The sequence below is a fragment of the Aythya fuligula genome, chromosome 23, assembly GCF_009819795.1.
Source record: "Aythya fuligula isolate bAytFul2 chromosome 23, bAytFul2.pri, whole genome shotgun sequence".
NCBI classification, from domain to species: Eukaryota; Metazoa; Chordata; class Aves; order Anseriformes; family Anatidae; genus Aythya; species Aythya fuligula.
In genome coordinates, this window is record NC_045581.1 from 3,195,246 (window position 1) to 3,317,076 (window position 121,831).

Consider the following 121,831-nt stretch of genomic DNA (forward strand, 5'->3'; position numbering starts at 1 on the left):
GCCCAAACCCAAATCCCCGGCTGGAGGCTCATTAAGGAACCTGCTCCCAAACTGGTTAATGAGGAACAGACACCAGAGGCTCCAGGATGCGGTCACAGTGCCTTGATGCTCTGTCTGCAGTGTAAATGTGCTCCCACCAGTGAGCCCGAGCTCCCCGGTGGTGTTGGGGGCAGGATGGGGCTGGCCCCCACCCCACAGCCGTCCCCTGCTGCGATGGGGCGAGCGGGACCCCCAGGACCCTTCCCCTCCTCGCCCCGCTTCCCTGCGCCCTGCCGTCCCCAGCGCCTCCTCCTGCTGCCATCCTGCGGCCGCGTCCCCAAACTGCACCCGGGCACAGGCACCGGTGCAGGCAGCACCCAAGGGTGTCCCCGCACCCATGGAAAGCGCCCTGGCCACCCGCACCCAGCCCTGGCCACGCACAGACCCCAAACCTCAGCCCCTCGGCACCGAGCGCTGTGCCCGAGGAGGTGCTGCCCACCCCCACACCGAGGGGAAAGCCCGGGGTTTATCAAAACTCAGTTTATTCCAAACATTAAAAGATTACTTTTTTTTTTTTTTCCTCTCTTCCTCAATCAACCAAAATACTTTACATTTGCTTTAAAAAAATTCGACCTAAGCCATTGTACAACGCCCAGTCCCACCCCCCTGCCCCGCACACACACCCACCGCCTCCCCCTCTCGCTCTAACACCTAAAATCTCTCCTCGGAGCCCCCCCCTCAGTCCAGGTACCTGGAAGGCAGCACGGAAAGAAAAACCGGGGCAGGTCGGGCACAGGGAGCGAGACCAGCTGGAGCAAGAACCGGAGACAACGGGGAGAGTCCCGCAGTCTGCAGGGATTAGGTGCATAGCTGGGTTTGGTTTCTGTCTTCTCAGCGAGGCCTTAACAGCAAAGGAAGCTCCTTCCTCGCCAGGTGGAGGAGAAAATTAAAGAGAGAATTAGAAGAACTGAGTCCCCTCCGTGGCATCGGCTTTGCTGGGCTTCCCAAGGTGACGGGAGCAAAGAGCAAGAGTGGAAGAGATTGTAGAAAAGAGATGGAGGGAGGGAGGTTGGAAATGTTTGATCCTGCTCCTGGCCTCGCTTCTGGGGGGATTTTGGCTCAGACTCAGAAGTGGAGGTGGTTGGGAGCAGCCCACCTTCTCCAGCAGCAGGAGTCCCACTCGCAGCACCTGCTCCTCGTGTCCCAGGCAGCACCCAGCTGCCGTCCCCCTCCCCAGGCTGCAACACCCAGCGTGGGGCACAGGAATCCAACCCTCAGCACCTCTGCGCCACTGCAAGAAGTGTGTGTGAGAGGGAAACAAAAGGAGAGCTCCCTCCTGCACAGGAATGTTTCTGCTGGGCTGAGACATCACCCTAACAAGCCCAGGGGGCTTTGGTGGGTGGCAGCAGACAGATCTGTAACAGGAGAGACCTGGGCACAGAGGTAAAAGATGTTCAGGTGAAGGGGGTGGGGGGAAGCACCCAGGGACGTCGGAGCAAGGGAACCTCAGGAAGCCGGCTGCCCAAACCTTCTGTGCAGTGAAGCACAAGGCACTCAGCTTTGCTGGGCCAGGAAAAAATAAAAAAAAAAGGTGGAAAACCCATCTAGTCACTGCACTGAGAGCAGGTTAGGACCGAGCTGAACTGGATGAGCTGGCAGAGCACCTGGTACCATGGGAAGACAGACACTTGCAGACAGAAAACACGAGCATCCCTGCAGACCCCTGCTCCAGCCACGCGCACACCGCCAGGACACCTCGGGGCCCGGCTCCAGGAGCCCTCCTGCCTTCCCTGACGTGGTCTGCGAGAGAGCAGAGCTGGGAACCAGCCTCCCAAAAAGGGGCCAAGGGCAGAAGGTGGGTGTGTGCGCGGGCCCCGCGACCCCGCTGTGCTGCAGCCGCTTCATCAACTCTGCTCCTTGTCCTTGACCAGCAAGACAGTGTGTTGGCCTCCGCTGGACACGGCCAGGACCACGCGGTTCTCCAGCTGCTTGCCCGTCATCTGCACGGGGCTCCAGACGTCGTCCTCCTCCCCGGTGCCCAGCTGGTAGTTGGTGCCCATGCCCCAGGCAAACGCTCGTCCTGAAACAGAGGAGAGATGAGTTTGGGTTCTGGGCGAAGCTCTGAAATCCCCAAGCAAGGGGAAATCGAAAGTGCCAGAGAAGCAGGCAGGGGTTAGAAGCAGAGAAGGGAGGAATTTTGAGGTATTTTGGCCTCCCTCAAAGCAGTTTTTCATCACGCAGCCTGCTTCTAAGCCAGGTTTCCCCCCCCATCCATCAACACGCCGCCTGTTCGTGCAGGCAAATCCTTCCCACAGCTGTGGGCTGCACGTGCTCCAGCCAAGCCAGTGCAATGCCAGAGCACAAAGAGCTCTCGCAGCAGCCGAGTTCACAGCTTGGAGAAGGGACCAGCAGCTCAGCCACCCCCTCCCGGGTCAACACTCTTCCCCAAACCCTGCTGCCAAGTGCCCACAAAAATATTTGAGCAGCTGCTGCTCGGCTCCCGCGGGCTGGGTGCTTGGCAGGGGCTGCGAGCGCTGGGACCTGGCCCAAATCCTGCCCCAGCAGCCTGTGATGAAGCCCCGGGGGGGGGTTGAGGTGTTTGGGCAGCCCCCCAGGAGGGGCAGAGGAGGGGTGGGCAGCGCTCCGTGGGCGGGGGGTGCCTGCCACTCACCGTCACTGCTGACAGCGTAGCCGACCGACGCGCCGCACGCCACGGAGGAGATGCTGGGGAGGTCGGGGATGACGGTGGGTGTGCTCTTCTCTTCTGCCCCTTCCCCGAGGCCTAAGCGGCCGTACTCGGCCCGGCCCAGGCTGTAGGCTTTACCTGGAGCAGGAGAGATGTGCAGGAGGTGACTCCAAGCGGAGGGAAGCCTGCTGCAGGAGGGCTTTTCCTCCCCCAGAGCTGATCCCAGAGGAGCTGGGAGCACCGCTCCTCCCTGCCCGGTCCCGCAGCACACCCCAGATCCCAACTTGGGGCCCCCCAGCTGCACAGTGGGGTACAGGACCCTACATGGGTTTTTCTTATCACCCCTGTTCTTTGCCTCAAATCCATGCCACTTTTCCAACTGGATTGTGCTTCTGGAAGAGCCAAACAGCCCCTGCATGGCTCACACAGACACCACAGCCACGCTGCCCTGGGGACTCAGAGGGAATCAGAGGGAATCAGCATCTCCCCCGCACCCCAACACCTCCCCACAGGAGCCCTGCAGTGCTCGGCACAGCTCCCAGCCCCCCCCCGACCCCACTGGGGCTCACCCTCCGAGTCCACGCAGACAGTGTGGTGCTGCCCGCCAGAGAAACCGAGCCAGGACTTGGTGGAGTTCTTGAAGGACGTCAGGTTCTGCGGGGAGAAGCAGGGCTCGGTGCCCTGGGTGCCTGCGGGGCGGGACGCACAAACCCCGGCACGTCAGGAACAGGGGCACGGACAGCCCAGGCCAGGCACCGGCACTGAGCCGTCCCCCTGGGGCTCACCCCACTCACAGCCCAGTTCCCCCAGTCCCAGCACTGAAGGTTTGAGCATTTCTGCTCAAATCCATGGGCTGAGGGCTGGCAACTAAACCCAGAGTTACATGGGATGATCCCCCCACCCATTTCCAGCTCCAGTTTGTCCTAAACTGAGTGCTGGGAGCGCACGGTGGGTTCAAGGAGTTCTGGATTCCCACAAAAGCCACCATGAAGGCAGCAGATCTGGAGGGACCAAGCAAACTCACCCAGCTGGTGGTAGTTGGAGAGGCCGAACCCGTAGATGTGCCCTTCCTGCGTGACAGCAAAGGTGAAGTAAGCCCCACAGAAGGCGTCCTGGAAGCGCATCTTGCCTTTGTTGCCTCTGCCTCTGACAGGGACACGCTGTGGGACCAGCAGGCGCTCTGGGGACGAGAAATGAGGCGTGGGATGAGAACTAACGCTCTGCACCCTTTTCATCACCCCTTTGACCACCCAACTCAAGCAACTGATTTACAAACAAGCCCCTGAGCTGCTGGGGAAGGGCTGGGGTGGGTGTGTGGGTCTCTGCTCCTCAGCAAAGCTCAGTGTTGGAGCCCAAGCACGCAGCCCGCTCCCCGCAGCCACGAGTGTCCCCGAGCCCCAGAGCCACTCACGCAGCCCCTTCCGCCCTCCTCGGTTGGCGAAGAGCTCCGGCACTCTCCCCAGCTGGCCCTGCTCGCCGCAGCCACATGTGAACAGGTCGCCGTCCATCGTCAGCATCACCAAGTGGTCGTTCCCTGCGGGGAGACGCGGGAGGTGAGCGAGCAGCAACAACCGTCCAGATCCCCAGGGACCCCAGCAAGACCCAGGGGTCACAGCAAAACCCCGGCTGTCCAATCTTTCTAGAATTCAATGGGGTTTGCTGATCCCATTTCTCCATTTGAAACTGCACAGAACTTTCACTGGGATGGTTTAGAGGCACCCCCAACCTCACCTGGGCCCTGGATGAATTCCCTGGCTGCTCTGCCAGGGAAAAGCCAGAGGGTGAGTGCCCCAACCACACGGGGCGGCAGTCAGGGCACTAACCATAAAGCATTTCAGACCAACTGTAAGCTAACTGTACAGCTAAACTGTAAAACATGTTAATATTTGACCCAACCTGATTGAAAAACACCACTGGGGCTGGCAGAGACACGAGGTCTGCTCACTCAGGAGCCAGAGGGGAGCAAGCAGACCCTTGTACCCAGGAAAAAGGGCACGGACCCTCTGGACCCTCACCCGCCAGCCAAGGCTCAAACAGCCTCATCCAGCAGCTTGACGTGTGCATGCCCAAGACCTGGCTCACCTGAGACAATTTTAACGACAGGCGAGCTGAGCTGCAGGAGCACAGGGACGGAGCTCGTCTTCATAGGCTCCAGCAGGCCGATCACCCCGTTGTTATCCTGCGGGAGGAGACACACACACACCCAAGTGAGTCACTGAAGCAGCCCAGCAACCCCCTGCAGGGCTTCCAATGCTTTCCTAACAAATCGACGTACCCGGAACGAGCCCCAGACAAAAACCCTGCCGTCATCCGTCAGCGCTGCTGTGTGGCTGTCCCCCGCCGAGACCTGCACCACCTTCTCCTGCAGCTCCACCAGCCCCGGGGTGGTCTCAGAGCCTTCTGCCGAGGTGTCGCGCCCGAGGGCACCTTCGTCGTTGCAGCCAAAGGTGTAGATCTGCAGGGTGACCCGGTCAGGAAGGGATGCAGAATTTAACAGGACGTGCATGAAGCCAGGGGACGCAGCCCCACCAGGCCGACTCGTCCCTCTGCACCCCAAAATCTTTGAGGTCGGTGGCACAGACACCATCCAGGAGCTGCAGCAGGGGAGCCCTGCAAGGTGCCACCCCGCAGCATCACGGGGACGGAGCAGGGTCTGATCCCGACCTCACTCCAGGACACAAGGACATCCCCGAGCTGTTGTGGGGGCACAGCTCAGCCTCCCCCCTGCGTCCCCGCGCTGCCCCTTCCCCACCAGCCCTAACGCCGCTCTCACCTTGCCCGTCTCGCTGAGGCACACGGTGTGCATCCCTCCTGCCTCCGCCTGCACGATCAGCTCCGGCAGCTGCACCAGGGCCGGCTTCTTCCTCTCCATCACGCCCTCGCCCAGCCCCAGCTGCCCGACGTCCCCCTGCCCCAGCGACAGCACCAGGCCGGGCTGTGTGCGGTGGGACGGGTGGCTGACTGCGGGGGAGGGCAGAAAGGAGCCATGGGGCATGCTGGGGGGGGGGGACACCCCTCCAGCACAGCCCCGCAGGGAATTTAGGGGCCTCCCGGGGGAGTTTTTGGGGGAGTTTTCGTACCTTTAAGCTTTTTCTTGGCAGGAGACTCGTCCTGTGGCACGGGGCTTTTCTTTGCGCCGCGTTTTCCCGGCATGGTGGCTGAGACCTGAACAGACAAAGGCGCTGTTGGGGGGTCACCCAGCCGGGATTTTTCCCCCCGGGGCACCCCGCGATCGCTGCAGCCTCCATCCCCTGTGGGGTTGAGGGTGAGGATTTGGGCACCGACCCCCCCCGGTTTGTACCCTCTCCATTTTTTGTTTTCCTTGCACATTTCCTCCCCCACGTGCCCCGAGCCCGCTCTGCCCTCCCCACCAAACCCCCCCCGCGGCCACCCCAGGGAGAAACCAGGGACTGGGAGCACCCCCTGTGCCCCCCCGGGCCCCCCCCCAGCCCCTTCCCCACTAATCCCCGTTTGAATCTCCCGCCCGCCCCCTGTCCGTCCCTCCGTCCTTCCCCACCACCCCCCTCCGCTTCCTCCCCGGCCTTCCCCAGCCCAACACCGAGCCGGGGGGGGCCCCAAACTGCGCCCCACCGGGAAGAGCAGCGACCCCCGGCCCCCCCCCTCGGTGCCCATCCCCTTTCCCTTTCCCACCCCCCTCCCCGGTGCCCCCCCGGTGCCCCCAGCCCCGTGGCCGCGCTCCCACCTCCGCCGCCGCCGCCGCGCTCCCGGCCCCGAGCATGCGCGGGGAAGGCCCCGGGGGGGGACACCGGGGACATGGGGGGGCACCGGCGCCCTCTGGTGGTGGCTGCTGGGGGGGGCCGGGTATGGACGTGGGGGAGCCCTGGGGTGGCTGCACCCCCCCCAACGAGGGGCTGGGGCGGTGCGGGAGGGACCTGGAGCATCCCCCCCCATGGGGTGATTTTTTTTTTTGAGGGGGGGCCCCACAGCAAGGGGTTTGCCGCCCCCCCCGGCAATGAACGCCACTGGGGGGCTTCCCACAAGCCCCTCCAGCTCCGTTCTTTGCCCCATGAGCGATCAGGAACACGGCCAGGGGCCCGGCAGCCCCCCCCTCAAATAAAAAAAGCCGCTGGCCCCAGCCCCCAGAGCAATTTTCAGCCCCGTTTTAGCCAATTCTTTCCCCAAAGCGAGCACCGCAACTCGCTCAGCCTCCCCAGCTCAGCGTTCCCCCCCAAGTCTCACTTTCACTTTTCCTCCATGGAATTTGCTGCCCAGCCCCCGACACCCCCTCGCTTTCTCCTCCCCCCTTTTAATACGTTTCCGAGCGCCCCCCCCCAGCCCCTGCCCTGGGGCCAGCACTAGCAGCTACTTACAGGCAGGGTTAGAGCTCCCGAGGTGTTCACAGGTCCACCAGGAATTAAAGCAGCTCTAAGTCCTTCACTTAACAGAGGGGAGAAACACCTGAGTATGTTTAACTTTAACCAAGTCCTAATCTAACCCTAAAGCCAGAGGTACAGCCCCCAGACCCCCACCCCCACACTCCTGAGGGCTCTGAAGTTACCCAACTTTCATTATTGGGGTCTGCACCAGTACACCCAGTGCTGGTCACGTTGAGCCTCCCAGTCCCAGGAGCAGAGGGCAGGCTGCACCCACCCAAGGGGGTGGAACCCAACCCCACAGCAACACAGAATTGGGAATGTTTCCTTGGGGTTTTCTGAGCTCCATTCAGAGAGCAAACCAAGGGCTAGCAGTCATACCAGAGAGAACAGCCACACAACACCATTTCAAAGATCTTTATTTGTCAGGCACAGCAACACAGGTCCCAGAACACAGAAACCCCAAACTTCCCAGATGGACACTGCCCACCAGCTGTACACCACCTCCACACCATGCTCCAGCTCTCACCCCCTTCCCCAGCACCAGGCAGCCTCCCCCACAGCCACAACAGCTCCCAGTGCCTCACTTCTCTTCTTGGGCTCCTTTTCAGGTGGTACTTGGACAGGCACTCTCCCCAGCTGGTGTAGATGAGGCATGGCAACCCACCAGAGCCCCCAGCTCTTCACACATGTTCCTCAGGGTGCAGCTCACCCACAGGGGTTCAGCCCCTGCTCATGGCAGCCACACAACCCCCCACAGCCTCTGGGTGCTCTGGAGGTCACTGCAAGCCCCCAGCATGAAGCACATGGTCTGAGGAGGTCACCACATGTAGGCACCTTCTCCCATTTCCAGCTCACTCTGAACTCTGCAGAGGCTCGGACTGTACCCCCTGCAGGGACCAAACCCCTGCCCACCACCTCTGCTCAGCATTTGGGCTGGAGCTGTGCTTGGGGCACACTCACCTCACCCTCACTGGGTACGCAGGCTGCTGTTGGTGGCACTCACTCACAAGCCTTTATCACTGTCTGCAACAAGAAAAAAAAAATCAAGAAAGCTTATTACTTGTGTCCCACGTGGATTTTCCTACTTATAACCTGGCATGAAGCACAATCCATTTTGCTAGCCCATCACAGACACAACCAGGGACAGTACAGCCACATGCTCCCAGCCCTCGTTAAGCAAACCACGTGCCTTCCATTTCCCTTCTCCCCAGTGCTTCAGCACCCACATTACTGACACGTCCTTCCCAGGGGTAAAAAACGCAAGAAGTCTGCTTTGGGAGTGATTAACATGGGAGTCTGATGAGTGCACACGGATTGTTCTTGTTCAGATGAGGCTGAGATGACAAAATGGCTGAGCCAGGTCAGGTTTCACAAGGGCAAGGATCTAAGCCAGGGCCTCCGTGACTTTGCAGTTTACAGAGCAGTAAGGCATCAGAAGCCAATTAAGCCCCATCATTCACCTTTACTTCATCAGTTTTTCCCCCGTCTTTCTAATATTTAGGAGCAGGCCTCTTATCAGTCCAACAAAAGCTCAGGATCTAAGGAACTCACAAACTAAACTTTTGGTGTTAAACATCTATATTGTATATATAACTGTATGTATAAGCATCCATTAGCATCTGTTAAACACTATTGGCATTTCATTACTTCAAACCCCTGATCCATTTCAACTTACATAAGCCAGTTCAAAACAAGTACTTAAAGCTTTTTTAAAGGGTAAGCTATCAAGATGACAAGGTAACTACACATTTGTGCAGAATCACTCACCTTCCAAAGCAGTGCTCCAGAAACATCGAGCTTTTCAACTAAAACAACAAAGAAAAGGCGTTAAATAATTGCTGAAACTGTCCAAACTGCACCCCCCTGTCTCCCCATGCCCCCGACTAAAGCCCCCCTGTGTAATTTGTTTCCTGCATGGTTTATCTCCTCTGTAACGGCCCGAGGGCTCAGAGAAGCAGTAGGAATATGCAGGCTGCAGACTCGAGGCCCGGCTTGTTCTCCAACGTCGTGGAAGGGGACTGTACGTCACAGGCCCGAGGGCCTACGCTCCCGTGCGCCACACGGACAGAGCCATGAGAGAGCTACTTCTCCGGATGTCCACGTTGGGGTCTGCCCCCCCCCCCTTATACCCACCACCAGCCCCCCCACACCCCCTTAATTCCTCCCGGCCTCCCCACACCCCCTTATGACCCCCCAGACCCAGGGAGACACTCACTGGTGGAGCAAACTGGGCGACACCGGCCCGAGGATCAGGAACGAACCTGTGGGAAGGGAGAGAAGGCGGTGAGAGGCGGCGCTGCCCCCCCCCTCGGGGTATCCCCCTCCCCTCAGGCCGCTCGGCGCACGTAGGCCCGGGGCTGGCTGCGAGCAGCGCCGCCCTCCGCAGCCCTCATGAAGGTCCCCGGCTCCATGCGCCACAGTAAGGAGAAGGGGAAAAAGACAAGAAACGAGAAAAAAAATAGTATGGAAAAAAAAGAGAGATGAAGGTAAGGCCGTGCCGCGCTCCGCTCACCTTCTGCAAACGCCGCCCACCGCCGTGGAAAGAGAACGAGGGGCTGCGCGCGGCGGTATTTATAGAGCGGCCGGGGGCGGGGCCTGGGCGCGCATGTGCGGAGGGCAAGAGGGAGGGCCGAGCGGCTCGTGTGCAAAAGGAGTTTTGGCGGGAAAGGGGCCGGGCGCAGCGGGAGGGGGAGCATGCGCAGTGGGAAGGCGGGAAGGGGCTGAGGGGGTTTGGGGTCATGGAACCCCCCCCACCCCCTGCCCCTGTCCCCAAGCACCACGTCCAACCTCTCCCTGAACACCCCCAGGGACGGGGACTCCACCACCTCCCTGGGCAACCCGTCCCAACGCCTGAGCGCTCTTGCTGAGGAGAAATCACTTCATTTAGTGTGCACGCCCAAACTGGAATGAGATAAAAAAGAACCAGATGGCCCCAGCATGCACAAGGCCTGGGTTCATGCAGCAAACACTGTGAGGGAGACCACTGACAATCACCAGATTCCCCCCAAAAAAACACCAGTGGGAACGATTGTGCACGCGTCAGGGCCATTTACATATTTTAATGTTACGGGAAACTGTATGAATGTGTTGGTTATTGGAAACCTGCTGGATGTGCATGGTTTGATTGTATGTAACCGCTGTAGCCTAGATAACTGGGTGCACACACTGGGTGGGATGATCCCTTGTGTCTGGTGCCACAATTAAAGAACGCCTGCTTCCTAAAACCCAAAGTGAGCCTCAGAGAGTTTATTTGACTGACTTTTAAGGCAAAAGTTCAGCCCCAAGCAGAGCAGGCTGAGGGGAGGCCTCATGGCGGCCTGCAGCTCCCTCACAAGGAGCGGAGGGGCAGGCGCTGAGCTCTGCTCTCTGGGGACAGCGACAGGACCCAGGGGATGGCATGGAGCTGGGACAGGGCAGGGTCAGGCTGGGGGTGAGGGAAAGGGTCTGCACCCAGAGGTGGTCGGGCACTGGCACAGGCTGCCCAGGGATGTGGGCACAGCCCCAAGCCTGCCGGAGCTCAGGAAACATTTGGACAATGCTCTCAGACACAGGGTCTGGTTTCGGGGTGGTGCTGTGTGGAGCCAGGAGTTGGACCCAGTGATCCCTGTGGGTCCCCTCCACCTCACGATGTCCCCTGCTTCTGGGGAGCAGAGACCTGTGAACCCCCAACCCCCTCCAACAGGAGCCATTAAAACACAACCAGAGCAACAGTTTAAAAAAAAATCCTAAAATACTTTTATTCAATAATTAAAATCTGTTGATGAGGAGACAGATATACAACGCAATGATTTAGTCTACAGCTGTACTGTACACGGGGAAGCTGTGAGGGACGCGCACCCCCTGAGGGCGAAGGCAGCGCAGCGAGGCCCGGCCTGCCACAGGGCTCCCAAAACAGCCCGAGCACCACGCCGGCACGTCTGCGATGGAGGCGAGCCCCCCTCTTCATTCCCACACCCCATGGGCCCGTGATAGTCCCTTCGTGGCTAGTGGCACCTCACACGTGGGTTAGTTCTGTGCATGAGACTGCAGGGCGCCCACACCAGGTTTCGAACCCAAAGTTTCGGAAGAACCAACACGAGATTCTCAGAAGAGCAAGAGTAATCTATTTTAAGGTCACTTTTTTTAAGCCTCTTCTCCTCCCCGCACCTTCCACCCACACAGTGAAATTATCAAGTTTCCAGTAGGTTTTGCTGTAAAAATGAGAAAAGGCAAGTTTCACCCTGATTTGGGAAAGTAAAAAAAAAAAAAAACATCTGAGAGGAAGCGACGATAAAAAGAATTTACTACTACCACAGCTTCCCCAAATTAAAAAGTTTTAAAAAGGCAACAGTCGTTTCCTGGTTCTGTGATTTGTTAAACGAGCCCAGATATTCTCAAGACAAGATCCATTAACATCACCGCAGGTGTGAGAGAGCAGGGAGGGAATGCTTTATACATTTGTGTTTTGTTTTTTGCCTTTTTTTTTCCTGTTTTTAAGTTCTTTTGTTTTGATTTTTTTTTACAAAAAAAAAAGATGCAGCATATGTTAATATCTATACAATTCCCTTCCAGGACAACAAACCGTTGGTCAGTAGTGATTCAGGACATTAAAGATATGACAGACGCGAGCAAATCCAAAAAATTACGAGTCACGTGTCAGTTGTCTGCCAGCTCAGCATCTGCACAGGGTTCTCTGTACACAGCTAATATACACACGTGCTTCCTCGCACATCCACTCTCCATTCCTCAGCTCTCCGACACCAGAGCTGCCAAGTTTTTCCCTCCTCTAGGTAAAGAGAGAGGAAATGAGGGGTTTGCACCCAAAAGGAGTATGTACAGCTGAGAACCGGGCCCGTCACGACAGAAAGGGAGCTGGGGAAGGAACTGCTCGCTCACACGTGCGTGGACTCCTGGCAGGGATGCTGGCGCCGAGGAGAGGCGTATTGCTGAGCTGCACGAGGTATAGTGTTCAGTTCCAGCCCGATGGCACTCGAGACGTGTTTGTTCCAGTGAAATGCTACATTCAGACAGGATTCCCCCTTCCCTGGCCGAAAGCCCTTTTCTGGATATGTTTTGAAGGCAAATCTTGGAAGAGTCGAGGTTCTACCCTTGCTGTATTGCCCAGGAGAGGGACGCAGAGAACTTCCAGTCCTCTTGGGTCTCTTGCTCCTTCTTGGAAGATTATGGTCGATGGTACCTAAAAGCCAAGTGAAAAAAAAAACACCAAAGTGTCATCCTTGGAACTTGGGTTAAACGGTTACTGAAGCATTACAGATTGTGAGAAAGAATAAACTGAATCATTTCTGAATTCTCAGCCCTCACTGAAGCTGCTAACAGTTTCACCCCTGCCTTCGAAAGCATTTGTGCTCTGCAGACACTCAGCCACACAGCTTGGGGGCAGGAGGAAGAATCACTCGCGCCACGACGCACAGGTTCCTGCATGGGTCACCTCAGAGCTAACGAGCAGTGTGCTTTGTGGCTGTGGCTTCTGCCGCATGCCTCTAGCCCCAGGAAAGCTCAGTCCAGCTGCAGCCTCACACAGGTTTCAGAAGCACACCAAACCAGCCGCTGGCCACTTTGAGTTTCCAGGATCCCCCCAGTTTAGGGAAGAACACCTCTTCATGTCCTGCCACCCGAGAACACCAAGGTGGAAAGGGATGTTAAATGTGCAGCTGCCACACAGGTCATTTTTCCTGAGGATTTCATGCTCTGCCTCCCAGCAGCACCCCTGCAGCACAGCTCCCCCAACGGCACAGACGACGCGAGCGCTGTGGTCTCACCGCGTGAACTGTTTGCTCTCCTCGTGGACTTCCATTTCACAGCTCTTAAACTCGTTTAGCTCCTTCCGGATGGCAGCCTGCGGGAAAAGGGAGAGATCTTCATCTGCTGCTGGGGCACACAACCCTCTATCCCTCCTTTTAAGTGAGCTCAGACACGGCAAGAAGGTGCCGTGGCTCCAACGCTCCTGCTCAGGGCAGATCTCCATCACCTTTCAGTGGCGAAGCGAAGAATAAGAGCAGTTTTTAAACATAAGCCTGAGTCCCTCAGCTCCTTTTGGTAGAGGAAGGAGCTCAGATTGCAGCAGCCACCCAAACTTTCACAGATCCTTCGCACCAGGCAGAATTTAATCTGCCCCACCTCCTCCACACTGGGCAGTCCCCACAAGTGGCCAGGGAAGATGAGAACAGGCGTCTTCCCCGCCAGCTTGCCGAAACCTGCCTCAGCCTTTGAAAAACTGCACTCCCCCAAGCAGCACCCTGTGCCTCGAACCTTTGATACCACCCAGAAGCCCAGACAGGTCTCACTGCAGCACAGGCAGTGCCCCTGTGGGCTCCCTGTCACCGTGGAGGGGGCAGGAACAGGGCTGGGTACAGCACACGTGGGTGATGGTGCGCTGGTGGTGCTTGGTGGGGTGGCAGAGGGAAAGATGCAGAGGTTAAAAAGAGAAAAAAGAGCAAATCTTGGCTCTCAGCCTTTTGCTGGGGACACCCTGACCGAGCTCCCTGCCCTGCCTGGGAACAGGACGCTCCCTGGTACCTTGTCAGCCGGAGTGAGCTTCGTCCACGGCTTATCTGCTCGCCGGTCGTAGTCTTGAGCATCTGTCACTTCCACATACTCGTTAAACCTCAGGATCTTCCTGGCCTGCAGCTCTGCCACCGTAGGCCTTTGGCTAAGCTGAATGCAAGAACAGAAAGTTAGTGTGTGCCTTGTCCCCAGAGACCAAAACAGAGACCAGTTCCCTCACTGGGACACTGGGGTCCTGCTCACAATGCAGCCTGCAGGGGACCAGGCAAATCCTCTTAAAATTTACCTCTAACGGGTCTTGTTTGGCTCACGAGGCCACAAGGACAGACCCGAGGCCACACTCCCAGGAAGAGAGAACAAGGGGCTTGGGAACAGCCACTGCAGGGTGGCCCCACACAACACCCCTGAACCAAGCCCATTCTCTGCTTCAGCTACAGCAGAACTCACATTTCATATCTGCAGGCCCTTGGAAGATACTCCCCAGCCACGTGTAACAGCGAGTAACTGGGGCATCACAGCTACAAGCAGCTCTGCTCAGCTTCTCGCGAGCTGTTGTTTGTGAAATGCATTTTGGGGAGCCCAGTGCGAATGCCGTGGCCACTGAAGCACTGCTGGAACAGGCCAGCACGGGCAAAACTGTTGTGCCAGGTGCCAAGCAGAGCTCACCTCGCTTGTTACACCTCAGAGCCCTCAGCACCAAAACTGGCCACGGTGCCAGGGGCTGGCCGTGGCTGACAGACCGCATCCCGCAGTCCGAGGGCACCGGGGACGGTTACACAACAGCCCCGTGACTGCACCCGCAGCAAGGCGCCTGCGACGTGCTCAGAGCCACCACCGGCCCCGACAGCTCTGCCAGATGGCAGTGGCAGCACGACGGCCAGCAGTACCTTTCTGGTGAGCCTGCGTTTGATCTCTCGCTTCTCGGCTTGACGGTCAGCTTCATTTTTCGCTGCCAAGGGAAAAAAAAAAAAAAACAACGATTTTTTCCCAGTAAGCATCACAGGTTTTGAAAAGCACCTTCCGGACCCGAACAGAGAAGAATGTCGAGCTTTATCAGCCTGACTACGTTTCTGCACTTCCTACAGGCAGAGGGAGCAGCCCAGCTCCATACCCTTACTCACCGAGCACTCCTCCGAGTGCCGGTGGTACCGTGGGCCATAATGGCACGGCTGAGTCATTCTCTCCAGCTGCATGTATGTTAAAGATTAATGGCCATGCTGTCAAAACACAGCCAAGCCTCTTTGCAGATTGCTCTTCCCCAAAGCTATTATACTAATAGTTTAAAGAGAACAGCAGTGCAGATAAATATTTTAAATGGAAACTTCCTGAACTGACATCTCCCTTTCCCCAAAGATGTTTAAAAGTGCTGCAGAACAAGGTGTGGCAACGAGAAACACCGCTCACTGAACAGCAAGCTGCTGCCTTCTGGATGGTACAGGGCAACGCTGCAATGTCTGGGCCACAAATAAAGGTCCAGCCCAAACAGAAACCTGTAACAGTCCCTGCTGTGTAACTTCAGAGCAGAGTCTTAACCAGTTCACATATTTAGCCCTGAGGTTTCAGGCAGGGGACAGGTAGTGCTGCCACAACGTGATGCTTTGAACTCTATTGCTTGGTGCCACTGCTGAAGGCCTGATTTTATCCAGGTCCCGATGGTAACAAAGTACTGGGGAAAGTCAGATCTGCTTTCCTACAGTGATGTAACCACAGCATCTCCATCTGTACACTTCAGGCAGACTCCACGTATCCACGTACTAAAACGTGAGATGGGAAACACGGCAGCTTGTATTACTTAGGACCACCGGAGGAGCGTTACTCACGTTGAAGTATGTTCCTCTGCTCCAGTTCTTCTGCTGTCGGTCTCTGACTCAGTCGCCTAAAGGAAAGCAGAACACGAGGCGCCTGTCATCTGGTCATCCATCAGCAGGGGATGAAGAACACCACTGCTTTTGTGGTCTGAGTGCTCCCAAACCTCCTCAGCGCTGCTCAGTCACCACTGGAGATCACTGCTGCCCTGTCTGGGGCTCTCCTCCCCTCTGCTCAAGCAAGCTGCTCAGCCCCAGGCACAGGTTAGGGAAGCGCTGTGACCCCCAAAAGCTCAGGGGAAACTTCTCAGGGCAGATGAGCTGAGACTGGAACATCAGCAGCCCCAGCTTCACTCAGCACTGATGCATCAGCACTGCCTGCATCTGTCCTCATCTTCACAGGCCATCTGTATTTTATGCTTCTGTACCCCTTGAGATTTTCCCCTCCCAAGCCATTTAACACCTGGAACCAGAGGCCTGTTAGGAGATACCGCCCAATGCCAGGAGAAGATTCCAGCCTTCACAGCAGAGGCTGCTTCGACAAGACACCAGCTTTGTCCAGTACCCCCCCCGGCCGTACCAACAGTTCGCACGTAACCCTCCTCTGCTTGTGGTACCTGGTCAGCGTCGACCCGATCTGGTTCCGAATTTCGTTCCACTCCTCCTTGCTCTTCCGAGGGAAGACAAACTTCTCTTCCTGCACCGCGGCCGTGTTCCCCAGCTTCATGGCTAGCGTGTCTTTCCTCTTCACTTTGTTAGCCAGCGTGCCTGCGGGGAGAGCGATGGGATGTGACTGAGGGCTGCAGAACCTGAGCACAGCCCCGACAGTTGTGCTTTCCCCCGGGGTTTGCTTTCCCAGCTCAGCACCACAGCTCCCAGCTGTGCCAGAACTGGTCAGCACAGCAGCCGCCAGCATCCCTGCACCGTGCCAGCAGCTCGGCTGATGCCGCCCCACCTGAGGGGGTGAGACAGCACAGGCTATTGCATTAACCATCTGCGGCTGGAGGGAGAGCATCTCACCAGCTGAACGCACAGGTTTGGCTGCTGCAGGCTTTGAAAAGGCAGGGGAGAGGACGTGGTACGGCGTGAAACCAAGAGCCAGCTGCTTGCAAGCACTGCGTGAGCCAGCTCTTTGATACAGCTCACGGCACAGCCAGGACCGAGCTCAGCAGGGGCAAGGAGGGAGCTGCAATGTCACAGCCTTACTGTTATGGCTTTCATCTTCTTCCTCATCCTCGTCGTCTTTGTACAGGATGGGCCCCTCCGAGTCAGAGTCGCTCATCCCTTCGTCTCCCTCCTGCTCCTCGGGCAGCACCTGGGGCACCAGCTTGGGGATGATCGTTACGGACGGCACATCTCCGATATACACACGGGGGCCCGGAGCCTGCTCTTCCTCCTGGTCTTCCTCTTCCTCTTCCTCATCGTCTGGACTAACGAGAAGCTCACTATGACATCTCAACACATCCCACGGGGCCGGGGAATCCCCTGGACGTGAAGCCCTGTTGGCTGCGCTCAGCCCATGGAAGGCAGGTCTGGGGGAGCGCCGTAACCAGAGACAGAAGAGCCCCGTGACCCTGCTCCGTCCCCCAAAATCCTCTCCCCACAGCACAGGGAGCTCTCGGGGGCAATGCCAGGGACAGGCTCACTGCAGAAACAAGCGAGCCTCTCGCTACCCTGCTCTGGGACTTTCAGGTTCAGCTCTGGTACACACGAGACAGCCCCTTTCCTGCTTCCCTTTGCAAAAGGCAAGGTTAAGCAGGCCACGACTGGATGAAACCCAGAACCTCGTTCTGCCTTTGTGCAATTAAAGCCAGGCCGGATTGCTGGCACCAGCCTGCATTTGTACTCCGGAACACATTTCCCTGGGAGTGATAAATTTGCAGAACTGGGGTTAACTTCACAGGGAAGATGCAGCGGGGCCCCTAAGGGGCTGAAAGATTCAGCCAAGGGGCAAAATGGGTTTCTGGAGTGTTGCAAAGAAACCGGGGCTGCTTTCTTTGAGGGGCGAGAAGCAGGGGGCACAACTCCAGCGCGTCGGGGAAGCACTGGAGGTGCCGGGGAGGTACTCACACTTTCAGCATCTCGATGGTGACCGGCAGGGACCTCGTCCTGCCCAGAGTGCCGCCGTCCTCCCCGAAGGCGTCGTTCTCAAAGAGCAGCGAGTGGGCTCGGTGCGAGCCGTCGGCAGGCGGCGTGACGGGCAGGGGGCTGGCCAGCGCCTGCTGGATCCGAATGTGCAGCGGGACCTGGGGCAGGCGCGGCAGCGCGTGGGGCTCGCCGAAGCCTTGCTCCGCCGTCCTCTTCGCCGCCTCGGGGGGCCTGAAGTCCTCGGGAGGAGCTGGGGGCTCTTTGGGCAGGTCCAGGGAGCGGGGAGGGTCCAGGACGGGGGTGGAGGTGGGCAAGGGCACGCGGGGAGGCTCCGGTGGCACGTGCGTGGGCAGCGGCGGCGATGGCGAGGGCGGTGGGTACGCGGGGGCCATGTGCATGGGGATCAGCACGGGGCGGCTTGCCGTCAGCGTCCTGTCGCTCGGGGGCTTGGAAGCCGGAGCTGCCTCTGTCGTGGTGCTAGGCAGGAGGCCTCTCTTCGGTGGGAGAGGAGGGGAAGGCTTGGACAAGGCCGTTCCGCTGTTCATCGCTTGAGAAAGTTCCGCTGGAAAGCAAAGGAGCACAAAAGTTAACGGGGCGTCAGCCGGGTGCCCTTCGCCAGCGTGGAGTAAGAGCAAAGGACTCAGAACCTCGGCCCCAACCGTCTCCACTGCTCTTCTGCTACGAGGGGCCAGCAATCAGCAGCTTGCGAGCCTCCAGAGCGCCCTTCCCGCAGCAAAGGTGAGGGCTGGGAGAGCAGCCAGGCACACGCGGGCCCCTCGGATGGCAGCAGATGGAGCTCCCCCAGAGCCAGCACGCGGCCAAGGAGCGCAGGGATGGATGGAGGGCACCTCGTGGCTGTGTTTCCAGCATCCCTTTGCAAAGGAATCTGAGACACGCAGGGCACCCCAGACTCCGGTTGTGTTGATGGTTCCCTTGCATGTTGAAGAAATAGAAATTCTGTGATTCTGTGATTCTGTGATTTATTTGGAGGCAAAAGGCAGCAGAGCTGCAGGCAGCAGTGTGCCTTCCCCTTCCCCATCCCCTTCATCTGCCAGCCCAGCCCAAGGACACCTTGCTGCTGGCAGCTCCTGCCTGAGGACGAGCGTTTGCCCTGCTCCAAAAAAAACCACTAAAGCTTCCAAAACTACATAAGAGCCTTGAATCATCATCGGATTTGTCTGGGGGATGGAGGAGATGGGAAGAAACTGGAATCACATCATATCAAGGAAAACAGCTGCAGGAGGAAATCTCTTTAGGTTCCTAGAGCGCCCCTGAGGTCCTAGGGAAGAAGTTGCACCCGTGAAGACCGCTCTGCTCTTGCCGTAGGAGCCTGCAGCCTTCAGCATCGATATTCTGGTGACCCGTGGGGCTTGGAAAGGTTTCTGCCAGCTGCTGGAAGCGGAGCAGAGGAGGGTCACAGAGCCCGGCCCCACCAGGGAGCTGGAGGAGTCGCGCACCACAAGAGGGTGCTGCGGGCAGGGAGCGCCCCGCCGAGATAAGGCCGCATAACTGGAGAGAGGTGGGCACATTGCTGGGATGTTTAGCATTTTTAGACTTTCCCCTCGTAGATTAAGAGCCAGATTGTGGAAAACACCGAGTGCCCTCAGCTCCCATCAGCGCCAGCCCGGAGCGGTTGCAGTGTCCCCTCCGCCGTGCTCGGAGCCTGGCGGGACCAGGCTCGGGTCACCTCTGGGTAGAGACAGACGGATTTTGAGAGGGACCGAGAAGTTGGCAGGAGAAGGAGGAGACAGAAGAGGGCCAGGAACCACTTAAAGCATCCTCCTGAGCCAGCAAGATAAGGAGGGAAGCCAGCGAGTGCCACCACGGCCAGATCCACTGCTCCAGCAGCTGCTGCTCCTGAAGCCCCCAGCACCACGCACCGGGGCTGCGCAGAGCTCCCAGCCGTCCGGAGGGCACCCCGTGCCCTGCTTTCTTTTTCAAGCTGATTAAAATCCCAGTCCCCAAGGGCCAGCGTTGCCTTAGCCTTGTTTGCAGCTGCTGCCTCAGAGAGCAGACTGGCTTCAGGAGGGAACAAACGGGCGGTCTGCACGCCGACAGCTCTCCCTGCCCGGGTTACAGCAGCACAACTGAAACACATCTGGAGTCAGAGCATGCACCAGAGACCTCCCGAAGCCAGTTCCACTGCTGCTGCTTGTCCACAGCAGCAAAATGAGGCTCGTGCCTCAATGGCACCCACAGCTCTGTCGTGCCTCTGCTCTCTCCTCCAGGAGACGAGGGGCTGGCTGCTCTCCTCCCTTCCCCTCCGCACCCCTGCAGCTGCACCCAGCCCCGGATTTTGGGGAGGCTGGGTCCGGGCAGACGTTGGCCAGCCTGCTGTCTCCAGCCCCAGTTTTTGTTCCACAAGTACCTCCTGCAATTAGTGCTGGGGCGTTTCAAATACCCTCTGCGACGTGTGCAAGCAGCTTAAAGAAAACAAGAAAGCATTTCATCGGGTGCTCAGGCACGGTCGGACTAATCGAGCTGGTCTGGCATAAGGGAGTGTTTAATACCACATCGAGGTCACTTGCACAACCTGCTAGGGCAAGGAGAAGCCCCAAACCGAGCAGGGGGATGCAGTCTGCACGGAAAGCAGTGGCCCAGGCTGGTTCAGACGGTAACTTGCACACAACCTCAGCTCCTGCCGCTGCCTCCCAAACCACGCCTGCGGAACGGCTCCGCTTTGAGATCCCCACACCTCTGCTGGCCCACTGCAGAGCTCAGCAGGTGACCTGAGAAACACGACCAGGCTGGTGACTGGAGATGGCTCTTTTTCCCCAGCAGCGCCTCGAAAAGTCCTGACCAGGGCAGGACCTCAGCTTTAAGAAACTCCTCCCAGCTCCTCCGCTTAGAAACAGAGCTCAGACGCTTCTTTCTTTCCCTACGTGTGAAGATTCAGCTCCAAGCACGTAGGAAACGTGCCCGTCCGACACAGCGGGTGACTCGGGGCAGAGCACTCCAGGAATTGCTCTCAGCACACGGATGCCCTGGCTACACGCTGGCAGATCTTTTAACCCCAAACTGAGCTGTTTTCAGCAAAAACTACCAAACATTTGGGATGCAAGATCCTCTAAATCATACCAAAGCACAGTCTCTCCCCTCTGTGTGTGGAGCACCCACCACGGCAGCTCGCAGAGGCACTCACCTAGCACCGAGTTGCTGTTCCTGTTGACGGGCTTGGGCGGCGGGACGGGAGGCTGCTTGGCAGGAGCCGTGCTGGTTGTGGTGACAGGAGCAGTAGTGTTGGCACCGGCAAGAGCAGGGGGCAGAGTCCTGGGGGCTGGGGAGGGGGCAGCTGTGGAACTGACTGTCTTTGCTGCCACGGGGGCCGTGGTGGTGGGCGCGGTTTTGGCGGCGCTGCTGGCGGGTGCTGGATCCTTGGCTTGCACCTCGTTTGCCTCCTGGGACGTGGAGGGAGGTCTTTTCGGAGGAAGAAGAGGCTGCCTGGGAACGTGGGGCTCCTGCGCTGGCTCTGATTCGGGACCAGGTTGGCTGCTGGATGAGCCTGCAAGGTGACACAGCTCCGTCACAGAGGCTGCACGGCCCAGAGGAGGGAGGAAAAATCAGGTGAGAATTCAAAGCTAGCCCCATACGAACCTGAAGCAACCAACCCTGCACACTCTGCTTTCTTACCTTGTCTTTTCTTTGGTTCCTCAGCTGGAACAGGCTTCCTAAGGCTGGATGATTTCGGGGGCTCTTCCTCCTGGCTGTCCGGGTTACTGGCCCCGGGACCACCGATGGGGACCGTGTGGCCATTCTTCAGGGCCGGCGGGTTCAGCTTCTCTGCATCCTCACCATCTGCAAGGGGACGGGAGGAGAGAAACAAGAGAAAACGCTCAGAAAGCACGAGAGAGAAGAGACGTGGCTGAGCTGCCACCGATCTGCTCCGATTTCTCTCTGGCTTCCACAAGAGCCGACCTTCTGCCTCCCTCCTGCAGCGGAGAGCACAGCAAAGCCAACCCCAGCTCGGGCTGAGAGCTCTCGATTTCATTATCAACAAGCAAAATACTACAGCACTGGGTGCCATCGAGTGTTTTTCTTCTTCAGCAGCCTCTTCACCTGCCTCCTTATTTAGGAAGAATGCTGCCACGTTTACTGGTGTGCCCAGCAAGGCTGGGGTCACAGTGAGCCTCCAGCAGCTTCCACATCCCCTCACCCCAACACAGCAATCACATTTTCTGTAATCACACAAAATCCAACACTAACCAAGTCTTCTACTGGACACGAAATGGTAGATTTTGGTCATTCCTTAAAATGAGCTGGAGCACCTCTATTTCCTTACGTTTCTACTCTGAATTGGGCAGAAAGATGACTGCTGTGCCCGCAGTGCAGCTTTCCTCACTTTTCACCTTTGTTTTAATCAGATGTAACAATGCATCTTCATCAGCCTGACGCAGCTCAGCCTGACAGCCTCTGCTTTTGTAGATGCCAGCATGGAGTCTCCCAAATGTCAGAAGGAAGACCTTTTCTGGAGTAAATAAATAAATCAAATCTTTTCAGCCCTGCTTGATCCTGATGCTTCTGAGAGTGCTTAAAGCTCTACCAATGGCTGAAATCCTCAACCATGCTCTGCCTCCTTAACTGCCTTGACAGGACAACCTCATAATATTACTCCCAGATTCAGGCTTCACGTCCCTCTTAAGGGGCAGTGCCTGCTCTGACCGCTTTCTGTTTCAAGAAAACCTGAGCACGTACAGCACCCGTTTGACTCACAATCCCTAGCATTTTCAGCCTAGCATCTCTCAGGCAGTTCGTGGACAGCATCACAAGCCTGCCAGGTGTTGTAGCACGTTCTGCTGCTCCAATTTTTGCTGATTTATCCCCCTGCCCTCTTCTCCCCACCCCGAGATGCTCTCTCCCCTCCCCTAGGGGAGCACGGCGTTATGCAGAAGTGTCCCGGTGTTATGCAGAAGCTGAAAGCAAAGGTGCCAAGCTGAAAGCTCCCCAGGCTTTCTTTTTCTGCAAAGAAAAGAAAAGAAAAAAAAAAAAAAAGCCTTGGTTCCTGCAAGGAGATGGAAAACAGCTCTGCCCTTCCCTGAAATGCAGGAAGTGCAGACAGCAGCAAGAGGGAGTTTCCTCCCCGGCCAGGGCTGAAACTCAAGAGATGAGCTGGGAGCTTTTTATAGCAGCAATCGCCTCTGGCTAGCCGGAGTTTTCAGCCAGGGAGGCAGGAACAGTACGATCTTGCTTTTCCTTAGTCATTCACACCTGGTGTGCCCTTCTCCGGCAGGGAGCTGCAGCACAGCGCCGGCTCCTCGCTGCTCCCGCAGCCTCCCCCAAGGTCAGGGCCAGCAGCACGACCTCCCGGCCTCCGGGGTTCAAAAAGCCTCTGCTGTGCCTCTTCCCTACCTCCTTGCTCGCTCAGGGGGTTCCAGATTTATCTATTTTTTTTGCTATGGACTCGCCTAAGAGAATTAGCTGACCCTGTGAGAGCAGGTCGTGAAACTGCAAGGAAATACAGAAACCTACCCCCCCATCTCATGACCCTTCCAGTGTCTTAAAAACTATAGAATACAGGGATTTAGATATTGCACCTTCTAATCTAACCCCCCTGACAATCCTGATTGCTCCCTCATCCCTTGGGCTTGCACTTTGTCCTGGTTATAACCATCTCCTGCTCCCGAGGCCAGATCAGATGACTGCAAGCAGAAAACAATTCCACCTCTCAGCCACGCTTCTGGTCCAGCCTTACCGTCTGGAAGACCTCTCCTCTGTCATCTCCAGCGGGAAGTTTGCTACACGAGGCCTTTGATCTCCTCCACAGTTTCATCCTGTGACCTCCTACACTCGTGTACCACGGGGAATTCTTCCTCCAGCCCAGCACTCACCCCCTCAGGTGGCTGTAAGTGGCTTTTATTACAGGGCAGCTGCAAACAACCCTATTAGCTTTTACTTCGCAGCTTAGCTTTCAGTGGTTGGCTCTGAAAACCACCTTTTTTTTTGTAATTTTACCTCCACTTTTCCACTTGGTACCTTTCTTAGAAGAACCCTACAGAGAAGCAGCCACCCTTAGAAGAACCAGCGTGGGCTTAGCCAAAGCTAAGGTGGGCTGCTCTGCCACCGCTCCTGCCCTCTCCCTGTTACACCCAAGGGTGAACTGAGCTGGCTGAAGGGTTATTTTGGCAGGTTGACCCCAGTTCAGACAGCAGGGATGACAAAGTAGGAGAATCACAGAATATCCGAGTTGGAAGGGACCCACAAAGATCACCGAACCCAACTCCTGGGTCCCCAAAGGGCCACCCCGATAAAAACCTTCAATAAGCCACAACAGGGCCAAATATAATGCCATAGCACAAGGCAACCTGTCTGTAATTCCTCGAGGAAATCCCCCTACCCAAGGGCAGCTCCTGGCTCCTTTTTCCATGCCTAAAGCCTTCAATCCTGAACTCCGAGGTCAGAACCTCTCCCACGATGGTCAGTGTGATGGGAACAAGCCAGAGGTGCTGAGCCCAAATGTGCCTTAACGGGACGGGACGGGGTGGCTGGACGAGGACACGCACACGAGGGACAGGGTGAGGAGGGACACGCAGGACGCCTGCTGGCAGCAGGAAGATGTCCAAGCCAGGCACTGCTCTTTTTTAGGGACATCTTCCTAACCGGGCGGGCGGGCTGCCTTCCCTGCCAGGTGCACAGCGAGGAGGGCAAGACAGACAGACAAGAACCACGTCAGCAAGTAAGAGCCCTTAAATTTGCCTCCCCGAGAAGGAGGGCTGCAATCAAGGGGGGGTGCTGCCAGAGGAAGGCGAGCCACACAGAACACAGACAGGCGGAGGAGAAGCTCAGGTGCAGACTCACCCTGCTCAGGGTCTTCCAACAGAACCCCTCTTTTTACCAGCTCCTCTCTTGGCTTTCGCATAGAAATCTTTCGTTCTAAAACTGATAATTAAATCGGAAAAAAAAAAAAAAAAGAAAAGCACTCAGAAAACAGGGTAGGCTAGAAGTTCAAGACGATTTTTTTTTGTTTTTGTTTTTTGTTTTAAAGGCCTCTGGAAGAAGTAAAAGGGCTTCGAATTTCACTGCACTGCCCGGATTAATAGGAGGGTGGGAGGACTGCACGCCCAGGCCTGCGCCTCGCGCTAGGTTGGTGATCACGGAGCAAACCCTCCCTCCCCGCGGCTGCCTCAGGAGCTTCCTTCCAAGGAGGAATTTGCTCATCTGTGAGCACTGCTCCACGGCAAGGTGTTTCTGGGGAGCTCGCAGGTGCCAGCCCATCGCCCAAATCACGCTTTGGCTCTCACGTGTGCCGGCGCTTGGGCTCGTGGCCGTGAGCCGCCCTCAGCAGGCAGCGGGCTCAGCGCAGCTTCCCCAGCTGGAGGAGGGATTCCCACCCTGCCGCCCCCCTTACCTTCCGAAGTCTCCTTAAATTTATCGCTGCTTTTCTTTTTCCTCCACTTCCAAGGCTTGAAGATCTTGCCGAAGCTCGAGAACTTGCTTTTTCTCTTGGTGGGAGGCGTGGTGTCGCCCGATTCCAGAACATCGACCCCCATGCCGGCATCGCTCGGGGGGTGATCCACCTCTTCAGCTGCACGGGGAAGAACACAGAGGGATTTTTACCTTCGTGCCGCAGAGGACAGCTGCCATCTCCCACCAGCCAGCCCCTCGCACCCTGCGAAACGGCGACGTGTGCTCATGCAAAGGAGGCAGCAAGACTCCACGCCTCCACGTCACCCGCTGGCGTTTGGCTCGGGGAGACGAGGAGGGGGTGTCCAAAGTTAACAGTGCAAAGGGGAACCGCTGAGAGGCCTCCTGACGAACCGAGGGTTAGTTGGGGTTTGCCGTGCCACAGCTTCGCCCAAGGACCTCGCATCACCGCTGCGGTTTCTCATCCGCAGCTGGAAGCGACGGGTGCTAGACCCACGTCGGGACACGAACACGCAGCCCCCAGCCTGCAGAGCCCCTTTTCGTGGCCGTCTACGCACAGCACAACTGCCAGACCCGTGCTGGAGCTCCGTCTCGCTGATTTTTCCTCTCTAAATCAGGCCGGCATCGCCAGCCAAGAGCAACAACCACACAGGAAAGCAACACAATACGGGCCCGCGCTCCACCTACTGCACTCCGGGTCTCTGGGGAACAACGCAAGAAGGACACGGAGGTGGGAAGGGACGTGCAGAAAAACCCTGCCTTAGTGCAGCAAATTTCATAAAGGAACTTTATGAAATGACTTGGGAAGCGCAACCAGAGCACAAAACCCTGCTGGTGACTTCCAGTCCTGGCCCGCCTGGCGTTGCCGGTTCCTGGGTATGGGACGAAACACAAGGAACATAAGGGAACGCTTACAAGGGAACACTTACAAGGGAACGCTTACAAGGGAACGCTTACAGTCAGCAGAATCCAGCAGAGCCTGCAGGAAAAAAAATCTGAGCATGCACAACCTAAGTGAAGGCAGCTGGCGGGCTGCTCGTGGTCTTCGCCTGCAGGCTGCGGATCCTTGGCTTTGGCACGGGGTAAGACGGGAGCACCCCAGCCCCGTGGGAGCACAAACCGTGGGGAACGGCCTCGAGTCTTCCTCCGGTCCTACAAAGGTCCTGTCCAACACCCTGTGCCAGGCTGGGGTGCTGCCTTGCACATCGCCCTTGTGCAGCTCATGTTTGAGCCTTTGGGTCAAGTGTGGAGTCTGCAAACCTCCTGGGATCCCAAGGGCCCTTCAGTCAGCCTCAGGCAAGCCCCTGTGATGCGCCTGCAGAAAAGCCAACACCCCCTGGGCCAGGCGGTGAGTTCAGCCAGCAATCCCAGCTCCTGGGGCAAAGAGATTGGGAAAGGAATTTTAGGGGAAAGCCTCTTCGCACAGAGGGCAAGGAGCTGACACCGTACCTGTCACATCAAACACCCACCGAGGACAACAGACTCCAGTGCATAAAAGCAGACTCCTGCCAATGTGGGCAAGAGCAGAGGATGGGAAAAAAAAAAACAGAAAACCCCAGCTGCTGACTTTTGGTGGAGCTCTACCTGCAGCGCTGCCCGGTGTAGGATTTTGGAGGCTTGGGGCACCTAGGTGGGCACAGGGGGTCACGGCACAGCAGGATCCCAGCTTCTTGCCCTGAGCACAGGCAAAACAAAGACCAGTGGTCAGCAGGGAAGAGAAGAGCTCACAGCACAAGGGAAAATGGAGAATATTTCAGAAAGAGGATCCAGATCCCATGTGAGAAGTGTGGTCTTTAAGCTGTGATGGAGGAAGAGGAAAACCAGCCCAGGACAAATGTTTATCGAGGGGCTGGAGTGGCAGGGAAGTGACCTGCTGCTGTGCTAGCCAGCAGGGAAAAAAACTATTTGCAGAGCTGATTGTGGCCATTTCAGACTTCCCCCAAAACTCACAATCCTTCCAGTGCTGCACAGGTTTTTCTCCTCCTGCTTACTGGACTCCAGATTTCATGCAGTGATGGTTGAGGGGTTGGGAGTGGATTTATTTATTTATTTTTAACATAAAGTCATCCCCCTAACAGAAAGCTCACTCACAGCCAGTGAGAAACTGATGCCAGTCCACGTTTATTTGAAAAAAGGATGATAATGCAGTGTCTGAGCTTCTTCTTAAAAAAGCTGGCTTGGTAACAGGAGAGCATCTGGGTGGAACGTAGCAGCCGAGATGTCAGCACCGAGCCGCGATTTTGTGTGGTTCTATTCTGTGATTTTCTGCTGGGAGGGAGGGAGGAAGCAGGGACACACAAAATGGCATTTCGAGCGCCCAGAAACCCAGAGCGGAATTGTCTGGATGCTCAGAGGCACTTCTTCAGAGACCAGCACATTACCCCGAGTGGTACGTGCGATTTGAAGAAGCAGTATTCACGGCACTGCTCGCCAGGCACAAGCCGAGTGCTGAATTTGGATCCCAAGAGCCACCCAAGGCACTTCCGAGCCCACGTTCGGTGCCCCACACCTCTCCCAGGGGCAGCATCAGCACCAAAGACGGCCGTACCGAGCTCATTTCACGTGTGTGTGTGTGTGTGTGTGTGTGCGTGTGTCCCTTCTCTGAATCGCCCTCAGGAATGTAACCTATGTGCCCTGCCACCCGAGCCGTCGGAGTGCTGCGCTAAGCAGAACGAGTTATTAAAAGAAAACTCAACGGTCAGGTCCGCGGATTAATGAAGGGAGACCTCAGCGAGCTGCGGTGTCTCCGTTTCCAATTAGAGGGAGGACGAGGAGCAATCCCCCCCCGGTCACCTCCGAGCAGCTGGGGACAAGGAACGGGCACAAAAGGATGAGTGGGAACCATCGGGGACACGCCACGACCCCAAACCAGGCACAGCTGGAGGCAGCAGGGTGGGAAAAAGCCCACGTGTGAGCTTTATCCCATGGGGAAGGATCTGTTTCACCAGCTCCTGCAGCCCAGGCCTGGCTGTCGAACCCGAATACCAGCTCGGGGTGGAGTTTTGCACCAGGTGCCTGGCTGCCACTGGCTGCGAGCAGGCAGGTTAACACAACAGCTCGGTTTCGTCATGACATTCGCCATCGATATCTAATAACTGCGGGCTGGTTCCTCTGCCGTGCCGCGGCTTGTGCCGTGAATCAGGGCTTGACCAACACGAAAACACTGGGTTTTGGTGTTTTAAACACCCAGTTGTGGTGTTTTAGCACCAGTTCTGCCCAGAAACAGCCATGGAAGATGGGGGGCCGGGCACACCACGCACCCTCCCCTAGCGCACAGCCCCAACCCAAGTCGTTTTCACCGCCCCGTGCTCCCAGCAGAGCAAAACCCTCGCGTTGATGCCGTGAGAGCAGCTTCCTCCCCGCACACCCGGGGGCTCCAGCTCCACAGGGAGGCTGCTCAGGAGGGCCCGGGGTGCCCGATCCCTGCCGTGACACTTCCCCTTCCCACCCCATAATTACCGTGTGGACACAGACATTTAAAATAGCCTGCTCTGATGCAATTACGAATTGCCTTTGCTGCTAATTAGCAGGCAGCTCGGCAGCTGTAGGTGTGCTCTTGGAGCTGTACCTTCAACACCCTCCCTGTTGGTGACTGCTCACGTTGGATGGTGCTCACGCACCCCTGGAAAAGGAACTTTCCTCCGACCACAGCCCGTTTCCACCTCAAATTCCCACGAGAGGGTGCTCAGAGAGGGCACCTCGCAGTGAAAGGAGCCTTGGCAAGGCGGATTTCAAGGTGGATTTCTCCGTGCCTCTCCTCGCTGTCCTCCATGAGGGGCAGGAGGGTCCGAGGCTGCGGCTCATACCCAGGGCAGCTGCAGGGGAAGCACCGGGGATGCTTGGCAGTGGGGCTGAGAGAGGAACCAGACCCAGAGGGAAGGAGGAGAAGCATCAGGAGCTGATGCCTTCACACCCGGGCTGCTGACCTGTGTGGCAAGTCTGCGCCCAGGGAGCCAGCCTCACCTATGCCGCGGTCCCGGGCTGGAAAATGCATTTTAAATTCATGGGGAAAGGTTAAGCGAGGTTGTGCGGGCCTGGGTAAAGCCAGGGGAGTCATGAGAAGGTCAAGAGCTTTCCAGTAAGCAGGTCTCAGTGTGTCCCCGTGCCAGAGAACGAGCTGCTCAGCCCTTCCACCAAAGCCACGCGAAGTGCCTGTCGCAGCCAAGTGGCCCTGGAGTGGCCGGGAGCTGTCAGAGCACACCCCGACACCTGCAGTCCTCACCCAACCCTGCTGCACAGCCCTGGTTGAGGAAAAGTCCGTGATAAAACACCTGCTGAGACTTCAGTGCATTGCTGCCATGCCTCGGACAGACCCTGTGGGTCTGGGGATGGAGCCGTGCCCCGGCTGCTGCCTCCCTTCCCTACCCAAAGCCACTGCAGATCCCTCCGTAATGCTCAACGCGTGCCCCGATCCTGCTCCACCAAAACAAGCGGGTGAATTTGAGCCGTTTAAGCATCAGATCTGCGTTAACCCAAAACGTTTGGGCTGCAGCAGTCTCGGGAAGCGTCACACGATTGGCACGGGCTGGAGACACGAGGAGGCAGAAAGCTGCGATGGTGCCAGCAGCGAGGGACGCGGCGAGTCCAAGAGCCGCCTGGCCAGCTGGTCTTCCAAACCTCCTTCTGCAGACTGCGACGCGTTTAACGCTCCCATCTCACCACTAAAACCTAGGCAGAAATAAAGCTCTTCTCACACTGCACCCTGTGGGCAAGGGCACGGGGGGTAGGTGGTGGCTGCCGCGATGTTCTCCCAGAGAAGCCACCTCGGTGGCAGAGGCTGGAGACGTGCAGTTGGTCCCCAAGCTCGGCGCCCTCAGCACGTGGCTGCGGCACGGCACGTGTCATCTGTTCCCAAAGCTGCTGCCAGGCCTGGGGCAGCCGCTCCTGTTAAAGGTGGCAAAGCTTTCACTGCTCCCCTCGGCTCTCTGGGGTCAGACCGGCAGAGCCAGGATCTGCAGGGGCAGAGGAACACCACGCTTGTTCTCATGGGATGCAACAGCAAGCGGCTATCTAGCTGGCCTGCAGGAAAGACTGGCACATAAATACATCGGTCTAACAGCCCCATGAAGGTCCTAGGCAGGAGAAGCTGTCACAAGAGCAAATACAGTCGATCAACTCCCAGAAAACCCTTCTGTGCAGTGTGTTACCAGCCCAGAAAAAGGCACCGCAGAGGTTTCAGGCACCAACATGAACAAAAATCCTTTACTTCGTTAAGGGTCATCTCTCCTAGGGAGGATACCTGTGACACTACGAGACAGCTGGGCCTCTGGGGCAGAGAATTCAAGAATTAAAATCAGAGCCAAGCTGCATCGAGCGCAGGTCACTGCAGAACAGGGTCCTGGTGAATTCTGAAACCATTTCGACTCAGGCCACACACCATCAAAAGCCAGCAGGGCTACGGAGAAGTTTATTTTGTTTTGGGCTGACACACCATTACATAAACTGAAAATCACTTCAAGGCCCAAGTTGGGGACCCTAACAAAGCAAGGAGGATGTGAAGAAATCAAAGCAGCGGCTCCCAGATGCTGACAATTCATATTCTATTCCTAAATGCCTGGGAGGGAAACGGCTGATTTCCAGTGCTCATGAACAAAGTGGCACAACCCTCCTCTAGGGAGGGTCAGTGAGCCCCAGGACAGGACAAAAGCTGTTAGGAAAAGATGAGAACTTGCTGCTTTTCTCCCCAAAATGTCTCTGCAGACACCCGAGGGCTGGCAGAGCCGCCCTGAGTCCCAGCAGACGCATCTCACCCGCGGTACAGCAGGATCTCTGCCCCTGTCCGGGGATGGGAGAGCTCTTTAATTCCATCCTTCTGGACAGAGCCCCACGAAGAACACGCTGATGCTTTCTCATTTCCTTCTGGAGAGGACTCACAGCATGTAAATCGTGAGCTCCGGAGCCAGATTGCTACCGTGGACAAACCACATTTCGCACAGAGCCCATCCCTTACTGCAGCAGAGACTGGTGGCACTGGAGTGGTAACTGGTAATTAGCTCAAGCTCCAGGATTTCTGTTCACGAGGAGCTCACTGGGCGCTTCTGCCCCAGCCGTGGCCTCGAGGCTCGCTGCTGTGGGTCTGTCAATTCACGAGGCCGTGCTACAGTGTGAGTGCTTCACCGAAAGCCAGACGTCACCGGGACAAATTAGGCACTCGATGCCGCGGCAGCAGCTCCCAGCACCTCAATCACCTCCGTTCCCCGAGCTGTTGTGCTGTCCCCAGGCCTGCAGGTGCATCGGGAGCTTTTTGCTGCTCATTACAACCCCGACGTTACCGCACCTCGGGAGCACGTTTTGCAGCAGAGCCTGGACCTCAGGCTACAGCCAGAGCGCCTTGCGAAGCCCAGCCCGCGCTGCAACAAACGCTCCCGGTGCCAAAACGGCGCCGGTGCACGGGCCGCAGGGTTACTCAGCCTCCTCGTGCCAGGCCGAGCAGCTCAGAATGCAAAACGCTTTCAAGCGAACAGCTCCGACCCAACAAGCAAACAAAGACTCCTTTGATGGAAGCGCTGTTAAGGTTAGGGCATCAGAAAAGCGCTTTGAGTGAACGTTTCTAGCTTCCGATAGCAGCTTCGGAAACTTCACGCGCGCTTCCTGAAGGGTCTGGGGAAGACACAAATCCTGACCTTAAAGCAAGAGAAGACTGCGATCACAAAGCAGCCTCAAATAGTCCCAGCCCTCGGGTTTTGCACATTGCTGATCACCATAATCTTCCCCAGACCTTCCTTTTCACCAGCATCGTGCCAAAATTAACACCCCAGCCGTCTCTCCAAAGTCCCAATTTGTTCCGGAGGAGCTCCGCAAGCAGCACCACGAGCAAAGACCCGAGACCAGCTGCAGGAACCCCCGGGCTGCCGGCCTCCAGCCTCGGGCACAGCGCAGCATCATCGTGCCGGTGACCCCACTCCTCTCAAAGTCACCCCCAGCTCTGGTGCCTGGTGAGAGATGAGGCCGAGACGGGGCGTATCCATCCTCTACCAGCCCCTAAACCCAAGGAGATGCTGCCCATCGCCACGGAGAAGGATGAAGTTTTCTTCTCTCAATACCACTTATTTTTAGCAGCTCTTGAACAAGACCAGCCAGAGCGAACCGGGGGTGGGGAGCAAAGTCACCGCTTTAATCTGAGCCCTAAAAACGCTCGGGAGGTTCAAAGTCATAAAAGCGAAAAAGAATGAGAGAAATCATCTGTCCCTCGGGGAGCTTGCTGTGCACAGTGTCAAGTGTTTCTGTAAAAATCAGCTAATTTGGTGCACGGAGCAGGCAGCTCGGGCCGGGCAGCTGCCAGCCCTGGGGATGTGACAGCAGAAACAGATTCCAGCGCATCCCAGTCCCAGGCACGGCACCGGGCGGTGTTTGGGAAGCAGCACCGCTCCCAGAGCCTCAAACAGGGGAGGATCGGCTCTCCCCATGCACCAAACCCCATCAGCTAAAACTCAAGCCGAGAGCTACCTGGCAGAGGAGAGAGAAAACAAGCAGAGAGGCGACTGCCAAGCCCCAAAAGCGGGGTGCTGTGCACACAAGGAGGCAGTTTTATTCGCAAAGCTCGTGCCCCCGCAGCCACCCCTAAAAACCTGGGCTCGGAGCCTGCCCGCGGACCAGCAGAACGCAGCACCGCGCGGGACGGAGGAGAAAGGAAGGAAATGGAGTGATTCCTCCCGTTTCTCCTCCCGGCTCCCAGCCGGGCGCAGGTTACACAAGCCCCGCGTTGCATTCCTCCCCTCCCGACTCCTCCGTTTCACCTGCGGTCCTGCCCCACCGTCCCTCTCTCCCTTGCCCTCCATTACTCACCGAAAGCAGCCGGACTGACCGGTCTGGAGAAGTGCGGCTGCCCCATCCGATCCCTACCCCAGCGGCTCTCCGGGAGGCAGTGGGAAGGGAGAGAAAAACCAGCCGGGACCCCGGGAGAGCTCCGGAGCCCTTGGAAATGGTAAATCCACGGCCACAAATGGGCAAGGCTCCAGTGCTGGGCGAGCGCGGCGGCTACGGGCGGCGAGGCGGTGTCAGGGTGTGCGGTGAGGGTCCCGTCCCCGTCCCCCGGAGCCCAGGCACTTGATTCTCATAAATAGGCGCCCATGCCAGCTCCCCTGGCGCAGGAATGCCTGTCATTCCAGAGCCGCGCTGGCTGGGGCTGAAGCTCAGGAAGGGGAGGAGACAGCCAAGGCTCCAGCCACTGAGCTGCACAACCCAAATCATCAACACCCCTCGGTCCTTCCCAGCACCCAGCCCTGAAAGAGCTGGGAGCCAGGAGGGAGAGCGGAGGGGTGCCGAGAGCCTACCTGAGCCACGCACAGCCAGGGGGGGAAAGCCCCGTGCTGTAACACAGCCCTGGGGTTAAAGGGAATCACAAAGTGCCCCAGCTGCTGTGCACAGAGCCAGGTGCATGATAAAAGTAGGATTTAACAACAATTCCCCTCTCCGCTAAAGTTACCGGGAAGGTAGGAGGGGTGGGGAGAGGCTCTTCTCCTCTAAATTAAACAAAGGGGCTTCGGTAAGGGAAATAAAAGTTTATTTTTGATACACGCATCTCACCTCGATGGCTACGGTTACAAACGTCCCTCTCAGCATTTGCATCACAACAGAATTTAAATACTCCCACTGGATTCTGCTCTTTTTCACCCAAAGTTTGTGTTTGGGCTTTGGTGTCCTACAGACGCAGCGGGACGGGGCGACGTTGAAGCATTCAGCAGCTTTGTCTTAGCCCAGAGGAAACAGAACATTTTCAAAAACACGCAGGAATTCGCAGAAGTGACTAATCTGAAACCCGAACCCATCTGACACATCCAGGTTTCTCCTGGAAACGGTTTCAAACACCAGGGTTTGCTGCAGCCCTCGAGGTCCCTGCTCCTGCCAGGCCGGCAGCCGCGCTGCTTCAGCCTCTGAATATCAGCCAGGGCGAGCTCGAGACGAGCTCGCTGCTGCAGCAGTCCCAGTAGCGAAACACACACACACAAAAAGCTGCTATTTTGGGAAACAACAAAATCCAAGATTATCAACTGGGGCTGGTCCAGCTGGGAGCAGCGCACATTGGTGGAGCAACCAAAACGAGACCGCCACACGCAGGGGCAGCTCTGCAGCCACACCGGAGAGGGCAGGGGTCGTGGTGAAGCCTAATGAAACTCCACCAAAGTCACAAGGACACCTGGAAGATGTCGATGCCCTCGGTCCCTCCACTGACGCACCAGGCATCCAGCTCGCAAAATCCGCTCCTTGCCTCTGAAGCACAGCTGCAAAAACACAGGGGGAAGCGGGTGTGCCTCTGTGTGGCACGGCCAGCAGGACGGATGGACAGATGGACGGACGGACAGCAGGAGCAGGTGGAGGAGCACGGATCAGCAGACACGAGGGGGTGGACGAGCAAATGCCACTCTCCTCCCTCACACAGGACACATGCACAGTGCTGGAAGCGCTGCTCTTCTCACCCTCCCACCACCGGTCCCTGCTCAGCCGCAGTGCTCAGGCTTGGAGGCACTTTCCATTTTCCTTGTGGGCAATTAAACACACTGGTTATGGGCATGCTCCACCTCATTTCAGGCTCTTTGCTTCGAAACAAAAGGAAAAGCCATTTTAAAGCCATTTAAATATGCAGCCATCTGGCAGGGACCCACAAAGTTTGGAGAGATGGCTTCCAGCCTCTATCCAAGTCCCTGCATCAGCTGTCCTGCTTGGAAGGAGGTCTGCAAAACCCACCCGAGGGCTGCAGAGAGCCACACACTTGCTCTGTACCTGCCTGACTTCCCAGGAGATTGAAGCCGTTGCATTTTACACCGCATTTGCTGTGAATTAAGAGCACACAAAGCTGAGCCACAGGACTGAAGACACGTGGAAGGTGGTTAAAGCACAATCCTGTGCCTGACCCTTTGTTTCTACGTTAGTGGAACAGGAACCATTAGTCTGAGTTTCAGTGAGAGGGGTTTAAACCAATGCTGCACTCCCCAAGGATGCACAGCGACAGCTTCTCAGGCTCCGGTGCCGCACAGCAACTCGCCGGGCTGCGAAATCACAAGCTGCAATAAAGCACTTCCACATTGCTGTACCACTGATTAGGGCTAACGAACCTTCCTGAAGGGAATCTACAAGGCTACCTGGCAAAGGTGCTCACGTTAAGATGTGTAGAAGCGTACGAAAGGCAGGGCTGAGCTGCTCGAGGAGCGAAGAACTGCAGATCTGCACGTCACATCGCAGCCGGGTCTGGATTTCAGGTGCTCTTTAGGAATAGCAGCAGCAGCTCTTCTTGCTGGGGGGGAACAGCAGGAGAAAAATACGGGACAAAGCCGTGGGCCCAAGCCCTCTGCCAGTGGTGCACGAGGAGCGCAGCGCCCTGATGCTCGGGGCTCAGCCCCAGCTCTGCCAACAGCAGCCAGGGGGCAAAACCTCAGCCCCCAGCCAGCTGCACATCTAGGCTAAAGGAAAATCCACGCTTTGAGCAAGGACAAGTAGCAAATGCCCAAAATCCCCATCTGACATTGCCGTGCGGGAGAAACCGGCGTACTGCCGCTCCTCCTCGGGGACAGGCGAAGGCCTCCACGAGAAGGAAGAGCTCGAAATAGCAAATAGCTTTCTCCAGGAAAGCAAAAGGGGTCACCGGCTGACAGTCCCTTTGACGTTTCCTTCTGAAAATTTAGTAACCATGAAAGTCGCAGGAAAACGCTCTGGGGTTTCAGGAGAGCCAGCGGGTGACACGAGGTGAGAGGAGCGGTTACGGGCAGCGGACGCCCGCAGCAAGCAGCGGGGCACATCGCACACCAAAGCTCGCCTCTGAAGTTTCATTTCCTCTCCATCCAGGCCGGCATCCCATTAAAAACCTGGCGTTCAAGTGGCACTGCCTGCTTCCACACGCTGCAAAAGCAGCCCTCCTGGACTGGTTCACTTCAGAACCTAATGAACCCCATAATGAGTATTAGCTGCGCTAATAAAGCCGCTGCTGTTGGCATCTCGGCTCACACCGACGTGAAACGCCGCATTCATCCGCGGTGACTCAGACGTTTGTGCTCCGTGATTCAGCCGTGGGGACATGAGAAAGGACTCCTGAGCCATCCCCTCCCCGCAGAGCGGGCTGCGCCCAGCCGGCGATACTGGGCGTCCTCCTCCTGCCCAGGAAGGCCGGGGCTCCGTCCTCGACAAAAATGCACCCGCCTGACGCACGCGTACAAGCCCACGGCAACATTTTACCAGGGTTGAAATGAGAAAAAAAAGTAGTAACAGCACTAATCAGGACAGACTCTGCCGCAATTCCTTTGCTAGCAATCCTCAGTGCCTTCAACAGAATAGGGAGAGCATAAAAAAAACCCTACAGCAGCTCTGGCTGCCTACAAAACTGCCCATTTTGGGCTCGAAAGGAGCACGTGGAAGTTATTCATGACAGCAGCAGCCCAGCACGAGGAAGCCGGGCAGTCCATCTGGGAGGTGGTGAGCCGACACGCCGTGACGCTCTTCCTTCCCCCGGCGCGGCACCACGAGCCAGCCCCAGACCCGGCGTGGAAACGGAAAGCAGTTTATTTATAAGGCAGCTGGCACCGCATTGTTCGGGCTGGTTCGGATGAGAGCGCGGTGAGGTAAGCGCTCCCGAACCGCGTGATTTCCTCGGTGCTTCCCGTGACATTTCCAAGCGGGAAACTCCCATTTCCCAGAGCATTCCAGTCCCCACCAGTCCGCCCAGTCCGGGACATGGCGGTGCCGCGGTGGGGAGCCCAGATGTCGAGCGGGGCCGAGCACGGCTGGAGGCTCGGCCTCACCAAGAGGAAGGAAAAGCAAAGCAGAGTGCACACCACTGGGAAGTCTCACGGTCAAAGAGGGTGGCCAGGAGGAAAGGAGCTGCTTAACTAGAGGCCCAAGCAAAAGGAAGCCGTGCAGAGGGTTTCGGGGCCGGGTTTGAGGCCACGATACCCCGTAAATTGGTTTCCCAGCAGAGGAAACGCAGCTTTCACCGAGAGCCATTTCAGCCGGCGCTGAAACCACATCACCTGCAGCGCCTCCTCGCCCCTCGCTGCCACCGCTCACCGCGCAGGAGGGAGATTTTCCTGTTTGCAGGTGAGGGCAGGCGAAGGAATGCAGTCCTGGAAATTAAAGATTCGGTCACATCGTGGCTGGGTCGGTGGCTGCGGTGACTCACGGCTGTGCCAGCTTCAGGCCAGGGAACCTCCAGTGCCGCCAGGCTGCTCGCTGCAGCACCTCGGAGCGGCGTCACGGCCGCACTGGGCAGGAGCCAAAGGAAGCACAGAGCCAGGCTGCATTCCAGCAGAGCATCAGGCAGCAGCAAAGCAACAGCATATTCCCAACAGCGAGGCACTGGGCGGCAGGATGCCCATCTGTCACTCCCAGCTACATTATTAGGAAAACATTAAGCAAAAGCGCGGGGAAAATTACATTAATTATTCCATTGTTGGGGGAAGAGACAAACACGACGTTCGGCTTGGCTCCTCTTACACCTATTTAGAACTGCCCCCACACAACAGAACTGGGGTATTCAGAGGAGAACCTAGAACCTAAGGCTGCAAAATGCTGGAGGTAAGGAATGAGGAGATGAGCAGAGCTCCAGCACAAGCCAACCAAATGTCCCCCTCCTCTCCAGCCCCGAGCAGGCACTGGTTTGGGACTGGCACAGCACAAGCACTCGGTGCCCTTCCTTTGGGTGCCCCGCTCCCAAATACCTGGCAGCTTTACACAGACATGATTGAAATAACCGAGCCCTTCAGCAGCGAGGTCTGTCCTTCCGTGCCACCTGTAAAAGGGTGGGAGAAGCTCCTAAAGCACCACAGGGAGGCTGCAAATTCACAGCAAGAACGACCCCTGCTCTGATTCATCCAGCTCACGGTCCCACCTCTCTCTTCCTATCTCTAATCCTCCAGGACTGCAGAGTCCCCAGAGCTGAAAGCCTCCCTGCCCACACGCTCGCCGGGACGAAGGGCAGGATGAGCTCTATAAAAGCAGTTTCCTCCTTTTTAACGTTTCACAAAAATCTCAGCGAGCGCACGTGCTCCTCATTCCAAAACCCAAAAGTGCAGCAGCACATCTCAGGGTTTCCTCCGCCACCTCCAAGGGCCCATTGCAGAGAAGCCCCCTTACCCTTTGACACCTAGAGCGCCTCAGTCCCTGGTGACATTTTTTTTTCTTTTTCCAAATTCCTGCACAAAGCCGGCCAGTGCCAGGGCATCCTACCATCCTTCCCTCGCTTGGCTCCGGCCAGGGGGACGCACAAAAGCGCCTTGGTTTAGCTTTTTGGGGAACACCCAACTTCCACCGCACCTGCTCTGCTTTAATTATTGACTAGGCTAGAAGCTGCTCATTAAGATGCAAGGCGAGCTTGGCACACAATCTCAGCTTCTGATCATCTCCAGCAGATACGCTTGGAAAAGAAACCCAAGCTCCCTGCCACGGCGCAGCGTTTAAAAGGAGCGGCAGCAGCTCTGGCTCCAGCCCCTTAAATTTCACCACAAAATGCTTTTTTTTGCACCCGTGCGCCTCAGACCCGGTGGAAAGTTTGCAGTTTTTAACCACAGCTTCAGCATCACACACCAACACCGGGCTTTCAAAGCTTCCTCCAAGCGCGGTGCGTTTCCAGCACCACTTGGAGCAGCGCGGACCCAGCAGGTAATTACAGGTTTGACCTCCGTCTTGCACAAATATGCCTCCTGAAACAATGAGAATAAATATTTGCTCAATACGAGCAGACAGCTCCGAGAGGAACCATTCCAGTTTATCAACTTTGTGATTCATGTTGATACAAGCTTTATTCTCTATTTAAGGAACCAGATAAGGCTTAGGAAGTTCATCCAGCCAAATACGTTTCGTGGGGCCACCGGGGACCACCCCGGGCAGTGGCACGGCCAGCCCACGGGTCCCACCCAGCAGCGAGCCTCAGCCTCTGCTCTCCTGATATTTGCTGTTGCTCAACCTCTGAGGTGTCCCCGGGCAGCAGCAGGGTGAGAGATTGACACGGGCAGAGCGAGAGATGGCTGCTGGCGTGGCCAAAGCAAAGCTTGGGGTTGGGATGGGATGGGGACCGTCCCCTTCCTTACCCTTTTTGAGCCCCCGATTTTGCTTGGGAGAGGATTGTGAAAGGCTCGGGGGAGCAGGAGCCGAATGTGAGCTCTGTACTCCCCAAACCCCATCCCTTGCCTTCACACAGCGCCCTCCTAACAACCCAAAAAAGGTCCCCTGAAAGCAAAACGGGGCAGGTGCCTGTGCCAGGGGCAGAGGCGACCACGGCCGGCAGGGAGCTTACGGCACCCGCTGCCCCCAGCCCCGTCCCCACACCGAACGGCGCCTGAGCCGTGCCTGACTCACGGGCTGCAGAGACAATGCCACGGCCATTGTTTACCGCGTCAAGGACGTTCCGTATAATTAAAGGAAATGTCACAAGATGAGATAACGCCGACGGGTCGGGAGGCGCAGCTCGTGGTAGCCTCGCAAGAAGCTGTCTGTCCCAGAGGCCGTTTCCCCCATTGCACACACGACCCCTTGCCCATTGCCAGGAGCCTCAAATTTCACCCAAATTCACCCAAATCCCTCGCCCCGCTGGCTGCCCACTTGCTGAGTTTGCAGAGCGCCACGGTGACCCTGCCTGGTGTCCCCAAAAGGAGCTGCCACCCTAAATCCCTTCCAAACCTATTAGGCAGCACTCCTGCCTGCTCACGCTTGCACGTGGGGCTGCAGACAGCCTCCGAGCACTGCTGCAGGCAGGGCCCCAAGGACACAGGGCTAAATGGAAAGGGGAGAGCCGTGACCACAGCCTGGCACAGCCCCCACAGCCCTTCAGGACCGGCTTTGGGACCACCAGCAGCCGTGAGCTCCGCGAGGGCCAGCTGCTCCAGTATTTGCTCACCCCCTGTGGTGTAAATGCCTGAAGTAACTAGGAAAATAAAACTAACATTCACATTTTTAAGGAAAAGGTACAGCATTGAAGAGGCTTTCAGGGTAGGGCATAACTGCTTTATCAGAGCGTTCCCTAGGCTCCCAGCCTTAGATGCTATCGCGCTGGGGAAACTTGGTGTGCTAGCTCTAAGGAACAGCACGGAGCATAGAGTGGAGTGGAGACACCACGGCTAGGCTCTGTAATCAGATGGGACCTCAATTGTTCTTGTGCACACAGCTGCACTTTTTGCCACCCTAAGCCAAAGACCTGTCATGTTTTGACAAATGCTGTACCCTAGTGTACTTTTTGCTCATTATAATATCATTATAATACCAAAACACACCTCCATCCCAAAAGCTACCCGCCTCCAAGGTGCGACCACCCCTCACTGAGCATGCGCTCTGAATTCCTCGGAGCCTATTACTTTAAACGGAGACGGGAAAACTTTACACCAATCATAACTAAGATATGCTTGACTAGAGCCACTCAAGCTCCACCTAAAAGATAGAAAATAATATAAATTGGCCCAAGAGAAAGGGGATGTTAGGGAAGATACCACCGTCAGGGGAGATACCATCCCGAGGACAACATCCTTAGGACCTCCTGACTCCTGGGATCAGTCGACGGGCTGAGCCTCTCTTCCCCCCCCATTGGGACGCCTTTGGGTGAGATCTAAATACTTGCTTATAAATCTCTATAGAGTCTTTGATCCTTTTAACGCGTTTATTTCTAGGCTGCGCACCTGTAACATCCATAACACCTGTAACACCTGTAACATCTATAACATCTGTAACACCTGTAACATCTGTAACACCTATAAACACCTGTAACATCTATAACATCTATAACACCTATAACACCTGTGTATTTTATGCATACTAGCTTGCTTTTGCAGACAGTCACTATCGCCGGCAATCCAAAAGAACCTGATTATCTGTTGCTGTAATAAACCATACTTGATTGCATTGTGATAACTCTCATTGAGTGCAACGAGGGTGAGGGTGGTTATCCGTGATAGTTCAGTGTTCTGAATCTAACCAGACCCCCAGGCGGTTAATGCATTTTTGGTGAATGTCCAAGCGGACCCCCAGATGGTTAATGCGTTTTTGGTGAATGTCTGAACGGACCCCCAGGCCGTTAATGCGTTTTTGGTGAATGTCTGACTGGACCCCCAGGCGGTTAATGTGTTTTTGGTGAATGTCCGACTGGTTCAGTAACCTGAATCTGACCGGGCCCGTAACGGTTAATCAGCTACACCCCTTAACGCGACAGTAAAATTGGCGTAGTCGGCAGGATTGCTATGGATAAACTTCTGCAAAAATACAAGCGTGCCCCTTCCCAGGCGGGGAAGGAGTGGGCCCAAAGGTTTTGGAAAGATGAGGAAAAGGTGGTGGAGCGCATTGAGCAGTGTCAGGCTTCACGAAAGATTGGTCAAAGAAAGGGTAAAGGTGCGATTTGTGCTGTGTTAGGAGCCTGTTTGTCTTGTGCTCAGCAAGAAGCTAAGGAAACTCCTGCTCCCAAACTGATCTCTGATGCGGAACATACAGCTTTGAAATCAGAGATTGATGTGTTGAAGTCATCATTGGCCTTTGAAAGGGAGACGGGAAAAACATTAGGAATCAGAGTGGATAAACTTTTGGATGAAAATAATAAACTTTCCATTGAGAATGACAAACTTGTGATTGAAAATGATAAACTTGTGAGTGAAAATAATCATCTTAAACAATTGCTGGAGAGGGTTAGTCATCTGTTAAATAAAGTACAGCCTTGCGCTCCGGTGAAGCAGATTCGTGGAGTGCTGCATAGTGCAGAACCTGAAAGCTGGGACAGTGATTTCTGGTCTGACAGTGATGATGGTGTTGAAGAGATTTCTGATTCTGAACCTCAATCGATTTCCTTGAGACCTTTGGTTAAGACTGAGACTACTGTTGATGATAATGATGAAATCCGTACTACTGTGCAAACGATTCCGTTGTCACCAGCAGAGTTGGTTAAAATACAGGAGAAGTTCTCAAGGCGGTCAGGGGAATCAGAAGTTGAGTATGTGTGTCAAGTTTCTCTTGAAGGAGGAGATCGAATTATGTTGAGTGAGGAAGAAGCAGGTGGCTTTTGGGGACCTGGAGTGTTTTTAACCACCACACCAGGAGACCATAGCTACTCTATCACTGCACGAGCGGCATATTGGGCAGGTGGTATAGATCCCCAAGAGAGAGGGGAACCCCTGGAAATTAGAGCTACAGGCTATTCTGACCTGGCTGTAGCAGTACAAAAAGCAGCCTGTATTCAGGCGATATATGAAAGAGATGAATTTAGGAAATCCCCAATGTTGGCTCCCATTGATCCAGTTCGGTTAACTCCTCTCATTCGTGGACTCCCTGATTGTCTTAAGATGTTTGTAGAAAACACCCAAGATCACATACTAGCTGCTTGTAGGGATGATGATAGTGGTTGTAGGCGAAATCCTAACTCCCCTATTCCCACCTGGAGTGAATTGGTACAAGACATAGATAAATACGGATGCCAAATAGGCTGGATTAATTCATCCAGCATTAAATCCCAATACCACTCTCGGCGAGTCTGCCAAATCCACACTAAAAATCCCAGATACCCCAAATTCAAAGAGAGGTTCAAACCTAATAGGGAACAGAGTGAGTTGTGGTGTCGGCAAAAAAAAAAAACTCTTGTCCCCGGGGAGGGCAGTGAGCCACCCTGCTCAGCGGGCATTAGCAATTCAATGGCTCTCTAATGAACACTCTGACCCTATAATTGCCATTCCTGTTGAACCCCCAAAAATATTGGTAAATTTTCTTATTGATACCAGGACCCAAATGTCAGTAATTACACATGAGACAGCACAAACCCTGAGCATAACACCTGGTCAACGCAGGGTTAAATTCACGGGAATCAATGGTGTGGAAAAACAATGCCCCACTGCAAAAATTTCACTCTGGTTGCCAGAGGAACAAAAATTAACCAGAATAGAAGTATTAGTTGGTGCTGCATATACTAATATTTTAGGATTTGACATACTGCATGGTCGCATGTGGAAACTCCCTGATGGAACTGTGTGGAGTTTCGCGACACATCAAAGGGATTCAGGCACCATGAGACTGAGCCTGTTACAAACATCCATACCCTTATCCCCTGCTAAAATCATTAATGATCGGCAATATCTGTTGTCAGCAGCAGTATTTACGGGGATTGACGGGGTGGTAACAGAATTGGAAAAAAGAGGCATTATTAAAAGGACCCATTCACCTTATAATTCACCAGTGTGGCCAGTAAAGGAACCAACCAGGCAATGGCATTTTACAATGGATTACAGACAGTTGAATGCTAACACTATACCTTTGACTGCCGCAGTTCCAAACATGGCAGAGATAGTGAAAGCCCTCTGTGTATCTAACAGTAGTAATAGTGCTAACTACTCCCAAATATTTCTATGCATGGGAAATCAAAGATTGCTATTTCACCCTCTTTCTAACCCTGCCGGTTGAATACAACCGAGCATATTTTATTTTCTTTTGTGTTCACAGGAACCCTGAGCAAACTGTATATGGACAGCTGGAAGATGACGAATCAACAGTTTGGATTAATAATGCCATGCTTTACCCTGACCTTGATGCAATTACAGACCTTAAAGGAAACTTAACTACTGTGGCTGTGCATGGAGCTGAGGTGTTTCACCATGGCATCTAACCATGTATTGTCACAGTATAGCACAGTCACTGGAACATCTCAAAACAGAAAGGACCTAAATCACTCTACTTTAGTTCTACATGGAAACAAAATATTTTCAAAAGATGAATGGAGTTGGAATGATTCTCTAAGAATGGCTGAACTTCAAGCCATGTCTGGACAGACAATACAAATTGGTTTCCGAATAACTAACCGATCCACTTATAATCGGCTGACTGAAATTAAGACAGTATACATTGATTCACCAAACCTATAATTGTGTACTGTCTTTGGGGTTACAGAGGCACAGAATAAGAAGCCTCTGCCTCCGCAGATATTTGAAAACGAACCGACTCATCCTCCCATTGGTCTAACTCCTTCCATCTTCAATACAGGCCCTTACATAATTCAACAACAAATTCTCTTTGACCCTAGTTGGTCCCTAAAAGAGGGCCACGGGATGCAACTGGGTTATTAGGGACAGGATTAGGTATATTAAATAGCATTGATGCTGAGGTTTTAATAAGTAGAATAACTGCTACTACAGATGACCTAAGGAAACTGGAACAACCAATAAAATCATCCTTATTGGCTTTAGGAGCAAATCAATGGCTTCTATCGGATATTTTACCCCATTGGGAACAAATTGAGGAAAATGATCATCAATTAATTGTAAATGCCCTTGGAAAAGCCCAAGGTAATACCTCCCTTGCCTTGAGCTGTATCCAAGCACAGTTATGGATACAATCTGTAGCAGCAGCTATAATTAGAGAGGGAGAAGGAGGAACTTTGCCCACTGAAATTCGAAAATTGATTTGGGATAACGCTTCAGAATTTGAAAAAGAATTTCAAGCATGGTGGCAATTAGTCAACTTTACCCATTATGCAGAAAATGATAAAATTGTTGCCTTTGTACTTACTATAAGCAATGCCACCGTATACAATGTATATCCAATCATTGCATTAGGACTCAATCATAATGGAACTATACTTTATCCTAAAGAGCATAAAGTATGGGCCCATCAAAAGGGAGGAAAGTGGCAAACAATTGATGTAAAAGCATGCATTGTGCGTGAACAAAAAGGTTTCATCTGTGAAAGTAACACGCTGGAATCCCAAGACATTTGTCTTGACATTGAGCAAAATATTTGCCACTTTGAGATACATCCTAATGAAACCCTTGAAACTGTACTTGTATATATTGGGAAAGGTTGTGTTTGCATGAGAACTCATTGTGATTCTATAGTCGTAGATAATGCAGTGGTAGATATCAATAATCACTCTAATGTTTGTGTTTGACCAAAATTCTAGGATGTGATTTTAAATACTCAGTTCCTGTCACTTCTTATCAACTTATTGCATCTAATTATATTCTGCTTCATGAACTGCTGCCTACTCCTATTGGAATGAACCTTACCTTGGTGAAGAAATTGCTGGTACATGAGGACCTGAAGCAGCTGATGACACAGGTCCGAGAAAATGGACAAAAGACTCTGATTACTGTCAGAGAGATGAGAGACACCGTTGGTGGGACACTTTGTTTGGATGGTCGCCAGCTGCCAAGGGAATCTTCAACAAGATGCTTCACCCTGTTATTGTTCTGCTAATACTCACTGTATTATGTTTTATACTGACAATTAGTTTGTATGTTAAACTCTGGTTTATGATGAAACACTTAGCATCTCTACACAATGTACATACACTCGATAAACCTCAATCCGAGAATGTATGTGATATCCCCGACATATTCCAACTGTCGTGAAGCTTGAGTGACTATAGTCACGGGGTGGATTATGTGGTGTAAATGCCTGAAGTAACTAGGAAAATAAAACTAACATTCACATTTTTAAGGAAAAGGTACAGCATTGAAGAGGCTTTCAGGGTAGGGCATAACTGCTTTATCAGAGCGTTCCCTAGGCTCCCAGCCTTAGATGCTATCGCGCTGGGGAAACTTGGTGTGCTAGCTCTAAGGAACAGCACGGAGCATAGAGTGGAGTGGAGACACCACGGCTAGGCTCTGTAATCAGATGGGACCTCAATTGTTCTTGTGCACACAGCTGCACTTTTTGCCACCCTAAGCCAAAGACCTGTCATGTTTTGACAAATGCTGTACCCTAGTGTACTTTTTGCTCATTATAATATCATTATAATACCAAAACACACCTCCATCCCAAAAGCTACCCGCCTCCAAGGTGCGACCACCCCTCACTGAGCATGCGCTCTGAATTCCTCGGAGCCTATTACTTTAAACGGAGACGGGAAAACTTTACACCAATCATAACTAAGATATGCTTGACTAGAGCCACTCAAGCTCCACCTAAAAGATAGAAAATAATATAAATTGGCCCAAGAGAAAGGGGATGTTAGGGAAGATACCACCGTCAGGGGAGATACCATCCCGAGGACAACATCCTTAGGACCTCCTGACTCCTGGGATCAGTCGACGGGCTGAGCCTCTCTTCCCCCCCCATTGGGACGCCTTTGGGTGAGATCTAAATACTTGCTTATAAATCTCTATAGAGTCTTTGATCCTTTTAACGCGTTTATTTCTAGGCTGCGCACCTGTAACATCCATAACACCTGTAACACCTGTAACATCTATAACATCTGTAACACCTGTAACATCTGTAACACCTATAAACACCTGTAACATCTATAACATCTATAACACCTATAACACCTGTGTATTTTATGCATACTAGCTTGCTTTTGCAGACAGTCACTATCGCCGGCAATCCAAAAGAACCTGATTATCTGTTGCTGTAATAAACCATACTTGATTGCATTGTGATAACTCTCATTGAGTGCAACGAGGGTGAGGGTGGTTATCCGTGATAGTTCAGTGTTCTGAATCTAACCAGACCCCCAGGCGGTTAATGCATTTTTGGTGAATGTCCAAGCGGACCCCCAGATGGTTAATGCGTTTTTGGTGAATGTCTGAACGGACCCCCAGGCCGTTAATGCGTTTTTGGTGAATGTCTGACTGGACCCCCAGGCGGTTAATGTGTTTTTGGTGAATGTCCGACTGGTTCAGTAACCTGAATCTGACCGGGCCCGTAACGGTTAATCAGCTACACCCCTTAACGCGACACCCCCTCAGACAAATTTTGCAGCACAAGAGCTACCGCACGCTACTATTTCAGGTATGTAAGCCAACAAGCCTACAGCCAACCCTGGCAGGCTCACACGAGCTGTACTCACACCTCCAGCCCCCAAAAGTCAGCGGGCTACGCAGCGCAGCCGACCCACCTGGCTCCTGCCCACGGCAGCCCTGGCAAACCTCACGGCTGTGTCAGACACCTTGAGATGAGCTGGGATTGAAGAATGCAGCCCTACAGGCACTGCTGAGCGGGGGGAAGACCCCACGGGTGAGCATCGGTGTGAAATCCCCAGCACGGCATCCGAAGAGCTCCCTCCTGGAAACGCCCAGCACGAGAGCAGCAGCGCCAAGACGTGAGTTCAGGGCTTCAGCTCGCGGGGAGAGTCGCTGAGAATTAATTACCTTTAGGGGTTCCAAAAGCCACTGAGGAAAACAGGCACTTTTCAATTCACTAACCCTGAGAATCCGTACTTCCCATCGAAAGCTCCTCAAAGGTGCACAAACGAGGCTGGAAACCACGGCTCCAGTAAGCACACTGCTCAAACTGTACTTACAGCCAGGACACAGAGAAGACATTCGAATGGGTGCACAACATTTTGGGTGTGCAAATGTGAACACCAAACCCTTTTTCCGTGCCCTTTCATCCCTCCTTCCAAAGCAGTCCTCAGAACAAACCCTCACCTTTTTCAAGGGAGGAGAAAAAAGCCTCCAAAAAAAATCTGTGGTTCTGACAGATTCGGATCGGCTTTAGCAAAAAAAGAACAATAAATCAACCTGGGAAACTAAAAGGTGAGTGACCCTTATTAATGGAACTTGCCCACATTTATGGAAATTCCTGGTTTGGCATGAAGTCACCTGCTCACTTAGTGGATATTGTAGGAAAAACACTTCTTGACCCTACTGATGGTCACCACGTTTTGCTCTGCTGCAGCCACGGACTTGACCTGGCAGCGACCACCCCATTGCTCCAGCTGGTGACAAACCCTGCCTAAAACTCAGGCCACCAAACCTTGGAGGTCCGTGGGGCCAGCAGGAAAGCATCACGTCTGTAACAAACCTCAGCAAACCAGAGGATGTGCAGCAGGGCTTTTCTCCTCTCCTCCCTGCTGGATCATCTCTGTTCTCGTCTCGCTCCCGACATCGGCCGAGCAGCGATGCCTCAGACTGATGGCTGGAAGAACACCCTCGAGACAATGATTTGAAAACGCCACCGGCTGCTTTTGCCTAGAACAACTGCCACAGGCTATCGGGGATGCAGGATGATGCTCTCAAACCAGAGCTGATGGCGCTCGGAGCATACGATGGCTCGGGAGCAGTCTGCAACATGGGAGCTCACCGACAGCGTGACGAAGGAGGGCTCAGTTCACACTCGTCCTTGCTCTTCAGCTCTTTTCCTAGGCTTTTCGTTAGGGTTGAACTCAAGGGATCTTTGCTGCGGAGGAAGGAATCGCTTCACAAGGCAATGGGGGTGCTCTTTATCAAAATAATTCTATAAAAAAATCCATCAGTATCAGGAAACAGTGCCCCAGACACCATCCCCCAAAACTACCCGCAGGGAGACTGATGGATACTGTACCCCGAGCAGGAAAGTAAGAAAAAACCCTGAACAGACAGGGAATGTCAAGGGTGCCAGACTCACTAGAATAATCCCATTACAGAGTTATCCAGAGCAAGCAGTTTCCTCAATGTTTGCAAGATAACAGGATTAACTTCATGTTCAACATCATTTCAGCCTAATAATTGCAGAATCACTCCTAAGGCCCTAATGTCACTGGTTCAACAGGGGATTCCCATCAACCCTCCCCACCAGCCCCAGCTTTGAAAGGCCGTTCATTAGCGTCAGCATCTTAAGTTAATTACTTTGAGAGATTTTCCTTTCCTCCCCAAAGCCAACCGTAACTTAACCCCTGCAGCACGCAGTGCCCAGGCAGAACAAAATCCTGCGTTCCTATAGGAAGGAGCAGCATTTACCTTGCTGGGCACCACTAAAGTCTCTGAGATTTAATGCTAAAATCAAAGGGGTTGGGGGCAGCTGAACCCCAGTGTGAGTCCTGGGGGGCTGGCTGCAGGGCCCCAGCTCCCAGGCAGGCACCGAGGCTGACCCCAAAGGACGTCTTCCCCAAAGGCAATCGGGGGATCGTGATTAGGGGATGACCACCAGGTCTGCAGGGCTTGGCTTCCTCGCCAAGGCGTGCTGTGCCCTAGGAGCCCAGGGAGACACAACACAAACAGCACGCAGAGCGGCTCCTAGCCCACAGCGGAGAGGCCTTGGTTTTCTACGGGATTTGGAGCACAAACCCTGAAATCCCACCTTTCCCCAGCACGGGGGTGGCTCGTTTCGACACGCTGCACCCATTAAGCCTCCCTTTATCCTTCCATCCCTCTCCCGAAGCGCTCAGCGTGCCACCGAGCCACCCAGGGCTCCCAGCAGCTTGCCCCAGGGCAACCCCCAGGACCCCTCCCCAAGCACGGAGCTCCACAGGGCCCAGGAGTGCCCCCTCCAAGCCCCCCCCAAGCACAGAGCTCCGCTGAACCCTGAGGTGCCCCCCAGGACCCCTACAGAGCTCTGCAGCACCCTGGTGCTGCCCCAAACCCCCCAGCACGAATCTCTGAAGCCTCGGGGTGCCCTCCAGGACCCCCAAAACCCAACACCGAGCCCCCAAGACCCCCCCCCACGCCCCCTGCCCAGAACTCCACAGGGCCCTGGGGCTCCCCAAATCCCCCCAGTGCAGGGCTCCACAGTCTCAGGGTGCCCCCCAAGATCCCCTCCCCAGCTCGGAGCCCCACGGGTGCCCGGAGTGCCCCCCAAATCCCCCATGGGAGGGCCCTGGGGTGCCCCCCAAGCCCCCCCCAGCCCGGAGCTCCGCGGCCCCGGTCACGATCGCCCCCTGGTGGCCGCGCCCGGCTCGGCACCGGCAGCAGCCGGGGGGCTTCGGGGGGCGCCGGGGGGGCTTCGGGCACCGTCCCGGCCTCCTTCCAGGTCCTCAGGGCACTTTTTGTGCCAGTTCCAGCCCAGTTTGAACGGCTCGAGGGGAATTAGGGCCTTTTCTATTGTTTTTAAAGCGCAGAGGAGTACAAAGGCAGCGTGACCCTGCTGGTTCAGTCCTTCAAAAACCCTAAAACCAGCACTTCTTAAAGCAGGGCAGAACCAGGCTAATCCCCTAATTTATCCCCTAATTTAATCCCCTAATAATTTCCCTAAGCACCCCTCAAGCTGACCACGCCGTGCTCATCACTGGTCGCACCACAGCCATCTCGGTCCCACGCCTGCAGGAAAAACACAGCAGGCAGTGAGCGGGGTTTTTGATGCATTCAAGCGTTTTTGGAAAAAAAAAAGGCACCTTTAGAAATGAGAGCTGGGGTAAAAGCAGCAGTAAGGCAGTGCTGGTGACGTGCGAGTGTTCAACCCAAGCCGCTGGCTCAGCCAAAACCCTTTACAGCTCACAGGGGCAGCAGCACCACTGAGAGCTGGTGTTTGGGGTTTTTGCCAAGCCAGCTTTGCCATTCAGCCCAGACACACTGCTGCTGTGCGACCCAAGAGAAACAGCAATAATAAAAATCACTTCATTTAAACTAAACCCACTTACCTCTGGTTCCAGGCAGGCTTCTCCTATCCCCAGCCCCAATAAAATCCGCCACTGAAGTCTCCCGAGGACTCGGGGAAAACAATGTTCCAGAGGGCAAGGTGAATTTAAGGTCCAGGCTGAAAATGACAGCTAGAAACTCTCGCAATCTAGCACTTCTGCTCGGTGCCCTACTTACCGAACCACAATGCCTCCACATTCACTACTTCACAGCGAGTCGGCCTGAATCACCCGGAGGATCGATTACATGCCCTACAAGGCCTTATCTCTTAATACCAGGAGTAAAACTGCTCAGCTCCATCGCAGAGCGCTCCAGCGGGTCCAGCATCTCTCCCCCAGCACCAGCCTTCGCCCCTACCTCGCTCCAGCCAGCCCTTAAACCAAAGCATCTCCCTCCCAGCACATCCGCAGCTTGGACCCCAAACCACAAAACCACCAAAATGAAAGCTGCTTTCCTCCAGGCAGAGCTATCTGCAGAAGCCACGTGCCCATTTACTACAACAGCTTTAGAAGCCGCTTGAAATGGGGTGCCAGAGTTATCAGGTCTCTGGACAGTCAGCAAAAAATCTGTGAAACTCTTGGCTTGGAGTCACAGAGAGATGAGGCAAGAGCTTGGACTCCTCTGATTGCTCAGAGGGGGAATTTCTGGGCATTTTTAAAAATTTATTATTATTATTATTAATAATTTTTAAGTGCCAAGCCAACCAGGAGAGGGCTAGCTGATCTGAATCACTTGCACACGCAGGAGGCAGAACAGCAGCAGCACGGCACGCATTGCCCCGGGCACCCTGACAGCACTCAGCACCTGATTTGCACCGAGAGCAGGAATGTCCATTGCAAATTCAAGAACAAAAGGCTGTCAGGATCGCATCCCAAAGGATTTTCCTAACGTGTCAAGTGCTCTCCTTACTTAGGATAATGCTCTCGGGTAGGTTAGAGAGCATGCTGGACTGCACCTTGCTTACAAGTCCAGTGGTCTCCAGTAAGACCAGTGCAGCTCTCCAGTACCTCTGGCTGAGGACCAGCAGGACTCTGCCTTCCTCGCAGTGCTGCAGCACAGCCTCCTTCCGCTGCAGTTAGCATTTAATCTTGTTTCATCTCAGCTGCTCTGGCTCTTCTGTGGTACTGCACAAGACAGTTACGCCGCTGTATATGTAATTTGTAGGATCTCATGAGGGAATCGCAGCTCACGCATCCTCCTGGAAGAAAACCTGCTCTTTTGCTGTGAAACAGACATTGCAAAGACGTTTCCACTGGCTAGTTGGCATTAACTGGTTTTCTCTGGCAGTCCTCAGAGCTCTGGCAGGGAAGCACTCACACTGCCACGCTCTGTGCTCGACTCTGCAGATCGAAACCAGGAAAAAAAACAAACGCTGCCTCCAGCAGCCTGGTTTAAGCGAAGAACCACGTACCAAATCACTTCAGTTCAAGACAAAAGCGCACATTTGACAATTTTTTCCCTAAATGCTACCAAGCAGCTAATTAAATGCCTGTCCTGGTGGCAGCCTCGAAGCAGCTCAGCTCCAGCTGAGGCTTTGTCACCACGAGGGGATTTGCACCCAGCCGGTCCCCAGCACTGCCCCGAATCCTGCAGAGGCTGCAAAGGGCTCGGAGTGCCCTGCCTGCCCCCACACGGACTGTTCCCTTCTGGAAAGGCACCCAAGGGACCTGAGTGAGAGCCCTGGAGCTCTGAAGCCTTGAAACAGAAATGGGGCTGTGGGTTTAGGGTCTGTCCCACGCAGGCAGCTCCACCTGCAGCTGGCAAAGTCCTCGCCTCCGCTGCCAGCCGCTGATCTGCACCGGAGTCACCAGGTGGGGACTCACGCTCACGCTCTCTCTCCCTGGCTTCAAACTGAGCCCACAAGGAAAACATTTTCCATCCCAGCAGCCACTCCCTCGGCTGTGCTGCTAAAAACAAAAGGCTTCATCAACAAAGGAACAGCGAGGAGCACGCCGCTTGGTGGACACCTTTGGTGCAGAAGCAGAAAACTGGTTTCCCCGAGCAGGTTTTTTCCTGAGCAGGTTTTGTTTTCCCCTAGCACACTTTGCCAGGCTGAAGCCTTCTGCTCACTCCCACCGGGAGGAGATGCCCAGCTCCTGGGGTCAGGGAAAAGCAGCAGCAGGGAACCCACACATCCCAGGTATGAAAGCAAAGGGTTATTTCGGATCCCAGTGCAGCAGGCTGCTGGAAGCTGGTGCTTAAAGCGTCTTGGGACAGGCTCCCAGCAGCACACCTTGACCAAAGCATCCATCACTTCTGAGCATCACAGGCAGCAGAGCCAGAACCTGCTCGGGCGATGCAGCCCCGGGATGGCTTGATGCTTGGTTTTGATCTCAGCTTCCTCTGACACAGCTGTGTTGCCAGAATTTGGCAGCAGTGGATGCACCCTGCTACAAAGCATCGCTTCCGCAGGGATGCTTTGGATCAGAAGCGATCTAAAAGCCTGCTCCCCACGCACGTGCCACGATCACGCACTCGTTTCCATCAGGGCTTTGAACCTCAGCATCCGATGGCGCTGCTCTCGTTTTTAGGGATAAAAATGGGAATTGGGAAGCCAGCCACGCTTTCTGCCAGGACCAAGCAGCAAAGCTAGTGCAATAGAAATATTCACATTTTGAGCCCCTTCCTTTCCTCGGGCTATATTTGGAGTCTGAGTGTCCAAAAGTAGCAGATTCGTGTCACACTGGTTTCCTTATGAGGCACGTAGCCCAGAAGCCAGCTTAGACGCTAAAACAAATTACTTCTTTGTTTGCACAGAGGTTAAGGACTTGAAGAGCATTCCCTATTTTTAGTAGGAAAAGAATTGGGAGAAAGTAGCACAGCATGAGATAGGGTGATGAAAGTCAACCTCGAATAAAGAAATAACTGCAGAAGATTCTTCAGGCATCCATAAATTCACTGTCTCAAGTGTTGTTCTGTAATAGAAGCAGCTTTGGGCAGGAGCCCATGGGTGCAGAAGGCTGCTCCACTGCTTCCCAGGACTCCTCACAGCTGTCCCACACAGATTCAGACCCTTTAGGGAACCTACCACGAGGTTTATCGCAATACCCACAATGTCTGCAGCCACGAGCAGAGATTTTCAAGGGAGCACTGAACTACAGGAGCCAAAAAGACCCAAGAGCAGAAGCTTCCTATGGCAAAAGGCAGCGCTGTGCTCCCCGATGGCAACTGGGGAATGCTCAGCTCAGACACCACGAGTGAGCTGCAGGCCCCTCTCCTCGTCAGGTCGCTCCAACACCTCTGCTTTCGAGGAACCACGGGCATAAGGTGAGGCTCATCCCACCAGGCACAAAGTTTCCACTTCAAAATCTGCTTTTCAAGGTCTCCCGACTTACAGGCAGATGGGATGCTGGCTCTGATGATCCCTGCACTAAGAAAAAGGCTGAAGCTTAGTTCACGGCAGCCTAAGAGGAGAGCGGTCTCCAGGAGGGGTCTGGGCAGCGTGGGCAGTGAATGCAACACGCTCCGAAAATAGAGCGTGATCCTTCACCCTCAGCACTCCGACAGGAAGGATCTGATCGGGGTGCAATGTTCCAGGGCTATTTCCCTTCAGCAGATCACTCGCGTAGGTGGGACCTCAGCAAGAGGAGAAACGGCCGACACACAGCATCTGTTCAGGACTCATTTATTCCTCTCGCCAGCCTCTGTCCTCCCACCGCCCGCAGGGCTGGGGGCAGCACGCTGCCCCGCTGTGCCCCCACTCCCCGCTGCCACCACCTCCCCGCTCCCACCACCCCAACATTTCCTCTGCCTCCAGCGGGCTCACGGCACTGCTCGGTAGCTGGAGGGCTCAGGCTGATAACCTGCTGCAACTCCAGTCCTTTATGCATTCTCTAAGCTGGTGCCAGCCATACAGACACAGCCGACAGCAAAGTCATTTCATTTTGCTTAGCCCAGCACGAGAGACAAATTCGGCCACCTGATGCTGCCCTGGCTGCACAACGCATGCACATCCACATCACTGACCTGGTAGCTTAAACTACAGGCAGCTGCTCAGGGCCACAGCCCAAGGCTTGCAAGAAGTTCCTGTACGTTCTTCTCTCTGCTTGGAAAAGCAGCCCGTGGCTGGGTTGAGAGCGAATTTTTAAGTTGCATACCTGCTCTAAAATAACCGTGTATAAACAAGCTCTGAAACTTCACTGCAGCTGCCTGGAGACCATGCTCCTACGAGTCTTCGGGGATGAGCATGAATTAAAATCTGAAGACAACAGCAAATTTCGTTTTTAATTAGCCAGGGCAGCCAGCCAAGGAGGAGCTCCCCCACCCACCCATGGCTAGTGAAGCCTGACAGCTAAAAAGGATTTATGCTCGACTGTGCAGTCCCAGTGGCCATTTGAAGCGCACCAGCTCTGAACACGCGCCAATGCAGTTAAAACAAAAGCCAGCCATGCAGCATTGTGAGTGCAGTTAATATACAACCAGGGAAGGACAGCCATACATCAAAAAGCACCAGGCTTTGAAGGAACAAAGGGCACGGACTTGAGCACAGCTCCTGCACGCAGCTCCGCCTTACCTCATCTCCAGCCTCAGTGCCCGGAACAAGCCAGGAGTCCTGAGCTTAGCAGCACCTGGAGAATGAGCATCCTTAAAAGCAAAGTAATTTTTAAAAAAATAGTAATAAGAGACCCATCTGTTTATATTGCCTTTAACGCGGGGCTCGGAGCTCCCAGCGCTACCACCACCAAGCTCCACAGCCAGCTGTGCGAGGTGTCTGTGCATGCAAAGACCAGCACAGATGCTCCATCCTCAACCCTCACAGCTGAATTCAGAGGGAGAGGGGAGGCAGCTCTTCTTCAGCTGGCACAATGTGAACAGGACACGAAGCCTTTCCCATCCCAGGCCACCAGCGCTGCTCAAATCAGGAGCCAGAGCTCCCAGGAACCTCGAGAGGCTCCAAGCCCACGTCCTGGGGTTGAGCAGGGAGCTGTCATCTCCGCAGCCACTGCTTCGGCTGCCAGCACCGCGTTCCCTTCACCCACCTCCCCCAGAAAGGCAGCAGCTGGGCTTAGTTTGCCACAAGCAAACCGTACGGGAAAGCAATCACCACAAATTGAATGTGCACCTTCCAGGCTAACAATTAGAGGCCGCAGCAGCAATTCCTGCCACCAGGATTATAAGCCTGACGTGTTTTTATGCACATGCACTTGGCTCGGAGCTGTTGTGTGAGTCAAAACCGAGCCTCCAGCGGACAGGCTGGTAGATCTGCCAGGCCGAGCACACCACGCTGCTGACGAGTACATCGATTCTCACGTTTCAAGGATGGCATCACCTGACTGCAGAGGAGTCATCTAGAAATAGCAGCTGTGGGCACGCAGCTGCCCTTCCTCACAAGTCGGGGAGGTTTCACCCACTGCCCCAACGTGGTCCACAAGATGCCAGGTTAACATGCTTCATGGAGACCGGCATCCCGCGGGGCAGGCAAGAGCTTTCATGCAAATCCCACGTCAATGGCAGAGGAAAAAAAGGCTGGATAGCCAGTGCCTTCCACCACCATGTTAGCCAAACAGTTGGAAAAGTCACTGAAGCATCCTTTAAGCCAGAACTCCACCAGTTTTAGTTGCAACCAAATGCTTGCATCGGTTAAACCTCACAGCAAGGAGTCTGCTTGCCTCAGGTCGAATAGTAGGCAGTGCCTAAAGCGAGAGCTTTAAAGCCAAATTTTAATTAAAAAAATCTCACATCTTCTGCAAGACAGAGCAGCCTAGGGAAATAAAATCAGAAAGAAATCAGGAACTACCATGAGCTGATCCTTCCTTCTGGCTTGCCACGTGCCTCGCTCAAATCACAGACCAGCTCAGAACTCCTAGCCTCCTGCCTATTCAGAAAGGGGATGCTGTTTGTTTTCAAGAGCTTGGGATATTCAAGAAACTTGTATTCCAGCTTTCACAGACGGGAGATTTCAAAAAATATCTTCCAGATGTACAGTACGCAGCTTTGGTCGGTTCTGATCCGCACCATCACTGCAGTAGAGCTGCAACTGATGCATCTGCCAAACGATCTCATTTTCTACTCATCTACATTTGAATTAAAGGCATGAAGTTTAAAATAACAAGGTTCATTACAGTACTGAGCAGACGAAGAAAGAACAGGTCAACAACCGATGGTAAAGCACCAAAGTACTCACCGGTGTTCTCTTCCATTCCTCTTGCTCACTAGCTGTCTGAGCAATTCCTGCAAAAACAGGAAACAAAATTGAGACAAATTAAATTTCCAAGCGTGACCAAAGCCTGGGTTTCATTTCACTTCCCTACCAGCTCTGCTCAGCCCGCACTAACTGATATGTAGAGAACCCAGAGCAGGAATCCTGCCCCAGCAACCTAGGAACAAGAGCGTGGTGCCTTCACCCCTCTGTGAAGACGTCAGCAGCCTCTGAGCACTTCTGTGGTCAATGAGAAAGAAAAGCGAAACAAAGTCAAGGTGTGACAACTGCAAAGCATCAAACCTTCCCTCCCAGGGAAAAAAAAAAAAAAAAAAAAAAAATCACATGTGCCTCCTCGAAAGGACATGTGCTTCCCGTAAAAGGGAACAGCTAATGCTTATCTAGCAAAGACAGCACGGCACGTGCACGGAAGTATTGCAGAGCTCACGTAATGTCAAGACAGATCTGATTGTACTGGGGAGAGAGGACAAGAAGGAGGAAGCAGGGCTAGCAGCAAGCCCAGCTTTTCTTTGGAGAAACTTCTGAAATGAGGTGCAAGAGGAACTCGTTTTGGGGAAATCAGGAGACATCTCGATTCTGACGTACACGTGCGGCACCATAAAAACACGCTGGGCACTCCAGAAAGGGGGAGCTCCCATCCTGAGGAGCCCACAACCAGCTGAGCTCCCAGCACGTGCTGGCTCCCACGGCGGCGGTGGCCCCGCTGGAGGTGCCTCTGAGCAAGCCATCGCCAGCAGGGCTTTGGGGCTTCGCTCTGCTCAGCTGCGTGGGCGAGAGGCTTCCTTTGATCAGGCAGCCGCGCTCCGGGCTACCTCTCTGCTGCAGCCGGAGCAGCACCACGGCAGCATTCTGCGACGGGGAGAGCTCCTCGATATTAATTAATTAATGCTCAAAATCTTGCTGGCAAGCACAGCTTCTGAACAGCTTTGCATGGAGAAGTGCTGTCCGTGCGGAGAGGGGCAGCGAGTCGGGCACCCGAGCACATCAGATGCTCTTCACCTCGGAGGCGGGTTGTGCTGAATGAAGTTCCTTGGGAAACACGCTGAGAATCCCCCCAGCTTAACCCATTACCACCACTAAAATAGAGCTAACTCACACCTTATGGACAACGCCTATCCTAAAGCCTGCGTCAATAAGGACACCACGTGCAAAAACCAGGCTGAAGGCTCCCCACCGAAGGCAGAAGAGCACAAAGGTTTTCACAGGAATCAAGCCAGCCCCTGCACACAGACCAAACCCCCCCTTAGAGCAGCTCCACTGCACGGGGAGTGTGCAGGCCAGGTCTCCCTGCCTGCCCCGTCGGGAAGGGAAAGCAGGAGAGAAACACAAGCAGACACCTCAAAGCCTACGCTAACCTCAGCCCAGATGACAGCAGCCCTCCTACTCCCCCGAAGCCACCAGGGAGTTGGCTTTAATTTGCCTTTCAAGGGCATTCCTGCACAGGCTGCGCTGAGCTTTGCATATTACAGGGGGCACGTTTGTGCCTGGAATACTAACGCTGGCAGCCCGCTCGCCGCTGGACACCGGCTGCAGGCACCAAGGACATCTGTCATCGCCTGCCAGCGCGGCTGCGAGCACCTCTGCCCATACCAGGAGGGATGCTCGCAGCACAGCGCGTGCAGCCAGCCAGCTGCTTATTAATAGAACCGGCTTAAAAGGCACAGCAGAGTCAGAGCGAGCAGCAGCAGGGCTCCCAGGTTTCCACCAGGCTGCCAAAGCCTGGATTTGTCTCTGCCTCGCTAGGGAACGGGCACTTGCTCACCCAAGCCACGGAGCAAGCAGCGTGTGCCCTGCTGCCAGCGCTGAGCAGCAGCGGGTTATTTGGGAACTGCTGCCTGCAGGAGACAATCACTGTCAGCCCCTACCGTCAGGCGTTCCCCTCCTCCCTGAAGGCAGCAGGTCCATAAGTCTGAGAAAACCTGGATTTTGCGTTTCTTTGAGCACCGCCCGTGCTACAAACCCACTGATGCTTCGTGTCCTCGAGTGCTCGGCTGTTCCCTCGGTGGCTGTGTGAGGTTCCCCTGCCCAGCGAGCCGCGTGCTCCCCGCACAGCTCCTGCCACTGCTCTCGATGCCCCTCGGCACCCCGGCCAGCAGGAGCACAGCCTTTGTCTGGCTCGCTAGTTCAAACACATTGTCCTTTTTTTTATTATTTTTAGCTCTTTGTACCAATCTAAGAATATATTCTTGTTCCATTGACCCATCTCTGAACTCGCAACAGCAAGGTGACGGCTTTTTTCCAGCTCACACAGGAGAGGACGGCCTCGCAGCCGTGCTGTGGAGCTTCCTGAGACGTTTTCTGCCCCGATTCTGCCGGGAAAAGCAGGGAACGGGGCCGGCCCCAGCTCTGCCCCTGGGCTCAGCTCCACTGTGTGCAGTCCCACAGCAGTGCAGCGTCCGGATCTCCGTGCACGTCTCTGCTCCTTGCTCCAGCTGCCCTGCACCCAGGCAGAGCCGACCCAGATGCAAACCAAGCCGCTGCAGGAGCGCACCATGGGCCGGGGCAGGACCCCAAAAACCCCAGCTCCGGATCCCAAGTCACTGCCAAGCTGCACGCTGCAGCACCGTGCTTTTTGAGCCAGGCAGGGCAGCTCTGCTGATCACAGCTCCCCCACTTTGTGTTCTCATTTGCAGCGAGCCTTGCCCAGAGCCCTCGGCCGCTGCGCGCTTTCGGATGCGTTGGCAGCGAGGCTCATTAGCTGCACCGCTCTCCTCACACAGGTTTCTGATCCAGTGCTGCCCGGCTCCTCCTCTGACACCAGATCACTTCTTTCAGACGACGACGGGATGTTTCAAAAAGTCCAACTAAAACCAAACCAGCGTGGGCTGCTTTTTTTTTTTTTTTCCCCCCGGCTAAAGCAGAGAACTGACAGCTCCTCCAACGCGAGGTGGCACGCTGCCTCTCCGCGGCGGCTCCCAGCGGGCTCGCCCTGGGCGTGCAGAAGCCGTTTTCCGTGCTGGCTCAGCTCTAAATCACCAGCCCTCAGCCCAGACAGCGGCTGGGCAGCTACCACAGGGCTCTGACTGTAATGAGACAAAACCAGAGGCTGCTTGGAAAAAAAAAAAAAAGAAAAGGGTGTGGGGGAGGGACAGGATGCTCTCCTGCCGGTCCCGAGCTGTCCCCATTAGCAGGGGAGAGGGAGAGGGAGGTGTTAATAAGCAGCAGCTAGCCCGAGGACCAGGTCTGGCATTAGCACAGCCCATTAGCTAGCGCCCACAAAACGAACCCAGGCTCGCTCACTGACCTCCCAGAAGACGCTTTCCCGTGACCCGGTGTGCTGCTGGAAAAAGTCAGGCAATCAGTGAAACATGAGCTGGGCTCAGGCCGCCAGCTCCATCCCTGCTTCACGGCCGTGTCTGTGAAATGCGTGCTGCCGAGCGGCTCCCCCTGGGCCTGAGGACAGCCGAGACCCGCAGGGCACTCGCAGGAGCCGACAGACAGACAGACAGACACGGGGACACCACGCACAGGGCTGGCCGGCAGACCGAGGCTGGCACCGAGCAGCCTGCTCATCGGTCCGGGCAGGTTCTGAGCCTCGAGCTCGCCAAATTTTACCCAAACCAAGCCACCAGGACTTCTCTCAGCACACCAAGCCCGGCCTTGCAGAAATGCTCGTGGCTGGGCTCACATCAAAACCTTACCAACTGCACCACCAGGGCTGGCTGTCCATCCCTTTTCATAAATGCACTGAAAAAAACATTTTATTCTCTCATCCCTCAATTACTCATTCCGGGAAGACAGAAGAGAGGATTTTTGCAAAGCTGAGATAACTCCACCTAATACTAGGGGTATGCTGCCCATGAAGCCCCGTGAAGTCCTCAGGGGAAGGGCTAAAGTAACTCAATTTATCCGCCAGCCCTAAGATTAAGAGCATGGTAAACAATATTAAAATTCTTTTCCACAAAGCGAAATAACTCAACGGCACAGCGCGGTTCTCCCAAGGGGCAGCTTATAGCACGGGTGCAGAAGAGTTTAAATATCACAAGGGAAATTCTCCTGGCACACAGTTTCTGCATGCCAGCAAAAAAAAAAAAAGAGGAAGCACACCAAGTGCACTACTAAAAATTAAAGCCAAGGTGTGAGGGGAGCTCCAGCCTCTCGTTGGACCAAGCAGGACAGGCAGGAGGAGACGCACGAGCCCTTCTGCAGGTCAGAAGCCAAAACGCTCCTCTATTGTTCTGACTTCATCTAGTAACAAATGATCTCCACCTCCAAAACCTCCTGCTTTGCTCATGTCCTTCAATTATCATCGTTCCAACATCGTTTGCTACAAAACGCTGCTTCCCAAATCCTCCGAGCAGCCTCCGCTGACCCAGTTTGTTCCACGCAAATCGCAGACAGGGCGCAGGGGAGGTCAACTCCTCTGCATCCCGGAGGTAAATCAGAATATTCCCACTCAGTAAAGTGACACAGATTAAACCAAGTCGTTCTCGCAGCCCGAGCTGGCAACGCATCAACGAGCACGGATCGTGGCACCGATAATTAGCGGTCCTGCAGCTTCCCCGGCTTCACGAGGGTCCCAGCTCTGCCACCTGCAGCACGGCTCCACTTGAGAAAAGCCAAACACAGCGGCTGCTGGGCAGAAGGAAAAGATTTTGTAGAAGAAACGACACGCGTAACGGGAAGAGAGGGAAAATTTGGAAGTATAACAATTTAAATTGAATACTCGAACGACTGGTTTTGAGGAATCTGAATAGAGCAGGCGACACCGCAGATGAAACCAGCAGCTTTCCGTCGCAGATCCAGCATTTAATAACAGGTTCCCCAAGTAAACAGCGAATATTTTTCAGCAGCGTGGCAGCTGCCTGTGGGTGGCACAGTAATATAACATTACCAGCGTGGATTTTGGATGGGAAGGGAGCTGCGTCCTCTGTGGCTGCGAGGTGTGCTCGGCCAGGGGCTTTTTTCACCTCTTTCATCACTTTTACAGCTCTTTGTGAACCCTCGCGCTCACCAGCACGCTGTGCAGACCTCTGAGCACTTGCAGCTCCGCTGCAGAGCAGTGCTCAGCCTCGGACAAGGCGTTGGGCTGCCCGTGCCTCAGTTTCCCCCTCTTCAAGACGGGATAATTTCCATCATAAACCACGTCAAAAAGAAACGAAATCTCCCAAACAGCACTCCCACCTGGCCAGCCTACTCAGCTAACGTGCCAAACAGCCAAGTTTTTCCATTGTCCTGCTCGAAACAGCTCACAGACTCTCAAAAAATCCCCCTCCAGCCTCTCCCAGGCGTCTCAGCTCACCGAGCGAGCCGTGTTTACCAAACTTGAAACAAAAAAGCCAGGAGCCTGTAAGAACGCATGGCACCGAGTCGAACGCGGCGTTACTTCAGAGCCAGCTCCCGGTGACAAATGCTATTTCTATGCAGCTGGCAGGACAGCAAACACCAATTTGCCTCCAGACCTCCTGGCAGCCGCTCAGCGGCTCTGGAGGTGTGGAAGTGCTCGGGGACAAAGCCTGCAGCAGGAACAGAGCGGAGCAGCCTCCCTGCCTGCTGCCCTTGAAGCAGCTGAAGGGCTTGCCTCGACCAAAACGATATCTCCCTGACAGAGGCAGTGCAAAATTCAAGCAGAAGGGCTGATGAGCACAGAGGGCAGGCGCTCTCCTTCCTGCACAGGCGCCCATACGTACTGGGGAAGCTGACAGAGGAACGAGAGCATCCCAAGGGAGGCAGCGAGGCACGGCGATTCCTTGATCAACCCCCAAGCCACCAAGAGCAAGAGTCTGTCCCCTCCGGATTCCTAGATGACAGCAAATTGTAAAACTTGAGCTTTACCTCTGCTGTTGAGTAGATGTGGAAGTCTCCCTAGAAGGCTTGACAGATGCGCTCAACACCTGCAGGTCACCACAGGTCTGTGCAGCTGGTATGTAGTGCCCTGTCCTCTCTGACTGCCCAAAGTTTAGCAATTCAGCTTGGAGAGGTTTCCTAGAAGACAAGGATTGGGCTGGCGGGCACACCTAGCACGTAACCATGTCGCTCAGAAACTGCCCCACAGCCCCAGAACAGCTCTACTGCAAAAACCTCTCCAGTACATTAGAGGAAGACGTACACAAAGTCATGGCAGCCTGAGCAAGATGACCCATTTGCACAGACCTGAGATGGGAACTAAAGGCAACCCGGAGCAGAAATTTGTAAGAAAAAAGCCGGGGGACCAAGCTTGATGTAATTAAAAGCAGGTATCGAAGATGTTCTGGTCATCCACAAAACCATGAGCCAGGACTTAAATCTATCAATGCTCACAAATTACCAAAATGTGTTAATAAATTTGGATGGTGAAGAGGCAATTCTCACGTTCTGCTCGTACCCAGGCACCCCAGAAGGAGAGGAGGAGGAGAGCCGAGGTGTTCAGAGCAGTTCCCACGGAGGACCCCATTTCTCCAGCTGCCCAACTCACTTCTGCAGTGGGGCTGAAGGAAAGGACCCCACTCACCAGCACCTGCCTCAGCATGCTGCAGGCAAAGGCCAATAAATATTTCAAATACAGCTGATTTGCCCCAAACCTAGGCCGTACATACTATTTCTTTCAGCTTTTCAAAACGTGCGAGATGACAAACTGAATTCTCCAGTACAGCAGTCCCATATCAGGAGCAATATCATCGCTGCCTGAGCTCCCACAGCATGCCTCAGTAGCTCCAGAAGTACCAGCCTCGGTTCCTGCAGCAGAGCAAGGCCTGTACAGATTTAATTAGTGCAGTAATGGGAAGCACACTGGAGACCGGGAAATGCCTGGCATCCCATTCATCTTTCAGAGGGCTACACCAGCGTAAAGGGAAGGCATTCAGCAGCGTGGTCCCTATTCCTCGGGCCTGTGGATATTCAGAAGAACCAAGTCTTGAATTTCCCCCACCCAAGATCTGTAAACCAACACACAGCATACTAAACATTTGGTTTCACACCCAGAAGGCAGGCTTCAGCCTGACCGCCCTAAACCACCCTAAACACCAGCCACCAACACAAGCCTTCCTTCTCTCCCCGATCTTTCCCATCCTGTTGCATTCCCCAAACCACTACCCTGGCTTTTTGGGGGAGCAGATGTGGCTGGAGGAGGGCTCCAGCCCCTGCTCATCCCGCAGCTGGGTTCAGCTCCACAGCTGGCACCTTCCCACCACGTCCTAACGCACAACCCATCCCAACAAATTAAAATTCCTTGTGATCAGTGCATACCTGCTCGCCCAGCAGCTCCATCTCGTACCTCACCTCGCAGGGAACATTGATTTACTTTAAGAAGAACAGATCTACGTTATCCTTCGAGAAGTGCAGATGCAACTGGAAGCGACAGGAGTCCTGCCTGCGAGGTGAGGAACCTGCACAGCCCACAAGCCCAGGACAGCCCACGTGGAGCCAGACCCAATGCCACAAAGCAGACTTGTGACAGCGACTTTGTGACAGAAATAAACATACCTACCAGTCAAACGTATTATAGAAATTGGAAGGGACCCACAAGGATCATCAAGACCAACTCCTACTGAATGAACCGTATGTGAAGTCCCATTTTCCCCCATTTTTAACATCTCCCACTCTTTTTGAACCTGTGCAGGGACCAGTGAAGAACCTCACCCCCTGCTGAAGACAAAGCAGCGATTCCCACCACATCCACTTGGGCTCAGCTGCGTGCAGCACGGATTCAGCAAAAAGGTTTCCCTGTCCCCAGGGAAGCCTGCAGCTCTCCGAGCAGCAAGAGCTGCTCTTACAGCCCAGCAGGGCCTCCCCACAGAACCCAGTCAACAAAACCCATTTTAAAAGGACAAAAAAGGTCGAGCCCAGCTCCCTGCTTGCAGCTGTTGGCCCCAAAGCACAGGATTGAGCCTGTTGGGATGTCAGAGCGAGGCGAGCCTCCCGTCACGGCGTGCACACCACCAGGACACGCACCCAAAGGGCATGTAATGAAGGGTTACCTACCTCTGGCTTCTGGGGTAAAATACAAACCACCTTTGCCTTAGTTCTGTGGTTTCCATTTTCGTCAAACTCTCAGTGAAAACAAAGTAGCTGAGCACACGCTAATGCTGCGGTAATGCCCCCGTAATTATGACTGGGTAGGAGATTTCATTTGCAACCACCATTTCCTCCCCGAAATGAGGCCGTTCTTCAGCTCAGCCGTCGCAAGGCCAGCTTGCAAAGTGTTTCCTTTGGCTTGAGAAGCAACGGGAATTAGTTTAGCCCCTGTCAAGCTCTCACAAATGTCAGCAAGCAGAGATGCGGCCCCAAAGCTGAAGCCTGATGCTCCCTGCCGGAGTCCTGCATCGTATCGGGGGGGAGCAGCGCTGAGACTCTGAAAAGGAAGACTGAACACTGAGGAGCATCTCCCCTTTCCCAAGCAGCTCACCTGGGCTTCAAAAAGAAGCCAGCATTCGAGTCAGGAGCTGCTGCTGGGCATTTGTGGATGCCAAATCCTCCCTGAGGCACCGCAGGCACCCTCACCACCACCGCACACCCGACTGCATTCCAGGAAAAGCAACCCACTGGCAAAACTCCACGCTCCCACCGGTGCACAATGAAGAACACAAAAGAGGCACCTCTAAAATTCTGCACTGAAAGACAACAACGTTTGCACTCCTTGGAAAAAAAAATATGCACTGGAAACCTGAGCTGTGTAGGGGACTTCGCTGATTTGAACATCGAGTCAGCGCTCCCGAGCTGGACACAGCCCAGCTGCTTGGGACCGAACCTCTGCCTTCCACACGGGCACCCTGCAGTCACACCACCACCTCTCCAGCAACCTGAAATCGCATTTTTTTTTTTTTTTTGGTTCAGTGTTTTAAACAGTTTGGGTGGAGTTTGTAGTTCAGCTGCAGCCTTCTTTCTCCTTCCCAATCTCAATGTAACAATTCAATTATGCCTGATTTAATTATTTAATTGCCTGATTGTAGAATTTAATTATTTCTGATTAAGAGACATTTCCTTACAGAAGCCCTCCCCGCATAATTTATTCTGCTTGTGTTCCACAGCTCCAGCTTCAATAAGAAAGGGATCAACTCCACTGCTAATTCACACTCGGCCATTCTCCTGCCAGACCTGCTGCAGGTTTTATCCTTCACCAGGGCTCAGGACAGCTGCAGAACTGATGCACAGAAGCAGCAACACTCCTGAGCACCCACCCCGTGAACAGGAACGCTTCCTCCCGCTGCCATTTCACCCACCCAAGCTCAGAAAGGACAATTTCCAGGCATTTAGCTGCGGGAAGAGCTCAAGCAAACGAACCACTGCTGCTTCTCAGCCACAAAAGGACCTTCCACTGTAACAAGGGTGACAAAACCACACTGATCCCAGGCGGTGCCTGCAGGCAGGAGCCTGGCGAAGGCACAGGACTGCCCCGCACACCCAGGTGGCTTACCTCACCTCGGCGAGATCCAAGAGCTGAGCAAGAATTATGCACGCCTCTCACGGTGGGCACGAGTCAACATCGGTGACCGCACGTCAGGAGCTTCACGCAAGAGTTAAAATCCAAATCTATACAGGGAAAAACCCTTAAAAATGAGCTGGAAGCTGTGCCTTTCTGGTGATCTCTCTCATATGCCAGGTTCAGCCTTTTTGTTCTGTTCAAGTGCTGTGTCCTTGGACATCGGAGCAGGCTCGTTAACACGCTCACCCCCCCACACGGCTATCAACCAGCCCAGAAACTGCTGGTTTGCTCAACAAACAAGGCCTCTTGATAGGTGCCGGCACGAGGAATGGTTGCACAAGTACCCCAACCCCACCGCCTCCAGCAGCGCTCCCGACGAGTATCAAGAAGGGAAGGGACTCGCCTATATCAGCACAACCCAACATGTAAAAAAGGAGTGAAACTGTAAAAAAGGCGTGAGATTGAAGGATGTGGTCACTCAATGTGCCTCTTCCATATTGCATTTTGTAAGAGATGTTAACCCTAGCGGGACCTAAATCCCTGCTGACCCATACAAACTACAGAAACTAAACCCACTTGACGCTGCTTTCAAGACTTCAAAGGCAACTCAGAGAGCTGCAGGAGGTAGAAAGCTGCATGCAGATCTGGAAGCTACACGTATAAACCGAGAGCTTTTCTGGAAACGTAAAGAGATGCTGAAATCACATTAGGATTGTGTCCTTACCTACAGCTGGGGAATGGCTTCATTTTAAATGAAAGCTGACATTTGTCCTGCAAAACCTCTTGGGATCAGCTCCAGCAGAAGGTGGCAGCAGGTGGTGAAATTTCCCATTTGAAAGAGAAGAAAGATGTTTTGGCACAGCCCATGCTTCCAAGGCGACGCCCTTAGCTCCAGGGAGGAAGCACAGCGTGTCCTGCTCACGTGCAGTGCCGCTGGATGTACGTGGGGCTCAGCACCTCTCCATCCCTGCCCCGGCCCCGTGCCCTTCTGAGGAACAGATCCCAGTGCCTGGCTGCGAGCAGCCCTCTCCCACACGTATTTGGGCCCTGGCACACGTGCAGGGCACACATTCAGCAGCCTTGCCGCATCGCTCTGCTATGTGAGATAAGAGGCTCGGTCCCAGCCCTCCCAGCTCACCAGCCTCGCTGCCTTCAACACCCAGCATGTCTCTCCACGCTTCCAAACACAGAGCCACGCCGTGCTGAAAGGACACGGACAAAAAATGCTTGCATTTGCACAGATTACACCAACCTACAGTGACAGGTTTGTTAAAGGGAAGCTCAGCCTGCAGTAAGAACAGGTCATCGAGGACTGGCTATTGTGCTATAAGAAGGAACTGCAGCTTGAGCCATCCTGAGCCTCCTCTGACAACTACTGACGCTCACGGCAGCCTTCAGGACTGGTTGGCATCCTTCCTCTGACATCAGCTGGACAGGTGATGCAATTCACTTGAGGCCAGAGGGTGCTTCTCAGCCAGCTCTGGGGTTTGCCTATACATAGGCATTTCCTAAATGACTCCATGTGAGGAACGCTCCGGTTCTTAAAGAGGTGCCTACAAACAGCAGTGTTTGGACACACAGCTTACAGCCAGCAGCTGGGTAACAGCACCGAGCAGCCACACCGGAATCAGGTGAGCTGTAAAACACCCACACCCAAAGGAACACAAACCTACCGTGACTTTCGCTGGGACACCAGCTAACACACGTGTGCTTGCACAACCCAGCAGCCAGCACGCAGGTCTGCAGGGATGTAGGGCCACTTGCTGGGGTCTGGAACTGCTCCTGTGCGGCCTCTCCTGTCCCTGGGATGGGTGATGGAGCCACTGGGATGAGCTCAGGCCGCTCAACCATGACACCTCCCCAGCTCCATCCTCATTTTAACAGCCAAATGGAATGAAGCGGCCAGTTTCTTCATTTGGCTCCCCTTTGGTCTCAGGCTACCTCTTGGATATTAACCATCTTGCTGTGGAGTCAAGCTGCAGGCAGCTTTTGCCACAGCACAAACTAAGGAGGTCTTTGTGTCCCATTCCTGTTTCTGCAGCAAAGAGCTCACCACAGCAAGAGCCAAAGCACCCCAACTTCTCCAATGACTTGATAACATGAGACTGAATTTCGGACAAAATAAGCTTTTTGACAGGAGGAAGCATTCACCTGCATGACCCAAAGCAAAGAACGGGTTTCCCACAAGATCTACCAGCCCCGAGGAGCCCCCACAGCCAACCACCTGAACTCTACAGAGCTCAGCTCAGCTCCTCCGTGCCTGCAGCGTCACGGACTGCGGGTCAGCTTGAGCTGAAAACAAAGCTGAAGAAACAATTGAACAGAAAAGCTTCCTTGAGGGAGCAGCACAAGTCAATGTGCAAGCACCAGGAGAGGACAACCAGGCACAGACCAGAGAAACCACACCTGAACCCCAAATGCCTCACATGGAAAGAGTCGTGGTGTCAGACTCGGCTGCAGGGAGCAGCTCTGCCCGGCCCTCCTCTGTGCTGGCATCAGGAAGCTCACAGAGCAGCTGACCCCAGCCGAAACCAGTCTGCTGAAAAAACAGCTGGTTTTAATCCAATTCAGTTCCTCAATTTGTTTGTCACATGGCCCACAAACACTTGTTCCAGTATAAGGGAAAGGAGTGAATACACAGGGCCTCTTCTTCTCTGCATGGAACGGTTTTAGGTGTTTACACAGCTGCAGCCCAAAACAGAGGTCTGGCACTGAAGCACGCCACTTGCGGTCCTGGAGAAGGGATAAGACCAAGGCAGGAGGGCAGCAAGGCTCCCAGCACCACAAACAGGCTTGAAAAAACCCACTGGTATCCATCAGATCCTGCCTGCTCCTCCGTTCACCCTCTCCACATCAAGGTGCCAGCCTTACCTCTCCGTGCCATTTGCACCACTCAGACCAAGCTGTGCCTGTCGAAGCTCAATACCCCCGAGCATCCACGATTTTGACAAAACAGGATTTGTTTGCTCCCGTTTCTGAGATGATTTGAGGTCTCTGCTACAAAGCTGCACCATTAAACCCTCCCAATGTGCTATGGAGCAAAACCCTGCAGTGCCGACCGCTGCCAGCCCCGGGTTTTGAAACGCTTCCCTGAGCAAGCTCCCAGCCCAAGGCCGGCAGCACTGGGATTCCAGTTCAACCAGTTCCTTCTGCCCCTCACTGCTCCCATTTCCTCGGAGCAGCCAGCAACAAAACCCCACTCTACGCTGGAATAAACAGGGGTGGAAAAGCCACCTGCTCCCCTCACAATTAAAGGCATTTCCAGATTCCTGCTGGCCGTGCCATGCAGGAGCCCCACTCCGCTTCCAGCACAGCCTTTGTCCCACAGAGACCAAGGACACAAAGCCTCACGGCAGAGCCTGCCTAACAAAACCGTGCTGTTATGGGACCACGACACACATCGGCAGTGCTCCAGCCCAAATCAGCTTGATTTGCAGGCTGATTAAACTTCCATCCCCTAACACCCCTCTGGCTGTGGGGCCTGTGGCTGAGAGCGGGTCCTGGTTGGGCTGAGGTGCGACCTGCCCTGGACACCCCCCTCCAGGCCATCACTTTCTTGTGTGCCCTCCTCCCATTCAACACCACGGTACAGGAAGGAAATAAGCCCTTCGAAAAGGAAGCGATAGCCCTGAGAATGGGCAATAAAATGCTGAAGTGGGGGCCGGCCTCACTCCTCCCTCATGGCCACCAGCAAAGGCCCCGCGGCCTGCAGGGAGTCATGGCAGGGCCGGCTGGCTTTGCTGAGGGGAGAAGTCATTGCAGGAAGAGATTCCTGGCGTGCTTTGCCACAAACACAGAGTACAACAAGCACCAGAGGCTGTGAAATCTTCCTCATTCTCCTTGTGGCCCCCTACAAGCTCTTTAGGGAATCTGGCAGAGACTCGCTCTTACTAATTGCACGCATCGTTATACTTCATCCCATCCAACAGCAGTGTCCCACCTGACAGAACCACCCCTCTGGTTGCCCAGGCTCACAAAATCAACCCAATCTGCTTAAAAGCCAGGAGGATGTTGAATGAAACTGTTTGCTGAGCTCCCTAAAGGACAGCAAACGTTGCACCCCGTGCCGGCTACTTTAAAGGCAGGCAAATGGCCACTGCTACACACCCAGCCCCATTAGAGGCTTCCTGAAGTACAGCTTTCTAGCAAGTCATTATTCTTGAAGACAGAGCTTGTGGGGATGCTGAAATTAAGACTCAAGCCATGAGAAAATCTCATGCCCCAACTACGACAAGCAGAACTCGAAGTGAGTTTCTCCCTCCAACACAATCTGAACAGGCAAATAAATTGAGACCTTCATGTTACCTGCAATGCCTCCGAGCAGCAGGAAAAGCCTCTCTGCACCTGAAACCCCAAGGAACAGGCACAGAAGGTTGTCCCCAGCCACACCACAAAGGGAAGCACTGAGCAGCCTGCTGGCACACACCTCCCTGTGTGTCACAGACCCCGACTGCTTTGCCGGCACTTACAAACAGCCGTTTAACCCAATACACCCATGGGACACGGGCAAAAATCAGCCTGCCGCCAGTGAACCTTGCATGCAGTTGAGCACCAGGACTTTTAACCAGTGTCTCTGGCAGACTCTTGACAATTCACCAGTTCTGATTCACGCAGATACAAATCCTCTCCCAGCACATTGCTGTTTCAGCTGCCCTCGCTGTCAGAGGCAAGTCCTGTGCCACTTCAGAACCTGAGGTTGGGGCCAGAAGGCTCCCTTTGTTTGCTTCTACAGCACTGATGCTCCAAAGGGAAGCGAGGATGCACAGAGTGGACAGTGGTGCAGGCAAACAACAGCACAAGCTGTCACACTTCTTCCAAAGCAACTGCTAATGCCAGACTCAAGACGAGGTTTTCATAGAATTCATAGAAGTTTCAAATTAGCAATTTTTTGTTGAAGCCCGACTCGCTGCTAGCATGGCCAGCCAGCTCCTGAGGACACATTCGGCTAAAGCACTTCTCCCGGACCAACACTGCAATATAAGCTCCACAACGCACCATATTTTGCCAGGACACAAGAGCAAGATGCTGCACAGCTTTAAATACACAAAGAAACCCTATCCTGCACGTTATCTTGATTATGCAAATGAAAATCCTTGCTCCTGGCACTAAGAATGAAGGCTCGAATTGCCTCCGCAGCAAAGTCACCTTGGGAACACCTAGGAGTTTGAGGTTTTCAGGAAGGTGGGGTTAAACAGCAGTTGTAAAGAGTGCCCCGACAGCGCGTGAGCCAACAGAAGGGACTGCATAATGCCAGAGCCTGAAGGAACGATTTGTGGAGAGTGCTGGAAGGACATGGCACCATCCACCTACGTGTGATCCAGCGGTTCTGCTACCTTGACTGATAATCAGAAGGTGGAAAGCCAAACTTATCACACCAACAGAAGGAATCCTCCTCCTGCATGTCCTTAGCAAGGCAGCACAGTACAAAAACTGAAGAAATGCTTGTGCTTAACGCACCACGAACACAGAACATCCTACACCATTAGTCCTATAAAAATCACTCATCAGCAGAAAACTTCCACGAATCAGCCACAATGTTCACCCCAAACCCGCAGTGAACTGCGAGCGAACTCCACCCTCTCGTTAAAGATTTCACTGCTATAGAAACTGTGATTAAACACGCAGGGCCATGAATCAGCTACCTGAAACAAAGGTACGCCTCCACCGACACGGGAGTGCCCAGCAGCAGGGCACAGACCGGCGTTGTGGGCAGCCCATGGGACCCCCAGCATCCGCAGACCTGTGGCTTTACTGAGATCCCACAAACCTTTAACATTCCTCACCTTCTGGGCTGCTTGGTTTAAGGGCCATAGGAAGGCTGGGGGAAGATGGCCTGGCTTAGCAGCAGGTCCCAGTCTAAGGGCTGAACAAAGTGGATTTAAAAGGAGGTTTCATTTTCCCCGGAGACTGCTGCTCTCAAATCAGAATAAATCTCCTAAAAGAAGAGATTACCCAGAAATTTACTAGTTAGAGATGTTAATATATCCAGTGTTTATTCAAGGCCTGCTGCTCTCTCCATGCAAGAGCATCACCTACACCATTTATATGAAAGGGAAACAGATGCCTTGTAGTTTCTCCCGCCACCTCCCTTTCCACGCTGAAACACAGCACAACAGCTTTATAAATACCACTTCCCGCGAGTAGCAGTAATTTACAGAAGAATCAAGGCAAGCTTGCTCTTATTACACTCGCAAAGCTCTGAAAAATCCTCCCCCGTAAAGCAACACCACCGAAAACAATACCCACGGGCAGATAACTCCAGTGTGAAGCCTGGCAAAGCCTTCACATAAAGAAAAAGCGCAGAGCTCAAACTTTAAAAGCACGTTCCCAGTGGCCAACACGCATTCGGACATGGTGCAGACGAAGAAGCAACTGCTTGAACGCCACTGATTCAGCCAAACCACAGCAGCAGTTACCCTCCACGCTGCTGGCCTTACCCAACGCAGGCGTGCGAGGCTCAGATAAAGGCTTCCTCCTGTTACTCACGTTCTCCTTCCTAAAGGCCGCATCGACACACCGCGCAACACGTAAGAGATGGGACCCAGACCAGTATAACCTGGCTGCTAATTACGGCCCTTAAGGCTGAGAGGCAATTAATATTTCCCTCTAGCTACGAACAAGAGCATGACTACACCCTCGCTAAGCACTTTTAATCTTGCGGAGGATGAAACAGGTACAGGAAAGTGTGGCTTGCCTGACATCAAACAGCACGGCAGCGGCACAGCTGGGAGCTAAATTAGGCCTCCTGTCCACCCAAACATCCTTATTTTCCCCGTGCTCAGAGACTAGTTGACGGGTACAGAACCCAGCCATTAGGGTTCAGATTGAAGGCTTCGTTCTGAAGCTAGAAGCAGATGGGAACTACTGATTAAGGTAATCACCGGTGTCAGCCTGATTCCGGAGATGCAGCAGTCTCGCAGCACTCCCTCGCTCTGCTTTCCAAACCTGCTGTGTTCACACAGCGACCTCCCTGCCTTGTGACAGCTTCCCAACGCACTGCAGCATGACCAAGACAGCCCCAAAAGCTTGCTTGGTGAATTCACCTGGAATACTTCCCACCTTCTCTCCACCAACGCCTCCAGAAGACACGGCGGGGCTGTCACTTGGGTGCGTTACGAGACGAGGTGCAAAGGAGCCAGCCTGAATCCCGGCGTCAGGCAGAGCAGCTGAGCAGCCCACGCATGAGCAGAGTTTTCCAGCCTGGGCACTTCCCTTCCTGTAAACCCCATTTATCTTCAAATCCAGAAAAAAAAACACACCGGTATTTATGAGACAAGTGAAACAGAACAATAACAGCAGCAAAACCCACTCCTTGTAACATCAGGTGCCAGGCTGAGTTAGCAGGTATGAATTTTGCTCCAGTTTCCCTGCTCCATCAGCATCCACTCTCTTAACTATCCTCACATTGCACTGAGCAGGTAACAGAAAAGCCAGATGGCCTAAAGCCACAGCTAATTTCAAAACTGCTGTAAAACAGCACAAGCCAAGACAGCCCGACAGCACTCATCTGACAATTCCACCCCAAAGGTTGATATTGCTCTAAAAAGGCGCAGCTGAGCCAAGAGAAATCATGTTTAAACATGCCTGCAATCTCACTGTTGGCTTTTTTTAGTCAATCATTACGGGACTGTACATTAGAAGCTGATTTGGAGGTACAAGATGAAAAATTCTGTGCCCTTGCTCACCTGTGGGCCTGATCCACAGCCAGGAGGAACAGGATCCAGGTCAAGTTAAAGCAGGATACGAGCCCTAATTTACCTCTCAGCACAAGGTAAATGAAGTCTCAGTGACCCTACAGGGACCATGCCCCTTTCTCTCCTGCTACTAATCAGAGATCTAAGGGAATAAGAGTTTGCTTCTAATTATTTGCTCTCTTTTGGCACCAAACACCCTTTACAAGGGAACAAACCCCAGTGGACTTTTCCTACTTCTGCCATTTCCTACCCAACAGCAAATTAGACCTGGTTTGCACCAGACAGGCTACACTTAATACCCCCAACAAGACGAATGCTGGCAGCACAAATCAGCTGGCATACCCCTTAGTGTCCTCTGCTAGGTCCCAGCTGATGAAGACTCCCCAGGGTGCCCTGTGCATGGATCAGCAACCAAAATTCTGCAGGTCCCACAATTGCTGCTGCCCACACTGCGATGGAGCAGCTTGGAAATGGGTTCCCAGAGAACCCGAGGCAGCCAGAGCCCAATCCAAATTCTCTGTCCCTGCAGAAACCTGCTGAAATTTCCCACACCAGGATCAGCAGGCTCACTGACGATGGCCATACCTGCAAACCCGCTTCCCGCAGATCCTGACAACACACCAAAACCTTTTGAGCAGCTTTGGAGATCCGAGTAATCAATAACACCCCCCCAGCAGCCCCTCTGTGTATCTGCAGGGTGGTCTTGCCAAGACAGAAGTAATATTGACAGGAATTACGCTTCCATCAGGCACTGCTCGAACAGACGACTACCCCCAGCCTGTACCAGTGACTTTTACTTGGCAGCACAAAAATTCCTGATTTGACTTTGCGAGTAGGAGAGGGAGAATTAGACAGGAGAACAACCGTCACAAAGGCATGTGAGCACAGCAGATGCCAAAGTCCCCTTAAAATTGGCTCAGGCACAGCTGCACGCTTTGTTCAAAGCTCACTCCCCGAAGGCGACGACCTTTGGCTTCTCCCCCATCCATAAGCACCTCTGGAAGCCTCACGTCCACGAGCAGCCTCTGTGAAGCCACAGGCACCAGAGCAAGTGGCAGGGAGTGCTGGCTGGCAGTCCTTACCTCCTGGGTCAGAACCTTTTTGGTTTTTTTTTTTCACTGGGACCCCCCCACAACACGGGGTTTGTGGCAGCAGAGCCCTGAGCAAGCCCTGGTGCTAAACGCTGCGCCGGTACGGAACAAGACGATGCCTCTCAAACCGTGAGCCAAGTTTACAAATCAAGGCTTCTCAGCAGGCCAATTTCTTCTTGCTTACGCCCTTGCAAGCTTACTGTCTGCAGGGCAGACAAGCAGACACCTTCACAAGGATGCACCCCTCCTGCAGACAGGCAGTCAATGAAGGAAGCCCTCCCGGACCTCTTAGGAGGCTGCTTCCAGCTTAAAATCGATGGCGGGGATTAATCTCCATCGATTTTAGACAAGTCCGTGGCAGCACATCTCGAAGGGGGCCACTTGTGTGGATTAGTTAGCTAAAGGGAAACCGGGCTGTCAGTGCCCAACCTGTCTGCCAGGGGGGCCGTGCTGTCAGCAGCAGCCTCCTGGAGCCCGCAAGGTGAGAAGGTTCAGACCCCTCAGTTAAATCCCACTCAACTTCACCAAAGTCCAACGATCTTCCCCAAATCTGCTTCCGAAGGCAGGCAGCTGGAACAGTCAGGCTCGGAGCTCAGCACAGGGGGTCGGGAAGTGCCGGGCTTGCACAACCCAACCTCATCACAGGCACCTTCTGTGCCCCACCATCCAGCAGACACGGTTAATTACTTGCTGATAACGCATCGCCTGGCTCCGCTTGGGAGCTCAGCCCCGCAGCTGGCAGGTAAGCCATCCCGAACTGTTTTGTAATCAGCGTGCCCAAAGCACAAACACAAAAGAAAAAAAGTTAACAATCTGTTTACCCACTCCCTCCTCCCACGGCTGCTGCTAGCCAACGGACTGGGGGGAAAAAAATAAATCTATTCCCAGGGCTGAGCAGAGAACACTCCTTTGGAGCGCTCTCAGTTTTCCTATCTTTGCCACTGGTGCTTGGTGTTACTTCACACAATCCACTCATTCAGCTCTGAGACGAAGCCCGTTCCTTTGGCTAATAGCATTAAAAGCCTCTCTCTGGAGATAATTAGTCCTCCCTCCCCCACCCCGTCCCCAGTGTGCCGTGGAAAGAGCACACAGTCCTGGGTAAACAAAGAAATTCAGCCGGCGTGCCAGGCGGGCTGGAGCTGGGCAGGAAGGCTGCCTCTCACCTCCCTATCTCGGCACAGCTGATAGCCAGAACCCAGCCGACACCACGGGCACCAGGACGAGCAGCACCTTCAGATTGGTGACCTCCTCCATCACTACAGCATCACCAAGACAATTCCCCAGTTGCGAGGAGCAGAAATGCCAGTAATTAGTCACCCTGCGAGGTTTTGCGTGGTCACCCCCTGACCACAACAGATCAGGACAGGAGGAAACGCGCAGCCTTTTACACCCATCCCAAACCCATCGGTGAATCACGCCCTTACAGACACAAAACTCCTCCGGGGCAGAGAGAAGTTAAGGATGTGAAAGCCCAGAAAAAGCCCTCTGAGACCCTGCAGGAGCCGTGTATCCCGGCTGTCCTATCCCCACGGCGCTGCCTCACCTGAGAGGCACGCCAGGAATGCGCCCTTTGCTTTGGGGGCAGGCTTCGGGGGGCGCCCGGGGCCCCCAGCCGCAGGTGGGACTGCCAGGGGGCCGACACGACCCCGCGCACAGAGGAGAACTGGAAACACTTCTCACCACGGCACCGACAAGTCAGCAAGAGCCACTAATTAAACGCCAAAAATAGACCTCTGAAAGGACTTCTTTCTTCCCCTCTCGACACAAAGCCTAACGCTGCCATGGCAGCGCATCCATCGGCTTTGCACGGGCTCCCATCCCGCTGGAAAAAATCCACACACAAACCCACACAGCACACGTACGTGGGACATCCCAAACAAATAAAAACTGAATCGGAGTGAGCGTGATGTGGGGCTCCCCTTCCCTGAGCTCGCTGTGCTCCCACCACCACCCACGGCAGCAGCGAGGTGCCGACATCACCCCCCGTCCTTGCGCTCCCTGCAGCCCCAAAAAAAACCACCAAAAACTGAACACGTCGAGGTGACCACGGGGATATCTGCCAACTTGTTTCATGCCCAGCCACAAAAAAATATATTATCAGTGCAATTTCCACAGTAGCACGGCCTGAAGCCCCGCTGCCCTGCACATCCCCTGCCAGACCCCGGTTTTGCACAGCTCCTAACTGAATGTTCAGCAGCGGCTGACAGACCTACAGGAGCTGCGGTGTCAGCGGTTTTTAACACACGTGATACCCCACCACACGCCAAACACAATGAAATTTGATCAAAATAGAAGCCATTTGTTTAAATACAAGTGATTTGGCTCCCCAAACTGTCATCAAATTAAACTGGAAATCAAATTAGCCAGGGACTGAATGAAGGAGAAGGCTGCCTAAGCACAGATCACCGACCCAGCGGCATGGAAACAAGGAAGCAATCACAGCCCCCTTGTTGGTGGCAGCCTCTCTGCCCTGCCCCGTGCCCTGGCAGGACTGACCCTCCCCATCTTTTAGGGCTTTTTAGGGCCATCCACCTGTTTCCTGGTGTTCCAGAAGGGAAAATTCCCTTACGAAAGCACCCTCCGAGGCACCACCTGAGAGCAGAGCGAGCCCTGCGAAAGCACAACAGACACGCTCAAAACCACGTTAATTTAGGACAGATCAGCTGCTTGTGGTGCTGTTGGAAAGGACAAGTTTAAACCAACTCCGAACAAGAAAAGGGATTTGTTACTGTCACCATCCAAGGTATTAATTTAAATTGGCACAGCTGCGTGCCAACAAGATTCCATCATAACTGGCCTTCTTTTGGCTGTATTCCCCCCACTCTCATTTAAGAAGGAATCTAAGCTATGTAAGATTACAGTTTTAGGTCTTGTCTGCTCTGAAGGGTAATTTGGATTAATTTAAATAGTGCGTTTGAAGAGCAACAGGCGTTTACACTGAAATCAGAGCAGGCAGAGGACTTTAATTACACTTCTGTGCAACTTCCACAGCACTAGCATGTCAGGCGAACTCAGCCGAGCCGATCCTGTTACCTGCCAGGGCAGCACCACACAAAACCTCAGCGTTCCCCTCGCAACGAGACCCTGTCTGGGACCCGATGATGTTTTCCAAAGGCAACTTTCAAGTTTACGACTCACTCATTCCTACCCAAGTCAAGGTTTCGTTACACTCTGGAGCAGAGGAGCAATCGCAGGCATTCACGTTTCTCTTCCTAGTTTGTGGGAACAACACTTAGGACGGAGAAGGGCTTTAAATTTGTCCCGGGACACGCAGCTCCTGCAGCCCTAACACCTCCTGGTGCCAGCCCGGAGGGGCACCGAGACCTCACCTGCCTCCACCTGGACAAACACAGCCGGGCGTGGGACGAAGAGGGGAATAAATCAGGAGGAAAGCATTAAACGAGCACAGTGGGAGCGTTTTAAGTTCCACACAGCATTGGGACGGGATGGAGCAAACAAAGAATTGGCACCGGGGCTGCCGCAGAGGGCAGAAGTCGAGGCGCAGGCTGTGACCACCACGGGACGGCACAGCCGGGTGTTGGCACTGAACGGCCCCGGCTGGGGGAGACCCAGGGGTGAAACAGCCCCCGGGCACACAACGGGGCACGGACCCCAGGATTGGGCCCAGCACCGGGGCAGGAGGAGTGGGACCCCCCCCAACCACCAAATAACCCCCCCAAGCCAGACTCAACTCCCCAAAACCCCTCATAACCCAGCTTCATCTCCTCCTAGCCCCCCCAGCTCCTCCTAACCCCCCTCACAACCCCTTCATATATCCCTTCATAACCCCCCAGCCCCTCCTAAACCCCCTCACCCCCCTCATAACCCCCCTATCCCTACCTGACCCCCCTTACAACCCCCCAGACCCTCCTAAACCCATCTCATAACCCCCCTATCCCTACCTGAACCCCTCACAACCCCCTCACGCCCTCTCACCCCCTTCTACCCCCTCCTAATCCCCCCATAACCCTCTCCTAACACCCCCAGCCCCTCCTAACCCTCTTCAAGCCCCTCACAACCCCCCAGCTCCTCATAACCCCCCCAGCCCTCCCTAAACCCTCTCATAACGCCCCCAGCCCCTCCTCACCCCCCCACAACTCCCCCCAGCCCCTTCTAACTCCCCCCCCACCCCCATAACCCCCCCCAATGCCCACATAACCCCACTCCTAATCCCCCCCAGCCCCTCCTAAACTCCCTCACACCCCCCCCCAGCCCCTCATAACTCCCCCCAGCCCTACATAGCCCCCTCACAACCCCCTCCCAGCCCCCCCCGAAGGCCCCGCTCGCAGCCGCCCCCCCCTCCCCGGCCGCCCTCCCGCCCTCACCTGCCGCCCGCCGCCGCTCCCCCGGGCCGGCCCCGCCGGAAGCCGGGAGGGGAGGGGAAGGGGGGGCGCGGGGCATGCCGGGAGTTGTAGTCCCGGGGGCACGGCCCGAGGGGAGGGGCACTGGGAGGGGACTGGGGGTAAAGGGGGGGAATGGGGGGGGTATGGGGGTAATGGGGGTAATAGGGGTTTTTGGGGTGATGGGGGTTTGGGGTGGGTGATGGGGGCAATGGGGTCTTGGGGGGGTAATGGGGGTTTTTTGGGGTGGGTGATGGGGGGATAAAGGGGTTTTTGGGGTTCTGGGGGGGTTTGGGGTGTTGAGGGTTTGGGGTGGGTGCCGGGGGCAATGGGGTTTTGGGGGTGCTGGGGATTTTGGGGTGCTGGAGGTTTGGGGTGGATAATGGGGGCAATGGGGTTTGGGGGGTGTTGGGGATTTTTGGGGTGCTGGGGGTTTTTGGGTCGCTGAGGGTTTGGGGTGGGTGATGGGGGGGCAATGGGCTTTGGGGGCTGCTGGGGGCTTGTAGTGAGTGATGAAGGGGGGCAATTGGGGTTTGCCCACGGGAGGGACGGGACACGGGGCGCTGGAGAGGCTTTATCCGTCAAAAAATGCAATTTGGGGAGGCGCAAACCCTTTGGCATCCCCCGGCTCCTCGGTGTGACCCCATTAATCGCTGGCCTCAAGCTGCCCCACAGATAAATCCTGGGGGCTCCGGGGGGGCTCTGCACTCCCTGTGGCACTGCGGAGCCCTGTGGGGTGCTCCTGGCACCTTGGGGTGCCTGTAGGGGGTCCCCTGAGGCTGCAGCTCTTCCCCACCCCATTTTGGGCTGTTTCTGCCCCCGATAAATCCCTTTAATTCTCTTCTGCCGGCCCCGGGAAGCACAAAGCCTCCTTCCATTGCTCCGACCCCAAACTTTACCCACCACAATCTCCCCATCCCCGTGCACCTCGTAGCCAAGCCCCCAACACCACACAGGAGCTGGGCGAGGCGACGAGCCCACCCCGGGGGACACAAACCCCATGACATCCCCCAAAATGCGGGCACAGATCCAGAACCAAAATTTTGGGTCGTGGCTTCGGCGGGGCGCAGCCTGCCCCCCACAACGAGCCCCAGGTCATGCAGCCACTCCACCCCGACCCGGACACAGCCCCCTGACCCCACAACCACACTTCTGACCCCAGTCTGGACGCAGCCCCCTGACCCCACAGCCCCCACACTGCGGTGTCAGGAAAAAGGACGAGAGGGAAAGGGGCTGCAGAGAGCGTGGGGGCTGCAGCAGGGGGCACCCCCCTTAGTCTTGGGGTCCCCCGTGTCCCCTTGCAGCACCCCAGCCCTGTGCCCAGCAGAATGGGGCATTTTGCTTGTGCCCCCACACCCGGGGCAGCCGTGGGTGTCCCCCCCAGGTTTGCTCCGCTGCTGGCTTCTGCAGCAGAGGTGGTGCTGGGGATGGGACGGAGACCCCAAAAAGCTGCCCCCACACCGCAGGGGAGGCTCCAAACCCCACGGGGATGGGGCAGGGCTCCGGGGGGGGCTTGGAACCTGCAGCAGGGAGCCAGGGCTTGCAGGAAAGCTGTGAAATGGGGACATGGGGACGGGCTGCAGCAGGGCTGGGGGCAGGTTTGCGGTGGGGAAGGTTTGCAGCAGGGGCGCGGGGGGGTGGGAGGGGAGGATGCGGGGAGAGCTCGCTGCGGGGCTGGTGGGCAGCAGGAGCACGGGGCAGGGCTGAGGGGGGGACACGGGACAGCAGGGACATGGGGCAGGAGGGACACGGGGCAGCTTTACAGCAGGGACACAGGACAGCTCTGCAACAGGGACACAAAGCAGAGCTGCAGCAGGACCACAGGACAGCAGGGACACGGGACAGCCTTGCTGCAGGGACATGGGGCAGCTTTGCAGCAGGACAGCCTTGCAGCAGGGACACAGGGCACCTTTGCAGCAGGGACACAAAGCAGAGCTGCAGCAGGACCACAGGACAGCCTTGCTGCAGGGACACGGGGCAGCAGGGACACGGGATAGCCCTGCAGCAGGACTACAGGACAGCCTTGCAGCAGGGACACAAAGCAGAGCTGCAGCAGGGACACAGGGCAGCAGGGACACAGGACAGCAGGGACACAGGACAGCTTTGCAGCAGGACAGCTCTGCAGCAGGGACACGGGGCAGCTTTGCAGCAGAGCAGCTTTGCAGCAGGACCACAGGACAGCCTTGCTGCAGGGACAAGGGGCAGCTCTGCAGCAGGGACACGGGACAGCAGGGACACGGGACAGCAGGGACACGGGACAGCAGGGACACGGGACAGCCTTGCAGCAGGACCCCAGGACAGCTCCGCAGCACGGCAGCTTTGCAGCTCTCCCTCAGCCCTGCCGCAGGCTCCCAGCGAGTGGCGCTGCCGACCCAGCGAAGCCCCGGAGCCGCCGGGGAGCTGCAGGCGGGCAGCGCAGCCCCAGCCCCCGGGGGGGGGGGGGGTGCTCAGCAACACCCCCAACCCCTCCCCAGCACCGGCTGATGCAACAGCAGCGGTGCCAGGCAGTGCTTCGAGCCTCAAACACGAGGGCAGGCAAAGAAATGCGGGCTGCAGCGGCCCCTCTGAAGCTGAAATCCCAGCTCTGTGCCGTTTGTTTGCTTTGGACGTGCTGGGATCGTCTGGCACCCCTCGCCGTGCCTCGCCCCCGGCTGGCCTGGAGCTGGGGACGTGGGGGGGGGGCACCCCAAATGGGGTGTCACGGCAGCCCGGTGACACCGCATCAATCACAGCCCCCCCACTCCCCTCCCCGGATGGCTCGCAGGCTGCCATGGCATCGATCCTGCCTGGCTGCTTGTCAGCAGCTGAAATGCTCCAGCAGCTCTCTGGGATTTACAGCTCCCGCTGCCCGGAGCACGCCGTTCCCCCGGGATTAGCCCAGTTTGTCCCCAGCGAGGACAGCGCCTCGGCTTCCCGGTGACAGCCAGCTTGTCACCCCCAAACCCGCGGCCAGCAGCTCGTTACCTGCTGCGAAGAGCACTGACCGACCCTACAAAGCTTCCCCTCTGTGCCTGCAAGGGTCGAGCTGGTTTCGGAGGCTCTGCTCCCCCTTGCAGAGGGGCCCTGACTCCCCCCCACCATCGGGACGGCTCCTGCTGCTCAGGGGACCCAAAGGAGCCCACCCCAGGCTGCCCCTGGTGCACAGGCTGGGTGCGAAGCTGCTTTCTTGGGTAAAACCCACCTGGAAAAGCAGTGCTCAGTGCTGAGAAAATGATGCCAAGTGTGTGCCCTGATTCCTGCACCCTGCCCCGCAGCAGTGCCCCAGGATGCGCACAGCCTGGGCATGGTGTGGGGCATGCAGGGCGGCGGGGCTGGCACCAGGCTCAGGAGGTGCCACGGGGATATTTGGGGCCACAGGGGCAGGACACGGTCCATTCCCATGAGCTAAAGCAGCAGCAGGGCCAGTCCCTCTCCCCCTGCCTGTCGCCGTGCCCCCAGCACCCCACAAAATCCAGCCGCGTGCTGCAACCACAGCTCTGCCTCCCCCTCTCCACCACGCAGCCGCTTTGCTTCTGCCCCAAACTCAGCACCTCGACCCATGGAGAGCCTTCAGGTGGCTGCTCCCCAGGATGATACAAGGGCTGCAGACATCCCCACTCCCCTCCACGGCCCCACACAGGACGATCCCTGCCCGGGGAATCCCTCGGGATGCTCAGGATCCCCCCCGGGTGCTGTGCTGAGCAATCAGGACCGTGCCGAGGGCAGCTCAGCGCACGGCTCTCCTCGGGTAACGCACATTTTGCGCAGCACTTCGGGCTCCATCAGCCTGAAAGCCCTCGTTCGGCACAGCCCACGATTATTATTATTATCTCCCCGCCGCATTGCTGCGTCTCCAACACCATTACCACGCCGGGCTTTGCAATTGAGGGCAATCGCACGCAATTTCGGCGCCGCGTTCGGGTCCCAGCCACAAGCCACAGGTAGGGAGGTTGTTAACACGCCTCCTGCCCTGCAAGGCAGAAAACGGGAGCTGCCGATAAACGGCACGCACACACCCAAATTGCAGGCCCCCGTTAGGTGCCAGGTGAGGAATTTATTAGTTTATAATCGTGAACGCCTGAAAAAAAATAAAGGAAGGGGTTAAAGCATTACAATGAGCCCGGAGATGAGTTAAAGGAGGCCCACGGCACCTGCTCGCCCCCCGCTTGGTGGGTGCTGAAGGTGGAAAGTGGAAAAGAATCAAGGAAGGGCCGGATCCTTCCCACGTGCCCTGGGGAGAAGCAGGGGAAATGCTGGGCGCCAGCAGAGCCCGCGGTAAATCCTCGCTGGGTTTAAAATAAGCAGGGGGAGGATTCAGAGCCCAAATGAGGGCTTGATGCTGAGGCCGAGTTATGCAGGATTTGGGGGAACAAAAGGGATTCATTACACCCAGCCACGCAGCGGGGCCTGGCAGTGAATGGGGGTGCCCGAGGGGTGCAGCGCCACCACCCAGCCCTGCTGGGTGCCCCTGCCAGAGCTGGCAGCTTGCAGGCACCACCAGGGACCGGCAGAAATTACAGAATGCATCACAAAAAGGGTTTTCCCTTCCTTGCTGTGGGATGGACATGGGAATTTGCCGTGGGGATCAGACTGCAAGCATCTCCCGGGGAGAAATCCTTGGGGTGCTGCTGGCTGGTGCGGAGGGGTGCTGGTGCTCAGGCAGCTGCCAGCCACCCCAAATACACCTGTGCGTACAGATACTTCACATATCACACAGATTTTTTGTATATAACGCATATTATTAAGCTCAGGATGTGTTTTTAAGCACTGGAGGAGCCGACCCAAGCTCACCACCTCTGCCCACCCAGCCTCGAGGGGCACCGGCCGCACACTGGCCGTGTGTTTACGGCCGCCGCGGGTTTGCCATAGCTGAGATATCCCCGGGGCTCCAAAATTCACCCAGCTCAGCTCGCAGGGCTCCAGCTCGGCTGTCCGGCGCCGGGCACGTCGCTGCCGGGGCCCCCCGGGGCTCGCTCCCATCCCGGACACCCGATAGCGCTGGCAGCAGCACCCGGCTGGCTCTGCCAGAAGCTGGAGCAAAGGAGATTTAATTTAATTTTATTTTTTTATTTTTTTTTTCTTTTTCTAAAGGCTCGGCCCCTCCCGGCTTCGTGATCAGAAGCGGCACTTTTAGAGGATTTTCTCCCGTTTGAACCAAGCGCTTCGGCTCCCTCAAAGGGCGGAGGCGCGCTCTGAATCCCCCCCGTGACCTTTTTCTGATGGTTGCCATTGATTTCCCGAGCTGCTCCAGCTCCCGAAAAGAGGAGATTTTTTCTCATTTCTTTTCAAAACCTGACGAGCAAATGCAATTATTTGCAGCTGAAATGCTGCCCCCAACCCCCCCCCCAGCTGAGGCTGGGCTGGCCACAACCAGAGCAATTGGGGGACCCCGGGGATGTGGCCGTGGTCCCCGTCTGGTGCCAAGCCCCGCGGGTCCCAGCACCCCAGGGTGCTCTGTGCTGTCCCCGGGGGGGGCCCTGATGGAAAAACAGCACCTGGGGGGGGGGGATTTGCATTCCTGTCCCCAGCCCAGAGGCAGCTGTCAGCAGCTCGGAGGCCGAGCACAGCCCCGGCCAGGGCTGGAAAAACTCCGGGAGGAATTTGGAGGCGGTGAGTCAGCGCCGCAGGGCTCAGCCCCAGCTGGCTCCGTGCACAAACACGGCTCCGTGTCCCCCCCCGACCCCCCCCCAGTACTCCCCCTGCACCCCTTTTCCCCTCCCCAAGCTCCGAGCCACCCCCGTGCCCATTAGGGCAGCACTGGGGCAGGATGCGGCCCCTCTGCAGGATGTCCCCAGACCTGCAGGCAGGGGGTAGGTGCAGGATCAGCCCCCCCCCAGGCTGTTATCAGTGGCTGCCAGAGGTTGCTGCCCCCACCCTGATAAGCTCTATGCTGGGGTGCTCCCGGTGCTGCTCCCCCCGGGGACACCCACACGTGGGTGAACAGCAGCACCCCAGGGCCTGGATTTTGGGTGCAAGGAGGGTGCCTTTGGGACCTTGGAGCATGGGGGGTGTGCTTTTCCCCCACATTTCTCCCCCCCCAGCCAAGCAGACACATTTTTCAGCCAGGGCTGCACCCCAGGAACCCCCCCACCCCATGCTCCACCAACATGGGGAGCTGAACAAGGGGAAAGGGAAAATGCACCTCCACCTTTTGGTTCTCTGCACGGCCCTAAACCCCCCCCCCATAGGGGGAAAGTGTCCCTCTGAGGCAGTCAGAAAGCACAAAATAACAATAATAATAAAAAAAGAACAATTTTATTTTTCAAACGAGATCTGTAGCAAAGTCACAGTGGCACTTCCATGCCCGGTCAGGAGTAAATACACCCAAAAAAAAAACAACAAAAAACATAAAACAAAAATAGAAATAACTTAACTGGAGCTACGGTGGAGCAGGGGCAAGCCAAGAGGAGATGCTGAGAGCAGAGGGGGGAGCGGGGGGGCTCTCCCCCCCCCAAGGCACCCCCAGGGCGACCCGCACCCTGGGGAAGTGCCCTGGCACATCGGGGTGAAGGCACGGCCCCCCCACAGCTGCACAAGCCCCTTCCCCAAGGACCCCCCCCCCAAAAAAAAAAAGGAAGGGGCTGTGCAGTAAAGTGCAGGAGGGGAGGGGGGGGGCACTGGGGGTCCTGCTGGAGGAGGGGAGAAGGAGAGGGGTGGGGGGGAGCTGCAGGACAGGGGTGGGATGGGAGGGGTGCTCCAGCCCTGACCCTTTACAAAACCTTCCCTCCCCCCCAAAAAAAAAAATCAGCCCCACTTGCCCTTCCCTCTTCCCAAAAGCCCCCCCAGATTCTCCCCAAAGCCCCCCCAGATTCATGCCCTGTGCAGGAGTGAGAGGCAGGCACTGCCCCTTGCCTTGGGGGGGGGACACAGGACGCTCTGAGCCAGGCTGCCCAAAAGGGACCTGGGGGGGGGGTGGGTGGCAGCAGCTCCCCCCTCACACACCAAAAAGGGAATTATTGCCTTAAAACAACGGTGGAGATGCAGGTGGTGAGCCCCACACACCAGGAGCAGCCCCCCCAAAAAGCACACAGGGGGTGGGGGCACCCAAATGCATGAGCCAGGTGTGTGTGGGGGTGCAGGATCTGCCCCCCCCCGTGCAGCAGCAGGGTGGATTTGGCACCCATTGAGCACCCCAGGGTGACACCCAACAACCCAGCCCTGAGCAGGACAAGGGCAGGGTGGGGGGGGGATGCAGCTCGCCTCCTGCCTAAAAGCTCAGCGTGGGGGGGTCACACGGGGACAGGACCCCCGGGATGGGGGGCTGGGGGCACGGAGAGGCAGGGCGGGGGGGGGACGAGGCTCCGGCTCTGCCCTGGCAGCAAGCAGAGAGAGGGAGCGGAGGGGAATTAGGGGCATTTTGGGGATTTTTTCACAGTTTCCCAGTGCTGCTGCAGTGGGGGGGGGGGGGGGTGCAGCCCCAGCAGCAGCCCCCACCCCACCCCAAAGGGCACGAGGAGGGGGGTAAAGGCACCAGGAGCTCTGCCACCCCTCACCTGGCTCCGATCCTGGGACCCCATTTCAGAGGCACCCCCAGCCCCAAATGTTGGGGGGCACGGGCAGGGCCCTGGAAGGAGCCCCCCAGGCACTAAGGGGATGTCCTTGGGGCACCAAAGGTGGGGGAAACACCGGGGTGAGGGGGGGGCTTGGAGCTCTGGGTGCTCCCCGGTGACTTTTGGCAGCAGCACGGCCCCACACCCCGTGGGGCTGGGGGTGGGGGCAGCCCCCCAGGAGCACGGTTCAGCTTCATCGGGGTTTGGCTTCATCAGGGCTCACCCCAAACAAGGCACGGAGTGGTCGAACACCCCCACAGCCCCTGGGGAGGGTGGGGGGGGGCACACTGGCACGGCCCCGGCAGCTTCACGGGGGTCCCCCCCTTCTTGGATACGGGGCAGGGGGCGTCCCCCCTTTTTTCCTTCCCCAGCTCCACGCCCCGTAAGGCAGGAGGCGATGCGGCAGCAAAGTCTTTAAGGCCCCGGCTCCCCCCCGTGTCCCCCCCCCCCCCGGCGGTGGGGGCAGGAGGAGGATGAGGAGGGAGCGGGGGCCGTCAGGTCATGTAGCGGGTGACGGCGCGCAGGGCGTAGAGAAGAGCCGCCTGCATGCGAGCCTCCAGCAGCAGCAGGTTGATGTGAACCTGGGGGGGGAAATAAAAAAAAAAAAAAAAAAAACACACAACGGGATCAGGGCAGGGGGCTCAGCACCCCCCCCCAGCCCCAGGGGAGGGGTAAAGGGGACGGGGCAGCACCTTCTCCGAGTGTTTGAAGTGCCTCCAGAACTGCGCGTACATGCGCTTGGTCGTCTTCTCCGGGTAGCAGGCCACCGTCTTGATGTAGATCTTGAGGCTGCGCTCCAGGAGCTGGTTCACCTCCCCGTAGTCATAATCATCATAGCTGGGGGGGGGGAAAAAGACACAGCACGTCACCCCAGCCCCCACATCTGCACACCCAGGACCTCCTCCAGCCCCCTGTCCCCTGTTGGCACAGGGTTTCGTCAGCCTCATCCACGCTGGGAGAGGTTTTGGGGTCTCCTCGGGCACCCACCGGATGCCGAAGACGCAGTGGACGTAGTTCCAGATGGCCCGGCGCAGCATGGAGGTGTCGACGCCGCAGTGCATGGCGATGGTGTTGTAGGTGAGGTTGTACACCACCTGGAACTTCTCGTCCAGCAGCTGCCCCACGTCGGGGTACAGGCGGTTGATGAGCGAGTAGCCGTGGTCCTCCCAGGTGTAATCCTGAAGGGGGAAGGATGCTGGGCTGGGTGCTCCGTGGGGGGACAAAATCAGGTCACAATCCCCCCTCCCATTCTGTTGGGGTCCCCCCAAATCTTAGCAGCTGGTTTCAGAGCCGAGGTGGCTCCAGCCCGGTCCCAACCCCGTGCACTGGGGGTGCCAGGACCCCGCTGTACCCCCGTGGGACGAGCAGGAGCCCCCACCCCGCACCCACCTGCGCACGGAAAGTGGGGGGCGCCTGCTCGCCCCGCCGCGTGAAGTCCTTGTAGCCGAACTCGGGGTCCTCCACGAAGCACAGGACGCTGGACTGCAGTGAGTGGTCGGCGAGGTCTGCAAGGCACGGCCGTGAGCCCCCAGCACCCTGCACCTTGCGCCACATCCTGCGCCCACCGCGGGGACCTCATCTCCTTCTCCCCCCCCCCCCCCCCCCCCCCCCGAGCTCCCCAGCCCGCAGGGACCCCGCTTCCCTCGCGCCTCTCTCTCCTCACCCGAGGGAGCCACCAGCAGGCTCTCCGTCTTCTCCAGCTCGAAGCGCGTGGCCATCTCCTCCTGCGTGACGCCCTCCTCCTCCTGCTGGCTCTCCTGCAGCAGCTTCATCCGCTCCATCAGCGCCTCCACCTCCTGCAGGGCGTCCTTGCCCTGGGGGGGGGGAGCAAGAGCAGAATTAATGCTGCTTGGAGCCCTGAGAGGTTGCAAGCACAGTGTGTGTGTCCCCCCAACGCCTTGCAAAGGGATGGAGCTGCTCCGGGCACGGTGATGGCACCAGGGGACATCCACCGCCCTACAGGGACACGCTCCAGCCCCCCCCCAAATGCTGTCCCCTTCCCTCTCCACACAGGGACCCCCTTCCTTACCCCCGAGCACCCCATGCTGTCCTCAGAGGCAGGGCTGCTGTCGCCGTGGGGCGAGGGGGGCCTGGCGCCGTGCCCCCCGTCCTGCTCCGCCTCGGGGTTGATGCCGCAGCCGAAGACGAAGGAGGCGAGCGAGTGGTAGTGGGTGAGCAGCACCAGGGCTTGCACCAGCTCCGCCAGCGACCAGCTGTGCTCCCCCGTCTTCAGCAGAGCCTGCGGGGAGGGGATGCGAACGGGGTCGGGCTCGGTCCCCCTACACCCCACAGCCAGGATAAGCAGGGGGGCGGGAGGGCGTTTGGGATGTGCCCCCCAAAAAAAACAAGGGACCTCAACAGGAGGACACCCCCAGCCCCCAAGCCACCCCTTCCCCATCCACCCAGCGCAGCACAGACCCTGCCCTCCAGCTTATGGACCCCCCCCAGCCCCAAAAGGGTCGTACCCTGGGACGTGGCCCCAAATCCCACATATTTTGGGGGTGTTGTGCCCTGGGGCACCCGCTCTCACCTCGATGTGCTCCTTGGTGATGAGCCAGGGCCGGTGCGCCAGCAGCTTGTTGATCTCGTTGAGGTTCCGCAGCTTCTGGGGGGCGCAGTGCAGCCCCTGCAGCCAGGCCGGGTTGCCCCCCACCTGCAGGAACTCCCCCATGTGCAGACCCACCAGGTAGGAGCACTGGTGCCGGGCTGCTGCCTGCGGGGAGACCCAAGCAGTCAGCCCCCCCCCAGCACTGCCCAGGGACCCCCCAACCCCAATACAAGCCCTTGGAGAAGCCACAACCACAACCACCCCTCCATCACCCACAGGGGGTTTCCTTGGGGATGAGGGTCCGGACAGGGGGGTCCTGCCCCCCAAAATCAGCCCCTAGCTGCCCAGGGGATGCGCACCCCAGGACCAACCCCAGAAGGGCTTCTCAAGCTTTTCGGGACCACCACCCCGAGGGGTGCCCACCCATGGGATCCAACACCCCCACACCTCCAAGCAGGAGCCCAGCAGACCTGCTGGGACCACACAAACCCCTTGGGGACCCCCCCCAAAGAGGCCGTGCCCCCCCCGGCGCTCACCATGATGGCGATGTAGTGGCGCTTGTGGTAGGGCAGGGGCCCGTCCATGCGCAGCAGGAGGTACTGGGTCTTCCAGAAGCTGCTGAGGTACTGGGGGTGCAGCCCCATGACCATGGTGATGTTGTCCACCCGCCCCGCCGAGACGAAGGCTTCGATCAGCAGCTGCCGCCGGCTGCTCTCCACGCCTTCCTGCAGGATCTGCGGGGCACGGGGGGTGAGCTCAGGACCCCCCTCCACCCCCCACCCCAAAACATCCGACACCTCCACGGGGCAGCACCCGGCGGTGGCACCCACACGCCGAGGAGCACCCAGCCCCTTGCGGGGGGGGACACACTCACCCCTCCGGCTGTGCCCAGCCAGCTTCCCCTCCCCCGGTACGGGCACCCTTGGGTGCCCCCAGCCCCTATTCCCGTCCCCGCAGCCCCATGGGGCAGGTGGCGAGGGGGGGTCCCCATGGCGGCCCCGCTCAGCGCAGCGGTGGTGTCGTTTGGGGTTGTTTGTTTGGTGGGGAGGAGATGGGGCTTGGGCCCCCCCCCCCCCCCAGCCCCGCGGTGACGAAACCCCGGCGTTATCTCTGCCCGAGGAGGAACCATCTGGGACGGCGGCCCCGCGATAGGGCTGCGGGGAGAGCGGGGGGTTTGGGGCACGGCCCCCCAGAGGGTGGGGGGCGGGAGGAGGGGGGAGCACCCTTGGGTGCTGAGGGGGGGTGGGGGGTGGAACATGGCTGCGTTAGGACAAGTGGGGAAACTGAGGCACGGGGAGAGGCAACACAGCCGCTCCCCCCACCCTAAAAACCTCACCCCCAATTAGGTGACCCTTCCCCATCCCACCCCCCACCACACACCCCCTCCCCACCCTTGGGTGCCAGCCCCCCCGGGGGTGCCCCTCACCAGTTAACCCCCCCATAACCCACTGTGCTGCCACCTCACCCCCTCCAGCTGCTCCCCCCCCCAGCGCAGGGACCCCACATCCCAAAAGCCACCAACGTGTCCCCCCCTTTCTCTCACCTCCTCCACGGGGATGAAGGCGCTGGGCCCCCTCCCCAGCTGCCGGGGGACTTTGATCCCTCTGTCCTAAGGGGGAGGGGGAGAAGAAGCAGTGGCATCAGTGCCGTGCCCGAGTGGCCCCGTGGGACGCGGGGGTGGCCCCGGAAGGGTGACTCAGGCCCGTGGGACACGGCGAGCCGGCCGGGCACCCCATAACCATCACCCCGGGGCTGTTGCATCAGTCCCGGCCGTGCCTGATGAAATCCTGCCGGGGTGTTGCTCTGCCACCATCCCCCCCCCCCGGCACGGTGGCCGAGCCCGAGGTGTGACACGGGGTGACGGTGACGGCAGCGGGACACGGACACGGGTGGTGCCGCAGCCCCGCGTGCCCCCCCGGGGTTAATTAATAATAATAATAATAAAAATCAAATCGGAGCCCCCGGGGGCAGCGGCGGGTCCCAGGCACAGCACGGCGTACCCAGCATTGGGGTTTGCAATTAGCACAAATTCAGCGCCCCGGGGGGGTTCCCGCTCACACCCCCGGCACAAAATGCCGATAAATGTCTGCACAGCCTCCTCCACTCCCCCGTTAAACCAGGAGCAAGCCACCAGCTCGGCTGCTTTCCCGAGCTCAGCTCCTTTTTAAAGCCCCCCAGGTTAAGACTGCACCCCCAGCACACTTTGCCCAAAGCCCCAATTCGCCCCCAAAGCCCCAATTCGCCCCCAAAGCCCCAATTCGCCCCCAAAGCCCCAATTCGCCCCCAAAGCCCCAATTCGCCCCCAAAGCCCCAATTCGCCCCCAAAGCCCCAATTCGCCCCCAAAGCCCCAATTCGCCCCCAAAGCCCCAATTCGCCCCCAAAGCCCCAATTCGCCCCCAAAGCCCCAATTCGCCCCCAAAGCCCCAATTCGCCCCCACTCTGCCCATCCCTAAATAGTGGGAGGGGGGGGGAGATGCACTCATCCAGCCGCACCCCACCTGCACAACGGGACCAGGTCCCCCCCAGCCCTCCTGCAGGAACCCCCAAAGCTGGAAGATGGGGACAGAGCCGAGCCTGACCCCCCCATCCCAGCCCCACGCCACCGCGCTGTGTCCCCCATACCCCTTTTGGGATCACAGCAACCCCCACGGGTGCCAACCACAACCCGGGGGGGGGGGGGGGGGGGGGGGGCACAGCGCCTGACCCCATCCTGCTGCAGGATCTGCATTTGGGAACGGGATGGGAAATTATGGGATGCGCCCGTGGACCTGCGGGAAGGAAGCTGCAGAGGAAAACCACAAAGCTCAACCAACCCATTCCCCACTTAGGATTTCAACTCCCTCCGAACAGAAACCTTGAAGAACACTGAAATAACCCCAAAATGCTACAGGAAGCCCACGGGCAGGGCTGGCACACCGGGCTGGCACCGAGGTCCCAGGGTGGCACCAAGGTGCTGGGACCTGCTCCTGGCCACCTCCCCTGGGATTTTGGAGCTCTGCTGCCCAAACCCAGGGGCAGCACCGTGGCCTCCAGCCCTTCCCCATCGCATCCCGGCCACCCCGGGCTAATGACCCGCGGTGTTTGGCCACCGAAGCCCAGCTCCTGCCAGCCCCACGCATCCCCTGCCTGCGAGCTCCGGAGTCCATCCCCGTGCGGCACCATGCTCAAAATAGCCCCGTCCTGTTTTGGTGACAGCAAGACGGGGGGGTCACGGCATAGGGCTGGGTGCCCCCACCCCAGGGGCACCTCTGGGCACCGCTGCTGCGGGCAAACGCAGCCCCAGCCCGAGCAAAACCTCCAGGCACGCCTGGCCACCCGCCAGCCTCCACAGCCCGAAATAAACGGCTCGTGGAGGGGGGAGAGCTGGGCGCTGTCAGCACCCTCCCCGGGAGGAAAGCAGGCGCCCCGGGGCTGCGGGGAGCTGCCTCTGCTCACAGGTCGGCCCCGGGCTGTGGGGTGGAAGCCCTGAGCTGGGGGCTGCAGCAGGGACCTGCAGCAAGGCTGCTGCTCCTGGGCACGGGGTGAAGGCACGGCCCTTGTTTTGTTGCATTCCTCCCTCCTGGAATCACACAAAGTCCTCTCCCCATCCCAACTGCCCCATTCTCCCTTCCCAACACCACATCCCTCCATCCCCGGATAACCCAAAGGCTCTGCAGGGCACGGCCAACACCGTGCCGCGGCCGGGCGAGAGGCAGGGAGCATGCAGCACCGAGGCAAGGAAAGCGAGCGCATCACCCAGCACCATCCTCCGCAGCAAGGCAGGCAGGCTCCTCGCAGCCCACCCGGGCGAGGGGAACTCGAAGCACGGCTCTGCCCCCAGCACCACGCCTGGCACAAAGCGCACGGCTGCGGATTCACCTGCAGGACACGGGACATGGCACGGCACGGCGAGGGGGATGGCACAGGAGGGGATGCTGGCGGCAGGGCAGCGCGTCCCACCCTCGGTGGACGGCCAGGAGCTTCCCCGAGCTCTTCTCGGAGGTGGCCAGCAAAGGGGAGAGCCCCGTGGCTGCCTCCAGGCTCCCCCAGGGGAGAGGCTCGGGCACGAGCACCGCTCCCGCCGGCTGCCCCCGCAGCACTACGGAGGTGGTGGGCGGCTGCGGGGCACCCCGAGCGGAGCGGGGATGGGGCGTGGGGTGGCACGAGGTGGGCAGGCAGCAGCTGTCAGCGCGGCCACGCGCTCCCCACGTGATGGGCAGCGAGGATCCGAGGGCTCCGACGGCTGCACCTGGCCGGGGCCGCGACCAGCACGGCCCCACGGGCACCCCAGTGGCACCCGTGTCCCCACATCCCCGAGTGCATGGGATGGCCCTGCCCTGAGTCACCGCGGGGTGACAGCAGGACCAGGCTCGTGCCATCGCTGCCGCGGGTGCCGAGGTGGCCGCGCTGACTCACGGCTGCCAGACCTGTGGGGAAAGAGCTGCTTGGGTGCTCCCAGAGGCTGCTTGAGACGGGAAGCAAAGGAAAAACCCCACAAATGAATCCGCGGGACCCCAAAGGCTTCAAAAGCCGAAAGCAGCAGGGAGCCGGAGAGCGCAAAGCGTCCCGCTGTGTTTTGGTGACAGCCCAGGGTGACCTTTGAAGGTGCATTTTAATCATTGCTGCGCGGAGGCTTGTAATGTTTTGCTGCATTAAGCAATCCTTTAGGGGCACTGCGCTTAACCCTCACCGCACTGCCGCCAAACAGCGGCTCACCACCCGCTTCTGCCCATGGGGAAACTGAGGCACGGCGCCGATGCTCGATCCCGTGGCAGCCCCAGAGCCTGCTGCTGGGCCGTGGTGGGCATGGGGTGGCCGGGGGGGTCTCCGGCCCCAAGCAATCAGCCAGGGAAGGAGTTAATGCCCCGGGAGCGGGAGACCGTGGTGCCAAGCAGAGCCCTGGCGCTTGTGCCAGTGCTTAGTCAGGTGTTGGAAAATCGTTCCCGATAAGGAGAGGTTAAACAAACACCAGCGCAGACGCCCCACCGAGCGGGTTCGCTCCTCCAAAAACCGTCGCTCAGCCCCGAGGCCATCCCAGGCTGTGCTGGGGGGCAAGAGCAGCGCCGGGTCCCAGCCCCGCTGACGCACGGAGCCAACACACGAATGCAACCCCCGGGCACCAAGGGCAGCGGCTGCCCCACCACCACTGGCCCCCGCCGCGCCCCCAAAACCAGCCCTACTAATAGGGGTAATTCCAAACTCGTTGGCAGACGCAGCAGGGGGGTCCTGCAGAGCCCCACGGACATCCCAGGGCTCCCGTTTTGGCCTCCTGGTGCCATGTGAGACCTTCCCCAGGCCTCCGGGTGGACGGGGAGCTCAGAGGGGTCCCAAACTCGGCCATGCAGGACCCAGCACGTTGGTGCCCTGCCCTACAGGCTGCTGGTGGCCGCCCCTGTCTGCGTGGTGGCCCAGACCCCATGGGTGCTACAGCAGGGCTGGGGCAGGGACTGAGCAGGGACCCACACCAGAGCCACGCCGCCGTGGAGCACAGGGCAGGCTGGTCCCAAACTCGTTCCCAGCCCTGCTCCAAGACCCACTCCTGCCCCAAACTCCAGCAGGAGCAGCCCCAGGGGCTGCCTGGCTGAGCGCAGGCACCGGGGTTGTTTATTGCCTCCCTCCTCCTGACAGGCTGCTGGGGGGGGCACAGCAACAAAAGGGGGCCACGAACTCCAAATTCAGCTCCAAAACGCTACGAGACCGACCCACAGAGCCACGGGGGAACAGCAGCATGGGCACAACAACGGGACAGACCCCACGGGACAGACCCACAGCACCCACAGCTGCCCTCCCAGGAGGCGCAGGCACATCCCCCCCACCCCCTGCCTCAGTTTCCCTTTGGTTACCCCCAGACCTGGGGGCAGGGCGCCCACCCCACTGCGCACCCGCTCCCGGAGGGTGCTGGAGACCCCGAGACCGCCCCGTGCAGCCACCCCAAAACCCCTTATCAGGGCAGAGCCCCCCACCCACAGGCGCTCCCCACACCCTACTCTCCACCTCCTTGGCCAAGAAACCCCATAAACACCCCCAAGAGCCACACAAGCACCTGGGGGGTACCCAGACCCCCACCCCTACAGGACCCCACAAGCAGCAGCACGGCCCCACAGCCCAGCGGTGCTCTCGCCCTGCCTGTCCCACCCCCGGGGGGCAGCGAGCCCGGCTCTTACCTCCTCGCCCCGCAGCGCCCCGCACCCCAAACGCTCCTCCAGCCCCGAGGGGCAGCGCTGAGAGCCGGCCACCAGCATGGCACCGGGACGGGGGGCACGGGCACGGGGCTAGGCGGCTGCCATGGGTGCGGGATTGGGCCCCGGGGGCTGCCGGACCGGGATTAGGATTGGGATTAGGATTGGGATTGGGATCGGGCCCCGAGGGCTGCGGGAGCCGGGCGCGCCCCGGGCGCTCCGTTCATAAATCTGGGAGCGTGGGAAGCGGCCCCGCCCCGCCCCTCGCCTCCGCCAATAGGATCGCGGGGGTGTGGCCACCGCCTGCCCGCCCAGCCAATTAGGGAGGGGAGGCGCGCGGGGGATGCTGGGGGGTGTAGTTTTTGTTAGCGGGGGGGTGAGCTGGGGGGTGCTTGGAAAAGGGGATCGGGGCTCGAAGGGGCGGCGGTGGGAGCTGGGGTGTGCTGGGGGCAAGGGGCCTGGGAGGAAACGTAAAATAAAGTAAATAAATAAATAGAACAGAGTCAAATAAAGAAAATATAAAATAAATTAGAATAAAATAAAGTAGAATAAAGTAGAATAATAAAATAAAATAAAATAAAATAAAATAAAATAAAATAAAATAAAATAAAATAAAATAAAATAAAATAAAATAAAATAAAATAATAAAGCTGTTTATGTGCAGTGGCGTTTGCCCGAGCTGCTGCCCCCCTCCCACCACGGCTCGGTGCCACCTCCAGCCGTCGCTGGGTTTCCCCTTTCCGTCCCCCTGCCTCCTTGGTGGATTTAACGGGGCGCAGAGACACCCCAGGAGCTGTGGGCACAGCCTCCTGTCCCACCCGAGCGCCGGCTCCCCTCCACCCCAGCCCCAAACCCTTGCAAGAAAAGCCGGGAAAAGAAGCCAAAACCCAAAACCAAACAGAAACGGAGCAGCGACAGCCCCAGACAGCGGCGCTGATAACAATCTGGTGCTGCTTGACAGCCCGCACATGGCAAAGTCCAGCAATCAGCAGTCCCTGCACAAACAACTCGGGCTTTGCCTGGCAACAACCTCCTCCAGCCCGGGCTCTGCGCCGTGTCCCCGGCCTCGCCAGCACGGTGCCGGTGGCACAGCCGCAGCCCGCTCACCACGGTGTGCTCGCTGCCGTGCCAGCCCCAAGAAGGATGACTCTGGAAGCTCTCGGCTGCTCCTTTCCCTGTGCACGGGGCCCTGCAGACACCCCTGGTTATTTTTAGGGGTGTTTTGCAGCGCGGCTCTGCAGGAGGGCTGCGGGGTCTGGGCGGTGTTCGGGGTGAGGATGTCGTCTCCTTCTTGCCCACCCCCCTGGGCAAAGCTGCTGGGTCTGGGCTCGCGCTGGTGCGATTTGGGAGAGGGTTTGGGTTTGTAATTGTGTTTGGTCCGAGCCCTGAGCCCAGGCTGTGCCTGCTCTGAGCAGAACCCGGCCCCACAATCCCCTCCCAGGGCCCGGTGTTACCATGTCAGCCCCCCTCACCCAGCTCTAAATGACTACAGAGGGGAGGCTCCGGGGGGGAACCGTAGCACTTTTTGGGGTACAGGGTGCAGGGCCATGGAAGGGCAAGTCCCAGCTCCCCAAATCCTCATCTTTCACTCCCCAAATCCTCAGCATCCACCCAGGGGAGCCACCGGTTCCCGATTTACCCCGGCTGCTCATGGGGAGGACAAATGCCTGGGTTCATCCACCCCAGCGGCAGGGCTGGAGATCAGGGGCCGAATTCTGCTCGGGCTCAGCTCTCCGCTGGGAGCAGCAGCGACAGCTTGCCGAGCAGCTGGGCACTGGGATGTGGCAGTAATTAGCACGGGGCTGAGCACTCGGGGGCTCAGCGGGGCTGGACGCAACCTGGGGTGCTCCCACTCTTCACCCTGGTAATGAGCACCTGGTGCCGTGGGTTCCTGGGGGAAAGCGGGGCAGTAATAGCCCAAAGGCCTTTTTTTTTTCCCAAAAAAACTGCCCCGTGAGTGTCAGCTGGGTGCCTGGCCTGGGTCACCCATCATGGCAGAGCCCCCACCCCTTTACCAGCCCCAAATCTGCAGGATGGCAGCTGGGGAGGGGATGGATGTGTGGTCCCAAGGCGGGAGCGCAGGAGCCAAGAGCGCAGCCCTGGTGGCTTCTTCGAGCCAGGGCGGGGTCATTTCGGGTGGACACACACACAGCACAGCCCCGGCAGGTCTGCCCCAATTCGGGGGCCAAGGGGGGCAGAAGGAAAAGATCCCCAGGTGAGCCCCAGCACCCGGCCCAGCTCCACCACCCACTCCTGTGGCCAGAGAGCGCCACGATGCTGCCGGCTGCCCAGCTGGGGCCACCTGAGGCCACGAGCTCTGGTTTGCTCCGAGCACATCAACCCGGAGCTGAAATCCACCCCTTGCTCTGCAGCACGGCGGGGGCTGCATCTCACCCCCCTCTGCGCCCCCCAGCAAGCTGAGGACACGAGGGGCTGCGGGCTGAGATGCGCCCGGGCACCCTGGGGCTGCAACCCCGGGGCTGGCCATGCCGCCAAGCATTTCACAGAAAAACTCCCCAGCAGAAGGCACCGAGGGCTGTGCCAGGAGGACGTTCACCCAGGGCCTGGCCAGCGCCGTGCCCTGCGTGCAGGGGAGGGCAGGAGGGGCTGCGTGCGGCCGGCTGTGCACTCGCTCGGCAGTAAGGAGCGGCACGCGATTCCCCCATCTGCTCCGCAGCCCCAGGTCAGCCGACCCCGGCCGATTAGAGGCGCGTTACCTGCAGCCTCAGCACTTTTCCTGGCCTGTTTGCAGTGCTCCTTCCCACGTAGCAGCCGGCTTGGGCTGTCAGCAGCTTTTCCCCCCCGCCTCGAGAGCAGCCTGGCAGAAGGAGGTGACCTGCCGCCACCTCTGAGCCGCGAGGGGCCGGTACCCGCAGTGCCCAGAGCTGGCCCCAAAGATTTCTCCAGCCCCTTCCCGTTGTACACCCCTTCTATCCACACCCCTGCGTGCTTATCCTGTAGGAAAAATGGAAAAAATAAAATACAAAACATCTAAAAATACCCCGGAGCCTATGCATTTGGTTAAACACCCCACTCTCCTTCTAAACCAGGATGAAATTTCCCAGGTTAGAAAAGTCGGGAAACCCTCGGCAGCTCCTCTCTGCTCGCTGCCTTTCGCACACCAGCAGGCTGCAGGAGCTCGGGACTGTGCAGAAATCCCCTCAGCACGCTCAGGGTGACTTTGCCCAGGTTATCCCAGCTCCAGCAGCTTGCCCAGGAGGGGAGCCCGGCCCCAGGGCTGCTTCTGGAGCCGAGCATCCCTGGGATGAAGGAAGAGGAGCCAGAAGCAAACCCAGGCAGTGCCCAAGCAGGTTGCAGCTCCTCAAGACCTTTCATCCTGCAAGCCTCATCCAAGAGCGCTTGAGGTGTGGTGTTTTGCCCCAGTTTGAGCGTATTCATGCGAGGAAATAAAATGCCACGAGGGTTTTTCCTGTGCTAATTCACACATGTGTACCTGGCTGCACAGGGGCTCGTTAACGATATTCATTGGAAAAAGGGTGGCGAAGGAGAGGCAGCGTTTCCTCGAGGGGAAACCCAGAGCAGAACCCAAACACCCGGTTTCCAGAAAGCCCCGATCATGGGAAACATGCAACGGCTCACTAATTATTCAGGCAGCGAGAGCGCCCTAGTTAACGAGATGCTGACTGTACAAGTCTGTTGATTTAGTTCCGCGGCGCGCGGTAAGAAAGCTAAACAGGAAGGCAGGCGGATTGCTCAAGATAAGTCACCTCAGAGCAAACAGCGAGCTTGTCTGGGGCGAGCCCCTGCCTTGCCTGGCCCCCGAGACCCCATTAGCCTGGTGTCCAGCTGGGCCAAACCCCAAGGACGAAGGGAGGCACCGCGGCACCGTGCGGGGGGCTGCTGGGGCACCCGGTGAACCCCTTCGTGTTCCCTCTGCGCTTTGCCCTTGGCCAGAGGGCGGTACCCTGCAGGGGAAACCCGAGCGTCTGGCCTTGATGGGATGCAGGAAGGGTGCCCGGCCTCGTTATGGGGTGTGGGGAATTTTTCTGCTGGAGGAAACGGAGCCTGGCAGCGATTGCATCGCTTGGAGCACGGGGGGGAGCTAAATTGGAGCGTGGTCCTCAGCTCTGCAGCACCACCCGCACCAGCAGGAGCTGCAGGCGCTCAGGACCCGCACGGCTCCAGCAGCACAAACACAATGGGAACAGTGGCTTGTACTGGTTTGTACTGGCGAAGGGCTCCTCGTGGCTCTGGAGCCTTCTCCAGCAGCAGGGGGGAGGAGGAGAGCCCCGATGTGCCGCAGCAGCGGGTACCAAACCCCGCAGACCCTCTGTCGCTGGCGAGGGCCGGGGCTGCAGCCAAAACGCCTTTGGACTCCTGGCCCTGCAGAGATTTCCTTGGGCAGGAGGCAAAGGGCGGCCGAGCCTCCTGCACAGACACCTCTCACGGCACCATCCCAAGGCAAAACCAAACCTTCCCCACCCTGCAGCCCCCAAACCACCCTGAGCAGCCCCCGCTCCCTGCCCCGGCCCCTTCAGCCCGCTGCAGCCAGCGGGGCGAGCTGCCTTCCTCCCCTCCCCTCCCAAACCAGGCTGGTGCTCACCTCTCCAGACCAGTTACAAAACAAGTTCCTGATGCTTTGAAGGATTTTAAGATCCTTAGGTTCGTGTTTTATTTTTTTAAGGCACTACAGCCCAAACCTGCTGCCCCTAGGGCACGCCACGTGAGCCAGCACCCCCAGCAAGCCCCAGCAATTAGGTGAGGAGGGGAAGGGAGCGCGTTTCAGGGTAATTACCGGCCGGTTCTGTCGGTTTATTTCTGCTGTGGGTTTACTGCTGCTGCAGGTACACACTGTCAGGCTGCAAAAACAGTTTATTCATTCACATATTAAAGCCCCAGCTCCTTGCCAAGGGGCCTGTAAGTTTGGAGAGCAGACATTTATTCAAGTAATTACTTTAAAAAAAAACAACACACACGAGCACACACAACTAATCCTCTGGGTTAGTGGATCTCAAGAAATGCTTTGCAAGAGGTTTTCGCTGTGCCCCGAAGACCCGGCCACCTTCAGCTGCCCAGGTCAGCACTCCTGAAACTGCAGCCTTTGAGCTTCGGGACCCTCGGCACGGGGAGAGCTTTCTGCTGGAGGCAGGCGAGGGGCAGCCAAACACGAGCTCACCCGGAGCTGGTGGAGCGGGGAGCAGCACTGACCTGGAAGTCTCATTTTTGACCCCAATTTCAGGTGGCTGGGATCAGTACGTAACGCCGTTTTTAAGAGCATTCGACTGCTGTCAAAATCGTATTTTCCTACAGCTTTGAAATAGAAATGGAGTAATCACAACCCCAAATAATAAATATATATTTATATAGAGAGAGATATCCTTCTGCAAACATTCAAACTGCTTTAGAAGCAGTGGATAAACCGCAGAGAGAAGGAAGTGTGCGCTACCAGATAAAGGCAGGAGCCGGCCAGTTCTCACCCGAGGCCTGGCTGGGAATTGCAAAAATCACCCGCAACCCACTCAAAATCCTCCCTGCGGCTCCGCCAGGGCGGACTCGAGGCGGCCCCTTGGGGGGGGAGAGCGAGGGCTGGGGGCTCTGAGAGCGGCCCCGGCTCTACCCACGGACTCGGGGCCGAGCCTTGGGCAAATCTGCCCTTATCTGCCTCCCTGCCCGCTGTAAATGGGGATAATTGGGCACGCTCAAGGGTACGGCAGGGAGGTTTGCGCTGCCCTCAGCAGAGATAAGGCGCCGTGCGAGCGCTCTGACCCACTGGCACACTTGTGACTTTGGCACCTGTGGTGGAAGGCAGAGCCGAGGAGGAGGAGGAGGAGGAGGAAGCAGACACTGCTGAAGGCTGGGGATGCAGAAGGCAGCCCAGGAAGGCTCCCAGCCACAGGGCGCACGGGAGCCGTGCTCTGGTTTTGCTCCTTTTCGCTGTGGTTGCTGCCCCCTCTGCTTTGCCAAGGCTCGCGGCTCACCTAGCGCACTGGAGCCCAGCAAATTGGGGGAGAAACCGCCAATTCAGGTGGGAAACCACACCCGGAGAAAACAGCTGGGGCCTTCCCCAAAGAGAGGAAAAGAAGGCTGCTGTCCGGTCCTTTCTCCATCCCTGAAACTAAAACAAACTGGGTTATGTGCCAGGAAGGTGCTGGGATGAGCACACAGTAGGGGCGGTGGGACAGGACCCCCAGGTGCTGCCCTCCAGGGCTGCTGTAACGATTTCTGAGGGTGTCAAGCCAGAGGGGAAGGGCGAGCCGAAAAGAGCGAGCCGAAACCCATCCCAGCCTCCTGCCATGAGCCTCTCCCCTCCCAGGCAGGGGAAGCCAACTTGGAAGAGCAGCAGCCGCTAAAAGGCTGCAGCACCCATGCAAAACCTTCGACAGAAACTGTTTTCCTTCCCCGTGTTTAACGGAGAACGAGGGCGTTTGCCAGCATTAAGGAATCCCAGGCAAATGGTCACTTTCTGCGTGCAACTCGGGGCCTTGAAAAAGAGGAGGTTGAGTGGGAAAAGCCTTCGCAGGGCTCCAGCACAGCCAGCACTTGTGTTTTCCCCCTCCCCGGTGCAGGCAGTGCCCTGGGAACACGCTCACAGCCAGGACAGGGCAGGAGGGGACCAGCACTGCCAGGAGGCGAGGGACACCCCTGGGCAGGCTGAGCTGCGGCTCCCTGAGGGCCTGGGGTGCTCCCAAAGGGCAGCCAGCTTTGGTTCCCACCTTCTGCTGGAGAAGCAGGAGCTTTATGAATAAAAGCCGATCTGTTTTCCCTTCCAAACAGCCCCGAGATAAGGGGAAGGCAGAAGCAGAGCCCGCTCGGGCTGTTTGCACGGGTACCTTAAGGGGAAGCGCCCCGGTATCCTCTCGGCTCTTTGTTCCCTACCAGCTTTGTTTCTGCGCCCTGCCTCGCTGCGGCTGGGGAAGGAAACCCAGACCTGCTCCGAGGGAGGCAGAGCGGTGCTGGGGAGCGGGACGTAACCAAGGAACGCGGAGCCTAGCAACAGGCTGGGTCGGGAGGATTCGAAGATAGCGAGAAGTGGGAGCCAGGCAAACAATGGCACCAGGGGCTGCAGCGCAGTCCTTGGAGCAGGCAGGAGCCAAGAGGGGACGAGTCAGGGCCAGGGGGTGTTTTGTTTTTTTCTTCTTTCAGGCAAATAAAGTGTCAGACACACACAGACGAGTTGTTTTTTTTTTTTTTTTAAACACTTTAACATTTGTCAGAGTTTTTGTACAAATCAAAGCATCCCTTTTAAAATCTCCATTATTACAAACATACAAAGGAACGATGTTATTACTACAAATTATCAGCTACTCAACTTTGTCACAATTAAAAAAAAAAACAAAAAACCTTAACAGTATATACAGGGCCTTTCTCCCTCTGTTTGTTTCTGTAGCTTGAGGGAAGCAAAAAAGCAAAGCCCCCAATTTAAAAAAAATCCCACCAATGCACCTCAGTTTCTAAAAACGTGTGAAGTATAAAATTAGGTGAGTATTTTCCTGCTGTCACACTCTGGCAAAGTGTAACAAGTTTTTTTTTCCCTCACGTCAGAAGTATCTTTAAAAAAAAAAAAAAAAAAAGAAACAAAAAGATGTGGCAGAGTGTCTGATGCTGCAGCACGCTCCTTCCATGCCGGAAGCCAACATCAAAAAAGTGCCTTTGAGTAAAAGTCGTCTTTAGCAACAAAAAAAGGAGAAAAAAAAAAAACTCACAACGTCTAGTTAAAAGCTTAATAAAAGCCCTGACAGAGCAGCCAGCCCTGCCTGGAAGGGCAGCTTTTCTCCTCGCCACCACCTACCGTCAGCGCCGCTCTGCACTAAGGTCTCGTCCCCTCCTCCTCCGCCCCGCGGGTCTCCAAACCCTGAGATGTTTCCTCACGCCCTGAAGCCATGCCCAGGAGCGCTCGAGCTGCTTTCCCCCGGTGCCAAGTGCTTGTTGTCCCCCCCAGGGGACGTGGGGAGCCGGGGGAGCGCCCACCCCGGGCTCTGGGGGCTCTGCTGCGGCTCTCAGCCGTTTCTGAGCGGCACATCCCTGGTGCAGGGAACGTTCGTAGCCCTTTTATTCTGCTGGCTTTTCATCAGCAGCGAGAAATGTCCCCGGAGAGCCCCAAGAAACACTTCCTGGCTTGGGTTGCTGCCTGAGTAAGCGCTTTCCCGGAGTCAGCCTGGCCCCTGCTTCTGCTTCTGGCAGGGAGAGGGGGAGAAGGGGGCGAGCGCAGGAAGCAGCCGAGCCTCGAACTCTCCTCGCGTGAAGAAATGGAGGAGGAGAGGCTCGATCCCGCCAAGCCCCAGAGGCCACCGAGTAACCAGGGCTGGGATGAGGTGGGTCTGTCTGTATCGTTAAGCTCTGGCGCCCAACCCAACAGCTAGCGTAACAAAACAGGAAAACACCAAAGCCAGCAGTCGGCTTTGCCAGGCTGACACTGGGAAAAGGAAAAAAAAAAAAAAAAAAGAAAAAAAGAGAAGAAAAAACAAAACCGAAACCTCTCCAAGATAAATACAGAGCCCCCATTCTGGAAGCGTCTTCAAAAGGGGTGGACGAACCGTTCTGAGCGGTGGCACAGCCTCCCAGGAACGTCTGTCGGGCTGGTGATTTATCGGCTTCCTTTGGAGGAGGGCGCAGTCCCAGACCAGTCGGGCTCCCAGTGCACGCAGCTCCCGTCCCATCCGCGGAACGAGGGGCCTCAAAGCAGCAGGTCTGAGCCCAGCCACAAGTCTCTAACGCAGCAGGTTCCCGGGTGCTAAGAGAAAGGGGGTGGCAGTGGTAGAAACTGGTCGGGAAAACACTTTGTCCGGCCAGCAGTGCTTTGGGGAGGAGTGGGGTGGCTGGGACCTGTCCCCGCGGATCGCCACGGGGCTCAGCAGAGGTGGAAGCCAGACACACTCGAGCGTGCTGTCGGAAAGGCAACACACAGCAGGCGTTTCCGTCGAGGCCGCAGCAGTGGGAGAGTGACAACACCGAGGTTTTGGCTTCCAGCAGTCAGGCAGGCCTCCCGGACTCCTTGGCTAATGCTGGGGAAAGCTCCCAGATCGGGGGGTTTGGTTTTACGGGGAGGTTATTGCTCCCGACTTCTCAGGCTTTTTGCCCTTCGATAGGGCAGCTGCTTGCTTCAGGAGTTCTCTGTTCTTGGCCTGGAAACACAAGGAAAAAGAGTATTTAATGGCAGGGATCAGCGTGAGCTCCTGGGATCCTAAAATTGCCTGGACAGAAACTGCTGTTTGGTCAGCAGGGAGGCGGATGGGGCTGTGCAGCACCTCAGCCCCACCGCCCAGAGAGGGCTCTTCCCATCCCTCCCCCTTGTACCCTGCTCTAACACAGCCACGGGAGGTTAACGGGGCTGTGGTGAACTCAGACATCCACGGCTCGCATTAACCAGCCACCTCGCCAAGGTCTCTGGGACCAGCTTTCAATCCTTCTCTTCCCTTCCAGCAGCCGCTGCGGTCTGACAGCGCCAGAAGCGGTGGAGAAAAACCCAAGGGACTCGAGGCCCCGTCTTGACTCTTGTTTTAGCAAGTCAAAGGCAAACCTCTCCTAGCCTGCATCCTCACTGGTGTGCAGGGTGGAACAGCTCACTCTGTTCGGCTTTGTTTCACCCCTGGTTTCTTGAGACGCTGCCAACGTTTTACCAGGGTTTTACCAGGACTCAGTGCTGCTCTGCCTGCACCCCTGCAAGGAGCCTCCCAAACCCGCCAGAGCACCCAGAGAAAGGAGCTCGGCTCTCTGGTTCACACCGAATTAAAATCACAGCAACTTACAAACGAGGCTTTTTGGTCCCTTTTCACAAAGTCCTGAGCTCGCTCACCTCTGGCCCACACAGTGATTGATGCCGTACCGGTAGGGTAAGGGGCAGAACCCACACAAAACCAGCCACAGCCCTTCTGCGCTGGTTTGCAGTGAATGATTGGATACACAAAGGTGGTTGGAGGAATTAAACCCTCCGCTCTGGTGCTGCGTGGGGTAAAGCAGCTTATTCTACCTCCTGGCAGGCTGGAAGAACACAGCACCCCTGCTTCCACTCCGTGCAAAGACAAGACAAAATAACCCACGAGCACATTCAAAAATTGAACCATGTGAACGCTCCCAAGGCACCTACAGCACACCAGGAGGATCTGAACTTTTATTTTGGCATCCGTGAGGAAAGTTTCCAGAGCCTCAGTCAGCACCAGCTGCAGGAACACATTCGGGTAGCAGAGAGGAGGAGCTCAGGGCGGTCCCACCCCAAGCACAGCGCAGCGGGCGGCAGACACGGGAGCCCCTCTCCACCCAGGGTGGCTGCGGGCAAAGCCGCTCGCGGGGCTGCCGCTTCCTCTTTCCCCTCAGAACCTCAGAACTGAGCAAGTTTAAGGCTGTCGGGAGGTGCCCGGCAGCTTTTGAGACAAGACAACCTCCTGCAACTACAGCAAAAGGCTCCCCGGGGACACACGCTGAGCCAGCAGCGCGCCCTGCCTCGGGAAAGCACCGCACGCAGGGGGGGCACCTCCCCGTCAGCCCCCGGCTTCACGAGGCAACCAAGAGGTGGAGGCTTGTGCCTGCTCCCAGCCGCACTAAGAACATCAGGTCATCCTTCACAGGCCCAAAGCCACGAGACAGAAACAGCTCGGGGCTGAAACAGGATCACAAAAGCAGAACAGGCAGAAGGCTTTGGCTGCTGTCGGCCCCTCAACCACAAAGCAAAGCGCTGCCCTGCTCTGCGGGGTGGGAGCACACCCAGCCCCCTCCGGGCAGGCTGACGTCGCTTCAGGACGTGCTTTGTGCAGGGGAGCTCGTGGGCACCAGCCTCCTGACAGCAACTGCAGCCTCCCAAACCCGTCTTCCTCTCTAATAATTAACTTGGGTGTGTGCAGCCGGAGGAGGGGCTGTTTTCTCAGCAGGAATATAAGCCTTTTGTCTTCTCCCCTCCCATTTCTCATTGCTAGGGCTTTAGATCATTATAAACCCCGGGGTAATTAAAGGGTGCAAAGTTCATTTCTAAGGCTGCCTTCTTCCCTGTAACCAGCTCCCCTTTGACCCGATCTCTTCAGCGGCTCAGAACGCGTTGGGGCTGATAGCCTGCCTGCTGTTCCCAGGGCCGTGACAGAAATCCTGCTCTCCCTGTTCCCTCCAGCTCAGGGACTTCTTTATTTGGACTACGGAGATAGAGCGCTAAGGGAACTGCCGACTGCTTCCCGATCTTTGTTCCCTTTGCTTACCGGCCACATAAATCACGTTAGGAGCTACGGGGAGCTGACAGAGGTTCTGTAACCTGGAGGAACGGGTTCAAACCCAGCGCTGGCAATAGTAAAAACAAGTCTGATGGTTCCCAGCTGGTCCACAAGGGACACAGCACGGCACTTCACAACGCAGAAGGCCTGAGCCCGAGTAGAGAGCAGCAAGAAGGATGTAAGGAGGGGTTACAGAGCACTGAGGCGTGGTGCGGGGCTGGGGCAGAGCAGAGAGGCTTGAGGACAGGGCTGAGAAGTGTCAGCAGAGCTGCCTGTGTAAAGGCTCCCGGGTTGTTCTCACCAGGAGTGTCCTCAGCCACTCCTAGGCACAGCGAATTAAAACAAAAAGGCTGTCACCTGTAACTGCTCCATGACCTCCTTGTGCGTCTTCTCCATCTGGTTCATCTTTGCCCTCATCTGTGACTCCTGGTACTGCAGGTCGGCTTTCAGCTCTGTGATCTGCAGATAAAGCAAGAGCGAGCGCATGAGCTGGAGGAAGGGATGACTGCCTTCACCCCAGGTGCACCCTGCCACGGGGAACGCCTCTGCAGAAGTTGTGTGAGACTACCCGAGTTTGGAAACGTGCTGGGGGAGAGCAGCAGGACCCAAACTGCTCCACGGAGCTGCACAGAGAAGCAGAAGCGCACAGTGTGCTGCTCTCATCCTGCACAGGGCAGCAGGATTTCTCTCTGCCTTGCCCCCAAACAGAGGTGTCTGAAACTGGCCAGAAAATAGCCCTTTATGAAATGAGAGCCCCCCAGGTGGGTCCCAGAAGCCTCTAACTTTGGAAAGGAGGCAGCCTGGAGACAGCCAGAAAGCCTCTTGCTGGTTGCAGCAGAAAATGCTAGACTCTGCTGGAGTGTGATCTGTGTGAACGCGGCAGCTGTCAGCGTGCTGTGGGGAAGGGAGCGAGCCAAGGGCTCTACCTTCTTCTCCTTCTCCAAAATCATCTGATCCTTCTGGTGCAGCATCTTCTTTAAGGTAGCCACCTCCTCCTTCAGCTGGGCGATGATAACGAAGTGGTCAGTGCCAGGAGAGTCCAGGGCGAGGTCCGGAGAGAAGCTGCAGCAAAGAAGAGGGCAGGACTCTCATCACGACCCCTTCTCCTCACCGAGGCAGAGGAAATCCCACAGATGGCACTCGGTGGAGAACAGGAATTATTCATGACACAAACTGTTGCCTCCAAGCACGCAGGGTTTGGAGGCGTTACCTGGATCCCTGCCCCTGGATCCCACAGAGAATTTGGGAAGCACCCAAGATGCTGGGCAACAGGGTCCTCGGGATAACCCGAGTTGTGTCACTGCACCATCAGCAGGGACACAGGACTGCTGGGGGCGAACAACAGCCAGCATCTGCAGCAATCAAGCAGTAATGATCCATTTTCAGACCAAAGAGCTGAGGCCAGCAATCAGAGAGCTGGTGAAACTTTACGCAACCACTTAGGAACTCTCCTCGCTCACAGGCAGTCCTTGGATGTACAGCAAAGCTCGGCACTCAGTGTAAACAAACATTCTGGCAAGGAGGGAACATGAAAGAGACACAAATAACCCCCAAGTTAAACAAACAAAGCCAAAGGAGACACCTAGATTAAAGTCAGCCCTGTCCTCAGCAGGGAAAAGGGGAAAAAGACAGGCTGGACTTCAGTATTTCGATTCCACCATGACACAGCAATGTAGGAAGAAGCTTCGTTATGGCTTCAGAGCAGGAAGGGCTCTTCAGGAAGACAGACAAACAGCCGAGGGCATTGCTCATCAGCCAGCTACTCTGACCTTAAGCAACCAGCTGAGAACGTATCCAGACATCAGCCACCCTCCTGCGGAGGTAATCCACACATCTTCCTCCAAGACACCCAGGATCTGGGCAGCCACCCCCAGTGTCACACTCCAGCAGATCACAAGATATGATAAGCTGCAGCCACAGGCCCAGGGAGCTCACCTGATCCCTGCCTGCCTTCTGTTCCTCACCGCTGTAATGCTAAGCTTGATTTTTATCTCTCGGTGCTAAAAGGGCAGCACACTCCCAGCCACACACCTCTGAAATGGCTGTATAAAAATTTAACAGTAATAAAAAAAAAAAAAAAAAAAAAGGCAACAAAGCTTCACCTAGAAGATAACGGCCAGGCTCGAAGTTATCAGCCAGCGCTGCTGCCATAAAGATAAAAAGCCTTCAGGTTACCTGAATTTGGACATTTTTTGAAAGCCTCCCGAGTAGGCCAGCACACGTCCCGAAGCTTAGAGTCAGCTCTAAAGCTGGGAGGTGCAGTGGATGGGGCAGGCAGGGTGTGGAGCCAAACAAAGCTCCCCCAGGCACGCTGCCACCTCCGAGCCCTGGCCGGAGAGCTCTGGCTGCTCACTTCACGCAGGGGGCTCCTCCAGCGCCTGGAAAGAATCCATCTGCTAATTAAAAGCACAGCCCTGGAGGGCAAGGACGTGGCAGCAGATGGGGAGCTACAGAGGGAAGCTGGAGAAGGGGCAGCTTCACAGCCCTGAAAGCCACAGGACAGCCCTGCGGCAGCGGGAGGGAAAGCTTGGCAAAGGAAGTCAAGAGCACAGGGGAAGCGCCGTGCACGTTTGCAGCACGCTGCCAGAAACGCCACCCCAAGTCACAGCAGGTCCCTGGGGGCACGGGGGTTAGCACTGGCTCCTCAGACTGGGCAGCCCTCAGGCACAGGAGAGGTTCAAACATGCATGCTGGAGGAGAGCAGCTCCATTTTCAAGCTGTTCCCGAGCACAATTTCCCCAAAGTGGAGGCTCTGCAGCGTGCTGGTGGGTGCTCAGCACCTCGCCGGCGCTAGCAGTAGCTTCAGTTTCCCACTCAGCGCAAATGTGCTGGGGAGGAGAGAAGGGAAGGAGGAAAAAAACACAAAAAGGCAGCCTCCACACAGGAAAAAATACAAAATCAAGTCTTCCTCACTGAATTGTACCGGTTAAAACAAAGTCTGGCGTGCACCACTGCCTTGCCCAGGCAGGCTGCCCTCCTGCTGTGTCCTGGGGTGAGGAGCAGAGCGGGGAGATGCTCGGTTTCCCCGAGCAGGAATCATCAGCTCCCTGGCAGCTCCCGTTGCAAGCAGCCAGGAGGCGAGCGCGGCCCTGCCACCCAGCGGGGAGAAGGGACAGGAGGTGCCACCAGCCCTCTGCTGAGAGGCACAGGGCTGGCACCAGAGCTTTGGGGCCTCCACAGGTCCTCCTGCCGAGGACATGGAGCACAGGCAGGTTTTCTGCTGCCCAGCTGCTGCAAAATCCACCCTCAAAAGCGTCAGTGGGCAAATTAACGAAGCTTTCTCTTCCTCCTTTTTTTTTTTTTTTTTTAAAAGGGTTTCAAGTCAGTAATGAAAGCTTTCTCTGTCTTTAACTCCACATTAAGGAAGCCTGAGGCTCCAAAATTAGAAGGAGAAGTGACAGATGCACGTCGTTCCTTCAGCAGATGAAGAATAAAAACCAGCAGCCAAAGCAAACCAGCAGCACCCAACACGTCCCCACGGGTGAGCTCCGTCCCAAGGGGCTGTGCCCCCGGCCGGGGAGGTGTGGGCTCTGTGAGTCCCAGCAGCCTCAAATTCATCCCGCAATTAAGGGACTTGATGAGCTCCCACTGCCTGCAGTGGAGGCAGAAAAAAACAGAGCTCTTCCACAGACACCTGCCTCTCCGGAGAGTGGAACAGAAACCAAAATGCCTGCCCTGAACTCGACACCTGTTAAAGAACTGAAATCAGGCAAAAGAAAAGCCAAGCTTAACGAGTTTGCTGTTTATGTCAGGCCGCTGTGAACGGGCACAAAGCAGGCTGAGCTTACAACAAAAACACTCTGTTCCCAAAAAACCATCCAAACCCACAGGAACCAGCACTGAGCTCCCACTTCCCCTATCGCCAGCAAAAGCAGGAGCAGTTCAGCCCAAATCCTAGCGCTTTCAGCAGGAGCCAGGACACTTCCATGCTACCAAGAACGTTTTTACTCAACGCAGCCCTGGCAGAAGGGGGTGAGGAGGCCCAGGCCCCGCTGGGGCACAGCAGAGCCCAGGGCTGAGGGGTGCTGGCAGGAGAGCGGGGTTTGTGGGGCACGGGGTGCTGCAAACTGTGCTGGGAGCTGCTCCTGGTGAGCCCCTCGGGTACCACCCTGCTGCCAAAAACCCCCGTGCCCCACCCCAGGCCCTGACCCAGGCTGATTCTGGGGTGCCTCGAAGAAAACGGTGCAAGAGGGGAGGCTTTTAAGGGGGGTTCCTCCTCAGCAGCTCCACAATCACACTTAATGAAGCACCATTATCATTCCGCTCAGGAAACGCAGCCCCGTGTCTATTTAAGGCAGCTGCAGCTCGCCTGCTCCACAGCACGTTGCTGGAGCCCTTCAGGAGCTGCTAAAATTGCACTCGGTTCGTTACTGGGACTCATCAAGAGCCCGTGGCAAAGACCACAGCCCTGGCAGGAGCCGGACTGACACATCTGACGTGAGAGCAAACAGAAAGAAAGGCATCTGATTCCTCCAACGACTGCTCCTGCTTTGCAAGCAAATGGCTAGCAACGAGACCTTTTGCTTCTTGGGGAGGTTCACACCAGCAGTGGTGCTACCAGGGGTTGATGAATCTCACCCAGGCTTTAACAAGCAGATAAAAGCACCTGGAAACATCTGCAGCCCAGGGAGCAGGGGCAAAACGGGGCTCCAGAGGGAAAGCAGCGCTGATGGGCAGAGATCTGGTGCAGAGATCGGTCTCCAGGCTCTCCTCCAGCTCCCCCAGCGTTACGGGCAGCCAGATGACTCCTCCACAAACTGTGCTCAGCTCCCAAGCCACAGTCAGCCCTTAATTTCTTTCCATTTTAATAGAAAATACGGTTCTGGCACCAAGTGGTCTTGTAGACCACTTTGTGGGAATCACTGCCCTACAAAATTACTGAAATCCTCTTCCCCATACCAGCATTTCATCTCTAAACACTGCCCAGAGGTTAACGGTATCTACAGGAGAGGTGATGTGATCTTGAAGAGACCTTCAAGGTAGGCAGGCGGCAATTAATTACCCGGTGCTCTAACGAACCCTTTGGCACTAAAAAGCCTACGCTCTGGTCCATGCTCCCAATTCTCTGCTGTTTGGAAGGAGATCCATGGAGAGGGGCAGCTTCCAGGTCTGAGACACTTCCCGGGGAGGGAGGGCAACAGGGGGGAGAAAACAAGAGGTGATCTCACTTCAGGATGTCAGTGCCTTGAGAAACAGGACAATGGTGGGCACCGAGACTCGGGTGGGAAGCAGCCCCCTGCGCCAACGTGGACGGGGCACTCTGGATAGGGGGACAAAGCATCTCGGGAGAGGAAGGAACGCTGAGAATCAGAGAGGAAAGGGAGGAATGAAAATATGCATGTACAAGACCATCAGAAAATAAATTAAAAAAAAAAATCCATCTCAATCTCCTGTTTCTGCTAGCGACTCCCGTTGTGCTGCGCACGCAGCCAGCGCAATCCAGCACAAACTGTGGCAGCAGAATGGGACCAGCTGCGTCGAGCAAAGCTGTCTGATTGCTTGGCCCTCCCCCCGAAGGCAGGAGGGGAAACGGGAGGTGGGTTTTGATCCTCTCCTCCGAGGCCATCTCCCCGCAGAGCAGTCTGACAGCCCAGAAAGCACAAAAACTGCACAACTCCGCAGCGTAGCCGGCAGCCACCCCTTCCCTGTAGCTGCAGGGAGGGGATAAAGCTGAGCTGGCTGCAGTTTTTGTAATTCTGGTGAGCTCAGCCAACGAGCAGCTCCTGTTCTAGCAGGCACAGGTACCCCGCATTCCTTTCTTTTTGCAGTCTGTGTCTAAAGGCCAAGTAACGCTGCCCTGCTGGGTTCTGGGAAGCTGCTCACGCAGCCCCTTTAGGTCCCAGAGCCCCAGATCCCTGCTCTAGCATAAAGCTTCCTGCTGCCCGCACGCCACTCTCCTGCATGAAGCTTCGCCAGACCGCCCACCCACAATTTCCCCATGTAGCAGGCTCACCTGTCACCATTGGCAGATATGGCATCAAACTTGGCTTTCTTCTTTGGGATTTCGTTCTGAATAGAAGAGGTGGATAAGGTTTTCTGGCTAGAAAAACAAGGAAATCATATGTCAGAACCTGAATGATTTGCAGTCAAAGAGAGAGGAGCAGCTAAATATTCCCACCCACTTTGAGCCTATTAAGACAAGGTTTCCTAGCACAAGAACGAACAATAAAAAATCATTCCTTGAAGAGCAACTGGAGACTAAAAATAAACAGAAAACAACGCGTCAGCCAGATCAGTAGGTAGGTGAGGAACTCATGCTTAAAATCTGCATTTCAATCAAGTTTTACAAACGCAATTTTGCTTTAATTGTACACAGGTTCAGCAAGTCGAATCGCTAAGCAGCACCGGCGGACTACAAGCCTACACCAGAACAACGGTGCTTGCAAAGCAGCGACGCCTGACTTCGCCAGATTCCCCCAAACAGCAGAAAACTGCCCAAACCCATCACTGTTTCGTGGTCCCGAGGCCAAGGCACTGCTCCCAGTCACTTCAGGAAGGGCAGCAAGGCATGAGGAGCAGCCAGGAATCCTCCTTGCTCACCTCGGAGCAAGCCCAGCCCGACAGAACGGTGCGTGCAGGTTACCTGTTGTAATGGCTGCCGCTGCTGAGCCTGCTGTACTGCTCCTTCTCTTGCAGGCTGGCTCGGGACGAGCTGCTGAGGTGTTTGCACTGCTCTTTGGTCTTCTGTAGGACCCGTTTATAGGACAGTGTGCATAACCAGCAGAGCAGCTTCCCGTCCACCTGGAGGGCACGAAAGGGAGACAGTTTTGTCTTGCTTCCTGCCCGCAAACGAAGCAGAGCGAAGACAAGAAGCACCTTGGGGCTTTAAGATCACAAACAAGCAGAGACTCAAAAAGGATCCCTCGGGAGCCTAGGAAGGGTAAGAAGTGCATTTGGTACGGCTGGTGTGATGCAGGCAGCACTCAGTAACAGCACTTCTGCTAACTCCAATCCCTGTCAGGCTTTGCTTACAGGCTGTAAGGCATCACCCGTCCATCAGGGCAGGCAAATGGCACCAACACCGTTCCCCACCCCTCTCCCTCAGCAGGCACCTCGTGTTTCACTCAGAGGCACCTTCTCCTTCGCCCCCTCACCTACCGTCCAGCCAAATTCAAGACATCCTCCCCAGCACACCTGGCAAAGGAGCAAGGGGGCTCAAAGATTAAAAAGCTCCCAAATCAGCTCCCACAGCAAAGCCCGGCTCCAGAAACTATTTCCCACTCAAGAGACACCCCCTTCAGAAAAGCCAGGCAACAGGTGATAGGGCAGGCAGTCGCTGCCAGCAGCCTCGTTACCTCCTCAGGCTCCTTTGAGGGGTACTGACCTTCTTCCTGTCATCCTTCCTGTCAAACGCACACTGCTGCTTGCACTGCTCGCAGGAGTGCGGCGGCCCGTACTTCTTCTCGGAGTTGGTGCAGCGCTGGCACTTGTTTCCGATGAACGCTGCGATGATGTTGCAGTACTGGCAGGGCTTGGGCTTGAAGGAACGAGACCAACAAATATTGTAGTGCCTCCTAACGACATTAACACTCTGCTCCTTCCCCTTTCTCCCCAGGGCTTCAGAACGTTTATTTCCCCGTACCAATCTAGCTATAATGTCGATCCAGGAGACGTAACTGCATTTGGGCCCCTGGTCTCTAGCTAAGCGTGTTTAGCTGTGACACCTCGACCGTTTATGAAGCGCTAGGAAATCTTCAGCAATATTTATCACCAAAATAGAAACAATCAAAATCTCTGCTTCAGCTTTCAGAAAAGCAGGAAAATGGATTTATTCCTGCTTCCTGCGGCAGTCTCAGTTTGTACGGCCGTGTTCTTGTTTCTATTGGATCTCCAAGAGTTCATTTCCTGGTCTAAAATGATGCAGAGCTGCTCTTTTCCATACTAACAGAAGAGAAAGGTAAAAGCTTCACGCTTGAGGGACCTGCGAGTTATTGATCAGTCATGCCATTATGACAGAGCCAGCCCATAAACTGCTCTGGGATCCAGCAGGATAAAGACAAGAAAGATGAAAGGACAAGAAGAGGCTGGGGCGAACGGGCCCCGCTCACTTACTGTGCCGTAGAGCTTCACGTTCTGAGCACACTTCTTGCATATCGTGTTGGTTTTGCTGGGAAGAAGCAAAGAAGAATCATGTTATTAACACTTCCCCCAAGAACACCAAACCTCCGCGGTCAGGATCCCCCTGCAGGCTCCGTCTCCAGTGACGAGACCGCATTCATCTGCACCGGGGACTCCGATATCAAAGCGCACTTCCCATCCCCATCTGGTCGGGGATAATTTGGCAAAAAGTGGCATTACGGGGAGCTATCTTTTAATTAAGGCATCCCCAGATGACGCCAGTTTTTTGTCCTTACAAACACAGGCATCTGATCGCTGGCTAATTGGTGGCAGGCGTGAATCAGCAGCGACAGCCTCACTCCTGGAGGTCTGCGCTCAGTTACGAGGGGAGGGCAGGTCAGCACAGAGCTGAGCTGTCCAACAGCACAGGGGAGAGCACCCCACACCATGTCCACACGCTTTATGCTCACCCCATCCTGGCTTTCCCCATCCTTCTGCTGTAACTTGTGAAAATGCACAAGGGCAGAAGCACAGGAAGCGTATTAAGGAATAATTTTGGGTAGCAGGAATCAGGTAGGAGAAAACTCACGGGCAGGTGTGCCCAGAGCCCTCAGCGGGTGATGCAGCTGAGCAGTGACCGAAATAAATACCCAGGGGAGAGGAAGAGATCCAAGGGCACTGCGTGGGCACAGTGACTCGCCCAACAGACTCGTGAAGACGACCAAAGGTCTCCCACGCCTCCCAGAGCGACAGCGGGGCTCAGTCAGAGGCGTGCAAACACCACGGCTCGGTTGTAGGGCCGGCCTCGGGGCGGGCACGCTTACCTCTCCTGCTGGAACTCGGTCCTGCAGTAGGTGCACTTGACGATGGGGTGCGCGATGCGGCACTCCTGCCCCGAGAGAAGCGGAGGGTGAGGGGCAGCGGCGCCGTTCCCCAAAGCCCAGCTCCCCTCGGGGCCTCCCCCCCAACCTCAGGCACTTGTCAAACCCCAAACGTTTCCTCCCCGTGGGGCCAGGAGCAGGGTGACAGGCACAGAGCGTGGCACGGGAGATCCCTGAGCAAACCCAGCCTCACCCCCAGGGCTCTCCCCATACCTCGGGACGCCCCAGATGCCCCAAATACTCCCCAAACATCCCCTTAACGGCCTCGTGGCACCCTCCTCAACCCTCCAGGGACCCCAGAACGCCCCTAAACAGCCTTCAGTGCCCTCAGGTCCCCCTGAGGAGTGGCCCCCAACCCCCCAAATGCCCAGGTTCCCCCATCTGCCCCTTCACCCCCAACCCCCCCAAACCTTAGGGTCTCCCAAATGCTCCCAGCCCCCCCCAACAGCCCCCAGTCCCCCTCAGTGCTCTCCATTTGCTCCCAGCCCCCCTTACACACAGCTCCTTGGTGAGCCCCAAAAGCCCCCCCCAAGGCCCCAGACACCCCCAAGTCCCCTCAGCAGCCCCCTCAGCTCCCCCAAGTGCCCCCTGGCCCCAAATCCCCCCCAGCAGCCCTGCCTCACGCAGCCCCTGACTTCCCTTCAGGGCTCCCCCTCACTTTCCCTCAGAGGACCCCACCCTCCTCCCTTTACCTAAGAGCCCCCCCCAACCTCACTTTCCCTCAAAACCCCCCTCCTTTCCGTCAGGAAGCCCCCGCTTCCCTCACTAAGCCCCCCAGTTTCCCTCAGAGGACCCTCACCTTTACCTAAGGTCCCCCCTTTCCCTGACCCCCCCCCTTTCCCTCAGAGAACCATCACCTTTACCTCAGAGCCCCTCCCTTTCCCTTAAGACCCCCTTTATTCCCTCAGAGGACCCTCAATTTTCCCTCAGAGCCCCCCCTTTCCCTCAGAAACCCTCCCCTCCCCTCACAGCCCCCCCTTTCCTCTCAGCCCCCTCTTTCCCTCAGAGACCTTCTTCCAAGCCCCCCCTTTTCCTCAGAACTCCCCCCAATTTCCCTCACCCCCCCTTTCCCTCAGAGGACCCCCCAATTTCCCTCAGGGCCCCCCCTTTTCCTCTGAGTCCCCCCCAATTTCCCTCTCAGCCCCCCCTTTCCCTCAGAGGGCCCCCTTTCCTCACAGTCCCCTCTTTTCCTCAGAGATCTCCTTCCAAGCCCCCCCTTTCCCTCAAAGCTCCCCCTTTTCCTCAGGAACCCCCCCTTTTCCCTCATAACCCCCCCCTTTCCCTCACAGGCCTCCCTCTCAGCCCCCCCTTTCCCTCAGAAACCCCCCAATTTCCCTCACAGCCCCCCTTTTCCCCTCAGGACCCCCCAACTTCCCCCACAGCCCCCCCTTTCCCCTCAGGACCCCCCCTTTCCCCTCAGAGCCCCCCCCTTTCCCCTCCCAGCCCCCAATTTCCCCTCAGAAACCCCCCAGTTCCCCTCCCAGCCCCCTTCCCCGCACCTTGCAGAGCTGCTGGCCCTGGCTGAGCGCCTCGAAGGGGAAGCGCTGGTGGCACTTGGTGCAGGCGTACAGCGCCGCCATCCCGCCGCCGCCGCTGACAGGCGCAGCCCGGCCCGCCGCGCCCGCCCGCCCCCCTTTACTTCCGCCCCGCCCCCTCCGCCCCGTTCCTCCCCTCCCATTGGCCGCCTCCCCCGCCGCTCCAAACCGTCGCCGCTTCTCATTGGTCGCCGAGCGCGTCGCTCCGCGGGGGGGGCGGGGCGGGGGAGGCCCCCGCCCTTTCCCCCCTCCGCGAGCGTTGTTGCCGGGTGGGGAGGGGAGGGGAGGGGAGGGGGCGGTGACGTCACAGAGGGCGCGCGGCGGTGATGCAACGGCCCCGCGCGTGACGCGGCGAGGGGGGGGGGGGGCAGGCGGGGAAGTCTCGCGAGAGCGCGGCGGGACGGGACGGGACGGGAGGGGAGGGGAGGGGAAGGCGGAAGTGGGGGGGGGGGGCTGGGGAAGGGCCAAGGCCAAGGGCAGGGGGCGGGGAGGGGGCGAGGGCCTGGGGATGGGCTGGGTCAAGGGCAGGGGCCTGGGGATGAGCAGGGGCCGGGGTGGGTCAAGGCCAAGGCCAAGGCCAAGGGAAGGGGCCTGGGTCCAGGGCCTGGGCCTAGTCCTGGGCCTGGGCCTGGGCCTGGTGCTGATGGTGCTGCCCAGGGGCACGCTCCCAGTGGGGTTTGCTCCACCTTGGGCCAAGGAACAGGGCTTGTGCCCGTCCATGGGCCTGGGCCTGGGCCGAGGGCTGGAGCCTGGGCCAAGGTTAAGGGTCTGGGCCCGGCCAGGGGTCTGGGCCCATCCTGAGGCTTGGGCCTGGGCCTGTCCAGGGGCCTGGGCCTAGGCTGAGGGCTGGGGTCTGGCCCAAGGACAAGGGTGTGGTGCTGTCCAGGGGCCTGGTTCTCATCCTGGGCCTGTCCAGGGGTCTGGGTCTGGGTCTGGGCCTGCCCAAAGGCACTCTCCAGGTTGGGTTCGATCCATGTTGGGCCAGGAGCAGGGGCTGGGGATGAGGAAAGGGGCTTGAGCCAAGTCCAGGGGCCTGGGCTCGGGCTGAGGGCTGGGGCTTGGGCCAAGGACAAGGGTCTGGTGCTGTCCAGGGGCCTGGTTCTGGTCCTGGTCCTGTCTGGGGACTTGGTCTGGGTTCTGGCCCTGTCCAAGGGTCTGGTTCCACCCAGGGGCATGGCCATGGTCCTGTCCAGGGGCTTGATCCTGGTCCTGTACAGAGCCCTGGTCCCGGTCCCATCCACGGGCCTGGCCCTGGCCCTGGTCCTGCCCATGGCCTTGCTCCATGCTCGGCTCAATCCCCGCTGTGCCAAGAGCAGAGCCCTGTGCGGGCCCAAAACCAGGAATTGGGGTCAGGCAGAGCCCTGTAACTGCCCTGTCCCGTTTCAGGGAGCACGGGGCGAGGGGCACGCGGCAGCCAGCTGCTGCGGGGGGAAGGAAGGGAGCGGGGGGCTGCAGGAGGAGCAGGGCAAGGGGGAGCAGAGCTGGGGAGGTGGAGACGGGCATGGGGTGCAGGCAGGGCAGCCTGACTGTGCCTGAGAGGTCAGATGTAAGAATAGGAGGAAAAGGAAGGGAAAAGGAGGTAGGAGGGAGCATCTGCAGCCAAGGGGAAGCCTGGTTTTCCTCTGCCCTGACTCCTGGCCCGCTGCGAGGGCAGCTGGGCCCAGGCAGAGCCCAGCCCGACTGCGACGTGCGTGGGCTGGGAGGGTCCGGGCACGGGGCAGGACCAGGGCTGCAAATCATCCCCTGCACAAAGAGGGCGATTCACTCCTTTTATTTCATTTTATTTTTCAAGGCAGCAGTTGTCATTCTTACAGCGTGACGCCGAGCAGGTGCTGCGGACCTCCAGACGTGCTGCCCACCCAAACAACCCGGGGAACCCACGCGTTGTGGAGTTAAAAGTCCTCTGCGAGCCCGAGGCGAAGCGAGCAGGGCGCCGTGGCCGCGTTAACGAACCCGCAGCCGCTGCTTCTGTGCCTGCCTTGCCTGACATCGCCGCGTTCTTAAACCCTGCGTGCTCCCGGGCCGCTGGGGATACCTTGAAATCTTTCAGAAACTTACTTTCCCACCTTCTTTTTCTCTCTTTTTTTTTTTTTTTTTCTCCCTCCTCGCAGCAGCTCACGGAGTATTCCCAGTCCTGGCTTGTTCGAGTGGTGGAGCTGAAACCCGAGCTGCTCAGCGCGGCGCTTCCCGAGCAGGACCGGGGGAGTGCCTTGGGTTTTTAGCAGGGCTGCGTGGGTGTGCATATTAAACTGAAATCCTGCTGTGCTTGGCTACCTCGGGGACTGGTTATAATCGCCGGGCAAATATGCTGTGTGTAGGAGAAATGCTTAATTTCATGAAATTCGTTGCGTTGCGGCGTTGGGGAATGGCAGGCGGTGGAAGCAGAAGGCAGAGCGGGGCTTGGCAGAGGCGGGCGGGGAGCTTCAAACAAAAACCCTTCAAACAAACCAGGGGCTGGGATGCTGGGAGGAAGGTTTCTGAGGGAAACGGGGTGGAGGTGGAGGATCGGGGCCGCCCGGCTCCCCGGGGTCTGACAGCGCACCTGGAAAACGTAAACGCCACGAGCGGCTTGTGGCGAGAAACAAAAACCTCCAAAAAAAATTAAAAAATAAAGTCAGGGGGGTTGCAAATCTCTGGAGCTGCAGGAAGGGAACGGTTGGTTGGAGAATGCGAGCGAGAAACCTGCCAGAGCAGCCACGGCCGCCAAGGGAGAAGCGTTTGGCTGAGGACGAGCGTTTGTGAGGCTGCTACTGAGGGAAGGGTGAGAGGAGAAGAGCCGTGCAGGAAGGCCCTGCCTCTGGTTTGCCACGCTCGCCTCGCCAGCAGCCTCTCGCTCAGCATCTCCTGGAGGCCAACAGCTCTGGTCTCACTGGAGGCAGCCACTTGTGCTCCAAAACGCTCCAGTTTTATAGCAAAAAGCGACGTTTCCTGTCCCAAAATGCAGTGTTTGTCACCCCAAATCCAAAGTGGGTTTGTCACAGGGGTCCCCCCGTCCACGCACCCGCTGTGGGAGGTGCAGGGAGCTCACCACAGCCCCCGGGAGCCCACCCCAGGAGCTGCCAAACCGACTCGTGTCCAGCTGCTGCCCCCCAGCTCCGCCTGCGGTTCCATCCCAATCACTTACGGATGATATTTCCGTGTCCTGGCTCCCCCCCTGCCCCCGGCCTGCTGAATAATTACCTTGTTTTGCGCAAGCAGCCAGAGGTTTTTGCGGATAATTCATCCTGTGCTGACAGGCGACCAGCTTTGGGGCCGGAGCGCGTTTTCTGGCCACCTGGCAGGGCTGCGGGGGCTCCCCAACCCCCTGAAATCCCAGCTGCCCTGCCTCGCAGGATGATTTACCTTGGTGAATTCAGCCCACCCCAAGCTTCTGGATGGGGTTTCTGGGTGCGTGGACAGAGCCATCCCCCAGCTCTGGGTGCTCTCGCCTGCAGAAAGCGTTTTTCCCTGCAACAAAAACGCCTCCTGGGGTTTGTTTGCCACGGGGCGCTCCATCTCGCCTCGCTGGGCTCTGAGTACGAGGGTCAGAGCCCAGCCTGGAGCCGGGATTGTCCCCAAATTCCCGTCCCTGTCTCAGCAGGGATTGGGGTTGGAGAGGTTCGGGGGCAGCCAGGAGGCTTCCAGCCCCGCTGGGAGCTGGGGACCTGGCACGGGGCTCGGTGCCTGGGCAGCTCGGGGAGCTCCACGGGGGGAAAATGGAGCTGGAGGAGCCCCTGGCAGCGCTGCAGGGGAAAGGCTGCAGCCCAGGGGCTCCGTTTTAGGGGCATATCGTGATGTTAGCTGATGGGGGAAGAAGCCCAGAGCCCCCTGCTCGCCCCGATGGGCACATGGGGACCCGGCTGTGCCAGGGAACAGCGGCTCCCGTCCCGTGCCTGGTGAGGACAGCGGGGAATTCATGGGCACAGGGGTCCCAGGGGGAGCTGAGGAGCCCTTTTCCCCCCCAAGGAGACCCCTCCATGGATGGAGCACCCATCCCTGTCCCTGTCTCGAGGGCACGGGGCCACCAGCCCCGAGGATGTCCCAGCTCTGAGCTGCCCGTGCTCGCTGCCTGCTCAGCCCCACATCCACCCCCAGCACCAGAAGCTCAAACGCGTGGATTAAATCTTAGTAAGGGTAAATCTCCCAGCCCCATTTGCTTTCCCCAACAGAGGCTTTTAGGGTGTTTGCTCCTCGCTGTGCCTGGCCTGGGGCTCACAGCTCAGCCCAGCAAGCAGCAGGCCGCTTCTCAGGTGCCTCCTTTCTTAAATTCTCCCCCTCCAAAAAAAATAAACCCATCTTTTTAAGCTCCCAGCCATGTTCACCACCCACCCCGGGAGCCTCGGCTGTGCCCGGTGCCACAGCTGCAGAATCCCAGGCTCCTGCCAACCCCTTCCTGGGGGCGCCCACCCTGCGGTTGCTCCCGCAGCCTCCTGCGTGTTCGGCAGCGAATTCAGAGCATCACCCGCCCGAAGGGAGCCTGAAAGTCACGGCTCCCTGAAAGTCACGGCCGGGTTTATCGACTGCAGGCGGGGGAGAATCGAAGCCGCTCAGCCCCGGCCTCCCCCCAGAGCAAACCCCCAGCACCCCCCGTGCCGCCACCGTTCCCCTCCCAGCCCCGCGTTGGAGTCAGCAACCCCTGCCGGGAATGATTGAAGACCCCTTCGGAAATCAGTGCGGCAAATTGCCCGAGAAGCAGGTGAAGGAGGGAGAGGAAAACGAGGAGACATCACGGCCCTCAGGCGGGAGCCAGCGCGGCGCTCCCCCGGGGAAGGAAGCACGCTCGCTGCTCGCCCCGGCCATTTGCTAGACAAAATAAGGGTGTGACGAGGGTGGAGCTGCTCAGCACCGCTGCCCTCGGCCACCGCAAGCCCCTTTTGGGAAGGATGCAGCCCCTGCGTGCACAGGGGAATCGCCTTCAGCTGGAGGTGCGGGGCCGGGCACCCTCCACCCCGTTGCTTTGGTCTCGGGGCCCCCCGGTCCCGTTGCTTTGGGAGCTTTGAGGGTCAAAAAAATAAAATAAAATGCAGCGGGGGAAGTCCCATCCGTGGAGGTGGTGCTGTGCCCCCTCTGTGGGGTGCCACGGGCAGGGTTTTGTGGCTGTGCTGGATGGGGGTGGCGTTTTGGGTGGGGGGTGCGTCCGTGGGGTGCTGCAGAGCAGCCAGAGGTCGGCCAGAAATGTGCAGGGGCTCCCACGTCCCGTCCCCCCCCCGCCCAGGAAGCCCCCCAGGGTGTTCGGGGGGCTCTGCCCATGCCACCAGCATGACTATAGGGGTCTGTGCCCCGTGGCCAAGGGGACAGACCCCAAACCCCTGGGGGCTCCTCCTGCTGCGGGACCCCCAGCCCTGCTGCCCCCCAGGAGGTGCCAGCGGGGAGCAGCACGCTGCAGGGGACACCC

The 121,831-nt window shown here is 56.7% G+C and overlaps 4 protein-coding genes and 1 non-coding gene across 8 annotated transcripts; all 5 read right to left on the bottom strand.

Moving 5' to 3' along the window:
- Window positions 1–1,763: 1,763 nt before the first annotated feature.
- RCC1 (regulator of chromosome condensation 1) lies at window positions 1,764–9,536 on the bottom strand. Its single transcript, XM_032202068.1, has 14 exons — window positions 9,515–9,536; window positions 9,218–9,263; window positions 8,770–8,807; window positions 7,963–8,025; window positions 6,997–7,063; window positions 5,746–5,830; window positions 5,439–5,626; window positions 4,941–5,120; window positions 4,748–4,844; window positions 4,077–4,199; window positions 3,690–3,845; window positions 3,235–3,354; window positions 2,651–2,803; window positions 1,764–2,059 (listed from the first exon to the last, which is right to left on the bottom strand). The coding sequence occupies exons 6-14, from the start codon at window positions 5,816–5,818 to the stop codon at window positions 1,884–1,886; spliced, it is 1,266 nt and encodes a 421-aa protein (XP_032057959.1). The 5' UTR covers window positions 5,819–5,830; window positions 6,997–7,063; window positions 7,963–8,025; window positions 8,770–8,807; window positions 9,218–9,263; window positions 9,515–9,536; the 3' UTR covers window positions 1,764–1,883.
- On the bottom strand, window positions 8,904–9,108 carry LOC116498236. Its single transcript, XR_004254160.1, has one exon. It is a non-coding gene; the product is annotated as a small nucleolar RNA SNORA73 family (small nucleolar RNA).
- A 1,934-nt stretch (window positions 9,537–11,470) lies between the features above and the next one.
- PHACTR4 (phosphatase and actin regulator 4) lies at window positions 11,471–78,608 on the bottom strand. Of its 4 annotated transcripts, none has more exons than XM_032202372.1 (14): window positions 78,580–78,608; window positions 56,094–56,140; window positions 24,742–24,918; window positions 24,192–24,272; window positions 21,030–21,194; window positions 20,542–20,901; window positions 17,382–17,961; window positions 16,518–16,741; window positions 15,929–16,079; window positions 15,327–15,382; window positions 14,394–14,455; window positions 13,519–13,656; window positions 12,762–12,838; window positions 11,471–12,178 (listed from the first exon to the last, which is right to left on the bottom strand). In XM_032202372.1, the coding sequence occupies exons 2-14, from the start codon at window positions 56,107–56,109 to the stop codon at window positions 12,163–12,165; spliced, it is 2,103 nt and encodes a 700-aa protein (XP_032058263.1). In that variant the 5' UTR covers window positions 56,110–56,140; window positions 78,580–78,608; the 3' UTR covers window positions 11,471–12,162. The 4 variants fall into 4 exon arrangements, with proteins under 4 accessions (XP_032058263.1, XP_032058264.1, XP_032058265.1 ...); XM_032202373.1 differs by lacking the exon at window positions 78,580–78,608 and adding an exon at window positions 54,483–54,537 and having other exon boundaries at window positions 56,094–56,144; XM_032202374.1 differs by lacking the exon at window positions 78,580–78,608 and adding an exon at window positions 54,483–54,553 and having other exon boundaries at window positions 56,094–56,144.
- Window positions 78,609–86,617: 8,009 nt separating this feature from the next.
- SESN2 (sestrin 2) lies at window positions 86,618–89,367 on the bottom strand. The gene is made up of 7 exons (XM_032202357.1): window positions 89,208–89,367; window positions 88,135–88,362; window positions 87,757–87,931; window positions 87,513–87,628; window positions 87,111–87,301; window positions 86,816–86,960; window positions 86,618–86,704 (listed from the first exon to the last, which is right to left on the bottom strand). The coding sequence occupies exons 1-7, from the start codon at window positions 89,319–89,321 to the stop codon at window positions 86,618–86,620; spliced, it is 1,056 nt and encodes a 351-aa protein (XP_032058248.1). The 5' UTR covers window positions 89,322–89,367.
- Window positions 89,368–103,273: 13,906 nt separating this feature from the next.
- On the bottom strand, window positions 103,274–116,502 carry FAM76A (family with sequence similarity 76 member A). Its single transcript, XM_032202266.1, has 9 exons — window positions 116,422–116,502; window positions 114,866–114,930; window positions 114,036–114,090; window positions 113,308–113,460; window positions 112,567–112,724; window positions 111,937–112,023; window positions 106,910–107,045; window positions 106,341–106,442; window positions 103,274–103,913 (listed from the first exon to the last, which is right to left on the bottom strand). Exons 1-9 carry the CDS (start codon window positions 116,500–116,502, stop codon window positions 103,827–103,829), a joined length of 924 nt encoding a protein of 307 aa, XP_032058157.1. The 3' UTR covers window positions 103,274–103,826.
- Between the last annotated feature and the right edge of the window lie 5,329 nt (window positions 116,503–121,831).

Excerpts from the sequence above, each read along its gene's own strand:
- RCC1 (XM_032202068.1), bottom strand. The coding sequence starts at position 5,818 with ATGCCGGGAAAACGCGGCGCAAAGAAAAGCCCCGTGCCACAGGACGAG. Across the intron at positions 2,804-3,234 it reads TGTCTGCGTGGACTCGGAGG|GTAAAGCCTACAGCCTGGGC; the intron begins GTGAGCCCCAGT and ends CTCCTGCTCCAG. Across the intron at positions 2,060-2,650 it reads CTACGCTGTCAGCAGTGACG|GACGAGCGTTTGCCTGGGGC; the intron begins GTGAGTGGCAGG and ends CCTCTGTTTCAG.
- PHACTR4 (XM_032202371.1), bottom strand. The coding sequence starts at position 32,589 with ATGGGGCAGCCGCACTTCTCCAGACCGGTCAGTCCGGCTGCTTTCG. Across the intron at positions 14,456-15,326 it reads GCAGAGGAACATACTTCAAC|CGAAAAATGAAGCTGACCGT; the intron begins GTGAGTAACGCT and ends TTCCCTTGGCAG. Across the intron at positions 13,657-14,393 it reads AACGCAGGCTCACCAGAAAG|CTTAGCCAAAGGCCTACGGT; the intron begins GTACTGCTGGCC and ends TCTTGCATTCAG.
- SESN2 (XM_032202357.1), bottom strand. The coding sequence starts at position 89,321 with ATGGTCATGGGGCTGCACCCCCAGTACCTCAGCAGCTTCTGGAAGACC. Across the intron at positions 88,363-89,207 it reads GCCACTACATCGCCATCATG|GCTCTGCTGAAGACGGGGGA; the intron begins GTGAGCGCCGGG and ends CCCTCCCCGCAG. Across the intron at positions 86,961-87,110 it reads CACTGCGTCTTCGGCATCCG|CTATGATGATTATGACTACG; the intron begins GTGGGTGCCCGA and ends CCCCCCCCCCAG.
- FAM76A (XM_032202266.1), bottom strand. The coding sequence starts at position 116,502 with ATGGCGGCGCTGTACGCCTGCACCAAGTGCCACCAGCGCTTCCCCTTC. Across the intron at positions 113,461-114,035 it reads ACGTGAAGCTCTACGGCACA|CCCAAGCCCTGCCAGTACTG; the intron begins GTAAGTGAGCGG and ends CGTTCCTTCAAG. Across the intron at positions 106,443-106,909 it reads TTTTGGAGAAGGAGAAGAAG|ATCACAGAGCTGAAAGCCGA; the intron begins GTAGAGCCCTTG and ends CTTTATCTGCAG.